A 144,179-nucleotide genomic window follows, 5' to 3' on the forward strand; every position below is an offset into this window, starting at 1 on the left:
GTGGATTGGCCATGGTAAATTGCCCTTAGTGACCAAAAAGGTTAGGGGGGGTTATTGGGTTACGGGGATAGGGTGGAAGTGAGGGCTTAAGTGGGTCGGTGCAGACTCGATGGGCCAAATGGCCTCCTTCTGCACTGTATGTTCTATGTATATCTATGTATAAGGTGCGAGGGGAAAAGTTTAGAGATATAACGAGGGATTTTTTTTTAAAAGAGGGTTGTGGGTGCCTGGAACTCGCTGCCGGAGGTGGTGGAAGCAGGTACGACAGTGATGTTCAAGGGGTGTCTTGACAAATACATGAATAGATTGGGAATAGAGGGGGATAGATTTTGGAAATGTAGGCGGCTTCATGTTAGACAGGCAGCATGGTCAGTGCAGGCTTGGAGGGCCTAAGGGCCTGTTCCTGTGCTGTACTTTGATTACAGTAAGAAGTCTTACAACACCAGGTTAAAGTCCAACAGGTTTGTTTCAAACACGAGCTTTCGGAGCGCTGCCCCTTCCTCAGGTGAACGCTCCTCAGGACCAGCGCTCCGAAAGCTAGTGTTTGAAACAAACCTGTTGGACTTTAACCTGGTGTTGTAAGACTTCTTACTGTACTCGCCCCAGTCCAACGTCGGCATCTCCACATCATGGGTACTTTGATTAGTGCATGAATTCAGGGTGAAGATTAGAGTGTCAGCTTCTGGTGAATATATTGCTGGACGGGTCATGGGCGCGGTTCAGATAAGGGGCGGGGCTAGTACAAAGGGGGCGGGGCAGGGCAAAGGGGGCGGGGCCACGGAGTCATGGGCGGGGCAGGACAAAGGGGGCGGGGTCACGGAGTCATGGACGGGGCAGGACAAAGGGGGTGGGGTCACGGAGTCATGGGCGTGGTTAGAGGGAAGGGCGGGGCCAAGAGAAAGGGGCGGCCTCACAGGCGGGGCCAGATCAAAAGGGAGGGGGCCAGGTCCAGGGGTCAAAATGCGTTGGGGACATTCCGCGCGTTGCCACTGCTGATGGAAGCCGGGGATGCGCCGCTCACACCCAGTCCGGAGAACATGGCCGCGCTGAGATCCGCCAAGAAAGCGCTTCGCCTGGAAATGAAGCGGCGGGTGGCGGCTCTGAGTGACGCCGAGAAACGGAGACAGACAGAGGTTGTGAGCCGGCGGGTGAGTAACAGCAGAGCATGGCCGATCGCCAGGATTTCCAGCACCTTCCACCAAAGCGGCCTTGTCAACGCAAGCCATCAAATAGGCTTCGGCCGACAGACACCGCCTCTCTTCGGCCCCGCATCTCTGTCCCCGCCCCTCTGAGGCCCCTCCCCTTACAGATCCCGCCCCCTCATTAACAAGCTCTTGCATAGCCCCTCCCCCTCACAGGCCCCTCCCCCTCACAGGGCCCTCCCCTCAGGCCCACTCCTCACAGGCCTCGCCCCTCACTAGCCCTTCCCCCTCACGGCCCTCCGCTCTCAGGCACGCCCCTCTCATGCTCCACCCCTCAGGACCCGCCCCCACGCTAGCCTCTCCCCCTCCCTGAGCCCTCCTTCACAGCGCCCTCCCCTCAGACATGCCCCTCACAGGCCCCTCCCCTCACAGACCCCACCCCCTCAAGCCCCTCCCCTCAGACCCATTGGGAAATTTAGTTTACTCAATCATCAGTTGATGAGCAATTTCCCAAACGGCATCACTGTTTGCATTTCCCGGTTTACTCCCATGTAACCCATGTCTACCAATGGAAACAAAAGGAAAACCCTGCATTTAGACAGCGCCTTCCAATACCTCAGGCCATCTCAAATTGTTTTATGGCCAATGCGATACTTTTGAAGTCAGAGTGGTTCGGTCGGTAATGTGTCAGTCAATTTGGAAATAGCAAGCTCCCCAAAACAACATTGAGTTAAATAATCCGATGATCTATTTTAGTAATGTTGGTTAAGCGATAAACATTGGCCAGGGAGATTAGAGTGAACTCTCCTGCAGTATGGGTCTTTTGCCCACCTGACAGTGTAGGTAGGACCTTATTTTATCTATTGATAATGGTGATATTGTTGATGAAAATAAGGAAACAGTCGACATATTGAATAGTTAATTTGATTCAGTATTTATCATTACTGAAGAAGTTAGCATGCTGGACATCCCAAGGAAACAAATATTGAATTGGGAAAAGGAGCTCACCAAAACTAATAGAGCAGAACAACAGTAATGCAGAAAATATTGCCTTTAAATCCGTAGGATCAGATAGTTTCCATCCCAGGGTTTTAATATTGTGGCACAGTGAGGTGAGGACAGCACGGTGGCACAGTGGTTAGCACCGCTCCAGGGACCTGGGTTCAATTCCGACCTTGGGTGACGGGTGACTGTGTGGAGTTTGCACGTTCTCCCCGTGTCTGTGTGGGTTTCCTCTGGGTGCTCCTGTTTCCTCCCACAGTCCAAAAGGATGTGCAGGTTAGGTGGGGTTATGGAGATAGGGCAAGGGAATGGGCCTGTGTAGGGTGCTCGTTCGGAGGGTGGATGCAGACTCGATGGGCCGAATGCAGATGTGCTAAAAAGTGATCCTGTCCACAATGGGTGGGACTTATATTGCAATGTCTTGCAAGATCACGTTAGATCTCGCAAGGCACTGCGAGCTGGGTAGACCCCGGGAGCGAGGTCTCCCGGCTTTTATTGGCCATCCTGCGCCGTGATGAGCTGCTTTTCGGGCGCAACGTGGCCGTTGGATCACGCCCTTAGCCTCACTCTAATGTGCAGATTTCTGTGGTACCTGATGCTTTGGGATTCACCCCCTTCGCCTCAGAGACCTTGTGCGAGCACCGTTCATTACTGGTCTCCATGAACGGGGACCAGACCGGAATGGCACTCGTGGGGGTCTCCCAGGGGATTGGAAGGCCCCAGGTGCATGTCCTTTGGGCAGGATGGTACCCTGGTACTGCCACCTGGGTGCCAGTCTGGCACTTCCAAGGTGCCCAGGTGGCACTGCCAGCTGGCAGGGGGACCTCCAGGGTGGCAGGTTGACACTGCTAAGGTGCCAAACTGGCATTTTGTGTGTGCTGGCGATTGGGCATGGGTTGCCCAGCGTGGATGTTGGGGGGTGCGGGGGGGGGGGGAGGGCAGGGACCATCCCGTAGTGCGTTGGGGCTTGGGGGTGTCAGGGGTCCCGTTGGGAGCTTCAGAATTCGGGATGCCATTTAAAAATGGCGTCCTGATTTCTTGCTACACTGAGGAGTTCCAGTGAGCATAGCTCCTCAGTATAGAAAATGGGGCTATGTGTGGCTTTGTACTTAGATCGTTAAAATGTCATGAACAGGTAATGAAAATAATCAGAAAGGCAAATGGGATTCTGGGTTTTATACCCAAAGAATTAGAATATAAGAGGAGTAGAAGTCATCCTTCAGCTGGTTAGAACACATTGTGTAGAGTTTTAGACAGCACATCAAAGGAAGCATATGTTGACCTTGGAGGAAGTATCACATAGATTTACCTGGATTTCAAGGTTATGAAGAGAGAATGGGAAAACCTGGGTTATATTCTCTGGAATTTAGAAGGCTGGGAAGTGATTTCATTGGTGTTTTTAAAATACTAATGGGAACAGATAGGGCAGGTGAAGAGAAACAATTCCTGCTTGATGCAGAGTTTGGAACTCGGGGCATGGTCTAAACATTAGACCCAGCTTAAGAAACTTCTATACACAGAAGGGAGTCAAAAGTTTGCAATTCTCATTCTTCAACTGTAACTAAGGTCAATTGTCATTATTTTAACTCTGAGATTGATAGATTTTTTTATTAATCAAAGCTATTCAGGGATATGGAGGAATGGTGGGTACATGGAGTTAGATCACCGACCAGTTATGATCTCATTAAGTGTCAGAGCAGGCTTCATAACTTCTTATGACTGGGCTGTTGACTGCATCTGTAATTCTCTTTCAGCTAATAGCTCACCCCAAGTACCAGAATTGCCAAAGAATTGCTGTCTTTTTGAGCATGGCTGATGAAATTCAGACAGAATACATCATTAAAGATGTATTCCAGCGTGGAAAAGAATGCTTCATTCCCCGTTACAAATCTCGAAGCAATCACATGGATATGGTCAAACTCTGCTCAGCTGAAGCAATCCAGCAACTTCCACTAACGTCTTGGAACATTCGCCAGCCTGCTGCAGATGGTTCACAGGAAGAGGCTTTAACCACAGGTTGGTTGTGAATATTGAATTTATAGTGTTAGGATTTTGAAATGTTCACAGTCTTGGGCCTCCTATTTGAGCTAGAGGTAAGTTTTCAACACCACATCCCCCACCTTTGTAACATTTCCCTGTCTACCCTTTATTAGCTCACCTCTCCCTGTCACTCATCCCTGTCTTCATTACTGACAAATTTGACTATTTCACTGCTTTTCACCCTCCACAAACTCGCGCTGATCCAAAATTCTTCTGCCTGCTTCCTAGCTCGTATTGAATCCAGTTCACTCCTCATCCATGTGCTTTGCTGATTTACACTGGCTCATTTCTTATCCTTGCATTTAAATTACTTTGTGATCTCCTCCAACCAGGTTGAAAACTCTTTGGGCGCGATCTAACCAAATGGGAACATTGTCCTGTAATGAGTGTGTTTAGCTGGGTGTTTCCCGGCGCTCGCATCGTTGAGAAACACCATGCTATCTACCGGGACTCTGGTTATATTCGGGGCCTCAGCGGGAACTCTCGATGAGGCCACACTTAGTCCCGTTTCCTGCACCGAGGAACTCTGATTGCCAGAACTCCTCCTTGCAGGGGAAGATCAGGCTGCCATTTTTAAACAGCGGCCTGATCTCTCAACCCCCCCCCTCCCCTGATGCAACCCATGAACCCCCCAAAGCCCCAACACACCTATAAGAGGGTCCCTGGGCTCAATCACACCCTTGCAGGGCAATCCCTGGCCCAATCCTGGCGCAGGAAGAATGCCAGCCTGGTACCTTGGTACTGCCAGCCTGGCACCATGACAATGCTGCTGCCAACTGACAATGCCACCTGGGCACCTTGGCACGGTCAGGCACCAGCAGTGTCAGTGTGCATTCCGGCCCAGAGGGCAAGCACCTGGGTGCCAGCAATCTCGTGGGAGACCCCCACAAGTACCGTTCCGTCTGGTCCTCGTTTGTAGAGACCAACATTGAACGGCCCTCACCCGAAGTCTCCAAGGTGAAGGGGTTAGATCCCACCCCTAGGATAGATCACGGGAAGCATATTAGAGTGAGACAGAGATTTGCAAAATATTGGTACCACCCACAATGGACGGGATTCAGATTGCAACGTCTCGCGAGACCGCATTAGATCTCGGGAGTTATGCCGAGCCGGGTAGATCCCAGAAGAGGGATCTCCCGGCCATGGCACCTTTCAGGCACAAAACAGCCGGTAGATGGCGCCCTTCCAACTCAGACCATAGCAGTGAGTTCTGCTGTTAAAACACATAGACTAAAAGTGTGTGACTTCCTCTTAGGACAGGCACACTTACTTCATCAGCTGTGGGAAAATGTTGTTTATAAAATTACCATGTAAGAAACTGAAAGAAAGCAATTAATTTATGGATTTTAACTTTAGTCCATTTTGAAAGTGTACCTGCTGGAAATCTACAGTGTGTTTTGAGGCAGTAGGTTGAACATTTCCTCAGTTCAGTTATATTTTCACCAAGCTTAATGTGGGTTTGGCTGTTTGTCGGCTTGCCAAATTGGTGACTGAAAGCTTGTGTTCAGCGTTAGCGCTATCTCATGATCCTAATAAATGTAAGTATTGATATGTTAAAGTGTATTAGTTCTAACTGTATTTACAATAGGCGGTTATCTTGCATTCTGATTCCGCTGGGAGGGAAGGGCACACGGGGATTACAAGCTGGGGTTGTTCATGTTTTTTTTGTGTTTAATTAGGGGGAAGAGCTTTGATAGTGCATTTTTCCCTTCCCACATGAGTGCTCTGACTCTATGATATTTGCTTTAGTGGCTGTAAGTGAACCTGTAAGAAAACCGAACACTGCATGTTTGCCGGCATTGAGACAACACCAGTGAGACATGAGTTTATTGACCGTTATGCCATTCATATGCCTCTAAAAATAGCAAAGTCTTGCCTAAACTATACAAGGCACTCGTTAGACCACACTTGGAATACTGTGAACAGTTTTGGCCCCTTACCTAAGGAAAGATATACTGACATTGGAGGCATTCCAGAGAAGGGTCACAAGGTTGATCCCATGTACGGAGGGATCTTATTTATCATAGATTATCATAGAATTTACAGTGCAGAAGGAGGCCATTTGGCCCATCGAGTCTGCACCGGCTCTTGGAAAGAGCACCCTACCCAAGGTCAACACCTCCACCCTATCGCCATAACCCAGTAATCCCACCCAACACAAAGGGCAATTTTGGACACTAAGGGCAATTTATCATGGCCAATCCACCTAACCTGCACATCTTTGGACTGTGGGAGGAAACCGGAGCACCCGGAGGAAACCCACGCACACACGGGGAGGATGTGCAGACTCCGCACAGACAGTGACCCAAGCCGGAATCGAACCTGGGACCCTGGAGCTGTGAAGCAATTGTGCTATCCACAATGCTACCGTGCTGCCCTTTAAAAAAAAAATAAAAAATTTAGATTACCCAATTATTTTTTCCAATTAAGGCGCAATTTAGTCTGGCCAATCCACTTACTCTGCACATTTTTGGGTTGTGGGGGCGAAACCCACGCAGACACGGGGAGAATGTGCAAACTCCACACGGACAGTGACCCAGAGCCGGGATCGAACTTGGGACCTCAGCGCCGTGAGGCAGCTGTGCTAACCACTAGGCCACCGTGCTGCCCTGCAGAGGGATCTTATGAGGAGAGGTTGAGTAGGATGAGCTGGTGCTCATTGGAGTTTGGAAGAATGAGGAATGACCTTATTGAGACAGATAGGAATCTCGGGGAGCTTAGCAGGGTAGATGCTGAGATGTTGTTTCCCCTTGTGGGAGAGTTTAGGACCAGAGGGTATAATCTCAAGAGTAAGGGGTCGCCCATTTAAGACAGAGATGAGGAGGAATTTTTTCTCTCAGAGGGTAGTGAATCTGTGGAATTCTTTACCGCAGTGAACCATAGAGGTTGGGTCATTATGTATGTTCAAGACAGATAGACAGATCAGGCAGGAAAGAGGAGTTGAGGATTATCACATCACATCAGATCAGTCAATGGGCCGAATAGCCTACTTCTACTCCTATGTCTTATGGATTCAGTGTATGCATTCTTCATCCTTAAAAATACAGGCAGAAAAGAAGTAACTGCAGTTCAAAATTTTAAGTATAAAGCAAGGTGAAATTTACAATTCTGTAGGTCGGGGAGCCACATGCTAGTCTTCAATGTGTCAGCTGAAATAGGAAATGTATGGAATATTAGACTGAGCCTAAATGGTGCCAATTTATTGGTTCATTTCTGGGTCTAGCTTGACAATCACTGCAACTGCCAAAGACAGGGAACCTCAGTGACTGCAACAACTGGAGGGGCATGTCACTGCTGCCAGCACCTGGCAAGCTCTTCATCTTTGTGTTACTCAACAGATTGAAAGCAGAAGCAGACAGGAACCTTCATGAAGAACCGACAAGTTTCTGGGGTGGCAAATCATGCTGCGAGCAGATCATTACACTCAGAAACCTGAGTATCAGAAGCCACTTGTTATAAAAGTCTGAGAACACGCACTAACAGATTCAAAAACAGATCCTTTCCCACGGTTACCAGACTCCTGAATGACCCTCTTATGGACTGAACTGATCTCTCCACGCATCGTCTCTACTGAGTAGCACTACACTCCGTATGCTTCACCTGATGTCTATGTCTATGTATTTACTTTGGGTATTTATCATATGTCCTATGTTTTTCATGTATGGAATGATCTGTTTGGGCTATACGCAGAACAATACTTTTCACTGTAACTCGGTACACCGGACAATAAACAAATCCATTGATCTCAAGAAGGCTTGAAATAGCAGCCATCGACAGTCAATCTGGTATTGCAAGACAATACTGCATCCCGTCACAGTATGTTAACATCTTTAAACCCTGACACCATGACTCCAGCTGCTGCGTCAAAACCAGGACAAGCACCATGGATTCCTTCAACATCTTCACAGAGGTACTGCAATTCTGTTTACTTTCCCCATTCCAATTCCTTTTGGTTATTGATTTCATCATAAGGAAGGCGATGGTGGGTGCAGACTTTGGCATACTGTGACAAAGCCACCAGTTAATGGATCTGGATTTTGCAAACCACATCATCTTGTTGCCTGAGGATCTGCATGTGCTCCAAAACCTGACCACTGTTTTTCAGGGTAGTGGCACCGAGGTTGGTCTATGCATCAACTGCGAGAAGACCAAGGCAATAATGATTGGAAGGCAACAAGGCCCTCCCATCGCTATCAGATAACAGAACATCGAGGTCGCTGACCACCTGCCCTAACTCGGAAGCAACATCTCCAGGGAGAGCCATGTACAGATTTATGCCGACACAAAATTTGGAAAACTCACATCAGTTTTCCAATGGCTGCCCAAGGTCTGGAATCTGTGACTCTATATGTCCATAGTAATACCAACTGCAATCTGTGACAGTGAGACACGGAATAGAACAGCAGAAAAGGTGTATCTTAAGTTGGACATCTTTTACCAATGTTGCCAATGTAAGATTCTGGTAATCATATGGAGAAGCAACATCACCAATGAAAAAGTGTTACAGAGAACTGGTCAGAAATGCGTCTGGGGACGGAGAGAGATGACTGAGATTGACCGGATACTTATTTTGTATCCTGAATATGCACCCTGCAGTGTTTCAGTAGAATGGACACCGCCAAATGGAGAAAGAGTGGGGCCGAACAAAGAAGACTTGGTGTCCCTCGTCCCCTCTCCTCCCTTCTCCGCCTCCTCTCCCCCCCTTCCCCCTCTTGAAATGTGTTATTCTGTTGAAGGTGCCACGGCTTTCCTGTGATATCACTCTTGGACTTTTCAAACTCAGCGCACCAACTAAACAGTGGGCGCAGGTCCGATGCTCTCTGTTGTCTGAAGGTGAGTGAGGGCCCTGAGCCTTGAGCACCCTTTATCTATCTGCTTCTCCCAGAAGAGTGTCCCTCGCAGGTCCGGTGCTCTCCACTGCCCGAGGATGAGTGTTTACCTATTGTCTACCTTCTGATAAAGTTTACAGGTGCGTGCGGAGCTCCTTGAAATGTGTTATTCTGTTGAAGGTGCTATTGTTACGAACAGGACAGATGTCAGACTTGTCCTTTCTTTCCCACTCCTCGAATGATCATAACATGGTTTTTAAATTTATATGGATGATGGTATCAATTCGGTGTCAGTACTTAACCATTCATGTGCTGATTGCAAATAAGTCCAACAGGATTTCTTGAGTTTAAACTCAAAAGGGTCAGGTTTTATTGACCTAACAGCCTAACCAGGTAAAGAAGTAAAAAATATTTAAACAGGTAAACACAGGTCCCAGGTTTCACAACACACACACACATAACTTTAGCACGCAAAATTACAGTTGTACAGTAGAGAAAGTTAACTTTAAGCCAAGATAAGATTCAGTGATAAATGGCAAAATACAGAGAGTTCAGTGCTTATGATTCCTTTGATGATCTTTGGCCGCGATCCACTGGCGACGTTGCACTGTCGGTCGAGCGCGGTGCGGCCGGTGAGTCCCGGGAGAGGCCTCTCGCGGGCTTCCTGGCAGCCTTCTTGCCTCTGGGGAAACACCCAAGTCACGTGAGGTGTTGAAGTCAGGATCTCATCCAAACCGACTTCAGCGGCCTCCCGGGATCTCCACCGGCCTACCGGGATCTCCACCGGGCTCCCGGGATCTTCACAGGCCTCCCAGGATCTTCACCGGGTGCTGGGTGGCACTGCCAAGGTTCAGGTGCCGAGGAGGGCCATGTCTATGAAAGGAGGGTGGAGGAGGATATGAAGGGTGCGCGGGTGCAAGACAGTTAAGTAGGGGCCTCTGGAGGTTTGGGGGGGTGACGCATGGGGGTCCTGGCGGGCGATGGGCCTGTAATGGGACATGGGGGACGTCTGAACAGGGGGGACCCCAGAGCAGGGTGTCCTCTCTTGGGGGGGTAATGCCACGTTTGCGGGGAAGGGGTGGGTGACATTACCCATGGGTTGGGGTGTGGGGGACCCACAAGCTCACTTAAAGATCAGGGCACCCTTTCAATATGGTGCCCCGATCTCTGAGTTGAGATCCCCATTGCGAAAAAGAATTCTCAGGGCGCGGTGCTCTGCAAAGATTTTGAAGTATTGTAGAGAGCGGGAATTGCTGGGAACATCCCGCTGCTCGGCCCACCGAGGCTGACAATGCTATTCAACGATAATCGGTCTATTCAATGAGGCTTCACGGGCGCCTGACTGCAAATGAAGGCTCGACAGCTGATTCACTGGCATGACCTTCGCCAGCCGTCCCCCCTGCTAATGGGGTTGAGCAACACTTAAACTGCACTTGCTCGGCCAACCCCAGCCAACCCGTAACAATGGCGCAGATGAGACCAGCCCCAAGATTTGGGGAAGCTGGTAGACGCTGTGGAGGCCTGGAGGGATGTCCTGTTTGCCCGAGGGTCCAGGAGTGTCAGCCATAGGGCAGTCAGTGCTGCCAGGGATGAGATGGCGGCGGCAGTGAACTCGGGGAGTGAGACCAGGAGTACTGGCCTCCAGTACGGAAAGACGGTCAATGACCTACACCGGACTGCACGAGTGAGTAGACACCAACCCCCCCCCCCCCCCCCCCACCGATACCTTTCCGCCCAGATGGGAGTGCCCTCCCCCCGCTTCAACCACCCCCTCCCACCACAGTGAACCATGCGTGTGTCTAACGATGCCCCCTCTGTGTCTCCTCAGGAAAAGCACTCCCACAATCGCCAGCAGAGGGCCCAGACTGGCGGTGATGTGGCGGACATCAGGATTCTCACCACCTTCGAGGAGCGTGTCCTGGTGATGACCGGGTGTGTGGCCAGGTCAGGGTGGTCACAACACGGAGGCTGGCGGAAGCTGCAGAGGTGAGGAACCATCAGGCCCCACTGGAGGACCTGTCAAATCTGAGTTGCCTTACTGACTGACCCATCCCTCCCATTGACCACATGTCCATTCTCCCGCAGGTCTTCCAGCTGATGGCACCGGCCATCCCAGGCTGCACCCTCTCCAGTCTCCCATGAGACCATCTCGGAGAGCTCCGAGGATGCCACCATACTAGCCTCATCACAGCTTTCATGCCCACCCTACACCAGCGCTGATACACGTAGCACGGTGGGACATGTTAGTGGTCTGTCTTCTGGGACACTGATCTGGTGAGCACCACACAGCTGCTGATGTACATCAGGTGGAGGCAGGAATGCCCAGGCAAGACAGCAGTCAGAGGTCTGCTGGATCCCAGGACCCAGCTGGGTCCCAGCCTGATGCTGAACCTGTGGAAGAGGTCATCCCCGAGCTGATGGAGATGTTAGGATGCGGCCAGACATTCAGAGGGAGATGCCAGTGACACTCCAGCAGATCCAGAGCCGCTTGAAGGAGCCCCAGGGGCTAATGCTGCAGGGGATGTCACCAGCAATGCGTGGCATGGAGGCCAACACTGCTCGGGTGGCGACCGCAGTGGAGAGCCCGGTACATGACATCGGCACCATTAGTGAAGGTGTCCAAGGCGCGGCTCAATCGGTGACGGCCATGGCTGAGAGCCTCGGCAGAATGTCTGCCTCGCTGGGGGATGTCACCCAGTCCCAGGCTGACCTTGATGAGGTTCTGCGAGACAGGTCCCTCTCTCAGATGGGAGTGGCCGAGACTGCGGAGCATGGTCCAATCACTAAGGAGCATCTCTGAGGGTGTCGACACGATGGCGCAGACCATGGAGAACCACCAGGGCTGGCAGAGCCAGATGATGCAGGGGAAGCTAGGGCTCGACAAGCTGCCCCTCTGTCCCAATGTGAACCCCAGGACCCATGGGCACCAAACAGAAGGAGGGGCGCCTGGTGCCAACCTGGACCCGTTACATGGAGTGATGACGGTGGTCACCAGCTCCCCCGAGTTCCACCCACCCCTCAGATGAGGTCGGGTCTCACAATCAACACACGGGTCAGGGCGGCATGGCTGTGCATGCACCGCCGACACGTGAGCCAGGACCCTCCAGCCTCAGAGCCCCCAGAGGGCACCCGCCAGGTTCATCGAAGGCCACTGGACGTGGTAAGCAACTTGCTGCCTCCAGGGGACACACCTAGACGTAGTGGTAGAGCTAGGAGGGCAAAGCACATCAAGGATCACTGAGGGCACCCGGGGAAGAGGTGGGGGGTGCAGCACCATCGGGACGGTGGGGATTGTAAAACACAATAAACGCCTTTGTGCACAACTTGTATGGTGTCTTTGTCACTTTCTCCCGAGATCTACCGGCTGCGTCCTGTCCCGATTCCGGCGGGAGGTGGCTGGCAAACCACGCCCTAAGTGCATTTTGGGTAGTTTTGGAGGGATGGCGCTTCTTGGGTGCCAGGGGAAGTGCCAGGACACTTCCCTGTCCAGTTCCTGACTACTGGTGTGGGGTGGGGGGCTCCAATGGCCTCTGAGACCCCAGTGTGGCCATCATGTCTGATCTCCGAATGTGGAGTCCAGTACTAATTGATGCCTAGGTGAGGCCTTGCTGGTACGCCGATTGATGCCCGGGAACCAGGTGAATGCGGCCACATAACCGAATAATAATATGTGGATCACGCACAGCGATTGTGTTGGCCGTTGCGAGTCACTTGACTAATGATCGGCCTGACGCCCGGCAGAAACCCATTTTGGGTCTCTCCCGCGATGCTCCCTGCACAAGAGGATTGGCAGTGGGCACAACGTGATGGGAAAATCGCACCCAGCAACATTTGACTGATTTATAATTCCAAATGTGTCAGGTGACATGTAGCAGCCATCTTAAGTCCATGACTTTGCTCAGAATCATAGAATTTACAGTGCAGAAGGAGGCCAATAGGCCCATCGAGTCTGCACTGGCACTTGGAAAGAGTACCCAACATAAGCCCACACCTCCACCGTAACCCAGTAACCCCACCTAACCTATTGGACACTAAGGGGCAATTGATCATGGCCAATCCATCTAACCTGCCCATCTTTGGACTGTGGGATGAAACCGGAGCACCCGGAGGAAATCCACGCATATACGGGGAGGAAGTGCAAACTCCACACAGTCACCCGAGGCCGGATTTAATCTGGGTCTTTGGAACTGAGGGTGCAGTGCTAACCACTGTGCCATTATCAACATCCTGGGAGTTGCCATTGACCAAGAACCGAATTGGACTAGCCATATACATACTGTGGCTACAAAAGCAGGTCAGAGGCTGGGAATCTTGTGGCAAATCACTCACCTCATAATCCCCAAACCACATCCCACGACCAACTTAAGGGCCCCCAATAAAAGGCCGTTCTGCCCACCTCATGTGTGAAGCCCCCAAATCCGAGGCTCCCTCTTGGCGCGTTTCCCTCTTTTATTGATGATTTTATAAATAAGTATTACCTATATATTTGTTAAAGTTTATTTTGTGTCCTATTACATTTTTAGATGTCATAGTCATTAGAAATGATTAAGTTCTCCACCAGATGGCAGTATATTACAAATGTTAGCAAGTTGACAATGTGGAGTTGGTGGGGCGAGTGTTACTCTGGTAAATGGGTCCTGCAGTATACACCAGGACATTTGAAGAGAAAGTAATTGGCAATGAGAGGACTTTGATGTACGTAAGGTACTGCACTCTCATTTATCAGTCCCTCAACGGGCGTCTTGCTGCAGTCAAAATGCAATGAGTAAAATTCAGGGTTCTGTAGCTAATTAGTGTTATGGGTATGAAGCCTGTCACAGACCAGGGAAACAAAGAAGATTAGTTCTATACTCCACTTAAGAATCATGTAGTATTTTCTCATATGGATGAATCCCAAGTTCCACTCGGTGGCCAGGAATTTCCTCGGAGCTGCTACCCGTCTGTCACTGTAATTCTGCCAGGGCCTCACTCACATTTCCAGTGAGAGTAGTGATGGTGCAGGAGCAGCTCTGAACAAAATACTCGTCCAACTTGCAATTAACTGTCACACAACACTGCTTCAGGGGACTTCATAAAGTTGGGGACAGGCAGTGGAGGACATAGTAAGAAGAACTTGCATTTATAAAGCACCGATCCTGGTTTCAGGGCATTCCAAAATACTTTACAGCCAATTAAGCACTTGTAAAGTATAGTCACTGTTATAATGTAGAAATATAGAAGCCAATCTGTGCACCGTTAACTCCCACATACAGTATAGGGCAGCACAATGGAACAGTAGTTAGCTCTGCTGCCTCACAGCTCCAGGGACCCAGGTACAATTCTGGCCTCGGGTGACTGTGTGGAGTTTGCACTTTCTCCCCGTGTCTGCGTGGGTTTCCTTCGGGTGTTCCAGTTTCCTTCCACAATCTGAAGGTGTGCAAGTTAGGTGGATTGGCCATGCCAAAACAGCCCTTTAGTGTTCAAAGATGCACGTGTTAGTTGGGGTTACGGGGTTAGGGTGGGAGCGTGGGCCTACGTAGGGTGCCCTTTCAGAGTGTTGGTGCAGACTCGATGGGCCGAATGGCCTCCTTCTGCACTGTAGGAATTCTATGTGATAATGATCAGAGAATCTGTTTTAGTGATGTTGACGGAGGGATAAATATTTGCCTGGACAGCCAGCAGACTCTGCAGTTCTAAATAATGCCATGTGATACTTCACATACAGCACGGGGCCCTCGGTTTAACAGCTCAGCTGAAAGATGGCTCCTCCCAACAATATGTGCTCAAGCCTTTGGAGTGGGAATTGAACAAATACAAAGAGGGCTACCACTGAGCCTTGACTGACAGTGGGAGTAATTGGATTCTCTTTTAGAGAACGTGCACAGCTATGAAAGTCTGAATGGCCTCCTTCTGTTCCGCACGATTCTATAAGCAGTATTTCATATGGCCTGTAAAAATGGGAAATGTGGGGGGTGGGTGATAATTGGTTAACAGCCAATATTTTGCTTTCCTGACAGCGGGCTGAGATGCAGAGGGCAATGGGACTTTATGGGAGTGTGGTGGTGTAGTGGTATTGTCACTGCAATAGTAATCCAGAGACCCTTCGTAATAACCTGAGGACCCGGTTCAAATCCCATCACGGCAGATGGTCAAATTTGAATTCAATAAAAAATCAAAACAATGTGTCATAGACAAAATAATCTGTAAGTTATTGAAATTGAATACCTCTGCTCGCAGTTTTGTTTGGTACAAGTGTATTTAGTGCCCCTGAGGAGGAATGATATTTATTTCAGGTCCAGGTGGAGAATTATTTAGATGATGGCCACTGTGGAGACAGTGGCATAGGGGTGATGTCACTGGACTGGCAATCCCGAGGCCCAGTCTAATGCTCTGGGGACATGGGTTCAAATCCCACCACGGCTGGTGGTGGAATTTAAGTTAAATTAATAAATCTGGAATATAAAGCTAGTCCCAATAATAGCGACCATGAAACTGTCCGAATCATTAATGTCCTGTGGGGAAATCTGCCGCCCTTACTTGGTCTGGCCCACATGTGACTGCAGACCCACAGCAATGTGGTTGACTCTGAAATGACCGAGCGAGCCACTCACTTACATAGAATTTTACATAGAATTTACAGTGCAGAAGGAGGCCATTCGGCCCATCGAGTCTGCACCAGCTCTTGGAAAGAGAATCCTACCCAAGGTCCACACCTCCACCCTATCCCCATAACCCCACCTAATCCCCATAACCCAGTAACCCCACCCAACACTAAGGGCAATTTTGGACACTATGGGCAATTTAGCATGGCCAATCCACCTAACCCGCACATCTTTGGACTGTGGGAGGAAACCGGAGCACCCGGAGAACACCCACGCACACACGGGGGGGATGTGCAGACTCCGCACAGACAGTGACCCAAGCCGGGAATCGAACCTGGGACCCTGGAGCTGTGAAGCAATTGTGCTATCCACAATGCTACCGTGCTGCCCCACAATGCTACAGCAAATGCTGGCTTTGCCAACAATGCCCACATCCTGTGAGATAATATTTTGGACCATTTAACTATCTGAGTGATTAACTTGGCCTATATCTATAAAATATGAAATCCCAATCAAATGTCTGTCCAGTTCCTTTTTCGTCAGAGCCTTCTGCTTTTTCTGCGAATCTAAGGCACACCCAGTGCTTAGGGAAAAAAATATTCTAATCTTTATTCTTATTTAAGATCAATCAGAGGCCATGCTGTTTGAGGGTGATCACCGCAATCTCTTAGAATACTTTGTTGGTAAGATATTGTAGCTTTTACCTCCTGTGGCAAATCGATAAAATGTGTCCTGTGACTCTTTTCTGGAATTGAATCCACATTGCTATTGTTGGAATTTGGGATCAAGGTTCATTAGACAGCACCTTCCAAACCCATGACAACTACCATCTATTTTCTTTGTAAAAATCTTTTTATTGGCATTTCCCATATTTATAAATAATTGTGTGTATATATATATATATATATACACATCACATTTTTCTCACCCGCGCTAATTTCCTTTATTACTCAGAGAGGTTTAGTTTGTCCTTCGTTTAACTGACCCTATGTGCATTTCGTTGACCTCTGGATCGGTCTATGGTTTCTCTCCCCCCCCCCGCCCCCCCCGCTTCGGCGGTGCTTATCTTTCATTTTCCGGACAGAATGGAGAAAAGAAAAGCCCCCCCCCCCCCCCCCCCCCCCCCCATCTCTCGTGGTTTCCCCCGCCCCAGGTTGCCTGTCCTTTGGTACCTCATCTATCTTGGTGGTTTAAAAAACAATCTTATTAGGTTACTCCTCGTTGCTGACCTCGAACAGGTTTTGGAACAGACCGACAAACTGCCCCAAGTATCCAGGAAGCCTTCCTCTGACCCTCGGGTGGCGTACTTAATCTTCTCCAGGTGGAGAAACTCCGAGAGGTCAGCGAGCCAGTCTGCAGCTGTGGGTGGTGCTGCCGATCGCCTAGCCGAGCAGGATTCTCCGGCGTGCGATTAGGGAAGCGAAAGCAAGGGCGTTGGCCCCCTTCCCCATGCGTAGCTCTGGCTGCTCCGATACTCCAAAGGTTGTCACTATTGGGCATGGCTTCACCCTCACCCCCACAACTTTGGACATTGCCTCGGAGAAGGCTGTCCGGAATCCAGCAAGCTTGGGGCAAGCCCAGAACATGTGGGTGTGGTTGACCGGGCTCCCCTGGCACTGCCACTCCCATCTATAAGGACAAGGGCAGCAATTACCTGGGAACCCCGCCATCTGGAGGTTACTCTCACCACCCCGGCTTGGAAATATATCGGCGTCCCTTCACTGTCGCTGGGGCAAAATCCTGGAACTCCCTCCGTAACTGCACAGTGGGTGTACCTACACCTCAGGAACTGCAGCGATTCAAGAAGGGAACTCACCACCACCTTCTAAACGGAATCTATGGATGGGCAATGAATGCTGGTCTAACCAGCAATGACCATAACCCGGAAATGAACTTGGAGAAAGTTTGCATTTGTTCTTGATTCCCTGTGTACCAAAGCACTGGAGATGAATTGGTGCGATAGACAGCTTTATTGTGATAATTGGTGCAGGTTTTGGATTGTGCATCGTGCAGCAGAGTGACTGTGGATTGTTAGCCGTATCTGCAACCCTGACTAATTTCTTTACTCCCTCATTAATCCAGTGACATTGAATCCAGTTATAGCCGCCGTTCCCAGCGTATGAACAGGACCGAACTAATTCAGCGCAAGTTAGCGATAGACCCTGGGCCTTTCCTGCTTGTTGTGGGTCAACACGACACCATTTACCTACTGACCCACTTGAGGCCATTTATTTGCTTTTCTTTATTTGAAGAATTCAACTTTATTCTGATCGCTGTATGTATAATTTTAATCAACGACTGTCTATTCCAACACTGAAATAATGAAATGCTTGGAGACAGAAAGGAGCAGTAAGCTGAAAGCTTTATTGAAAAATCTCATGCATGTAGGTGCTTGCGCTAACTATAAGCTCTCTTTTCATTGTGTGCACCCCCACCCCATCCCCCAGCACCCAGACTGACAGGCGCGAGAATCATTAGACAAACACCAAAGCTCTGGCCTGGCCCTGCAAATGGTGGAACTGCGTGTAGTTCTGTACGTTTAAATACCAGTAGCTTGTTCTTGTGTCTATCTTGTTCACAGAGTTTAGATTTTCTGAGTTTACCTTTAATATTTTGTACTTCCTGTGGTATTATAGGTATTATGGTACCTGAGAGGCTAAAGCACCATTGGTAGAACCTTTTTGCTTGCTATTGGCTAGAGTGTATAATAGCTCCGCCCTGATAGGCAGGGTATAAGAACCCATGCCGCCCCAGCAGCCTTCATTCTGTACCTGAGCTGCTGGGGGAAACATTTAGCTTATTAAAGCCTTCAGTTGGACTACAACCTCGCTTTAGTGGTCATTGATCGTGCATCACTTCCAAAGTGTCACGTTCTCTCTTAAGAACTTGATTGACATATTTTTTGCATTCAGAAACTGTGTCAAGATTCATGTTTTTTCTGAACTCAGTTTAACTGACTTAGCTCAAATGTTAAGATTCTCTCCCTTTCTGCCACTGCTGGGATTTTACACGTGTTGTTTGGGGGAGGTGTGTGCAATGTGACGTGGTTACCTGGCCTGTCTGCGGAGGAGGGGAAGGGGCCTCTTATCAGAGAGCATACTGTGCCCCACCAAGGGCCCATGGTGGCACGAGCCGTCCTTGGGGAAGACCTCAACATTCCCCCGCCCCCCACTACTTCCCCAGGACTCGCTCGCTCCTGACTTTCCAGCCAGTGATCCTGGCCACTACCATCACGCAAAACGTCTGCCACATCTCTCTGTCCTGTGATCTCTCCCCCCCTATCTCCCTCTCTTAGTCTTCAACTCTATCTCACCCTCTCTCTCAGCCCCTCTGCCTTGATTTCCCCTTCTCTCTGTCCATGTCACTGGTGCAAGAATTATCTATCAGCTGGATCAATTGCTGGAGCACAGACTAACAAAGCGCAGATATTAAGCAGTTTTTAAATCGCAAATTCTCTTGAAACCAGCTGTGATTCCCAGAGGCAAACAGGATAGAGTTTTCTCTTTTGTGGTGTGACACAAGTTCTGAGTGTAAATTGGGCACAGGTGCTCTTTTCATTAGTGAGGACATATTGAGAGGTCTGTGAGAAAGGCTTCTGGTTCATCACCACAGAAGAGAAAATTCTACCCTGATCTTTCCAGCTCATTATTTAGCTTTGCCAGTCAGCAGAAATCCCTGGAAGTAGAGTGATCCAGCCCGGCTCCAGAGATTCCCTGAAGCCAGCTTGACCCACACTTGGTCTCCCTTGTGAAGATCCAGGATCACATTTTTGGTGGCGAGCTGGGAACTGTTCGCTGGCAGCACGCTATGGATCACACTTTCTTCCACTTCATCCTTTATCAGGATCACATCTGTCTGCAGCCCTCTGCCCGGTAGAGAGGAGAAACTGAAAAAATACAAGCCACACTTGGGGCATGTAAACTTTCCAGTCTTGTTGTCGTATACTTGTCCAAGATTCACAATAACCATATCGTAAACAATGGGATTCACAGGATTCAGCACATGATTCATTGTGGAGCGCTGCACGTCAAACACCACATCGGAGCCTGACAAAACAGAAAACACAGACTTAATACAATAACTATATTAACATAGAAACATGGAAAAAACAGGAGCAGGAAGAGGCCATTCGTCCCTTCAAGCCTGCTGCGCCATTCATTATGATCATGGCTGATCATCCAACTCAATAGCCTAACCCTGCATTCCCCCATATCTTTTGATCCCCTTGGCCCTAAGTGCTCTATCTAACTGCTTCTCGAAACTATACAATGTTTTGGACTCAACTACTTCCCGTGGTAATGAATTCCACAAGCTCACCACTGTCTGGGTGAAGACATTTCTCCTTATCTCCGTCCTAAATGGTCTCCCCCGTATCCTCAGACTGTGACCCCTGGTTCTGGACACATCCACCACCGAGAACATCCTTTTTGCATCAACCCTGTCCAGTCCTGTCAGAATTTTATAGATTTCAATGAGTTCCCCCCTCATTCCTCTGAACTCCAGCGAATACAATCCTAACTGATTCAATCTCTCCTCAGTATTGCCATCCCAGGAATCAGTCTGCTAAACCTTTGCTGCCGTCCCTGTTTAGCTAGAACATCCTTCCTCAGATAAGGAGACCAAAACTGCACACAATATTCCAGGTGTGGCCTCAGCAAGGCCCTGTACAATTGCAGCAAGACATCCCTGCTCCTGTACTCAAATCATCTCGCAATGAAAGCCAGCGTACCATTTGCCTTCTTCACCACCTGCTGTACCTGCGTGCTTACCTTCAGTTACTGGTGCACGAGGGCAACCAGGTCTCGTTGCACATTCCGCTCTCTTAATTTATGGCCATTCTGATAATAGTCTGCCTTTTTGTTTTTGCTACCAAAGTGGATAACCTTGCATGTATCCAAATTATACTGCACCTGCCATTCATTTGCCCACTCATTCAACCTGTCCAAATCACACTGAAGGATCTGCATCCTCCTCACAGCTCACCCTCCCAGCCAACCTGGTGCCATATGCAAATTTTGGGATTTGACATTTTGTTGTCCTGATCTGAATCATTAATAAATATTGTGAATAGCTGGGGTCCTAGCACCGATCCCTGAGGAACTCCACTAGTCACTGCCTCCCATTTTGAAAAAGACCCGTTAATTTCTACTATTTGTTTCCTGTCTGCCAACTAGTTTTCTATCCATCTCAATACACTACCCCCCAATCCCATGCGCTTTAATTTTACACGCTAATCTTTTATACGGGACTTTGTCAAAAGCCTTCTCAAAGTCCAAATACACCACATCCACTCGCTCCCCTTCATCAATTCTACAAGTTACATCCTCAAAGAATTCCAGTAGATTTTTCAAGCATGATTTCCCCTTCATAAATCCATGCTGACTCTGTCCGATCCTGCCACTGTTTTCTAAGTGCTCTGCTATAACATCTTTGATTATGGATTCTAGAATTTTTCCCACGACTAACGTCAAGCTTACTGGTCTATAATTCCCTGCTTTCTCTGTACCTCCCTTTTTAAATAGTGGAGTTACGTTAGCTACCTTCTAATCTGCAGGAACTGTTCCGCAGTCTACATATTCAAACAACCGCGCAACCTCAAAACAAACCATTGTTTGCAGCAAACTACGCAGCGTTCAGAACAGCGACCACGACACCTCACAACCCACCATGGCAATCTCTGCAAGACGTGCCAGATCATCGACATGGGTACCACCATTACACGTGAGAACACCACTCACCAGGTACGTGGTACATACTCGTGCGACTTGGCCAACGTTGTCTACCACATACGCTGCAGGAAAGGATGTCCTGAAGCGTGGTACATTGGCGAGACCATGCAGACGCTGCGACAACAGATGAACGGACATCGCGCGACAATCGCAAGGCAGGAATGTTCCCTTCCAGTCGGGGAACACTTCAGCAGTCAAGGGCATTCAGCCTCTGATCTTCATGTAAGCGTTCTCCAAGGCGGCCTTCAGGACGCGCGACAACGCAGAATCGGCGAGCAGAAACTTATAGCCAAGTTCCGCACACATGAGTACGACCTCAAACTGGACCTTGTATTCATGTCGCATTACATTCACCCCCCACCATCTGGCCTGGGCTTGCAAAATCCTACCAACTGTCCTGGCTCGAGTCAATTCACACCTCTTTAACCTGTGATTATCCCTCTCTCCAGTTGCTCCGTTTGGACCGTTAAAGACTTAATTACCTGCAAAGACTCCCATTCAAAGAATCGTATTGCATCTTTGACTTTGTCTATATATATATTTCTGGACCTAACTCTTCATTCACCTGAGGAAGGAGCAGTGCTCCGAAAGCTAGTGATTCAAAACAAACCTGTTGGACATCAACCTGGTGTTGGAAGACTTCTTACTGTGCTCACCCCAGTCCAATGCCAGCATCTCCACATCATATATAATCCTGGAAGATGACCACCAATGCATCCACTGTTTCTAGAGCCACCTCCTCCAGTACCCTTGGATGTACTCTATTTTCCCCTTCCTATTCAATCCCTTGGCCTTTCTTTGCTGAATTCGAAACAACTCCCAATCCTCAGACCTGTTGGGGGCGATTCTCCGAGCCCTGCGCCGGGCCGGAGAATCACCGCAACCGCGCCCGACGTCCCGACGCCGGTGCGCGATTCTCCGTGGTGCGGAGAATCGGCGCCATTTGCGCCGGTGCATTTGGCGCAGCGCCGGCCGCGGGCCGCTGGAATCGACGGCGGCTGCCGATTCTCCGGCTGTGCCGATACGACAGAGTCCCGCCGGCGCCGTTCACCCCTGGTCGCTGCCGGCGGGACCCCTGCAGGAACGTTCGGGGGCGGCCTGTGGGGGGTGGAGGGGGGGGGCTCCTTCACCGTGGGGGCCTCCGATGGGGTCTGGCCCACGTCGGGGCCCACGCGGGCCGGCCTCTCCCCTCCCCGGGCCTACTTTCTGGCCCGGCCGGCCCCTGAACACCGACTCCATCTTGAGTCGGGGCCGGCGCGCTAAAGAAGTCCCCCGTGCATGCGCGGGGTAGCGCGGCCCAACTGCGTATGCGGAGGATGGCACGACCCAACTGCGCATGCGCAGGATGGAGCTGGCCCAAATGCGCATGCATGGGTTGGCGCGGCGGATGGGCGCCGCGAAATGAGGCTGGAGCGGCGTGAACTGCTGCAGCAGCGTGCGAATCGGAAGTAACCGGTCCCGGTTCGCGCCGTCGTGAAACGCGATGGCGTTCACGATGGCGCGAACTCTTGAGCCCAATATTGGAGAATCGCACCCGTTGATTTTCTTTTTTCTTAGGGGCAGTTTAGCACAGGGCTAAATCACTGGCTTTGAAAGCAGACCAAGGTAGGCCAGCAGCACGGTTCAATCCCCGTACCAGCCTCCCCAAACAGGCGCTGGAATGTGGCGACTAGGGGCTTTTCACAGTAACTTCATTTGAAGCCTACTTGTGACAATAAGCGATTTTCATTTCATTTCAATTGAGAACGTTCATTATTAAAATGTAAAGATGTACAATGGAGATGCAGCATAGTGTTGAGCTGTTGTGGTGTCCACATTAGTGTCCTAGTAAGCCATTTTGAAACCATTTTTCTTCATTTTGAAGGTTTGAGTCATTCTGAAACTTTCACAATTCCTCTCCTTCAATTCTGATTCTCTGATCAGCTGTAATGTTTGGATTTTTCCTCTCACCTTTCCCTCATTTCTCTTGAAGGTGCTGTCCTTTAATGGGATACAGATGTATGGGATATAAAGTATCACTACTTTATCCCCACCCAAATCACTGAGCTTCAAAGGTACTCGGATTGGGGAATGAAATTGTACCTTTTTCAGGCACCCGGGATCAGCAAAAAGCAATTCCAGGTCAGGGACAACACAACTTGATGCAGAGTTAATCTTCCTGTCACCCTGCCCCCTCCCCCCTCCCCCTACAACAAAAGGGCTCTTCCCCCTCCAATCTCTCGGTGTTATCCCCTTGATTTTAATGTTAAATTCCCTTTCCTACCAAACACACATTGTTCTGTCTGACGTTACTTGTTTTGTGCTATAGGCTCAGACTGTATAGAACTGACGGAAACTATTCAAACTCATTTCACCGCCAGCAGACACAGGAGACATTAATCCCATTTGGCTGGCGAGATCTAAACTCCGAGGTTAAAGCCCAATGTTTTACCCATTTCACCATTTGGTTCCCTATTCAGGTGGATGTGGAAACTCAATGAGAAGTGGTCAGAGATGGGTTGTGCATGTAGCCACTAAGCCCTCAGAATTCACTACAAGGGGCAATTTACTAATGCCTCCACACAACCATCATTTCTCTATCTCATACTTTTATTTGAAACAGTTAATGTTCAATCTAGCAAAAATCCTATTTTTGTAAGTGTTGGTTTGACTCACCATGGCTCCAATCATAAGCAGCTCCCAACCTGGATTTTGCCTCTGCGATCAATTTCAGTGGATTACTTGGTCTCATTCCTTCATTGTCTGCTCCCTAAAACCGATGGAAAACTTGGAGTAAATGCTCACATTTGTTTATTTCAGCAAGGTCTGTGATATGACACAGCAAAGGGTCAGCGTTTGCAGGATGTTACACCGGGAGGCATTACGCAAAGGAATAGGATTGAGTATGTGGGAAAGAAAGGACCTGGAGCCTTTCCACACACCAAGATGAGAAGGAATTTCTTCTCTCAGAGGATAAGTGATCCGTGGAATTCCTTACCGAAGAGTGGCTGGGTCCTTAACTATGTTTAAGGCTGATATAGACACATTTTTAATCAGTGAGACAATCAAATTGATGCACAATCAATACTCTCGAGACAAAGAGGAGTCATATCTAATCGGCTTTAATCAGCTAGAACTGTTCCCAGCAGCGGTGATACAGAAAGTAAAGGCTGCTGGGACGGCATCGGTTCTGAGAGGCGGGGCTATGTACATTATCCAATGGCAGACCCCTCGGTCTAGCCAATGGTCATTCACCTCTCAGGTACTGCAATACCTGGTATTACCACACAAGGGTTATGGGGATAAGGCGGGAAAGTGGAATTGAGGATTAAATCGGATCAGCCATGATCCCATCGAAAGGCGGAGCAGACTTGATGGGCCGAATAGCCTACTTCTGCACTTGTGTTTATGGTCTAAGTACAATCTACCAACCAGGTAAATCTTTGACAAACTTGTGTTGTGGTTTCTGTCTCCCCCCGCCCCCCCCCCCCCACCCCCCCCTCCAAACTTGTAAGATTCCATATAACATCAACCATCTATATATAATGGACCAAACTTCTCCAGCCCAAAGAGCCAAATAATCCTTTTCTATATTTCATTAAAAGAAAGCTTCACATTAATATGATCGGTGCTCTTGAGAAAAATCTTCTTTCACTCTCTTGCTACACTCTTCCATCCTTATTCTCACCACATTGTTATCATCTCCTAATTGAAGTATTTTTTTATTGGAATATCAACCTTGTTCCTCCTTATCTCCCTCATTCTTTCATTCCTCTTGCAATTTACTGATTTTTAAAATCTAAACCTCATCTCAAGTCATCAATTCTCATTTTCTTTCTCTTTCCCAACCTTTGATGGTGTCTGAACTACCTTCTTCCCTGGATTTCTCAGTACTATAAAACATCAACTTTACTTAAGATTGTCTTGGAGGCTGTCTAAACCATTTCATATCCCGAGGGAATGTTCTGTAAATGATGTTCTGTTCACCTCATGGTAAATCCACTAAAACCCCCAAGTGATTTTATCTCGATAATTGACTATGTTATATCTATATATTTACCAGCTGCAGGCTTCATGTTACTCCCTGCTAGCATCAATTCAAAAGCCATTGAGGGTTTATATCCATTAACTTAAATTGGCAGCAAAATGGGATTGGACCTATTCTCACTGAAATTCAGATGAATGAGTCATGAAATAGCACAAACTATTAAAACAAATGTATTGTTTTTTTGCATAGGTACAATCAAACAGCCATGTATTTTGTAAATCACGTCTGGGCAGGAACTCAGAGAAAGGAAGGAAAGGGACAGAATAGGGAACAGGGTGTTCTTTGCAATTCATACATTTAGTAGTCAGAGGCTGTGAGCCAGGAAACAGGTTAGTCACAGAAGAAGTGTTGAAGAAGTAACAGCAAGAGAGATTGAGGGGCAGGAAACAGCTCGGCTGAGATGAAGTGCTGAAGGCAAAAGCCAGGTTGTGCAAAATATTTGCTGAACCAAAGGCCATTCCTAAGTACTGGTCACTTAAGCTGTACAGTATGGTAGTCGCTGGCTAGATTTTACCAGTAGGTTTATGGTTACTGTTTGTGAAACAGAGGGGCCTCAATAGAGTTTAGGATTACGGGGGAAACACATTTCCAGTCTTTGAGGGACGAAGTGCTCACTGTTAATGTGCCGAGATATAAGATTGTTCTTTATAGTGTTTCATTATCTTTCTGCTACTTTAATAATACTTTTATTGTTGTTTAATTAAAGAGAGCTTTGAGTTCTCACTGCTTCCATGAACGTTTCTCACTAATATCCATAAATCAATACTTGTAAAACCAGTTTTTCAGTTTGGAATACTCTCGCACACATCAGCAGTGTATCGTAATATATAAATTGGGGACTCTTGGACTGGGATTTTTTTAACAGCATAATTCATTTAGTGTAGAGAATTTGACTTATTGAATATTAATGGAGAAATTCAGACATAGAATTCAAGAAAAGGTGAGCCCACACATTTGTGAGGCAAAATATGTTCAAGAGCTTTGGAGAGGAAAGAGATTGGAGATGGGGATGAGAATTTATAAAGACGGTGGGATCAAGGCATTTGTTTTTGAATGAAGAGTAATGGAGGAGTATAGAACCCAAAGAGGGGTGCCATGAACAATATCACCAACACAGGAGCTGGACGGGAATAGGGTTGAGAATAGGGTTGAGGGAATGAGAGGTACGACTCGCAGGGAGGTTGTGCTTGGAGTGGGGCTAAGGGGAGGATAGGAGAGTAAATGGAAGAAAATGCGAGTTCAGGGCTAGGGCAGGATGGAACATTGGAGGAATATTGATCCAGTGGGAAAGGGGAAGGGAGCAAAGAGGTAGAGAGGCAGCTGACTAGGCTTGCGGTAGAGAAACCGAGCTGGCCGTGTTATTTTTGCTTACTTAATGAGTGGTAATGGCAGATGGGGGCAGAAACCAATAATACTTTATGTGGTCCAACAAGATCTAGCAATGAAACATTTCCCCCTCACTCTCTCGCTCTGAAAGAGAGTCATACAGACGTGAAAGGCTTTCTCTCTCCTCAGATTTCCAATATTTTCTATTTTTGTTTAAGCTCTAGCGGTGATGGCTAAGCAAGTATAGATTAGTATCTGTATTGCCTTGTGGACAAAGGGTAAAGCAAAAAAAACAGGAGAATGTGACAGGCAAAGAGAGACAGTAAGTGAGAGAAAATATAGAGAAATAAACACCCTTTGCAAGGTAAAGGGAGAACAGACAAAATATAAGAAAGACGCAGGGCGGGATTTCGCGACCACCCCGGCGTGTGTTTTTCAGCGGTGGAGGCGGCCCGCGAGCAGGATCTACCGACCCCGCCGTGGTCAACGGGATTTCCCGGGAAACCTGTGGGACCGGAATTTCCTGCCGGCGTGAACATCCCGTCCGCATGCAATTAATTTTCTATCCTTACCTGCAAATATTGCAGTACATTCTCCAAGGCACTCGATGGATGGACACAGTGAAGAAGGATGAAGCACAACAAATACCCCTGAAATAAAAGAAATCAAACTCGACTAAATTAGACAGAAGGAACTGTGTGTGTAAACGATTGACACGGTCATTGCTATTTGCACCTACCAATCCAAAGGAATCCATTCCTTAGTGCTTTCAGGATGACAATGCCGTCTCTTCAACTTATTTCTGAACTGGACCTGTTGACCCTATGCTAGATCTCCAGCTTTTGTAGCTCTGTCTTTCTGGCTCTCACTGTTTTAACAATGGTGTCACAAAGGATGTGCACTCATTCTACAGGTTCTTGCCCTTTGCTTCAATTTAAAAAAAGAACAGTTACCCTAGCAGCAAACCACTGTTAAACGAACCTTTACACACAAAGGTGTGAAAACCAAAACATGTTATGCATGCTCCCCAAACTCCCAACACCTCAAGGTGTTGTCTCCAGTAGCAACCAAGTGCCATTCAATCATTCAGGAAGGGGTGATACATATTCACCGCATTCACGTTCTGAACATCATTGTATCTTAATCACTATTGTCTTTGTTCTGCATTAATTTTTTCAACTTCTGTTTTGATCTCTCTCCATTGTTCCTCCAGACAAATACCTCGGCCCATATACTGTTCATCCCCCTGCATCCTGCCTGTGCTGAAATTTAGGGTCATGGCTCCATCTACCACACTAACGCATTCATCCACAGAGTGGCCATGTAAAATGTCCAGCACGCATAGAATCACAAGTCTGGGATTTGGGCGAGTGCGAATTCAGTGCAAAGTGGGTGTACTGATTTTTTTTACCTTCAATTCTTGCACTGGTTTGTGTAAACTTGAGACAATAATTATCTGAAATCTTTGTCCAATATTTAGCGCTTAGTTAAAGGTATTCAGGATGTCCCAAATTTGGGTCTGCGGACCAGAGAGCCGCTGGGAGTCTTGCAGGAGATCCATGGCAAGACAGGCACCTTTGAAAAATGCTTTAGAGCTGCTTGTCCAATCAAATGTGATTGGACAAGCGTAGATAGAGTGATGGGAAAAGAGAGCCTCGGAACGGAGCTCGGAGCGGGCGCCGGAGCGTTGGGAAGGGGATCGTCCAGCATGGGCTCAGAGCGGTGGGGCCATTCAGCCCAGGCCACCGAGTGGGGTGCCATCCAGAGCGGACCTTGTAGCAAGGGAAAGAGGGGTGAGTGTGTGTGTGAGGGGGGCGTTGAGTGTGTAGGGGGAGGGAGGGGAATGTGTGAGAGGGGTTTGTGTGTGGGAGAGAGGGGATGAGTGTCAGTGAGGTGGGGTTTGAATGTGTGGGGGGATGGGGGCGGGGGGAGTGTGTGAAGAGGAAGAACAGGTATTTTGTGTCGGTCTTCACTGTGGAAGACAAATAACATGCCAATAATTGTTGGCAAGGAAATGAAAATCGCTTATTGTCACAAGTAGGTTTCAAATGAAGTTACTGTGAAAAGCCCCTAGTCGCCACATTCCGGCACCTGTTCGGGGAGGCTGGTACGGGAATTGAACCGTGCTGCTAGCCTGCCTTGGTCTGCTTTAAAAGCCAGTGATTTAGCCCAGTGTGCTAAACCAGCCCCTATGCTATGGCAGATGAGGACCTAGAAACGAGCATTATCACTATGGAGGTGGTGTTGGGCAAGCTATGCCTCGGCTAATAAAGGCAAGTATATCATATGCCTTCTTTTTTTTTTTAACAAACATTTTATTCAGGCATTTATGGTTTTATAACAGCAAAAGATACAACTACAAATGTAAACATAATTCAGTGCATAACACACCCCTCCATCTCCCACTGTCCCCGCCTAAGCTAGACAAAATAGCGCATCTCCCCCTACTCCCTAAAACCCCCCCTTATTGAATCTGCTAACAATTTAGTTTTCCTCAAAGAAGTTAATAAACGGCTGCCACCTCCAAACAAATGCCCCTCTCAGGACGAACTTAATTTTCTCAAGCCTGAGAAACCCAGCCATGTCGCTAACCCATACCCCTGATTTCAGGGGCTTTGAGTCCCTCCATGCTAGTAAGATCCGTCTCCGGGCTAGCAAGGAGACAAAGGCCAAAACGTCAGCCTCTATCGCCCTCTGGACTCCCGGATCTTCTGACATTCCAAAAATCGCCACCTTTGGACTCGGCACCACCCTCGTTTTTAGTACCATGGACATGATGCCCGTAAATCCCTGCCAGAATCTCCAGAGCTTCGGACATGCCCAAAACATGTGGACACAATTTGCGGGCCCAACTACACACCTCACACACCTGTCCTCCAACCCAAAAAACCTACTCATCTGGGCCACCGTCATGTGTGCCCGATGAACCACCTTGAATTGTATCAGGCTGAGCCTGGCACATGATGAGGTCGCGTTGACTCTGCTCAGGGCATCCTCCCACAGACCCGCCTCTTACTCCTTTCCCAACTCATCTTCCCATTTACGCTTTAGCTCACCTATCTGGGTTTCCGCCCACTCCATAAATTCTTTATAGATTACTGATACCTTTCCCTCCCCCACCCCTGTTCTAGAAACTACCTTGTCCTGTATCCCCTGCGGCGGTAGAAGCGGAAAGGTCGAGACCTGCCTCGCACAAAATCCCTCACCTGCAGATACCGAAACCCATTCCCTCCCAGCAATTCAAATTCTACTTTCAGATCCTCCAAACAGGGAAAGCTCCCATCAATAAACAAGTCCCCAGCCTCTCAATCACTGCTCTCTACCACCTCTGAAACCCCCCATCCATCCTCCCCGGCACAAACCGGTGATTACCACAAATTGGCGCCCACAGCGACACTCCCTCCACTCCCTTATGCTTCCGCCACTGCCCCCAAACTCTCAGGGCCGCCACTCTTACCCATATTCAATTTGCCCTGAGAACCGGCCAAATTCTCCTTTGATTCGCATAACCTCCCTCATCCCCCTTATGGGTCAGAAATATATAGGAGTAGGTCATCTGCATCTAACAAGACCCTGTGTTCCAGCCCCCCCCCCCCCCACTCCTCCCCCAGACTAGCTCCTTCCAGTCCTTTGACGCTCTCAGCGCCATCGCCAATGGCTTAATAGCCAAGGCAAACAACAGTGAGAAGAGGGGACATCCCTGCCTTGTCCCCCGGTGCAGTCTAAAGTGGTTCAAACTCATCCGGTTCGTCCGTACATTCGCCACCGGTGCCTGGTACAGCAACCGAATGAAGGCGGGCATCATGATTTCATTCAGGAGCCTTCTAACATTGGCCGTTAGCTGCCTGCCTTTAACAAACCCCGTCTGGTCTTTCCCTATCACCCCCGGAACACAATCCTCTATCCTCAAGGCCAGAATTTTGGCCAGCAATTTGGCATCGACATTCAGTAGGGAGATTGGTCTGTATGACCCACATTGCTCTGGGACCTTCTCCCGCTTCAGGATCAATGACATCGAAGTCTGTGACATTGTTGGGGGAAGAATACCCTGCTCCCTTGCCTCATTAAATGCCCTCGCCAGCAGCGGGCCCACCATCCCAGAAAACTTCTTGTAACATTCCACTGGTTAGCCGTTCGGTCCCGGGGCACATCCCTACTTTACATCTAGCACTGGGCCCTCGGTTAAACATCTCAACTAAAAGATGGCTCCTCCCAACAATGCAGCACTACCTAAGCTTTGAAGTGGAGTATTAGCCTAGAATATGTGCTCACGCCTTTGGAGTGGGAATTGAACAAATACAAAGAGGGCTACCACTGAGCCTTGACTGACAGTGGGAGTAATTGGATTCTCTTTTAGAGAACGTGCACAGCTATGAAAGTCTGAATGGCCTCCTTCTGTTCCGCACAATTCTATAAGCAGTATTTCATATGGCCTGTAAAAATGGGAAATGTGGGGGGTGGGTGATAATTGGTTAGTAGCCAATATTTTGCTTTCCTGACAGCGGGCTGAGATGCAGAGGGCAATGGGACTTTATGGGAGTGTGGTGGTGTAGTGGCATTGTCACTGCAATAGTAATCCAGAGACCCTTCGTAATAACCTGAGGACCCGGTTCAAATCCCATCACGGCAGATGGTGAAATTTGAATTCAATAAAAAATCAAAACAATGTGTCATAGACAAAATAATCTGTAAGTTATTGAAATTGAATACCTCTGCTCGCAGTTTTGTTTGGTACAAGTGTATTTAGTGCCCCTGAGGAGGAATGATATTTATTTCAGGTCCAGGTGGAGAATTATTTAGATGATGGCCTTCTGTGGAGACAGTGGCATAGGGGTGATGTCACTGGACTGGCAATCCCGAGGCCCAGTCTAATGCTCTGGGGACATGGGTTCAAATCCCACCACGGCTGGTGGTGGAATTTAAGTTAAATGAATAAATCTGGAATATAAAGCTAGTCCCAATAATAGCGACCATTAAACTGTCATAAAAAACATCTGGGGCTGGGACCCAGCGCCCAAAACGGCGCAGATCACTCCGGCGTCGGGCCCCCCCCCCAAACAGCGCAAAGTCTCCGGCCCCGAATAGATTAGGAGCGGCGTGGCGCCATTCGCGACGGCGTCACAGCACAAAAGACGCCCACCTGGAGACCCGACAAGATGGCTGCCCGCTGCACAGCCCTGAGGTTTGAGACGCAGTAGAGCAGAGGAGGGAGGCCCTGTACCCCGGACACGGCCGCAGGGGCGCCCCACGCCTCAGCCGGCGCCTGTGGAGGGAGGTGGCAGAGGCCGTCAGCGCTGTGGCTGTGACACCAAGGAAAGGCACCCAGTGCCACAAGAAGGTGAATGACCTCGTCAGGGCCACAGGGTGCAACCATCCCTAACCCTAATTTGCTGCGCACCTCTGCCAATATACGCACAACCGCTGCATTTACATCCCTGTCTAACACTGTTGCCCTTTATCCCTGCCACCCACCCGTATGCCCCCCACAGGAGAAGCGTGCACACAACAACAGGGAGCATGAGAGGACCTTAGGGGGCCCAGCTGATGAGAGACCACTTACCGTTCATGAGGAATGGGCCCTGGAACTGGCAGGCGGACCCGAGGACCAGGAGGTTGCCAAGCAGAGGTCGGGAGCGCACCATCAAGTGAGACATCCATGGCCCGTCCCTATTCCCCTATATCCCCCCCGCCTCCATTTCCCCCATATATCCCCTTCCCCATATCCCCCCTCCCCCATATCCCCTATCGCCCATATCTCCCCTCCCCCATATCCCCCTCCCCGTATCCCCCCTCCCCCATATCCCCCATATCCCCCCTCCCCCATATCCTCCCTCCCCCATGTCCCCTGATCACCGCCTGCGTGTCTAACCATGCATGCTGTATTGTGTACTGCAGGACCAAACGTTGAGGCACCCGTCCCCGCGGATGCCGACCGCCCGCAGGACGCCCCAGGGCGGCCACGAGACAGGGACAGGCCCGGCCCCTCCAGCATGCGACGCTCACACGACGCCACCAGGGCAACCACGAGACAGGGACAGGCCTGGAGCAACAGGGTGACGACGCCCCCATCTCGTGCAAGTGCGGCGGCGCAGGCGTGTGACACCCAGCGACAAGGGGGGCAGCCACAGGCCCCCGTCGCATCCGAGCCAGGACAGCCCTACCCAGGACAACCCTACCCAGGACATCACTACCCAGGACAGCCCTACCCAGGACAGCCCTACCCAGGACAGCCCTACCCAGGACAGCCCTACCCAGGACACCACTACCCAGGGCAGCCCTACCCAGGATATCACTACCCAGGACACCCCTACCCAGGACACCCCTACCCAGGACACCCTTACCCAGGACACCCTTACCCAGGACACCCTTACCCAGGACACCCTTACCCAGGACACCCTTACCCAGGACACCCCTACCCAGGACACCCCAACCCAGGACACCCCAACCCAGGACACCCCAACCCAGGACACCCCAACCCAGGACACCCCAACCCAGGACACCCCAACCCAGGACACCCCAGCCCAGGACACCCCAACCCAGGACACCCCAACCCAGGACACCCCAACCCAGGACACCCCAACCCAGGACACCCCAACCCAGGACACCCCAACCCAGGACACCCCAACCCAGGACACCCCAACCCAGGACACCCCAACCCAGGACACCCCAACCCAGGACAGCCCTACCCAGGACACCCCTACCCAGGACACCCCTACTACCCGGGACATCGACACACATGACACCGAAATACAGGACACTGATACACAGTGGACAGGTGGACAGGAACCGCCACCCCAGGGGACCATGGACTCTGGATCGGACGATGCTCACGATACAACGCCACTGCTATCTCCAACACCCTCCACCATCGCAGAGACACTCATCTCGGTTGGGCACTTTAGTGATGAGGCTTCTGGTACACTCACTGGTGCGCACAACACAGCCATACCGGTACAGCAGGTGGAGGTAGGAGCAGCAGATGGGCCGGAAGGTCGGAAGGTATCCTGGTGCAAGCAAACATCTGCCGCCCAGACGGGTCCCGGGTTCCTGGAGTTACCATACCCACGCATAGACCCGATGCAGTCACCGAACCAGGGACGATCGAAGGGGGTGACGGCCGGCTTGCAGTGGCTGCAGACGCAGGTGGAGGAGTGCACCCGCGTCCAGGAGCTGGGAGTGGTGCCGGTCATGCGTGCCACCCAGGACGAAACCACACGGGTGGCGTCCGTGGTGGAGGCAATGGGTGCGACAGTTTCAGACATGGGGAGCAGTATGCGAGGACTGGGGCTTTCCGTGCAGGCGGCGTCTGTGGCCCAGGACATGGCTGCCCTCTCACAGGAAGCCATGAGACAGAGCCAGCGGCAGATGGCAGAGGCGCTCAACGCCGTGGCCCTGTCTCAGCAGGCCGTGGCCCTGTCTCAGCAGGCCGTGGCCCTGTCTCAGCAGGCCATGGCCCAGTCTCTGCAGGCAGTGGCCCAGTCTCAGCAGGCCGTGGCCCTGTCTCAGCAGGACATGGCCCAGTCTCTGCAGGCCATGGCCCTGTCTCAGCAGGCCGTGGCCCTGTCTCAGCAGGCCATGGCCCAGTCTCTGCAGGCAGTGGCCCAGTCTCAGCAGGCCGTGGCCCTGTCTCAGCAGGACATGGCCCAGTCTCTGCAGGCAGTGGCCCAGTCTCAGCAGGCCGTGGCCCTGTCTCAGCAGGCCGTGGCCCTGTCTCAGCAGGCAGTGGCCCAGTCTCAGCAGTCCATCACTGAGGGCATCTGCACCATTGCCCATGTGCTGGCCAGCGTCGACCAGACACAGACAGGGATGGCCAACTCCCTGTGCTTCATGGCTGCAAACTTGCAGACACTTGTCGATACCACGGGCCTCCAGCGCCAGGTATCGGGGGGGCATCGGATGGCCGGTCCGTTCGCACCCCCGACCCATGTAGAGATCCGGGGGCCATCTGGCACCCCGAGGGAGGAGGAGGTGCTGGGGCCCGTTCCGGGTCCCCCTGTAGGGGAGGCCCCTGAACACCGCGACACCTCCCCCCCCCCCCCCCCGGTCCCAGGTGCATCTGGTGGTCAACAGGCAGGCAGCTCACCATCCGAGTCGCAGCCTGGCCCATCTAGGCCGGGCCACCCCAGGAAACGGCCGGCAAAGGGATCCCGAGTCACAGGGCAGGAATCACACTAGTCCACCACCAGTTCTGCTGTACCGTCTGGGGAACCACCTAGACGTAGTCAAAGGGCCCGTAAGGCCAAACCATTAGATACTGAGTAAGTTGGCACGGGTTCAGGGCACAGACGAGTTATAGGGGCTAGGGCACGTGTGCGAACTGTTTGTTATTAAAATCACTTTCACACGTCCAGAATCTGCCTTTGTGCTCTGTCCGAAGCGTGCAAGGGTGTCGTGTGCGTTGAGCGCCAGTGTGTGTGTGAGGGGTGGTCTTACGTCGGCCCCAGGTGAGTGCCCCCCCCTCCCCCCGAGTCGCCCTCGCCATCCCCCCCAGGCAGACGACGGGACCGTGCGCTGCAGTGTCATGGCCACATGCAGGGATGGTCCGGGTGGAGGGTGGTACTGTGGCCATGGGTCAGACATTGTCCAACGATGTGGAGCTAGGAGCTCATCGCAGAGCGGCTTGTGATCATCCTCCATGGCCTGCAATAGACACGCTTCCACCGGCGACCGTGTGAGCCCGGCCCGTTGTGCCGCAGGTAGATCTGCAATGGAGAGGTGGTGTGCATGCGGGTGGGGTGGGTGTAGTTGGTGGTTGGGGGGGGGGGGGGGGGGTGAGGGTGTTGGCGGTGGGTGGGGGGGGGGAGGTGAGTGTGATGGTGGTGGGTGGATGGGGGGGGTGAGGGTGGTCGGATGTTGCCGTTGTGTGCGGTCTGTGCTCATACTCGACGATTCCCATGCCCCCCTAGTCAGTGAACCGGGCGGCTATCAGCCTGTCCCTTGCCCGATGGCCCAGCCGGTAACGGTGGGCAGCCTCCCGCCCATGTCCAGCCTGTCTGTCCTGACCATTGCCCCCATCCTCCTCATCTGGGGAGGACTGCGCCTCGTCCTACTGCTCCTCCACTCCCCCCTCCTCTGCCTGCGGCAAATCGCCCCTCTGCTGGGCTATGTTGTGCAGGACGCAGCACACCACAATGATGCGGCCGACCCTATCTGGCGGGTACTGGAGGACCCCTCCAGAGCAGTCCAGGCACCTGAAACGCATTTTTAGCAGGCATATGACTGCAGACGCGCAGCATTGTGGTTGACTCTGAAATGACCGAGTGAGCCACTCATTTAGAGATGGGCAGCAAATGCTGGCGTTGCCAACAATGCCCACATCCTGTGAGATAATATTTTGGACCATTTAACTATCTGAGTGATTAACTTGGCCTATATCTATAAAATATGAAATCCCAATCAAATGTCTGTCCAGTTCCTTTTTCGTCAGAGCCTTCTGCTTTTTCAGGGAATCTAAGGCACACCCAGTGCTTAGGGAAAAAAATATTCTAATCTTTATTCTCATTTAAGATCGATCAGAGATCCATGCTGTTTGAGGGGGATCACCGCAATCTTTTAGAATATTTTGTTGGTAAGATATTGTAGCTTTTTCACTCCTGTGGCAAATCGAAAAAATGTCCTGTTACTCTTTTCTGGAATTGAATCCACATTGCTATTGTTGGAATTTGGGATCAAGGTGCCAATTAACTCTTAATCTCATTTTTCCAAATTGTGAAATGATTCAAAGTTATATTAGTAATGGTTATATTTTATTCAACCTAAGTATGTGTACCCATTTCTGAGCCATAGTAGCAAAGTGCACCAATATTACCTTTTCACTGTGATCTCCACATAGTAACTTCCTGGTCCTGCCAGTCAATGTGCCAATGCACAGATGTGGTCTTTCCAGGAGCCCATTCTGTTGTGGGAATCCATCTGTAGGATGGTCACAAACATCCTCTGACCAAATGTAGCTCTCTCCCTCCTCAGGGGGTTCTTTTAATATTTTTCTTTCAGAGCACATTGTAACACAATGGTCATTGCTATATCTCCCCAAAATCAATTTCTTGCCCTCTACCCCTATCAGCCCCTATTTGTTTCCTGTCTGCTGCCAAAAGTGTAATGCACACGATTATCAGCTCGCATAGTCATTTCTCTAATTTTCGACTTCCTTGTCTCCCCATTGCTACTATTTTGAAACCACAAACGATACACCCGTGTTGGACCCATGGTCGCACCAATACCAAAATATGCATCCCTCCCCCTCTCTTTCCTAATATTATTATACTCCCGCCTCCATATCTCACTCTCCCATTCCCAGTCTTGTATCCTCCTCTCCTTCCTCCTCTGTTGACTTGAAATTTGTATTGGAATACTCCACTTGCCTGGACGAGTGCAGCTCCAACAAAACTCAAGACGCTCTACACCATTCAGAACAAAGCCGCCTGTTTGATTGTTCCCCCTTCCACAAACATTCAAACCCTTCACCACCTTCACCACCGACGAACAGTGGCAGCCCTGTGTACCATCTACAAGATGAACTGCAGCAACTCACCAAGCTTCCTTAGACAGCACCTTCCAAACCCACGACCACTACCATCTAGAAGGACAAGAGCAGCAGATACCTGGGAGCCCCACCACCTGGCGGTTCCCCTCACCGCCCTGACTTGAAAGTATATCGACGTCCCTTCACTGTCGCTGGGGCAGAATTCTGGAACTGCCTCACTAACAGCACAGTGGGCGTACCTTCACCTCAGGAACTGCAGCGATTCAAGAAGGGAACTCATCACCACCTTCTAAAGGGCAACTAGGGATGGGCAATGAATGCTGGTCTAACCAGCAATGCCCACATCCCGTAAATTAATTTTTAAAAAAGTTTGCATTTGTTCTTGATTCCCTGTGTACCAAAGCACTGGAGATGAATTGGTGCGATAGACAGCTTTATGGTGATAATTGGTGCAGGTTTTGGATTGTGCATCGTGCAGCAGAGTGACTGTGGATTGTTAGCCGTATCTGCAACCCTGACTAATTTCTTTACTCCCTCATTAATCCAGTGACATTGAATCCAGTTATAGCCGCCATTCCCAGCGTATGAACTAATTCAGTGCAAGTTAGCGATAGAACCTGGGCCTTTCCTGCTTGTTGTGGGTCAACACGACACCATTTACCTACTGACCCACTTGAGGCCATTTATTTGCTTTTCTTTATTTGAAGAATTCAACTTTATTCTGATCGCTGTATGTATAATTTTAATCAACGACTGTCTATTCCAACACTGAAATAATGAAATGCTTGGAGACAGAAAGGAGCAGTAAGCTGAAAGCTTTATTGAAAAATCTCATGCATGTAGGTGCTTGCGCTAACTATAAGCTCTCTTTTCATTGTGTGCACCCCCACCCCATCCCCCAGCACCCAGACTGACAGGCGCGAGAATCATTAGACAAACACCAAAGCTCTGGCCTGGCCCTGCAAATGGTGGAACTGCGTGTAGTTCTGTACGTTTAAATACCAGTAGCTTGTTCTTGTGTTTATCTTGTTCACAGTTTAGATTTTCTGAGTTTGCCCTGAATATTTTGTACTTCCAAAGTGTCATGTTCTCTCTTAAGAACATGATTGACATATTTTTTGCATTCAGGAACTGTGTCAAGATTCATGTTTTTTCTGAACTCAGTTTAACTGGCTTAGCTCAAATGTTAAGATTCTCTCCCTTTCTGCCACTGCTGGGATTTTACACGTGTTGTTTGGGGGTGGTGTGTGCAATGTGACGTGGTTACCTGGCCTGTCTGCGGAGGAGGGGAAGGGGCCTCTTATCAGAGAGCAGACTGTGCCCCACCAAGGGCCCATGGTGGCACGAGCCGTCCTTGGGGAAGACCTCAACATTCCCCCGCCCCCCACTACTTCCCCAGGACTCGCTCGCTCCTGACTTTCCAGCCAGTGATCCTGGCCACTACCATCACGCGAAACGTCTGCCACATCTCTCTGTCTTGTGATCTCTCCCCCCCGTCTCCCTCTCTTAGTCTTCGACTCTATCTCACCCTCTCTCTCAGCCCCTTTGCCTTGATATCCCCCTCTCTCTTTCTATGTCTCTTGCGCAAGAATTATCGATCAGCTGGATCAATTGCTGGAGCACAGACTAACAAAGCGCAGATTTTAAATCGCAAATTCTCTTGAAACCAGCTGTGATTCCCAGAGGCAAACAGGATAGAGTTTTCTCTTTTGTGGTGTGACACAAGTTCTGAGTGTAAATTGGGCACAGGTGCTCTTTTCATTAGTGAGGAAATATTGAGAGGTCTGTGAGAAAGGCTTCTGGTTCATCACCACAGAAGAGAAAATTCTACCCTGATCTTTCCAGCTCATTATTTAGCTTTGCCAGTCAGCAGAAATCCCTGGAAGTAGAGTGATCCAGCCTGGCTCCAGAGATTCCCTGAAGCCAGCTTGACCCACACTTGGTCTCCCTTGTGAAGATCCAGGATCACATTTTTGGTGGCGAGCTGGGAACTGTTCGCTGGCAGCACGCTATGGATCACACTTTCTTCCACTTCATCCTTTATCAGGATCACATCTGTCTGCAGCCCTCTGCCCGGTAGAGAGGAGAAACTGAAAAAATACAAGCCACACTTGGGGCATGTAAACTTTCCAGTCTTGTTGTCGTATACTTGTCCAAGATTCACAATAACCATATTGTAAACAATGGGATTCACAGGATTCAGCACATGATTCATTGTGGAGCGCTGCACGTCAAACACCACATCTGAGCCTGACAAAACAGAAAACACAGACTTAATACAATAACTATATTAACATAGAAACATGGAAAAAACAGGAGCAGGAGGAGGCCATTCGTCCCTTCAAGCCTGCTGCGCCATTCATTATGATCATGGCTGATCATCCAACTCAATAGCCTAACCCTGCATTCCCCCATATCTTTTGATCCCCTTGGCCCTAAGTGCTCTATCTAACTGCTTCTCGAAACTATACAATGTTTTGGACTCAACTACTTCCTGTGGTAATGAATTCCACAAGCTCACCACTGTCTGGGTGAAGACATTTCTCCTTATCTCCGTCCTAAATGGTCTCCCCCGTATCCTCAGACTGTGACCCCTGGTTCTGGACACATCCACCACCGAGAACATCCTTCCTGCATCAACCCTGTCCAGTCCTGTCAGAATGTTATAGATTTCAATGAGTTCCCCCCTCATTCTTCTGAACTCCAGCGAATACAATCCTAACCGATTCAATCTCTCCTCAGTATTGCCATCCCAGGAATCAGTCTGCTAAACCTTTGCTGCCGTCCCTGTTTCGCTCGAACATCCTTCCTCAGATAAGGAGACCAAAACTGCTCACAATATTCCAGGTGTGGCCTCACCAAGGCCCTGTATAATTGCAAGACATCCCTGCTCCTGTACTCAAATCCTCTCGCAATGAAGGCCAGCGTACCATTTGCCTTCTTTATCGCCTGCTGCACCTGCATGCTTACCTTCAGTGACTGGTGTACGAGGATACCCAGGTCTCATTGCATGTTCCCCTCTCCTGATTTATGGCCATTCAGATAATAGTCTGCCTTCTCGATTTTGCTACCAAAGTGGAGAACTTTGCATTTATCCAAACTATACTGCATCTGCCATTCATTTGCCCACTCATTCAACCTGTCCAAATCATACTGAAGGATCTCTGTATCCTCCTCACAACTCGCTCTCCCACCCAACTTGGTGTCATCTGCAAATTTGAAGATATGACATTTTGTTCCCTCACCTAAATCATTAATAAATATTGTGAATAGCTGGGGTCCTAGCACCGATCCCCGTGGTACCCCACTAGTCACTGTCTCCCAATTTGAAAAAGACCCGTTAATCCCTACTCTTTGTTTCCTGTCTGCCAACCAATTTTCAATGCATCTCAATACACTACCCCCCAATCCCATGCGCTTTAATTTTACATGCTAATCTTCTATGCGGGACTTCGTCAAAAGCCTTCTGAAAGCCAAATACACCACATCCATTCGCTCCCATCATCAATTCTACGAGTTACATCCTCAAAGAATTCCAGTAGATTTTTCAAGCATGATTTCCCCTTCATAAATCCATGCTGACTCTGACTGATCCTGCCACTGTTTTCTAGGTGCTCTGCTATAAAATCTTTGATAATGGATTCTAGAATTTTCCCAAATACTGACGTCAGGCTTACTGGTCCAGAATTCCCTGCTTTCTCTATACCTCCCTTTTTAAATAGTGGAGTTACATTAGCCACCCTCCAATCTGCAGGAACTGTTCTATATAATCCAAGAAGATGACCACCAATGCATCCATTATTTCTAGAGCCACCTCCTTCAGTACCCTGAGATGTAGATTATCAGGCCCTGGGGATTTATCAGCCTTCAATCCCATCAATTTCCCCAACACCATTTCTCTACTGATATTGATCACCTTCAGTTCCTCCCTCTCATTAAACCCTGTGTTCCCCCACATATCTGGTATCTTATTTGTGTCCTCATTTGTGAAGACAGAACCAAAGTATTTATTGAGTTGCTCAGTCATTTTTATGTCCCCTATAATACATTCCTCTGTTTCTGACTGTAAGGGACATACATTTGCCTTCACCAATCTTTTTCTCTTCACATACCGACAGAAACATTTAGTCAGTTTTCATGTTCCCTGTAAGCTTACTTTCGTACTTTTATTTTCCCCTTCCTAATCAATCCCATGGCCTTTCTTTGCTGAATTCTGAACAACTCCGAATCCTCAGACCTATTGTTTTTCTTTTTTTTCCCAAATTGAGAACGTTCATTATTAAAATGTAAAGATGTACAATGGAGATGCAGCATAGTGTTGAGCTGTTGTGGTGTCCACATTAGTGTCCTAGTAAGCCATTTTGAAACCATTTTTCTTCATTTTGAGGGTTTGAGTCATTCTGAAACTTTCACAATTCCTCTCCTTCAATTCTGATTCTCTGATCAGCTGTAATGTTTGGATTTTTCCTCTCACCTTTCCCTCATTTCTCTTTAATGGGATACAGATGTATGGGTATCACTACTTTATCCCCACCCAAATCACTGAGCTTCAAAGGTACTCGGATTGGGGAATGAAATTGTGCCTTTTTCAGGCACCCGGGATCAGCAAAAAGCAATTCCAGGTCAGGGACAACACAACTTGATGCAGAGTTAATCTTCCTGTCACCCTGCCCCCTCCCCCTTCACCCTACAACAAAAGGGCTCTTCCCCCTCCAATGTCTCGGTGTTATCCCCTTGATTTTAATGTTAAATTTCCTTTCCTACCAAACACCTATAGCTCTGTCTGACGTTACTTGTGCTATAGGCTCAGACTGTACAGAACTGACGGAAACTATTCAATCTCATTTCACCATCAGCAGACACAGGAGACATTAATCCCATTTGGCTGGCGAGATCTAAACTCCGAGGTTAAAGCCCAATGTCTTACCCATTTCACCATCTGGTTCCCTATTCAGGTGGATGTGGAAACTCAATGAGAAGTGGTCAGGGATGGGTTGTGCATGTAGCCACTAAGCCCTCAGAATTCACTACAAGGAGCAATTTACTAATGCCTCCACACAACCATCATTTCTCTATCTCATACTTTTATTTGAAACAGTTAATGTTCTATCTAGCAAAAATCCTATTTTTGGAAGTGTTGGTTTGACTCACCATGGCTCCAATCATAAGCAGCTCCCAGCCTGGATTTTGCCTCTGCGATCAATTTCAGTGGATTACTTGGTCTCATTCCTTCATTGTCTGCTCCCTAAAACCGATGGAAAACTTGGAGTAAATGCTCACATTTGTTTATTTCAGCAAGGTCTGTGATATGACACAGCAAAGGGTCAGCGTTTGCAGGATGTTACACCGGGAGGCATTACGCAAAGGAATAGGATTGAGTATGTGGGAAAGAAAGGACCTGGAGCCTTTCCACACACCAAGATGAGAAGCAATTTCTTCTCTCAGCGGATAAGCGATCCGTGGAATTCTTTACCGCAGAAAGCTGTAGAGGCTGTATCGTTATCTATGTTTAAGGCTGATATAGACAGATTTTTAATCAGTGAGGCAATCAAGGGTTATGGGGATAAGGCGGGAAAGTGGAGTTGAGGATTATATTGAATCAGCCATGATCCCATCGAAAGGCGGAGAAGACTTGATGGGCCGAATGCTGTACTTCTGCACTTGTTTTTATGGTCTAAGTACAATCTACCAACCAGGTAAATCTTTGACAAACTTGTGTTGTGGTTTCTGTCTCTTTCCCCCCCACCCCCCAACTTGTTAGATCCATATAACATCAACCATCTATATATAATGGACCAAACTTCTCCAGCCCAAAGACCTAAATAATCCTTTAATATAATTCATTTTTAAAAAAGCACCACATTAATATGCTCCTGAGAAAAATTGTCTCCTCCGTGCACTCTCTTGCTACACTCTTCCATCCTCATTCTCACCACATTGTTATCATCTCCTAATTGAAGTATTTTTTTATTGGAATATCAACCTTGTTCCTCCTTATCTCCCTCATTCTTTCATTCCTCTTGCAATTTACTGATTTTTAAAATCTAAACCTCATCTCAAGTCATCAATTCTCATTTTCTTTCTCTTTCCCAACCTTTGATGGTGTCTGAACTACCTTCTTCCCTGGATTTCTCAGTACTATAAAACATCAACTTTACTTAAGGTTGTCTTGGAGGCTGTCTAAACCATTTCATATCCCGAGGGAATGTTCTGTAAATGATCTTCTGTTCACCTCATGATAAATCCACTAAAACCCCCAAGTGATTTTATCTCGATAATTGACTATGTTATATCTATATATTTACCAGCTGCAGGCTTCATGTTACCCCCTGGTAGCATCAATTCAAAAGCCATTGAGGGTTTATATCCATTAACTTAAATTGGCAGCAAAATGGGATTGGACCTATTCTCACTGAAATTCAGATGAATGAGGGGTGAAATTCTCCCCCAACGGCGCGATGTCCGCCGACTGGCACCCAAAACGGCGCCAATCAGACGGGCATCGCGCCGCCCCAAAGGTGCGGAATGCTCCGCATCTTTGGGGGCCGAGCCCCGACATTGAGGGGCTAGGCCGACGCCGGAGGAATTTCCGCCCCGCCAGCTGGCGGAAACGGCGTTTGTTGCCCCGCCAGCTGGCGCGGAAATGACATCCCCGGGCGGCGCATGCGCGGGAGCGTCAGCGGCCGCTGAAAGTTTCCCGCGCATGCGCAGTGGAGGGAGTCTCTTCCGCCTCCGCCATGGTGGAGGCCGTTGCGGAGGCGGAAGGGAAAGAGTGCCCCCACGGCACAGGCCCGCCCGCGGATCGGTGGGCCCCGATTGCGGGCCAGGCCACCGTGGGGGCACCCCCCGGGGTCAGATCGACCCGCGCCCCCCCCAGGATCCCGGAGCCCGCCCACGCCGCCTTGTCCCGCCGGTAAATACCTACTTTAATTTACGCCGGCGGGACAGGCAATTTCTTGGCGGGACCTCGGCCCATCCGGGCCGGAGAATTGAGCGGGGGGGCCCGCCAACCGGCGCGGCCCGATTCCCGCCCCCGCCCAATCTCCGGTACCGGAGACTTCGGCAACCGGCGGGGGCGGGATTCACGGCGGCCAACGGCCATTCTCCGACCCGCTGGGGGGTCGGAGAATGACGCCCAGGGTCTCACTCTATGCGGATGATTTGCTCCTTTATAAAATAGACCCATTGGGGGGAATTGCATGAATTATGGGGAAACTGCAGGGATTTGGTCAGTTCTCAGGTTACAGATTGAATATGGGCAAGAGAGGTTTTTGCGATCCGGGCAAGGGGGCAGGAGAGGAGACTGAGGGAGATGATGTTCAAAGTGGTGGGAGGGAGTTTTAGGTACCTGGGGATTCAAGTGGCAAGAGACTGGGGTCAGCTTCATAAACTAAATTTGGGCAGGCTGACTGAGCAAATAAAAGGGGACTTCCGTAGGTGGGACGTGCTCCCGCTGTCATTGGCGTGGAGGGTACACAGAAAATGACAGTCCTCCCGAGATTGCTGTTCATGTTTCAGTGTCTTCCAATCTTCAGCCCCAAGGCATTTTTTAGGACGATGAATGCAACGATCTCGTGTTTTATATGGGCCGGGAAAGCCCCGAGGGTGAAGAAGGTCCTTCTTGAGCGGGGCTGCAGGGAGGTGGCTTGGTCCTTCCGAACTTTATTAATTACTACTGGGCGGCTAATATATCGATAGTTAGGAAATGGGTAGTGGGTGGGGAGGCGTCGGTGTGGGAGTGAGTGGAGGTGGCATCTTGTAAGGGCATGAGTTTGAAGGCTTTGTTAACGGCACCTCTGCCGTTCTCGCCGGCTCGGTACTCCGCAAGCCCAGTGGTAGTGGCAGCCCTGAGAGTGTGGGGGCAATGGAGGCAGCGCATGAGATTGGAGGGGCGTCGGTGTGTTCACCGATCTGTGACAATCACCGGTTAGTTCCGGGGGGAGGTGGATGGGGGTTTCAGGAGGTGGCAGCGGGCAGGGATAGAGCGATTTGGAGAGCTCTTCATTGAGGAGGGTATCCCAAGCCTGGAGGAGCTAGAGGAGGAGTTTGAGTTACTGGGTGGGAATGGGTTCCGGTACCTGCAGGTACGGGATTTTGTTCGGAGGCAGGTCCCGAGCTTCCCCGCCTCCAACTAAGGGGACTACAGGATAAGGTGATGTCTAAAACAGGAGTTGGGGAGAGGAGGGCCTCGGCAATATACAAGGAGCTGATGGAGTGGGAAGGGGTCCCAATTGGGGAGGTGAAGAGGAAGTGGGAGGAAGAGCTGGGAGGAGAGCTGGAAGTCGGGTTATGGGATAAGGCCCTGAGTAGAGTCAATGCATCCTCGTCGTGTGCCAGGCGTAGCCTGATCCAGTTCAAGGTGGTCCACAGGGCTCATATGACTGTGGCCCGGATGAGCAGGTTTGAAGAGGTGGAGGACAGGTGTGAGCGCTCTGGGGGAGGTCTTGCAAGTCATGTACATATGTTTTGGGCGCGTCCGAGGCTGAGGGGATTATGGCAGGGATTTTCAGATGTCATGTCAGAGGTCCTGGAAGGGAGCTTGACTCCTGAGTCCAGAGTTGGCAATATTTGGAGTGTCAGAAGATCCGGGAGCCCGGGGGGGAGGGGGAGGGGCGGGGGGGGGGGGGAGGGGGGGAGAGGCCGGCGTTTTGGCCTTTGCCTCCCTGCTAGCCCGGAGACGGATTTTGCTAGGATGGAGGCACTTGGAGCCTCCAAAGTCGGCGGTTTGGGTCAGTGACATGGCAGGGTTTCTTAAGCTAGAGAAAATTAAGTTTGCCTTAAAGGGTTCATTACAGGGGTTTGCTCGGAGGTGGCAACCGTTCATCGACTTCTTCAAGGAGAATTGACCATCAGCAGGGAGGGGGGTGCGTGGGGGAAGGGGGAGGAATGGAAGTGATGAATGAGTGCAGGAAATCTCATGTATGGGTAAAAAGGGCTTAGGGCTGGGGGGAGTTGGGTATGTTATTGTGGGTTTTTTGCGTGTGTTGGATTTCTCTGTTGTTTAAAATGTTAAAATTATAAATGTCTCAGTAAAATATTATCTAAAAAACATAATTCCAATGAAGGGACAATTTAGTGTGGCCAATCCACCTGCCCTGCACATCTTTGGGTTGTGGAGTCGCGACCCACGCAGACACGGAGAGAATGTGCGAATTCCACACAGACAGTGACCAGGGCCGGGATTGAACATGGGTCCTCGGCGGCGTGAGGAAGCAATGCAAACCACTGCGCCACCATGCCACCTGAACCACCAATAACCTGTTTCCCAATGTTTAGTTTGGATTCTGACAGAACACCAGCTCTGGAGCTCATTGCAGCTTTGGTCCAAACATGGATAGTAAGGTTGAATTCCAGATGTCAGGTGAGGGTGGCTGCCCTTGACATCATGACAACATTTTGTTGCTGATTTTCTCCTTGGTTCAATTGCTCTGTTTTATTACCTTTGCTCTCGAGTCGCCAGGTATCGCCACGAGGTTCAAGTCCGAGTAATGATCAATAACCCAATACACCGATTAGTAAGATTTAAATCAAAGCACATTTATTATACACATTAATCGCTACTCATGCACAAATTCTACGTCTAAGCTACTTCTACAACTAACAGGCCTATACTTAACTTCGGACTGGCCCACCAGGTCAGGGGAACAAATGGCCTTTCGTTCGGGTTCTGAGTCTGCGGGATTCGAAGTTGGTGCGGATTGGTAGCTAGGAGCGCCTATCTCGTAGCGAGTGTTGAATTAAGACTTACTTTGTCGGGAGTCACTGCACCGGTCACGGTCAATGTTGGTTCGTGTTGCTGGGTGACCCGGGCAGGACGCAGAGGTGAAGAGAGCTGAAGAGAGAGCATGAAGAGAGAGCAATTTGAACTTGGGGCTGAGCTCTTATGGTCCCCAGGGGCTTCCCACCTTTCGGGGCGGACCCTGTACCTGGTCCCAAGTGATTGGACTTTGTCCCAATCGCTTGGTTCGATTTTCTCCAATACTGGAGCGGTTCCATGATTGATGGGCGGACTTGAGGTGCTCCTTCACCTCGTTTGTGTTGGCTCCTGCTGGCGCCGAGGAGTCTGGCTTTGCTTTGTGTGTCCCAAATGTTACTTATTGTTCCCGGGGATTGCTCATCAGTATGCAGATGGCTGCTACTTTGTTATGCTGATGGTCGCTGGTATCGATGTTGTCTGGCCTTTTCAGAGGTAAATACACAGCAAACCTGCAGCTGCTGGTTTCTGTCTATGTTGGCTGACTTTCCCATCAGCCTTTGCCATTCGCCATTTTAAATCGGGAGTTGGCCAATTTAGGTGGCTACACTCACTCCTTGTGATCCTAACGCGAAGCGTGAAGGATCACATAACTACGTTGCTTTTCATTCCCTGACCTGGGGAGTACTTCTTTCATGGCCTCTACACTGACCATAACTATGCAAACATTTTTAACTGACAGTTCTAAGGGGCGCTATGTCAAACAGGGACATGCATTACAAAACAAAAAAAATTGGGAACCTCTATAACTATTCTTAATACACTACACTCACTTAAACATTTCATCACTCTAACTTCCTCAACCATACAAACAAAATCATAGCAGTTTATACACATTTTTCCTGGCTTGGCAGTCAAGCTCAGGATCGTACAATTGCTCATGAACATTTCTTTGCATTTCTTTATTTACAATAAAACCGCAAATGAATGCTCTTTATTATAGATCGCGGGGGTCGGGGGTCTGGTCGTATCCGAAGATAGGGGCTCTGATCCTATATACCGGGGTGCGAGTGCGGTAGGCTCTCCTTCTCCATTTTCTTAGACACATAGTCTGCACGATGCAGCAGAGTATCGCCAATACCAGCAAGGATTCTGTTACGTAGGCCATCCTGGCACACCAAGATGGTGCGGTGTCGCTGGTGACTGGGCTCTGGGTACTGTGGGGAAGTGAATCATTAATGGCTGGGGGGCTTGAGGTCATGGGGTTCACGTTGTGATGATGAACCATCCGAAGGATGTCCTCATGGTGCTTCTTCTTTCCCTTCTCTTCTCTTCTCTTCCCTTCTCGTCTCCGGTCCTGGAGCTTCTGGAGTTCTGTGGAATCAAGCATGGTGTCTGTAACTATCTTGGTTTAACATCTCATACGATAGTTTGTCTGTCCTTTAGTGCCAATTACTCCCTTATAATTGGTCACTATGTGTGACTCCCTCATTTTTTTTTCAAAAACCGAATTTTAGGACAAGACACACTTCCCAATAATGAACCAGTGCGAGCCGTCTCGCAGACTGTGCGATCTACCATCCAAATGTTTCAGGATGTAAATAGCATGTGGTTGGCAACCTAAGGGTTACCTGAAACAAAACAAAACTTTTTGAACTAAAATTTCCAAAATGAGGTGCGTATGGGCCGCGACGGGTAAGAGTTGGATGGAGTCCCCGGGTAGGACGGCTACCAATTCCGTGTCTCCCCTACCCGAGCGTAGTTGACCAGAGGGGGTTCCCAGGCAGGGCCGGTCCCAAGCCGTTTCTCCACTGCCTGAGCAACCGACAAGAATGGGCAAGAAATGTAGTCATCGTGGGGGGCTGCCGTAGTGGTTCTGCCCCCGAACCAGAAGGGCAGTTACGAACAGGCGTGTGGTATCTGTCGACAGATGAGTTCCGCTGAACTGGCGTCTGGGACCTTAACAAGTCTCTGCAGACAAACTAGTTCCTCTGAACTAGCGTCTGGCCAATAGCAAGTCTCTGTTGGCAAGTCCTCAGAGGTTTCGTCCGAAAAGGCGTGGGGCCGAGGAAAAAAAAATTTTGCGGTCTGACAAACAACATTTAACAAACTTACAAACAATGTAAAGCATGCTGCAGGTTCCATCAGAAAGGACACCGTTTTCTCCCAAGCGGTTCCTTTTAAAACATCATCTGGACACCCTCAGTTATCGGTTGCGAACAGGGTCGCAAAGGGGTTCTCGTTTTGGGAGTCAGACTCAAGGTCGTCATCTTCTCCCGGGTGCCAAACTCTTGAATGTATTAAGGTTGATAGGGCTGCATGGTGTGATTTGGGGTCGCTCTCGTCGTTTCAGACGAGTCTGTATGAGTTGTCTCTGTGCCAATAGGTGGTGTCTAGTTGTGTGGGGACGGAATCGGGGTCGTCATGGTTGGTCGGTGGTGGGGTTTGTTTAGGAAAGTGATCATGAAGGGATCACTCGGATCGTAGTCGGATTCGCTGGGTGTGGGTCCTGTTGCATGGGGATAGTAGGGTGTCACAGTCCGAGTCGCAGTCGCTGTCTCTGCTGCCGCAGTCTGTGGGCGTTCCGGGACGGAGTGTATATTTCGGGGGTGGAGTCGAGGTTGAGTCCGTGGCTGGGCTGGACGTGTTGGGGGATGGTAGGGTTACGTTGGCTGTGGGCGGGGTGTGGTGTGCTGCTCGAGCATGACGTGGTGTGAGTGGTTAGACTGTGTTCCATATGCCTTCAACTGGTTGATATGGAACCACGCAGTCTTTCCGTTGGGATACATTATCTTGTATACGGAAGGGCTTACTTTGTCCGCAATGGAGTACGGACCTGAGTACTTTGGTGACAGGAATGTGCTGGGGTTGTATACGGAGAGCATGACTTGCTCTCCTATACTGTACTCAGTCGCATGCACTGTCTTGTCGAAACAAGCCTTGCTCTGTTTCTTTCTGGTGCCCAATTTTACTGCGGCTGCTAGCTGAGCCGTTTTAACATTTTCCACTAATTGCTTTACTGCTTTTACGTGTGTGAGGGCCGTCACCTCGGGGCTGGTCAAGTCTAAACCTAATAAAAATTCTGTGTCTTTCATGGGGCGTCCGGTCATGAGGGTGTGTGGGGTGTAACCTGTGGAAGTTGAAACTGTATTACGCAAAAACATCAGCGTAAAAGGGAGGACTGAGTCCCAAGTGGTGTTGTTTTGCTGGACCATTTTTCTGAGGGTGGATTTTAGGGTCCGATTCATGCGCTCCACGATAGCACTTGACTGTGGGTGGTATGCTATGTGGAATTTTTGGGTGATGCCAAATACCTTGAGGACGTTCTGCATGGCACGTCCCATAAAATGGGAACCTTGGTCGGATTCAATGCTGCGGGGGAGTCCCCATGGTGGGTCAAAATCTTGGCTGTGGTTTTTGCAGTGTTTGTTCGGGCTGGGAATGCTTCCACCCATTTCGTAAACGTGTCTATCACCACGAGTACATATTTATCGCCATTCCTGCAAGGGGGCAATGGTCCTATAAAATCAATCTGGAGGTTAGTCCAGGGGCCATTAACGGGTCGAGTGTGACTAAGCTCAGCCTTTTTGGCATATCTGTCTGGATTATTCTGGGCGCAGATAAGACAATTCTCGATGTAGTGATTAACATCATCTTTAAATTCGGCCACCAACAAAGCTGCTTGAGGTGGGCTGCAGTGGGATTGATTCCCTGATGTCCATGACCGTCCTGGAACAAACAAATCAGTTGATTCCTGTCCTGTTCAGGAACCACATAAAGGGTGTCTTTTAAAAATATATATATTTATTAAAGTTTTTTAACACAATTTTTTTCTCCCTTACAAACAATAACCCCCCCCCCGTAACAAAAAAAAAACGAGAAATCGCGCAGAGCAAGATATATACATGGCAAAATGATATATTTACACAGCTTTGTACACTGGCCCTCAGCCGTACGTGCCAATTTCCCCAACCCTTCATGTTATCTCTTGCTCATCCACCCTCCCAGGCAGTCCCCCCTTTCCCCGCCCCTCCCCCCCTCCCTCCCAGGACATCCCGTCGTCCCCCCCAGGTTGCCGCTGCTGCTGACCGACCTTCCTCTAATGCTCTGCGAGATAGTCTAGGAACGGTTGCCACCGCCTGTAGAACCCCTGCGCAGACCCTCTCAAGGCGAACTTAATCCTCTCCAACTTTATGAACCCAGCCATATCATTTATCCAGGCCTCCAGGCTAGGGGGCTTCGCCTCCTTCCACATTAGCAAGATCCTTTGCCGGGCTACTAGGGACGCAAAGGCCAGAATGCTGGCCTCTTTCGCCTCCTGCACTCCCGGTTCGTCCACTACTCCAAATATTGCTAGCCCCCAGCTTGGCTTGACCCGGACTTTCACCACCTGAGATATTGCTCCCGCCACTCCTCTCCAGAACCCCTCCAGTGCCGGCATGACCAAAACATATGGACATGGTTCGCCGGGCTCCCTAAGCACCTTCCACATCTGTCCTCTACCCCAAAGAACCTACTCAACCTCGCCCCCGTCAAGTGTGCTCCGTGGACCACCTTAAATTGTATCAGGCTGAGCCTGGCACACGAGGAGGAGGAATTAACCCTACCTAGGGCATAAGCCCACAGACCTTCCTCGATCTCCTCCCCCAGCTCCCCCTCCCATTTACCCTTCAACTCTTCTACCAGCGCTTCCCCCTCTTCTTTCAACTCCTGGTGTATTTCCGACACCTTGCCCTCCCCGACCCATACACCCGAGATCACCCATCTTGAACTTCTTGCGCCGGGAGCAACGGGAATTCCCTCACCTGTCGCCTCACAAAAGCCCTCACCTGCATATATCTAAAGGCTTTTCCCGGGGGTAACTCGAACTTCTCCAGTGCCCCTAGGCTCGCAAACGTCCCGTCGATGAACAGGTCCCCCATTCTTCCAATCCCCGCCCGATGCCAGCTCTGGAACCCCCCGATACTCCCATTGCACCCCGGTGCCGTCTCCACTGGCCCCAGACCCTTAGCGGTGCCGTCACCAACGCCCCCAGGCTCGTTCCTTTACAGGACGCCATCTCCATCCTCTTCCATGCCGCCCCCTCTCCCTCCATAACCCACATTTTGGGATCATCGTCACATTTGCTGCCCAGTAGTAGCTCCCCAGGTTTGGCAGCGCCAACCCTCCTCGGTCCCTACTGCGTTCCAGGAACCCTCTCCTTACTCTCGGGGTATTATTCGCCCACACAAACCCCATAATACTCCTGCCTACTCTCTTAAAAAAGGCCTTAGTGATCACGATGGGAAGGCACTGAAACACAAACAGAAACCTTGGAAGGACCAACATTTTGACCAACTGCACTCTACCCGCCAGCGAGAGCGGTAACATGTCCCATAGTTTGAGATCCTCCTCCATTTGCTCCACCAACCTCGTCAGATTCATGGTCCCCCAACTCCTGGCTATCTGGATCCCCAGATACCGAAAGCTCCCCTCCGCCCTCCTCAGCGGTAGGTCCCCTATCCCTCTTTCTTGGTCCCCCGCCTGTAATACAAAGAGCTCACTCTTCCCTACATTGAGCTTATAGCCCGAAAACGCCCCAAACTCCCTTAGAGTCTGCATGACCTCCACCATCCCCTCCATTGGATCCGCCATGTACAGCAACAGGTCATCCGCATATAGCGACACCCGATGCTCTTCTCCCCCTCGGACCATCCCCCTCCATTTATTAGACTCCCTCAATGACATGGCCAATGGTTCGATCGCCAATGTGAACAACAGGGGGGACAGGGGGCACCCCTGCCTCGTCCCTCGGTACAGTCGAAAGTACTCCGACCTCCGCCGGTTCGTCACTACACTCGTCATCGGGGATCTGTAAAGGAGCTTAACCCAATTGATAAACCCTACCCCGAACCCAAACGTACGCAGCACCTCCCAGAGGTACTCCCACTCTACTCGGTCAAAGGCCTTCTCCGCGTCCATAGCTGCCACTATCTCCGCCTCTCCCTCCTCCGATGGCATCATTATCACATTTAAGAGCCGCCGCACATTGGTGTTTAGTTGCCTGCCTTTTACAAATCCCGTCTGGTCCTCGTGGATTACCCCCAGGACACAGTCCTCGATCCTCGTGGCCAGCACTTTTGCCAGCAACTTTGCACCCACATTGAGGAGCGAGATCGGCCTGTACGATCCACATTGCACTGGGACTTGTCCTGCTTTAGGATCAAAGAAATTGTCGCTTCCGACATTGTCGGGGGCAGGGTCCCCTCCTCTCTTGCCTCATTAAAGGTCCTCACCAGTAGCGGGGCCAACAGGTCTGCGTACTTCCTGTAGAACTCCACCGGAAATCCGTCGGGTCCCGGGGCCTTCCCCGCCTGCATGCTCCCCAAACCCTTGCTCAGCTCCTCCAACCCAATTGGTGCCCCCAAACCAGCCACCTCTTGCTCCTCCACCCTCGGGAATCTCAGCTGATCTAGGAATCCCACTGGGGGCTGGGATCTGTACAGCTCTTCATAAAAAGCCTTGAATACCTTGTTTATTTTCATCGCACTCCGAACCGTGGCTCCCCTTCCATCTTTGACACCCCCTATTTCCCTCGCTGCCATCCTCTTACGGAGCTGGTGTGCCAGCATCTGACTAGCCTTTTCCCCTTACTCGTAGGTCGCCCCCTGCGCTTTCCTCCACTGTGCCTCCGCCTTCCCTGTGGTCAACTGGTCAAACTCCGTCTGGAGCCGTCGTCTTTCCCCAAGTAATCTTTTCTCCGGGGCCTCTGCGTATCTCCTGTCCACTCTCAAAATCTCCCCCATTAACCTCTCCCTTTACATACCCTCTGTCTTCTCCCTATGAGCCCTAATGGAAATGAGCTCTCCCCTGATCACCGCCTTCAACGCCTCCCATACCACCCCCACCCACACCTCCCCGTTGTCGTTGGCCTCCAAGTACCTTTCGATACACCCCCTCACCTTCCCACACACCACCTCGTCCGCCAGCAGTCCCACATCCAGCCGCCACAATGGGAGTTGGTCCCTCTCCTCTCCCAGCTCCAGTTCCACCCAGTGCGGGGCATGGTCCGAAACGGCTATAGCCGAATACTCCGTCCCCTCCACCCTCGGGATTGAGCGCCCGACCCAGAACAAAGAAATGTATCCGGGAGTAGGCTTTGTGTACATGGGAGAAGAAAGAAAATTCCCTGGCCTGCGGCCTTGCAAACTGCCATGGGTCCAGTCCCCCCATCTGATCCATAAACCTCCTAAGTACCTTGGCCGCCGCCGGCCTCTTTCCAGTCCTTGATTTAGAGCGGTCCAGTGCTGGATCCAACACTGTATTGAAGTCCCCTAAAGGGTGTCTTTTAACACCACACCGTCGGGTGTGGTCAGAGCATTTTTAAACGTCTCATAGGGAGCTGAATATTTTCCTTTTACAATCTCCCTGAGTTTTCTGTCCTGCTTCTGGGCCTCCACTAGATCCTCGATCTTTGTCTGTGAGACCTGAACTACATTCACTGGTGCGCTTTCGGGGGGTGTCCAAAAATATCCGTGTCTGGAACCTGCTTTGGCCAGTGCGTCGGTTTTTACATTTCCAGGGGGGGGAGGAACGATGGTGACTTCGAACTTTGGCTATCCCAAAAGTCCTGTTCTGTGCTCTCTCTAAAATGTGACGGAGCAATGGGGCTGAGGGGAGGGGTTTTCCGTCTGCGGAAACAAATCCTCTTGCTTTCCACAGGGGCAGGAATTCTGTGAGGCTGTTGCAGACATAGAGGCTGTCTGAGTGTATGTCTGCTGGGCTGGGGAAGGAATCTGGGTGTTCCACTATATATGCGATGGCCGCATGTTCTGCTGCCTGCGCACCTAAGTGGCCTGGAAGTTTTAATGATATTTCCTCTAGGGCGCGTCCCTGCGCATCCTCGACATAAATACCGCAACCTGTTATGCGCTTCCCATCCAATACTGTGGAAGATCCATCCACATATATCTTAATGGGCTCACACGTGTCTGTGTGCTGGGAGCTCTGGGTCGAACTGCCTATCTTTCTGGGGGGTGTTTTAGCAATAAAGTGGTGTTGTGGTGTGGAGAGATAATTTCACATTCATGGGAGGTTCCGGGGTAATGTAAGTTGTCGGCTAAAAAGGTGTGCGTCTTTGTCCGTTTAACAGTGATGTCCCGTCCCTGCAAGAGAAGGTTCCATCTAGCTGCTCTAATCTGGCTTACTGTACCGTCCTTGAGTCGTCCGTCCAGTAAAAGTTGGGTGGGGGTGTGTTCGGTGAGAATTGTGATGGGGTTCAGTCCGGTAATATACGAAAAATACTGCGAGCAGGCTGTGAGCCTCTCGCAGGCTGAAAATCCCTGCTCCACAGCATCTAAAATTCTGGAGGCGTAAGCTACGGGCCTTAACTGGTCGTCCCGTTCCTGGAGGAGCACGGCCGAAAGGGTGCGGTCTGTGGTCGCTACCTCTAGCGTAAGGGGAAAGCGGGTCTGGAACTTGTAGTGCAGGGGCTGCTATGAGTGATTGCTTCAACGCATCCACAGCATACGGATGCTGTGGAAGCCATTCCCAGGGGGCTCCCTTCTTTAGGAGGTCTGAGAGGGGTGCTGCCTTGCTGGCGAAACGTCAATGTGGTTTCGGCAGTAGCCAACCAGTCCTAAAAACGACCGGAGGTCTGAAACGTACTGGGGAAGGGGCAATTTAGCAATCGAGTCAATCCTTTTATGCTCAATCTCGCGTTTATCATGTGTGATAATTGTTCCCAAATATATCACCTTATTTTCCAAAATCTGGGCCTTTTTGGGGTTGACTTTGCAACTGATTGAGTGTAAGAGTTCCAGGAGTGCAGACAGAAGCTCGATGTGCTCTTCCTTGGTGTCTGTCTGCAGTAGTAGGTCGTCTACATACTGAACCAGACATTCGGGGCGTGAGAATTTGGCTAAACCATTTGCCAGCTGTCGGTGGAAAATGGAGGGGGAGTTGTGGAATCCTTGTGGCAGGCATGTCCACATGTACTGCTGATTTTTAAAGGTGAAGGCAAATTTGTACTGGCACGCCTTTGCCAATGGAATGGACCAGAATCCATTACTGACATCCAAAACTGTGAAGAATCGGGAATTGAATCCCTGCTTGAGCATGGTCTCGGGACTTGTGGCTATGGTGGGGGCTGCTGCGGGGGTGATTTTGTTGAGTTCCCGGTAATCGATGGTCAGTCGCCATGATCCATCGGGCTTTCTCACTGGCCAAATCGGGGCATTATTAGTGGAGGCTACTGATCTAAGTACGCGCTGCTCTAATAAGCTTTCTATTACCTGTGAGATTTCTCCCTCTGCCTCTTGAGGAAATCCATATTGTTTTGGGGGTCTCGGGTCAGGTCCTGTTATTTGTACGGAGCCAGTCATCCGTCCACAGTCGTGCTTGTGGGTCGTGAATGCTGCCCAGTTCTTTTGCAGAACTGCCCTAACCTGCTTGTCCGTGCTAAGCATGGTCGGGTTGAACCAAAATTCGCCTACTGCGCTAATTTTGTTTGCGTATTCTCCTATGTTGAGCGTTGCGGGGGCTCTTGCAGGTTTTGCCATTTTCCAGACACACTGGTTGACTGGATCAAAAGAAAGATTGTGGGAATTCATGAAGTCTATTCCCAGAATGTGTTCTGCTGTGTGGGGCCGATCAGCTAAAACTACGGGGTGCTTGGTGATGTTATCGATTTGAATGGGTACAGGGGCTGTGATGTGTCACTGCTGTGAGTGGCCTGTAAAGCCGCTGAGGGTGATAGTGGCTGTAGTGGGCCACGTGTCTTTTTGGAACATTGTGGAGGAATTTATTGTGGTGCGGGACCCTCCTGTATCCCAGAGAAATTCGATGGGCTGTCCCCGAATTTTCGCTGCAACTACCGGTCGTCCGGACCTATCCCAAAGGGTATCGCAAACCCAACTGGGGGAGCCCGAACACCGTCAGTCCATTCCGGTCAGGTCCGTCTGATCTGGACGGGCGCTAACACTATGAATGGGCTCTGTCTTCTTCTTGCTCAGAGTGCCCGTCTGCTGGGCTCTCTGTGGCTTTCTAGGGGCATTGCACTCTCTTGCGAAGTGTCCCAACTGTCCACAGTTGTAACACTCCTGCGACTTGGGTGGGGGGCTGTTCTTTCCTTCATTCACCCATGCGGGGTTCTGGTGTGTTTTTACTGCCTGTATATCTGCGTCGGCCTGGTTTTCCTCGGGATTCTTAACTGCGGGTTTGCTTTGTACAGATTGCTCCTAAGCGCGGGCCAATCCTTTCACTACCCACTTCTCGTTATGGGCCTCCTCTGAGGGATCATGACTCGCGCAAGCTTTCTGTCCTGTTTCTGTGGCATGGGAGATAAGGGTGCGGGTCCATTTGACCATGTTGTCTGGGGACAAATGGGTGTGGTCTATGTCTTCAAAAACTGCTGCAAAGTGGACCCACAGGCGTCCAGCAAACGCTGTGGGGTGCTCGGCTTTCTTTTGCCTGCATTTGTTGAGGCCATCTACGGGGTCACCCTGGTTATATTCGATCGCATCCAGGATCGCGGTATGCATGTCTGCAAGGGTGCCTCCTCCTACATTCTGTGGGTCGGGAAGGGTTGCTGCTACTGAAGGGTCTAAACTTAAAACTGTGAGATTGACATGCTCTCGCTCATCCAGGCCGTACATGGTCGCCTGATGCTTGATTGTGACAAAGAAATGGTGGGGGTCTGAGGTGGGGAGGAACGGTGTGATCTTATCGCACGCATCCCGTAATTGGGTCACTGTTAAGGGGATGGAGTATAGAAATTCCGCATCATCCGATATGGCTGTGCGGTGGGTGGTGACTGGGTTCATTGGAGCCTGAACTACCTGCTCTGTGGGGGGTTGGGGCGCTTTCCTCTTTTGTGGCTTTCCTTGCGCACATGTTCCCTGAACATATCTCTGCGCTGTTTCATTCAATTCTTCCCAATCAGGGCTGTCTTCCTGATCTAATTTCGCTCCAAAGGTTTCCTGGAAGCCTTTCTGAACTGAAAGCAGAGATTGCAGCTCTGCAATCTGCTTCCGGCACTTTGCGTGATCTACTGGGCGCGATTCTCCACTCGCACGCCAGTTGGGAGAATCGCCTGGGCCGCCAAAATTTCTGGAGACGCCGGTCCGACGCCCTCCCGCGATTCTCCCAAGCGGCGGGAACGGCCCGGTCGAGTTTTGCAGGCCGGAGAATCGCCGGAGACACCGAAAATGGCGATTCTCCGGCACCCCCGCTATTCTGAGGCCCGGATGGGCTGAGCGGCCAGGCCAAAACGGCGGGTTCCCCCCGGCGCCGTCCACACCTGGTCGCTGCAGTCGTGGGCGGTGCGTGAACGCTGGGGGGGGCGGCCTGTGGGGGGGCGAGGGGGGATCCTGCACCGGGCTATACCTGGAATGTGGGGTGGCCCGCGATTGGTGCCCACCGATCGTCGGGCCGTCCTCTCTGAAGCAGGACCTCCTTCCTTCCGCGGCCCCGCAAGAACCGTCCCCCATCTTCTTGCGGGGCGGACTTAGAGAGGACGGCAACCACGCATGAGCGGGTTGGCGCCGGCCAACCCGCGCATGCGCGGATGACGCCCGTTATGCGGCACCGGCCGCGTCATCTATGCGGCGCCGCTTTTACGTGGGCGACAAGGCCTGGCGCGTGTAGATGACGCGGCCCCGATCCTGGCCCATTGTCAGCGCCTGAATCGGTCGGGACCGGGGCCGTTCCACACCGTTGTGAACCTCGACAGCGTTCACGACGGCGCGGGCACTTCGGCGTGGGAGTGGAGAATCCCGCCCAATGTGCTTTCTCTTTGTTCTGTAGTGGCAGCATGGAGTGCTCTTAATGCTGCCTTTAGATCGCTGCACTGTCTCTGCAACGCTTCTACCTGCTTTTCTGTTTCTTCACGTACCAGGACTGCACGTTGCGTGTCCTGATGGGCCTTTTCATATTGAGACTGGAAGCTGCTTAAGTGCGCCAGACAAGACTGGTGAGCCCTTTTCACATCCTCCACCTCTCCATCTTTTGCTGCCAATTTCCTTCTCAATTCTAAATTCTCCTTTTCTACCTCGCTTACATCGACCTCACTCATTCGATGTATGCCCTCTACTTCTTTCCGGAGCGTCCTAACGACCTCCTCTGTGCCTCGCAATTGTGCCAAGCAGGACACGATTGCCATCGGCTTGCGAGCTTTCCCTAAGCTCTTTTTGTGGATCTCGCTCAGGTTCTCCCACCAAGTATGTCCTATACTCCCGGGACCTGAATCCTCGTTGTCACAGAATTCATTCCAAAGGGGCCATCTTTTCCCTTTGAGATATTTCCTGATCTCTTCCTCTCAGATGGGACATTGTCCCACTCTATTGCTGCTGGTCGCTGCAACCGCAAATTCCTCTGGGTTCATGAGGCGCTGCATTGCCTGCATTGCCATCTTTCCTATCCGAATGCTGCTCTTCAAATTTGGGACAGGGGTATTAAGGCAGTGCTGTAAATACGGGTACGGCTTTCGCTACTTTCCGATATACAAACTTCCGACAGTTTTGTCGCAACAAAAAATCTATCAGTTTTACCTTATCGCCCTGTTAGTTACGCATGCATACACACACTTCCAAATTATGAGTATTGATCAGAACTGCTTGAACGCTTGTGGTTTTCTGTTCCCAATTGGATCTCTAATTCAAATTCTTGGGTTCTCCCGGAGTGGTTTTCCACTTCTAGATCGGGTCCCACCAGAGTCGCCAAATAATGTTGCTGATTTTCTCCTTGGTTCAATTGCTCTGTTTTATTACCTTTGCTCTCGAGTCGCCAGGTATCTTTATGATACCGCCACGAGGTTCAAGTCCGAGTAATGATCAATAACCCAATACACCGATTAGTAAGATTTAAATCAAAGCACATTTATTATACACAGTAATCGCTACTCATGCACAAATTCTACGTCTAAGCTACTTCTACAACTAACAGGCCTATACTTAACTTCGGACTGGCCCACCAGGTCAGGGGAACAAACGGCCTTTCGTTCAGGTTCTGAGTATGCAGGATTCGAAGTTGGTGCGGATTGGTAGCTAGGAGCGCCTATCTCGTAGCGAACGTTGAATTAAGACTTACTTTGTCGGGAGTCACTGCACCGGTCACGGTCAATGTTGGTTCGTGTTGCTGGGTGACCCGGGCAGGATGCAGAGGTGAAGAGAGCTGAAGAGAGAGCGTGGAGAGAGAGCGATTTGAACTTGGGGCTGAACTCTTATAGTCCCCAGGGGCTTCCCGCCTTTCGGGGCGGACCCTGTACCTGGTCCCAAGTGATTGGACTTTGTCCCAATCGCTTGGTTCGATTTTCTCCAATACTGGAGCGGTTCCCTGATCGATGGGCGGTCTTGAGGTGCTCGTTCACCTCCTTTGTGTTGGCTCCTGCTGGCGCCGAGGAGTCTGGCTTTGCTTTGTGAGTCCAAAATGTTACTTATTGTTCCCGGGGATTGCTCATCAGTATGCAGATGGCTGCTACTTTGTTATGCTGATGGTCGCTGGTATCGATGTTGTCTGGCCTTTTCAGAGGTAAATACACAGCAAACCTGCAGCTGCTGGTTTCTGTCTATGTTGGCTGACTTTCCCATCAGCCTTTGCCGTTCGCCATTTTAAATCGGGAGTTGGCCAATTTAGGTGGCTACAATTTGACCGGGTGTGGCATCCAGGAGATCTAGTAAAATTGAAATTAATGGGAATCTGGGGGAAACTCTCCATTGGTTGGAGCCATATCTACGAACATACAAATTAGGAGCAGGAGTCGCCCACTCGGCCATTCGAGCATGCTCTGCCATTCCATAAGATCATGGCTGACTTGATTGTGATCTCAAATTCTCATTCCTGCCGACCCCCTAAAACCTTTCACCGCCTTGTTTCGAAAACATCTGTTTAGCGCTGCCTTAAGAACATTCAAAGATTCTGCTTCCACTGCCTTTTGAGGAGGAGAGTGCCAAAGACTCACAACCCTCAGAGAAACAAATTCTCCTCATCTCTGTCTTAAATGGTTGACCCCTTATTTTTAAACAGTGACCCCTAGTTCTAGATTCTTCAGCAAGAAGAACCATCCTTTGGGCTGCATGGTGGCACAGTAGTTAGCACTGCTGCCTCACAGCGCCGAGGACCTGGGTTTAATGCAGCTTTGAGTGACTGTGTGGAGTTTGCACAACGTTCCCGTGTCTGCTTCCGGGTATTCTGATTTTCTCCCACAGTCCAAAGATGTACAGGTTATGTGGATTGGTCATTCTAAGTTGCCCCTGAATGTCCAAAGTTTAGGTGGGGTTATGGGCATAGACTGCAGAATGGATGAACCAAATTACCTACTTCTGCACTGCAGGAATTCTATGATTTTACCCTTTCCACATCCACTCTGTCCATATCCCTCAGGATCTTAAAAGGTTGAATTAAGTTGCCTCTTACTCTCGAAACTTCAGTGAATACAAGCCTAACCTGTCTAAACCTTTCCGAAAGACAAATTGCACATTCAGGTATTAGTCTAGTAAACCTTTTCTGAACTGCTCCTTGCACATGTTCTTAAATAAAGGGACTAATACTGGACACAATACTCAAGAAGTGATCTCACTAGTGCTCTGTACAACTGAAGCATAAGCTCCATACTTTTGTAATCAATTCCCCTCACAATCATTGCCATTGCTGCCTGGGATGAGGTGTGGCAGCCATCAGCTGTGACCAGGAGGACTGACCGTCAGTGTCGACTAAAGGTCAACGACCGACACTGGTCAGCATCGTGGCTCACCCTCCGGGACCCCCACTCAGTCACCCCTTTTAGGCTCCCCCCCTCAGTACCCCATTTTTGTGCCCCGACCACCACAGTCCCTCTCCTTCAGGCCCCCTCTTAGTGCGCCCTTCAAGCCCCACATCGTGGCACTCTGAAGAGGGGCAAGGTGCCAAGTACCTCCCTACACTTGCCTCCAGGGTAGCGGGGGGTCCTTCAGGAGGGTTAGATGGTGGTGGAACAGGGGATCTTGGGTTGGGCTGGAAAAAGACCAGGTGCTCTGTCTGAGTGCTGCCTTGCACCTGGTCTTTCTAGGAAACTTTACAGAACAAAGAGACAGCCTCTTTAAAAAAAACTGCAGTTAAAAAGAACACCTGCTCAAAAGAGGAAGCACTTAATGGACCCTGATAGAGTTATATAACCGTAATCCTTCCTTCGAAACAAGAGACTTGTAAAAGGCAATGGACCGTGAAATTGAATGTAAACAATGCAGTTCAAAGCTTTTAGGTTTCAAAGCGTGCACAGAGGCTTGAAAACGTTAATGGGCAAGGCAGGTACAGCAACTAATTAGGAAAGCTAATAGAATATTAGCATTGAAATGAATTTTCATTGGGATCATAAAGAGTTTGACTTACCCGGCTGTACTGGAGTTCAGCTTCTTTGATGAGCTGGTCCCTGTGGTTTCAGAACGCTATGACCCCCAAGCCTTCGGTCACCTTTCAACTCGGTCACGGACATCTTGACCTGCATGTGATGTCTGGCTGATAGATAACGGGCTGGATTCTCCGCCCCGCCGCGCCACATTTTGGTTTCATCCCGCCGGCGGGATGCTCCGTTACGCCGGCAGGTCAATGTGGTTTCCCATTGTGGGGCAGCCCCACGCCGTCGGGAAACTCCTGGGCTGCTGGCAAAAAGGAGCATCCCGCTGGCGGAGAATCCAGCCCAACAGCCCTTCCCCTTTACTCCAGTCGTAATGCAGCTAACATTAACTTTAACCCTTACTTACTATGAACCAGAATTACTTCATCAAGTATCATTATGCACAGTTATTGTACATACATATATATACATACAATCAGTACACCTATTTTAGGTGGATGTTGGTTTCACTTTGGCAGAATCCGACTTTCAGGTATCTTTGTTTTCACACTCTCGGTAGTCTGCTAACCACTTGATCCCAGTCACATCATCTGATAAAGTTGGTTCTTCTTCAGCTTCTACAGATGCTGTTGGTTCAGCTGGTGTAGAATCTGAATTCGACTCAGTCGTGATCATAGGTTCAGGGATTTCCAAACCTTGTGAGTGTCAGATGTTGGCCTTTCAGATACCGACTCTGCAAATTCTCTTTTTGAAGCCAGGATTTGACCGGTGCGTCGCCTCCAAACTCTATTGTCATTGGTTGGCACCCTACAAGAAATAGGCCCTTGTCTTTGCATGTATTGTAGCAGGTACCCACTTCTCACTTGAAGAGTAGATTCTCGCTAAAACTCTTTTTCCTTGATCAAAACCTCTTGATTTCGATATTTGTTCACGGCGAGTAACCTTTGTTGTTGTCGCTTTACAATTTTCAGGTGGTAAGAGCAAATCAAATTAGTTTCCCAAGTTCCTTTTCAAAACAGTATTGCCGACGAGTTTTGTATTGTCGCGTGGGCAGCGTTCCTATAGGATATGAGGAAATTGTTCACTCTTTTAGCTAACGACCCTTCATTCTTTGATGCTTTAATGGCATTTTTTAATTACTGCGCCAACCTCTCCGCCAATCCGTTGTGGAAGGATAATAAAGCACACTTTTTATATGCTGCATGCCATTGTTTCTAGGGTAGTCCATGACTTCCTTTGACGTGAACTGAGTCCCGTTATTGTTTAGTAGCTGTTCCGGTTTGCCAAACGGTGCAAATACTTTGTCCAGTCGTTTGATTGTCATTTCAGTAGTTGTCGACTTCATTATTATTTAGGGCCATTTGGAATGTGCATCCACTAGGACAAAAACATATATCCTTCAATTGGGCATGTGAAATCAATATATACTGTTTACCACGGTTGTTTTGGTTAATCTCAAGGGTGAAATGGTTGAAGAGGTGGAGTATTTCCTATCCTAACACAAGACTAGCATTAACCTACTCTTTCTTCAATCTGTGTGTCTAGTAGAGGCCACCAGATATATATAACTCCTTGTCAGCTCTTTCATATGTACAGTTGCTGGATGTCCTTGATAGGGTTTATCCAGTATACGACGCTGCAAGCGTGGAGGAATGATGACTCAGTTCTGCACTGTTAATTCAAGTTCCCTTGTTCGGTTCGGCTTGAATTCCGGATTCCTCTTCTGTTTATCCAGTGGTATACTTTTCAAACTTATGTCCATGACCTTCCCATTCATCTAATGTGTCTTTGCACTTGAGATGCAGTAACAGGTACACTATGAACCTGGGAAAGGTACACATAGTTTACATAGTTCTGAGACTCGGCTTGGTCCCGCATCGGCATTCACATGTTGCTCCGATCTATATATTTAATTTTGTAATTAAGCGCTGATAAGATGAGGGAACAACTCTAAGCTAATGAAGGTATTCCTTTGTATAGACCAAAATCATTGTTAAAGGCAAAACATCTTCCATACAAGTAGTGATGAAATTGTTTGACTCCAAACATTATGCTCAATGCTCCTTTTTCCAGCTGAGGATAATTCTGTTCTGCGCTTGTCAATGTTCTCAAAGCAAAATCGCTTGGTCTTTGTCTCCATTTAGCATTATATGAGAGACAACTGCACCCACCCCATAGGGCGATGCATCACGTGAGTTATATTTTTAACTTTTTAACTGAAATGACTTCCGATTTCTTCAACACATTTTTGACTTCATTATATGCGTGTTTGCAGTCTTTTGTCCAAGTCCATTGTTGGTTCACACATAATAACGTATGGAGTGGTTTTAAAATGGTAGAGACATTTCGAATAAATTTTCCATTGTAATTGATGAGCCCAAAAAAGACCTCAGTTGCAATATATTCTGCCGTCTTGGTGCATCTAAAATCGCTGTCATTTTCTTAGGTTCCTTGGGGAGCCCATCCTTATCAATTACACGGCCTAGATAGCTCATAGATGACTGGAAAGATTTTCAGTTCTCTCTCTTGCCGCAAAAGTTGTGCCTTTGAAGACACTCCAATGTGTCTTCTAAATTCCTTTGGTGCTCCTGTTCAGTCCTACCTGCAATTAAGATGTTGTCTGAATAACATTGAGCACCATTGAGGCGGCAAAGTACTTGGTTCATAGACATGTGGAATAGGGCTGGTGTATCTGTTATTCCGAACGGTAGGCGCTTGTGCCTGAACAGCCCTTTGTGTGTTCCAATTGTTAGAAGAGGTTGAGAGTCAGCTGTTACCTTCATCTGGAGGTACTTTTGGGACAAATCTATCTTACTGAACTATTGTCCACCGACAATCCAGCAAATAGGTCCTCTATTAATGGTAAAGGATACTGGTCAGCACACAACACTGGGTTCATTGTCATTTTAAAGTCACCACAGATTCCGACTGAACCATCTCGCTTGATGATTGGAGCTGATCCAGTACGTTTCGGAGATCTTTTCTCGTATGGTGGGTGGGGATGAGATGTTTCCTGCCTCCGGAATTGGACAGAACTCACCGGCTGATTCAGCAGAAGCCAAGACCGAATGATCTGCCGCGGGCGGGATTATCCGCTTTCATAATTACTAACAGAAGAAGCCGGTCTTGGAGAAGCCGAAGAGGATTTGGAATATCGACTGGGATGGGCACACGATGCGGATATATCAGGACATTGGGATGGAGCTGGTGAAGAGGGATGCGGCCTTTAACAGAGCGAAGGCTGTTTTCTACAGTAAGGGCGTGTGGTTTGTACCCGATGAGGTTGCGGGTTACCGTGTCCAAGGTCTTTTCTTTGTTCCACCTTAGGGCGAGGCTGGGGGCCATCTTAGGTGGACCTGGGATCTGTGAATTTGGGTAGGAACAATAAATCACGGGGCTGATGACTGAATTGAAGGGGAGGGGGTATTAGAGACCTCCAACAAGGTTGATCACCTGGAACGTGTGGGGCTTGAGGCGGCCGGTGAAGAGAGCAAGGGTTTTCATCACTTTTGAAAGGTTTGCGTGCCGGTCTGGTGTTCCTGCAGGAGACTCACCTGCAGGTGTGGGACCTGATCAGGTTGCGGACGGCTTGGGTAAGCCAGGTTTTTCATTCCGGGTTTGATAGAAGGTCAAGGAGGGGGTGGGGGGCACTATGTGATGGTTATAGGTACACTGGAGGCAATGCAGTGGAGTTAGTGAATGTGTATGCCTCGATTTTGGGACGATGTTAAGTTAATGGAACGGCTCTTGGCTGCCATTCCAGAGTTGGATATGCACCAGACGATTTTCGGAGGGGGTTTTAACGGTTTTGGATTCAAGGTTAGATTGTTCCAGGCCAAGGTCACTGTCTCTTTCGGAGGTGGCGAAGGTTTTGGCTGCATTCATGGAGGAGTTGTGAGGGGTGGATCCATGGTGGTTTGTGAGGGATACTCAAGATTAACTTCTTTGTTCTGGGTAAGAATTAGTCCCCTGGGGTAAAAAGTGCGGTGTACTTGGCGGTGGTCATTTCGGACCACGCACCACATTGGGTGGGGATTGGTGTCTGCCCCTGAAAAGGTCAATGGGGTGTTTCGGTCCTTATATGAGGGGCTTTATAAGTTGAAGCCGCTGGAGGACGAGCAGGGGATGTGAAGGTTTTTAGAGGGGCTGGAGTTTCCTCAGGTGGAGGTGAATTTAAGGGAGGAATTGAAGGCACCGTCGGTATTATAAGGTCTGCAAAGGAGTCCACACCGAGCCGAATAGGTTGAACCAAATGGAAAAAGGTTTTCATGAAACAGAACAAGAGTGCAGAGCAGCTACTCTATTACTACAGCCAGCTCACAGTTCTTGGCCCCCCGATTTTATACAGGATGTAGAAGAGGGTGCCCCGCTCCTCAGTGGGGGAGTGCATATTCCCCATAGTCCTTTGGGAATATCAATCCTCCAGTCTCGTAAGTGTCCCATGATCTGCTATAGGTTTCATTAATGTCCCGTGACCTGCTTAAGCCCAGGTCATGACATTCCTCCCCCCCGAAGTACATGGAGGCGCCATCGCACATGCCTCTGGGTCGAGACAGGGAGGTGAGGGAGGACTCCAGCGTCTTTTAAGAAATGGTTGGCCCTCAATGGTGACAGACGGAGTAGGGCCCGGTGATGAGTAGCGGAAGTGGTGCGCCTCTTCCGTCCAGACGACATGTAATTTTGTGCACCTGTGGCGGTGGCGGGGGAGCCACCGGCACTGGGGGACTCGATTCCATCTCTGTATCAGAGGAGTCTGACGGGGAGTCGGGTGGAATGGCGCACCCGCTGTGTGGCAGGGGGGGGGGGGGGCAGAGGCGTCATAGGGTTTCGACAGGGCTCGCGGAGCGATCGGAGAATCCGCCCGTGGGCGCGCCACAAGCGGCCTGGCTCTAAGGTAGTCTACGTGGGACTTCACTTGTTGGCCCCCACTTGCAGGCAATAGAAGGTTGGCCCGGTCTGCCGCAGAACAGTGCCCTGAAGCCAGCGGTCACACTGAGCGTAATTACAGTCGTAAATCATGTCTCCTGGGACAAAAACACAAACTGGATGTTCGGCATGCAGAACCGTGGTCTGAAAATCCTGTCCCTTGTGCACTTTCGCCTCATGTTGGGAAACAGCAACCCCAATCTAGTCTGTAGATGTCGACCCATCAGAAGCTCCACAGAGGCTGATCCGGCAACTGCTTGGGGGTAGTCTGGTAAACAAACAGAAATCGACTAACCTGGTATCCAACGAGCCAGTGCCCTATTTCCTCAAATCCTGCATTAGGGTTTGTATGGCCTGCCTGGCCATCCCGCTCAATGCCGAATGGTAGAGGGCCATCCTGACATGGCGGACCCCGTTGGAAGTGCACCAAGACCAAGAAATCTTGTCTCGTGAATGAAGGTCCATTATCGGACACGAGGACCCGATCCAGAATCTCGTGGGTGGAGAAGGAGATGCAGAATTTCTCGATCGTCGTTGCCGTCGTGATAGACGACATTCGGTGGGCCTCCATCCACTTGGAGTGCACACCGATTAGAAGAAGAAGCATTGGGCCCAGATAGAGACTGAAAAATCGACATGTGCAGGCCCAAGGATGACCAGGGCATTTCCAAGGGTGCAGGGATGCAGCCGCGGTGAGGCGACATCACATTGGCAGGCCACCACCTTGATATCTGCGTCCGTACCAGGCCACCAAATGTAGCTCCAAGTTAACATCTTGATCCATGAAACCCCGGGGTGAGCACTGTGGAGGTCACTTAAAACCAACGACTGACCCTTCTCTGGGATTACCACCCGGGCTCCCTAGAGTAAGACCCCAACTTCTGCATTTAACTCAATCAACTTGGTGGCGAAGGCCTTCAGCTCCCCAGATAACTGATCTGCAGTGCCTCCATTGAGGACGACGTTTCGCAACTTCGCCAAGGCGGGATCCTTTTGTGTCCATTTGCGGATACGTGAGGCCGTGACAGGAAGAGTATCCATAAAATTTAATACGTCCAATAATCCGTTGACACAGTGGGGAGGCGCTGACACTGAGGGCAACAGCAGATGACTCAATGCATCGGCATGGGAAATCAGGGTCCTAGAGCAGTGGCCGAATGTGTATTCATAAGCCGCGAGTAGCAGCGGCCAGCATTGGATACCAGCTGAGGCCATGGGCGGAATGGCCTTATCTCCTTAAAAAGGCCCAGCAGAGGTTTGTGGTCGGTGATCAATAAGAAATGCCGTCCGTACACAATGATGGAATACCTTGATGGCGTAGATCACCGCCAAGCCTTCATTCTCGATGTGAACATAAGGCGCCTGGCCGCCGACAAGCTCCTGGACGTTTTGTCCTATTATTATTTTTGTAGCATCTACCCTTATCTGTCAGTCCCTTCCTGCCATGGTCTGTCATTTCCCATATTAGTACCTTAATACCTTTCTCTCTTGCCTCGTCTCTACACTTTAGAACACAGAAAGATAGTTGTGGGAATACAACCATTTCAGCCCAAGGACATTACTGCAGGAGTTCCTCAGGGTAGTGTCCCAGGCCCAACCACCTTCAATTTCACCATGACCATCCTTCCACCGTGTGTCAGAGTGATTGTACAGTGTTCTGTTCCATCCACAATGCCTTATTTACTGAAGCATTGTATGTCCACATGCAGCAAACAGCGAAGCCCCCCACCCCCGACTGCATTAGTGTGGTGTAAATGGAATGCAGTGAGGGAGGACTTGCCCCCTTTTTATGGTATGTAAAAAGCGATTTAGATTGCTTTGTCAGATGGTTCCCATCGCAATTGTCCAGGGGAAGTCAGCGCTTCTGGACAATTGCCGGATAAACCCTTTCGTGGGAACTTCTAAGAGGGATTCCCCAGTGCATCAGTGGGACTCCCCCCCCCCCCCCCCCCCCCCCCCCCCACAAAATCTGATACTGGGGAGCAAGGAGATTATGGCCGATCAATGTACATTGTAAGTAGCTGAGGCCCCAGAACCAACCCTTGTGCCACTCTAGAAGTTACAGCGTAACAGCTTTAAAATGTCCTATTTATCCTTGCTCTCTGCTTCCTGTCCGTTAATCAATCCTCCATCCATGCTAATTCATTATCCTTCCTCCATATTACCTTTCAAATCCATGAGCCCTTATCTTGTATAATTGAACTAGGAGAGAGAAGTAAGAAATGTGTGAGTAAAACATTAGAGCTGAAGTACAGGTTAGGGTATTTTTAGATTTGAACTTTGGTTAGCGTATCTTACATATCGCCGCACGATAAACACTACTCGTCAGATAATGAAACAGAGCTTCGTGTATGAAGTAAATTGCTTTTATTCAGTTTGAATTAGATATCTCTTGATCAGTATTTTTTACTTGCAATACAGAGTCTCTTTAAAGTTCATTTTGTCCAAGCAAATACAGAGTACTGAGTTGAATTCAATACAAATAAGAGCTCTTGATATTTCTTCTTGTTGAATACACAATACAGAAAGTTGAAAATAAAAACAAAATAGCTGTTCAAAGCGACAGAGCAGAAAAGTAGCTTTAGAGATTAAAGTCAGTGATTCCAGAATGGCTTGTTCAAACCGGCACGTATTCTTTAAAGATTATTGCTATCAATAATGTCTCTCCCCTTTCTGGCTTTGATTGGGTTAAAGTTCTTTCACAGTTAATTCAATTAGATATGTATTGCCCATCAAATTTTAACATGAGGTGATTTGCAATATGTCTTTCTCATGGACCTTATCGGTTGCTATGAAAACAGTTTCTGGGAATGTTGTCCAATATCTTTGACTTGGCCAAATGTGTCCTTGGTTTGTCTAGGAGGTTCTTATCTTGATTATTCTCATGGGAAACAGCCTATTCTCACTGTCTGGTGTGTTTTAACAATATATTTCAAGAAGCCATTTTAAATCTTGGGCCATTTATTCCTTTTAATTAGTTATATACTTGATGCGCAATCAATTACTCTCGAGACAAGGTGAGTCATAACTAATAGGCTTTAATCTGCTAGAACTTTTTGTAAGGGCCACGAAGAATCCAGCACGAGTTTTAAGGATACAAAGTATTAACATTTATTTACTATAACAATATATACATAACAGTAGCAGTAACTTCCCTTGCTACCTTCTCCTTCCTGCTGGTTCCTGAACTGGCTAGCTTATTTATACGAGGAGTTTCTCCGCCCCCCTCATTGGGGAAGTTCATACTCCCACAGGATTGTGGGATAGTCATTAGTCCCCAGCCAATCTTAAGTAGGCAGGTTATAACATCCCTCCCCCCCAAAGTCCAAGGAATCCACCGAAGACCCTGGCGAAGGAAGGCGTCGGACTCGTTTGGCCGCAGGCCGGACGCCATTTGCACGCGGCGCTGGATCAGGCGGCGTGTAACGAGACGGAGACCGGCGCTTCCGTGATGAACGGCGCGGTTGTACATCCACGGCCCGTGGACCCCAGGATTCCCCCTCTGATGCATCCTGTGTCTCCATCTCGGAGTCAGAGTCTGCTGCCTCCGTCATGTCAGCGTCTCTATCTCCAGCGGGTGGCCATTGACGCGTACTGTCACCTTAATGGAGGCCACATGGGGAGCTGCCACACAATGCAGCTGCAGGCAGTCGTCCTCCGTCTCCACGTCCTCAGGAGTGGTCGCCGCAGGTTCATTCACATGGAAGGTACGGTCTCTGGGCTGGTCCCAGTTACGGCCCCTGGGCTGGTCCCAGTTTCGGTCGGAACGACGGCGCCTCTGGCGTCCCCAGGACCGCCGTCCGCGACGGGGTCGGCGCCTACAAGTCTGACACGGACATGGCTCCTCATCCATTGGCTCTGGAGAAGGCTCCCTTCGGGGAGGAATGTCCGATGGCCACTGGCGTCGGTCCGGACGTTGCCTCGCCCAAGGTACCGCAGGAGTGCGGGGGGACGTTTTTGGGCGGAAAGGGTTGCGCCCCAAGGCATGCACTTCCATTCCCTGTAGCTCCTGTACTCCTCGCTCTGCGCTCTCTCGGGACAAGACTATTTGTATTGCCTGTTGAAAAGTCAATGTTGGCTCCGCTAACAACTTTCTCTGGGTTGCTGCATTGTTAATACCGCAAACCAAACGGTCGCGTAACATTTCTGACAAGGTCTCACCATAGTCACAGTATTCCGCAATCCCGCGTAGCCTGGATAAAAAATCGGCAAGGGATTCTCCAGGGGTCCTCTCAGCGGTATTAAACCGGTAACGCTGGACTATCGTGGACGGGGTTGGGTTAAAGTGTTGCCCCACTATATTCACTAGTTCGTCAAACGTTTTGGTGTCCGGCGCAGCTGGGTACGTAAGGCTCCTAATCACCCCAAGCGTATGCGGTCCGCAGGCGGTGAGCAATATGACCACCTGCCGCTCGTTTTCAGTGATATTGTTTGCCCGGAAATAGTAACGCATCCGTTGTGTGTACTGGTTCCAGCTTTCCAGCGCAGCATCAAAAACATCCAAATGTCCGTACAGAGGCATGGTATAATAGAAAACAACTTCCAACCTGTATCCAACAAAAATCCAGGGAGGTGGCTTCAGCAGTGTAGACAGCTATTCACTTTTACCTTCGTCGCCAGTTTTGTAAGGGCCACGAAGAATCCAGCACGAGTTTTAAGGATACAAAGTATTAACATTTATTTACTATAACAATATATACATAACAGTAGCAGTAACTTCCCTTGCTACCTTCGCCTTCCTGCTGGTTCCTGAACTGGCCAGCTTATTTATACGAGGAGTTTCTCCGCCCCCCTCATTGGGGAAGTTCATACTCCCACAGGATAGTCATTAGTCCCCAGCCAATCGTAAGTAGGCAGGTTATAACAAACTGTTCCCCAGCAGCTTTGATACAGAAAGTGAAGGCTGCTGGGACGGCATCGGTTCTTATACTCTGCCTCTCAGGGCGGAGCTATGTACATCAGCCAATGGTAGACTCCTGGGTCTAGCCAATGGTCATCCACCTCTCAGGTACCGCAATACCTGGTATTACCACAATACTAAAAGGTAGATTCTTTACTAAAAAAGATGGATTCTATCAGGTATGTACTTCTGGGGCTTTTGTAACAGAAATAAATCAGTAAGTGGGTAATTGGGTATATAATGATTCGACGCATCAGCACTATTACACGCCGCACATTTGATGGTCCGGCATAAGTGATTGAACTCCACAGACACAAGGAACCTTTGGACAATGATCTGAATCTTGAGATTATGAAACTTGTCAAGGTGCCAATGTGTGCCAAGGTGTCAAGCTCATCAATGTCCTGGATGAGCCAGCTTACAGCTGGGCCAGTACTTGCTCCTCATAAGGAGCCAGGACTTCCAGATTGAGTGGACCCCCACCTGTGGGGGCTCTCTTGAGGGCGTTGTGGGTTCGCTTGCTGCTCTTAACTCAGAGATTTCCTCAGACATTTCAAACTATCATATGGTAGTTATCCAGCCTGTTATCAGATCAGTCTATGAAGCCTATGCTCTCATGTCATAAGGTGATCCTGCAAACCAGCTGCCATATAACTCGACTATTGCTTGATATGTACAATGGCCTGGTATTGGACAGTTGCGTCCTTGTGGAATCGTGCTACTTTTGATGATCAGCTAACCTCAACTACCTTCCGTATTCGCTCGCAAGACCTGTATCATACCGGGCCAAGATTGAAGCCATAATCACCCTAGCTGACCTCATGAGGTCATTGTCCCTTTGGTGGCACGAGGACCAGGTCCTTCTCACCGTGCCAACTATGTTGACCCGTTTGGCCACCTCCTCTCACGCAGCACAGGTCTGGCTGAGCTTCCTTCTCTTGCTTGCGTTTGCCATGAGCTGGCCACGTCAATCATGAAGTGCGCGCTGGAGGACGCCGAGGGTTGCCTCACTGAATTGGGGCGATACTTCAAAAGTACTATGACTGTAAAGGGCTTTGGGATATCTTGAAGTTGTTTTATAAATGAAAGCTTTTAGTTTCCAGTAGCCAAGTACAGAAACTGTAACCCCTAACATTTGTTTTTAATATAGGCCAGGATAGGCGACAGGAATGTGCTCTACGTGCCTCAATGCTGCATTTGGGGAGTCTTAACTTTCTCCCAAATGTATTCCTATCTAGTCCCAAGCCTGATTGCAAGCCTTTTTGACCTTCACTTTCAGCAATTGACCACAATATTTTTTGGTTTTCACACCCAGGGTGTGCTTTCAGATTGTGTGAATGTGCACCATGGGAGGTTTGGGGCCATGGGTGGAAAACTTTAATTTGCCTCCTCACAGTCAACAGCAGCAGCAAGCCACAGGCTCTGCTCGATAGTTTTAAGCGGGTTTTAAATCACACCTAGACTCAGCGTTGTTAACTGGTATCAGACACCAATAAATGATCAAAAATAGACAAACGTATTATCGGGTATTTCAGGCTGACTATGTCAGCATTATGATGGATTTTTATAAACATTCTGTGCCCAAGGTGGGTGGGAATGACAGAACAGGGGGATTTAGCCGCCCAAGTCGGCATCATACACTCCTGGAGGGCAGCACGGTGGCGCAGTGGTAGCACTGCAGTCTCACGGCGCCGAAGTCTCTGGTTCGATCCTGGTTCTGGTTCACTGCCTGTGTGGAGTTTGCACATTCTCCCCGTGTTTGCGTGGGTTTCGCCCCCACAACCCAAAGATGTGCAAGGTAGGTGGATTGAACATGATAAACTGCCCCTTAATTGGAAAAAATGAATTGGGTACTTTAAATTTGTATATTAAAAAAATCATACACTCCTGGGTTAGGAACAGATACAAAGTAAAGCTGCCCATCAAACACCCCAGGTCAGATATAACACCGTTAGATACAGAGTAGCTCTCCTTCTGTACTGTCCCATCAAACACTTGGCCCAATATGGAGTAAAGCTGTTTGTCAGGCAAGTGGATTAGATATATTGTCACCTGCATTCTGCATAAGCTTAGGGAAACAACAAGAACAATTTGCATTTATATATAGCATGGGGTGGTGAGACCATGGAAGTATTTGTAACCAGGGATGAGGGGTGGGATTCTCCGCAATCGGCGCGATGTCCGCCGACCGGCGCCAAAAACGGCGCGAATCAGTCCGGCATCACGCCGCCCCAAAGGTGCGGAATTCTCCGCATCTTGAGGGGCCGAGCCCTCACCTTGAGGGGCTAGGCCCGCGCCGGACTGATTTCTGCCCCGCCAGCTGGCGGGAAAGGCCTTTGATGCCCCGCCAGCTGGCGCGGAAATGACTTTGCCATGCGGCGCATGCGCGGGAGCGTCAGCGGCAGCTCACGGCATCCCCGCGCATGCGCAGCGGAGGGGGTCTCTTCTGCCTCCGCCATAGTGGAGACCATGGCGAAGGCGGCGCAGGTGGCGGCCCGATCGCGGGCCAGGCCACCTTGGGGGCACCCCCGGAGCCAGATCGGCCCCCGCCCCCCCCAAGACCCCGGAGCCCGCCATGTCCCACCGGTAAGAGAGGTGGTTTGATTCTCGCCGGCGGGACAGGCATTCCAGCAGCGGGACTTCGGCCCATCGCGGGCCGGAGAATCGCCGGGGTGGGGCCCGCCAACCGGCGCGGCGCGATTCCCACCCCCGCCGAATATCCGGTGCCGGAGAATTCGGCAACCGGCGGGGGCGGGATTCACGCCTGCCCCCGGCGATTCTCCGACCCGGCGGGGGGTCGGAGAATCCCACCCGAGAAGTTTAAAATCAAGGCATTGCTGGGTGTGGTAAACACCCTGGTGATAGGTAAAGAGGACTTGTGCAGATGGTGATACAGGCAGCAGAGTTTGGCATGAGCTCAGATTTACAAAGATGGAGGCCAGCTATGAAACTATGGGAACAATCAAACCTACAGTAGCAGAAGTATGAATGAGGGTTGCAGAAGCAGATGAACATTGCTGAGTATAAATAAGCGGATTTGGTGATGGAGAGGATTATTTGGTCAGATAAAACTGCTCCATTGAACCTACACAGATTTGAAGGCTATTTTCCCTGTTTGTCCAGTACATACAGGGGCTGAGTCTGAGATAACACATGGCTGTACAGTAAAGGACAATCATTCCTTTTTATTTAGAATATACATTGTGTGTATATAGGGGCTGCAGGAGCGAGAAACGGCAAATCTCTCACAACTCTAAATATAACACTGTTTTTCTGCACAAAATCGGACTTGTGTTAAGTTTTGCTCACACTTTCTTGTGATCTTTTTCAATGGTAAATTCCTTAATTCACTTGTATAATGAAAACTGCCTCCGCACACATATCATGCTCTAGTTACACTCTCCAAACTAACAGGATGTTACAGCACCTTAGTTTTGCAGCTTCTAGCTCCTCAGTCTAGGGTACAGAGAATCTCTGCGTCACACAACTTCTCTGTTTCCGAAATCACTCAAAGCTTTACCATTTAGTGATACAAATAATAATATGGCATCGCAGTACTACATCCGATTAAGAATGCATACCTTTAAAATGAGAACTGAATTACATCTGTATGCCTTAGCCCTCTAATCCAGTTTACTTGAAGATTAAACTTGGTCTCAATTGCAGGCCATGGGAAATCTGGAATATATAATTAAAAATCCTCTCCATCCTCCTTCAGTCATGGCTTTTAGTTATTTTTTATGTTGACGTTTAACTGCATTTTTGGAATGAGAATCCTATATCAACACATTTACCGTTGAGGTTAATCAATCCATACATTATAACAGTGAGTAAATGAAAAGTACTATTAACTGTAAATCACCTTGGAACGCCCTGAGACCATGAAGACATGTTATAAGTCGGTTGTTCAAATTTCTAATGTCACATTTTGAACCTCCTTGTAAAATGAAAAAAACCCTCCCAGTGTGACCTGTGGGTAATGATACAGGCAGCATTTTAATATGAGTTATTCAAGCACTGGGAGGCCTGTAACTACAGCAGATAGCCTCCTTCCATTATTGGTGACAAACTTTAAGTAACAATTTCCATTAAAAATACTGATTAAGTGTTACTCAAATCACTGCTTGGGGAGATGGTGACGTAGTGGTATTGTCCTGTTCCACCGGCAGGACAGACCCAGCAGAGGTGGCGGCTCAGTGGTATACAGTTGGGAGTTAGTTGCCCTGGAAGCCCTCAGCATCAACCCCATCTCATGGCATCGGGTCAGACATGAGCAAGGAAACCTCCTGCTGATTACCACATACACTGCCCCCACACCCAACTCAGCTGAGGAATCAGTACTCCTCCATGTTGAACACCACTTGGAGGAAGCACTGAGGGTGGCAAGGGTGCAGAATGTACTCTGGGTGGGGAACATCAATGTCTATCACCAAGAGTGGCTCGGTAGCACCACTGCAGGCTGAGATGGCCGGGTGCTAAAGGACATAGCTGCTAGACTAGGTCTGTGGCAGGTAGTGAACGAACCAACAAGAGGGAAAAACATACTTGGCCTTATTCTCACCAAGCCTGCTGCAGATGCTGTTCATGACAGTATCGGTAGGAATGGTCACTGCACAGTCCTTAGATTTCAACAGATCCAGCAACTCAAAATTGGGCATCCATGAGCCGCTGTGGGCCTTCAGCAGCAGCAGAACGGTATTCAACCACAATCTGTAACCTCATGACCTGGCATATCACTCACTCTTCCATTACCACCAGGCCAGGGGATCAACCCTGGTTCAATGAAGAATGCAAGTGGGCATGCCAAGAGCAGCATCGGGCATATCTAAAAATGTCAAGCTACAACACAGGACTGCTTGAATACCAAGCATTGGAAGTAGCAAGTGTTAGAGCTACCTGATTCAACAGCCAATTGTAAAGTAGGAAACATACTGGCCAGTTTGCACACAAGATTCCTCAAAGACTAATGTAATCATGACCAGATTATCTGCCTTAACAGTCTTGATTGAGGGATAAACATTGGTTCCAGTTCACCAAGGAGAACTACCCTGATCTTCTCTCTGGTGCCACATCATCTTTTATGCTCACCTGAGAGGGCAGATGAGGCCTCAGTTTAATATCTCATCAAAGGGTGGCTTTTCCAACAGTGCAGCGCTCCCTCAGTACTACACTGGACTGTCAGCCTAGATTACACGCTCAGGTCAGTGGAGTGGAACTTATATCCCCAATCTTCTGGATCGGGTGAGAGTGCTACCACAAAGCTATGGCAGATACCGAGCCAGTAGAAAGCTTGTTCAAATCTAACAGAAGATAAACCTAAGAGAAAATAAAGGCGAGAGGGAGGGCTAGACCCGGGGGTGGGTGGGGGGACGACAGCTAAACCTAGGGGAGGGGGAAGGGAAGAGGGAAGAGACAGGAACAATAGAGGGAACCAGAAAGGGGGGGAGGCAAGGGAATGATGGCCGGAAGGAGAGCACGGGAAACGACAACAAACTTGGCAAATACAGTAACAGAGAGCAAGGAACATACGGGCGAAAGAGGGAGAACGGCCGAAGCGGAGGTGAACGCGCGACGACAACGGCAGCGAAAACCGTCCGGGAGAAGCAAGTACCAACACCAGATCCATTCTCATATTACCCTCTCTGTATTGGACATAACCAATGTAATTGTTTCTCCGGCACTCAAATGTATATGTACCTCCCCAGTATCCCCCCCCCCCCACAAACGGGTGCCTACTTATTTGTTCAACATGATATTGATCACTGTACAGAGTTGCTGTTTTTGAGCTAGTGCACAATATCCTACCAGGTTTTTTCTCTATTCTACATATATATTTTAATCTGTGTACATAACTGTAAAATACTATGTTCAAAAACCTAATAAAAAACATTTATATAAAAAAAATCTAACAGAAGATGAAAAAAGATAATGTTTTGTGGTCACACCTGCAGCACAACGCCTGTAGTCCCACACCATGCATTCAGCATGGGAAAATTCAGTGTTTTCACTTTAATAATTGGTGTCATTGTTCTCTGCCTCAATGTCATCTGCTTATTTATCTCTTGAGTAGCCCAGGGTACATAGTGGAAAACTGAGACCAAGGGTGGTATTTTATGCTCTTCACTGTGGTAAGGTGGGAGGTGGGGGAAGGGCATTTAATCGGGCAGGGTGATGACAGATATGAACCACACTGCCTTCTTACCTCTGTCTCAATTAAATCCATGGTGGGGAGGACCGTGGTCAGGAATGAATGCGCATAGGGCCTCATGCGCTTTGTATTAAACCAAGGGCAGGCAGGCTTGTCCCCATGACTACCAAACCGTGCAGCGTTGCCTCTGGGCTCCCGGGCGGATCCTTCATTCAATGGTATTCAGTGCTTCATCAAGTGGCCAGGCTTTGGGAAGGTGGAGACGGGAGCACTGAGAAACTCCTGCCATCACGATCCTGAGTCCAGGAATCTAAATATGCTCCAGGTGTTGAGTTGGTGTCTCTCCTGCAACAACCACTGCCGGTCTCTAATTGTCTGGCAGCTCCCTGTCGCAGGACCTCCGCTTCTGGGGTCGACTGTCTGATTGGCGTGTAATCCCACTGGGCATTCCCAGGAGGAAACAATGCTGCTCTCCCATCAGGAGCTGAGACCGCCCGCCCCCCCGCCCGCTCTTTGCATAAAATCCCCCCAAGCACAGAAAGCCCATCGAGAAACTGCTGTTACATGTGTAGGTGGTGGAGATACTGGGTGCCCAAAGACCAGGTGGCGGGAGAAGCAGGCAATGATAGCAAAAAGCGAGGCTGAAACCTACTATTATGACTATGGAGCTGACTGCGAGAGGGAGAGACGAAGGGGGAGCCTGGTAAAAGAGGAGAGTGAAATTGAGATGGGGTGGAGAGAAGCCTGTGGGAGGGAGAGATAGAGGGGGAACAGAATGAGAAAGAGGGGCTGGGGAGCAGGGTGTTGGAGGGAGGGAGATGTGACTTTCTGCCTTTTTAATGTATTCATTTTTTGAGATGTGGGTTTGCTGAGTAGGCCAGCATTTATTCCCCATCTCTAATTGTTCTTGACAAGGTGGTGGTGAGCTGCCTTCTTGAACCACTGCAGTCCATGTGGTGCATGTACACCCAGAGTGCTGTTAGGGTGGGAGTTCCAGGATTTTGACCCAGTGACAATGAAGGAGCGGTGATATATTTCCAAGTCAGAATGGTAAGTGACTTGGAGGGGAACTTGCAGGTGGTAGTGTTCCCACGTGTCTGGTGTCTTTGTCCTTCTATATGGTAACAGTCATAGGTTTGGAAGGTGCTGCCTAAGGCAGCTCAGTGAGTCTCTGCAGTGTGTCTTGTAGATGGTACACACGGCTGACACTGTGTGTCGATGGTGGAAGGAGTGAATGTTTGTGGATATGGTGCAAATCAAGCAAATTGCTTTGTCCTGGTTGATGTCAAGCCTCGAGTGTTGTTGAAGCTGCACTCATCCAAGCAAGTGGAGAGTACATCACACTCCTGACTTGTCTGGTAGATACTGGACAGGTTTGTAAGTTAGAAGTTACACACTGCAGGATTTCTAGTATCTGACCTGCTCTTGTAGCCACAGTATTTATATGGCTAGTCCAGTTCAGTATCTGGTAACTCCAGGAAATAAAATGAACGGTGAACTTCAGACGCTATAACTGGCAACTTTAAAATTGACATTTTGACGGTTGTATAGATTGGAAATGTCTGTAAACATTAACTTTCTAATCCGAGAGATATCACAAAACAAATTTGCACATTTTTGTACGGTAGATGAAACTGATTGGCCTAAGGCTCTTTTACTTCAAAATTTTGTTCCATAATCTTAAAAGAGGCAATAACATCTCCTTAGCAGCAGAATAATAGATCATGCAATGACCCATGCATATCTGGCCAGCACAGTACTTTGCTTTCCATATGTGTGTGAGGCACAAAACTAAAATGCATGCAACTTATAAACTAATAGGTCTTTTTGTGAGGATTCCCCAATTTGTGAGGATTCACCTCAATATAACAGCAAAATTGTAACAGTAAAAATGCGAGAGCGGATTTATCCGAATTGTAACCCATATATCTCAGTAAATATTTATTTGTACACAAACAGGGTACCCCTGCAAGTTTATTTTCCAGAAGTTCCCATCCAATTTCCTTTAGATATAATTGATTGTCTCTGCTTCCACTACCCTCTCGGACAGCGGGTTCCAGATCGTTACCACTCATGGCATCAAGAAATTCTTCCTCACATTGCCCCTGCATCTCTTGCCCAAAACCGTAGATTTGTGTCCCCTGATCCTTGTACCCACATCTGATGGGAAAGGTTTTTCTTTGCCTCATCTAAGTCTGTCATAAAGGTGTACATCTCGATTTAATCTCCCCTCAGTTTCCTTTGTTCCAATGAGAACAATCCCGGCTTCTCCAACCCTAACCTTGCAGATGATAACCCTCATCCCTGGAACCAGTCTGGTAAATCACCTCTGGAACCTCTCAAGGACCCTCACACTTTTCCTAGTGTGGCGATCAGAACTCAATGCAACCCTCTAGTTGGGGCCTAACCAGAGCTTTATAACCTTCCGATTTTTGTCCTGTATCTCTGTTTATGAAGCTCAAGGTCCCATATACTTTGATAACTACTCTTTCAATATGACCTGACACATTCAAAGATCACAGGAACCCCAGGTCCCTCTGACCCTGAACATTCTTTAGAACTGTGCCATCTAATCTCTATTTCTTCACCCAACCTATTTTGCCAAAATGCAGCACCTCATAATTCTCTGTATTTAAGTTCTGTCTACCAATTCTGCTTGCTTACTGATGTCCTGTTGCAGATGATTAGAATTTTCATCACAGTTTCTCACACTTCCAAGTTTGGTACCATCAGCAAATTTTGAAAATGTATTTGTAGTCCAGAATCCAAGTCACTTATACATTGCAAGAAACAGTGCCCTTGCTAAACCTTAGAGAACCCATTGTTTCCATCATCCAATCTGAAAACATTCATTTATCACAACTCACTATTTTCCGACTTTAGTTAAATTTTTCATCCAAGTTGACACTGACCTTTCTGTTCCATGAGCCTTGATTTTGTTAACCAAGCTTTTATGTGGTACTTTGTCAAACAATTTCTCAAAATCCTTGGAAACAACATCCGTTGCTTTCCCTTTATCAACCTTCTCCATTCATCAAAACATTAAATTTGATTACTCAGCCACGATCTGCATTCAACTATTTAGTGCTGTCTCTCCTTAATTAACTCAAACTCTCCTTAATTAACTCAAACCTCACCAAGTGCCAGTCGATTTCCCCCCCCCCCCCGATTATTGTTTCTAAAATCTTACCCACCATTGGTGTTAAACTGTCTGGCCTGTACTTACCAGGAGTGTCCCTACACCTTTTCTGGATTTAGGGTGTCAAAGTTGCCACTGTCAAATCCTCTAGTTACTTCCATGTATCTATGGAAGATTGGAAAGCCCTCTGCCATCTCAATTCCCCCGTGGGCAGCACGGTAGAAAAGTGGTTAGCACAGTTGCTTCACAGCTCCAGAGTCCCAGGTTCGATTCCCGGCTTGGGTTACTGTCTGTGTGGAGTCTGCACGTTCTCCCCGTGTCTGCGTGGGTTTCCTGTGGGTGCTCCGGTTTCCACCCACAGCCCAGATGTGCAGGTTAGGTGGGGTTATGGGGATAGGATGGAGGTGTGGGCTTATGTAGTGTGCACTTTCCAAGGGCCAGTGCAGACTGACACCGAATGGCCTCCTTCTGCATTGTAAATTCTATGATTCTATGAAATCTGATTTCCAGCAAATTTGCTCCTCTCTCTTCCACTGTTCAGAAGTCCATGGAATACCCCCATTAGCATCATCATTCCCCTTTTGCTTCTCAATTCTAACCAAATGAACTCTGACCGCTTTGAGGACATCCTCTCTTTCCAATGCTACAATGACTTCCCAAATCAGTACTGCTGGTTTTGTACCGATCAGTGCCATGGAAGCTCAACTTGTATCTTATAAATTATAAAATATGCATTTACTTTTTTTAAATAAATGTTTTTAATTGGGTTTTTGAACAAAGTATATTTACCGTTATGTACACAGAATAAAATATATATAGAAGAGAAGAAAACTAAAGAAAAACTGGTCGGATATTATGCACTAGCTCAACAACAACAACTCTGTACAGTTAGCAATATTATTTTTAACACATGAGTAGGCACCTGTTTGTGGTGGGGGGGGCGGATTCTGGGGAGGTACATATACATTTGGATGCCGGAGAAATAATTACATTGGTTATGTCCAATACAGAGAAGGCAATACGAGAATGGATCTGGTGTTGGTACTTGCTTCTCCCGGACGGTTTTCGCTGCCGTTGTCGTCGCGCGTTCACCTCCACTTCGGCCATTCGTCCCGTCTTTTGCCTGTGTTTCCCTTGCTCTCTGTTCCTGTGTTTGCCACGTTTCCCGTGCTCTCCTTCCGGCTATCATTCCCTTGACTCCCCCCCCCCCCCGGTTCCCCTCTATTGTTCCCTGTCTCCTCCCTCTTTCCCCCCCCCCCCCACTACCCCCTTCCCCCCCCTCCCTCCTCCCCTTCTCCTGCGGTTCAGCTTTGTTTTCTCTTAGGTTTAGCTGTTCCCCCCCCCCCCCCCCCACAGGTCTATCCCTCCCTCTCACGCCTTGGCTACTTTCCCCTGATTCTTGGCTACCTGGCTATTCTTCTGCTTGTTCGTTTGCCACAAACAGGTCCCAGAACAATTGAGTGAATGGTAGCCATTGTCTGACCCCCGGGTGGCGAATTTGATTTTCTCCATTTGGAGAGATTCTGAAAGGTCGGACAGCCAGTCTGCAGCTTTGGGTGGTGCTGCTGACTGCCAGCCGAACAGGATTCGATGGCGGGCGATCAGGGAGGCAAAGGCAAGGGCATCCACCCTCCTCCACAGGAATAGATCTTTCTGGTCTGATACCCCGAAGACCGCCACTTTCGGGCATGGCTCCACCCTCATCCCCACCACTTTGGACATTGCCTGAAAGAAGGCTGTCCAGTACCCCGCAAGTCTGGGGCAAGACCAGAACATGTGAGCGTGGTTGGCCGGGCCTCCTTGGCACCGTTCACATCTATCCTCCACCTCCGGGAAGAAGCTACTCATACGGGTTCTTGTTAAATGGGCTCTATGTACCACTTTTGGTTGCATCCGGTTGAGCCTTGCGCACGTGGAGGTGGAGTTGACCCTATGCAGTGCTTGGCTCCAAAGTCCCCACCCTATTTCAATCCCTAGGTCTTCCTCCCATTTCTTTCTTGTTGCGTCCAGTACGGTGTCGGCCCTTTCTACCAGTCGTTCATACATGTCGCTACAGTTCCCTTTATTTAGGATGCTTAAGTCCATTAACTCTTCTAGTAGTGTCTGTCGTGGCGGTTGTGGGTACGTTCTTGTCTCTTTTCGTAAGACGTTTTTGAGTTGCAGGTACCTTAGCTCGTTCCCCCTGGCTAGCTGGAATTTCTCCGTCAGTTTGTCCAGTGTTGCGATCCTGCCGTCCGTATATAGGTCCCTAACTGTCAGTGTCCCTCCGTCCTGTCCCCACTTTTTAAAGGTTGAATCAGTCAGCGCTGGTGTGAACCTGTGGTTGTTGCAGATGGAAGCTTTGTCTGACATTTTGGCCAGGCCAAATTGCTGCCATAGTTGGTTCCAGGACTGGAGGGTGGCTATCACCACCGGACTGCTGGAGTGTTTTATGGGTGGGGATGGGAGTGCCGCCATAGTGAGGGCCCGGAGGGAGGTCCCCTTGCAGGAGGTCTCCTCCGTGCACACCCACAAAATATGCATTTACAACTCTGACATACATACCACAATTGAACCTCTGATAACCTTTGACCCAGAAGCAGGACAGGAGGGAAAATTTGAAATTTATTCAAAATACCTGTGGGATCTGCAATTGTTTTTGTGAATGCTCAAAAGAGCCTTTTAAGAGTTTGCATCAATTGTAAAAAGATCAGTTGTACCTCTACTGGATAATAAGAAATATTGATCGATGTGACCAGGCAGTCCTTGATCTGGAATCAGTACCAATAAGAAGTTAAAATGCGAATGTGATGTGGTTAGGCGCAAAGGCAATTTAACAGTCTCAAAGGAGGGCTACAAACGGAGAAGCTGGTGGGTGAAGAATCAGATGCAGACAGAAAGAGAAAACAGACAGAGACATAACGAGGAACACACCAAATTCTCTTCAGGTAAAGAAACACATCGCTCTCAGGAAGAGGTCATTTTACTGATTGGCAGAAAAGGTGATAGAAGCTCTTGGAGGCACAAAAGATCCAAAACCTGGAAATCTGTATCAGTAGCTCACAGACCCTACAGAATTGGGCTTTTCCCAGAAGACCAAACTATGAACCTGCATGTTACTAATTGGTCAGTTGAAAGGAACTCAGGAAAGTGACAACATCAGGACTGTATTGACTCGACGGAGAGAGGGTTCATAGAAGTGTGTTTGGTTGATGATAATTGTGCCTGTGGAACTCCGAGGCGCAAGATGTTGTTGGATAGGACTCCTTTGTGGAACCACAAAGGCAAAAAAACCATAATGGGAGTTATGTACAGGCCTCCTAACAGGGGCACAAGATGCACCACGAAATAGAAAGTGCATGTCAGAAAGGCAAGGTCACAGTGATTATGGGGGACTTTAATATGCAGGTGGACTGGGTAAATAATACTGCCAGTGGACCCAAGGAAAGGGAATTAATTGAATGTTTACAGGAGGGCTTTTTGGAACAGCTTGTGATGGAGCCCACGAGGGAACAGGCCATTCTGGACTTAGTGTTATGTAATGAGCCAGACTTGATTAAAGATCTTAAAGTAAGGGAGCACTTAGGAGGCAGTGATCATAATATGGTCGAATTCAATCTCCAATTTGAAAGAAAGAAGGTAGAATCAGATGTAAAGGTGTTACAGTTAAATAAAGGTAACTACAGGGGCATGAGGGAGGAACTGACGAAAATCGACTGGGAGCAGACCCTAGTGGGAAAGACAGTAGAACAGCAATGGCAGGAGTTTCTGGGTGTAATTGAGGACACAGTACAGAGGTTCATCCCAAAGAAAAGAAAGGTTATCAGAGGGGGGATTAGGCAGCCATGGCTGACAAAGGAAGTTAGGGAATGCATCAAAGCAAAAGAGAAAGCCTATAAGGTGGCAGAGTAGTGGGAAGTCAGAAGATTGGGAAGGCTACAAAAACAAACAGAGGATAACAAAGAGAGAGATAAGGAAAGAGAGGATCAAATTTGAAGGTAGGCTAGCCAGTAACATTAGGAATGACAGTAAAAGTTTCTTTAAATACATTAAAAACAAACGGGAGGCAAAAGTTGACATTGGGCCGCTCCAAAATGACGCTGGTAATTTTGTGATGGGAGACATGGAAATAGCCGAGGAACTAAATAAGTACTTTGCGTCAGTCTTCAAATTAGAAGACATGAGTAATATCCCAACAATTCCGGAGAGTCAGGGGACAGAGTTGAATATGGTAGCCATCACAAAGGAGAAAGTGCTAGAGAAACTAAGAGGTCTAAAAATTGACATATCTCCGGGCCCAGATGGGCTACACCTAGAATTCTAAAGGAGATAGCTGAAGAAATAGTGGAGGCGTTGGTGATGATGTTTCAACAGTCACTGGAGTCAGGGAAAGTACCAGAGGATTGGAAAATCGCTGTTGGAACCCCACTGTTCAAGAAGGGAACAAGGAAAAAGATGGAAAATTATAGGCCAATTAGCCTGACCTCGGTTGTTGGCAAGATTCTAGAATTCATTGTTAAGGATGAGATTTCTAAATTCTTGGAAGTGCAAGGTCGGATTAGGACAAGTCAGCATGGATTTAGTAAGGGGAGGTCGTGCCTGACAAACCTGTTAGAGTTCTTTGAAGAGATAACAAATAGGTTAGACCAAGGAGAGCCAATGGATGTTATCTATCTTGACTTCCAAAAGGCCTTTGATAAGGTGCCTCACGGGAGACTGCTGAGTAAAGTAAGGGCCCATGGTATTCGAGGCAAGGTACTAACATGGATTGACGATTGGCTGTCAGGCAGAAGGCAGAGAGTTGGGATAAAAGGTTCTTTTTCGGAATGGCAACCGGCGACGAGTGGTGTCCCGCAGGGTTCAGTGTTGGGACCACAGCTGTTCTCTTTATATATTGACGATCTAGATAACGGGACTGAGGGCATTCTGGCTATGTTTGCCGATGATACGAAGATAGGTGGAGGGGCAGGTAGTATGGAGGAGGTGGGGAGGCTTCAGAAAGATTTAGACAGTTTAGGAGAGTGGTCCAAGAAATGGCTGATGAAATTCAACGTGGGCAAGTGCGAGGTCTTGCACTTTGGAAAAAAGAATAGAGGCGTGGACTATTTTCTAAACGGTGACAAAATTCATAATGCTGAAGTGCAAAGGGACTTGGGAGTCCTAGTCCAGGATTCTCTAAAGGTAAACTTGCAGGTTGAGTCTGTAATTAAGAAATCAAATGCAATGTTGTCATTCATCTCAAGAGGCTTGGAATATAAAAGCAGGGATGTACTTCTGAAGTTTTATAAAGCATTAGTTAGGCCCCATTTAGAATACTGTGAGCAATTTTGGGCCCCACACCTCAGGAAGGACATACTGGCACTGGAGCGGGTCCAGCGGAGATTCACACGGATGATCCCAGGAATGGTAGGCCTAACATACGATGAACGTCGGAGGATCCTGGGATTATATTCATTGGAGTTTAGGAGGTTGAGGGGAGATCTAATAGAAACTTACAAGATAATGAATGGCTTAGATAGGGTGGATGTAGGGAAGTTGTTTCCATTAGCAGGGGAGACTAGGACCCGGGGGCACAGCCTTAGAATAAAAGGGAGTCACTTTAGAACAGAGATGAGGAGAAATTTCTTCAGCCAGAGAGTGGTGGGTATGTGGAATTCATTGCCACAGAGAGTGGTGGAGGCCGGGACGTTGAGTGTCTTTAAGACAGAAGTTGATAAATTCTTGATTTCTCGAGGAATTAAGGGCTATGGAGCGAGAGCGGGTAAATGGAGTTGAAATCAGCCATGATTGAATGGTGGAGTGGACTCGATGGGCCGAATGGCCTTACTTCCACTCCTATGTCTTATGGTCTTACCTACTCGATGTGAATAAAGAATTGTTGTCGTCAATATTTTCCTGCTTCTGTAGTAGAAAGATTCAACAACGCTCGTTGAGACAAAATAACAAGGCTTTATTTACGAAGAGACTGCATGCAATAATGGCTGAAACTTGAGGTCAGAGAGTAGTTAGTGAAACTGCTGATTCCTTCTCAAGTCTGCCCTTTTACAGAAAATCAGTTCAGTATTTATACATTATCATTATCAAGATAGCGTGACTACAGCTTAGTCAGGAATTCGATCGGAAGTAGAAACGGAAGCAATGCCTGCTGACTTTATTGGGCTCGTTGTCGCATCACTCATACCATTATCTTGTCCTTGGATGGAACATTGAGAGGTCGGAGGAGACTTATTTCTTCCTGACCATATCTTGTCTTATTCCTACGGCCCTGGGTTATGACGAGTTAGTCTTATCAGGAGTTGTCGAGGTCCGGTATTTTGGAATGGCTTGACCTTCTCTGATCTTATTCATACTTCAAGTGATGCAGAGTCGGCCTTATTAGTCTTACAGGGGTCTGAAATGGTTAGGGCAGCATTTCTTACATTGTATCAAATATTTTGACCAGTCTTCCCATTGACCAGTTTTCCCATCATGCCATTACTTTATTTGTACCATATCACAGAATAGCATATTGTGGAACAGTGTAGCTACATTATGCTGTACACACTGAAGGGGGATGCTTGTGGTCGTCTTAGATGTATCTTTGTTGTACTGACTATTTAAAGTGAAATTGACATTTTTATTTCAAATATTATTTGTCTGTTAATTTGTGTTCAATTTGTGTTGATCCTGCTTTGGGTTAATATAAAATCTATGAAAAGTGGATTCTTGTTCTCAATTTCTTCATTTGGGAGTCATTTGGTAAGTTTGGTTTATGGCTCTCCCATGGGGATCATAGCAAAATCTATATTGCTGTCTTAAAGCTCTGTAATAACTTTATTATTTTGTCTTAAGAATAAGTTATGCAAAAATAATGCAAACAATGAGTTGACAACAGCCTAAAGCACATGAAGGAGAAAGCTAGAATATGTTTGGTTATAATATGTTGCTGCAAAGTTTTTGTTTATTCACCGTTTGCAGTTTTTTTATTATACAATGATGGACCTAATGTTATTTCTCTTTCAAACAGGGGGTCTTGATCTCATCCTGATGCCTGGCTTGGGATTTGACAAACATGGTAACAGACTCGGCAGAGGGAAGGGTTACTATGACACTTACCTGGAGCGTTGCTTGCAGCACTCAAAGGGCAAACCCTACACCATTGCCCTGGCCTTCAAGGAGCAGATCTGTGACGAGGTCCCAGTGACTGAAACTGATGAGAAAATCAATGAGGTATTGTATGAGGCCCCGTAGGTGGATTCATCTGAAGCACAGAGAGCAGAGTTGACACTCATTCTAAACCAGGACAACAATTATCCATAAGAAATGAAGAGAATAATGCACCAACTCCTTTTGAAGGGGAAACTAGTTTATTTTTAACAGGAAGGAATCTATTTTTTCTGATAATTATCTGCTGTGCCAATGGCAAGTAAAATAGATGAACAGATGTTGTATCTTAGATTGCTGCAGAAAGCAGTCAGAAACATGTATTGATAATTTCTACATATTTATGCAATTAAAGTATTGTAATCTATCTTGAATTAATTTCATAATTTAATAAAAAGACTACTTATTGTGTGGTCATCTGTCACACACTGCAGGAACTTGTCTAATTATTTTTGGCTCTGGGGAAATCGCATTCTTGAAGAGTGACCAAGGCAGTCAACAGCTCAGCAATCCAAGCACTTGCTTGTCACGAGGTAGGAATAACAATAATAATAATAACCTTTTATTGTCACAAGTATGAAGTTACTGTGAAAAGCCCCTAGTCGCCACATTCCGTCGCCTGTTCGGGTAAGCTGGTTCGTGAATTGAACCCGCGCTGCTGGCCTTGTTCTGCATTATGAACCAGTTGTCTAGCCCACTGAGCTAAACCAGCTATTTAGGAGCTAAAACAGAGCTGGGACTAGTTTTTCACATCTTGGACATCTCTAGAATAGTCTTCAGACCCTTCCAAAATGGCAGGTTCAGCGGATTGATCGGTGCCACTCCAGGGCATTTAAGGAATTCTGGACCCATTTCAATGGACTGTTATCAGAGATGTTAAACATCTCCCACAATCCTTGTGAGGAAGAGAACAGTGGAGGCCAATAACACAGTGAGGCCAGCAGAGGCCCGAGAGCAGGCTGTGGATAAAAGGTGTGGTGGGGACCTGAAACCATTGTGAGAATACCGAAGGCCCGAGAGCACACGGGCATAAAAGGTGTGCCAGAGACCCGAGAGAACAGCAAGGATAAAATTTGGAAAGCCAGCAAATAACCAACAAGGACGGCAGATACATGAATGGTTGTTAAAAATCACAATGTTTGTTCATAGAATTCTTACAGTGCAGGAGGAGGCCATTTGGCCCATTGAGTCTGCACCGACCCTCTGAAAGAGGACCCCACCCAAGCCCACTCCCTTGCCCTATCCCAATAAATTCTTAACCTAACCGACACAACTTTGGACACTAAGGGACAATTTTGCTTGGCCAATCCACCTAATCTGCACATCTTTGGACTGTGGGAAGAAACTGGAGCACCCAGAGGTAACCTGCGCAGAAACGGGAGAATGTCCAAACTCCACAGCCACCCAAAGCCGGAATTGAACGCTGTGAGGCAGTAGTGCTAACCACTATACCACCCACTGTGCCATGTGCCCACTGTACCACTATATTGCCCACACGGTGTTGTCCAAGTACAGAAATTGGGTTAACCTCAAGGGTTAATTGCGAATCTATAACTTGCTATTGCTTTACAAAATGAATAAATGAAATAAATTAATTATTCAATAATTTTTTGTTGAATCAATAATTTTGAGTCATTAAATTATTACATAGAGGAACAACGGAGCCCCAATTTTTTGGTTAAGTATTGAGCTTAGGATCTGAGATAAGGTTCAAAACCCCATTTAATCATTTGAGTACATTAACTCTTTTATTTACAATACATTTATTCGGTACTCTAATAAATAGAGGCATGGCACCTCCAATGGACTGCGTATCCTGTTTCATGTGGGAATTCCAGAATGCTTCTCATGCCCTGGACAACCTCATGTGCCGGCGGTTTCATCAACAGGAGGAGCTTGAGCTCTTGGTTTTAGAGCTTGAGCGATAGCTAGAGTCACTGCCTTACATCTGTGAGACTCGCGGGTTTTGTGAATAGCATGTTTCTAGATAAGAACATAAGAACTAGGAACAGGAGTAGGCCATCTGGCCCCTCGAGCCTGCTCCGCCATTTAATGAGATCATGGCTGATCTTTGTGGACTCAGCTCCACTCTCCGGCCCGTACACCATAGCCCCAAATCCCTTTATTCTTAAAAACGTTTAAAGAAGGAACCTCAACTGCTTCACTGGGCAAAGAATTCCAGAGATTCACAACCCTTTGGGTGAAGAAGTTCCTCCTACACGCCGTCCTAAATCTACTTCCCCTTATTTTGAGGCTATGCCCCCTAGTTCTGCTTTCCCCGACCAGTGGAAACAACCTGCCCGCATCTATCCTATCTATTCCCTTCATAATTTTATATGTTTCAATAAGATCCCCCCGCATCCTTCTAAACTCCAATGAGTACAGTCCCAGTCTACTCAACCTCTCGTCATAATCTAATCCCCTCAACTCTGGGATCAACCTAGTGAATCTCCTCTGCACTCCCTCCATTGCCAATATGTCCTTTCTCAGGTAAGGAGACCAAAACTGAACATAATACTCCAGATGCGGCCTCACCAACACCCTATACAATTGCAGCATAACCTCCCTAGTCTTGAACTCCATCCCTCTAGCAATGAAAGACAAAACTCGATTCGCCTTCTTAATCACCTGTTGCACCTGCACACCAACTTTTTGCGACTCGTGCACCAGCACACCCAGGTCCCTCTGCACAGCAGCATGTTTTAACATCTTACCGTTTAAATAATAATCCATTCTGCTGTTATTCCTCCCAAAATGGATAGCCTCACACTTGGCAACATTGAATTCCATCTGCCAGACCCTCGCCCATTCACCGAACCTATCCAAATCCTTCTGCAGACTTCCGGTATCCTCTGCACTTTTTGCTTTACCACTCATCTTAGTGTCGTCTGCAAACTTTGACACATTGCACTTGGTCCCCAACTCCAAATCGTCTATGTAAATTGTGAACAACTGTGGGCCCAACACTGATCCTTGAGGGACCCCACTAGTTACAGGTTGCCAACCAGAGAAACACCCATTTATCCCCACTCTCTGCTTTCTGTTAGTTAACCAATCCTCTACCCATGCTACCACTTTACCCTCAATGCCATGCATCTTTAGTTTATGCAGCAACCTTTTGTGTGGCACCTTGTCAAAAGCTTTCTGGAAATCCAGATATACCACATCCATTGGCTCCCCGTTATCTACTGCACTGGTAACGTCCTCAAAAAAATTCTTCCAAATTAGTCAGACATGACCTACCCTTTTAGGTACCCATGCTGCATCTGCCCAATGGGACAATTTCCCTCCAGGTGCCCCGCTATTTCCTCCTTAATGATAGATTCCAGCATTTTCCCTACAACCAAAGTTAACTTACCGGCCTATAATTACCCGCTTTCTGCCGACCTCCTTTTTTAAACAGTGGTGTCACGTTTGCTACTTTCCAATCCTCTGGGACCACCCCAGAGTCTAGTGAATTTTGATAAATTATTACTAGTGCGTTTACAATTTCCCTGGCGATCTCTTTTAACACTCTGGGATGCATCCCATCAGGGCCAGGAGACTTGTCTACCTTTAGCCCCATTAGCTTGCCCAATACTGCCTCCTTAGTGATTACAATCATCTCAAGGTCCTCACCTATCATATCTTTATTTCCATCAGTCACTGGCATGTTATTTGTGTCCTCCACTGTGAAGACTGACCCAAAAAACCTGTTCAGCTCCTCAGCCATTTCCCCGTCTCCTATTATTAAATCTCCCTTCTCATCTTCCAAAGGACCAATATTTACCTTAGCCACTCTTTTTTGTCTCATATTTGTAGAAGCTTTTACTATCTGCTTTTATGTTCTGAGCCAGTTTACTTTCATAGTCTACCTTACTCTTTATGGCTTTTTTAGAAGCTTTCTGTTGTCCCCTAAAGACTTCCCAGTCCTCTAGTCTCCCACTAATTTTTGCCACTTTGTATGTTTTTTCCTTCAATTTGATACTCTCCCTCACCTCCTTAGATATCCACGGTCGATTTTTCCCCTTTCTACCGTCTTTCTTTTTTGTCGGTATGAACCTTTTCTGAACACTGTGAAGGATCGCTCGGAAGGTTCTCCACTGTTCCTCAACTGCTTCACCATGAAGTCTTTGCTCCCAGTCTACCTTAGCTAGTTCTTCTCTCATCCCATTGTAATCGCCTTTGTTTAAGCACAAAACACTAGTGTTTGATTTTACCTTGTCATCCTCCAACTGTATTTTAAATTCCACCGTATTGTGGTCGCTCCTTCCAAGAGGATCCCGAACTATGAGATCATTAATCAATCCTGCCTCATTACACAGGACCAGATCTAGGACCGCTTGTTCCCTTGTAGGTTCCATTACATACTGTTCCAGGAAATTATCCCGGGCACATTCTATAAACTCCTCCTCAAGGCTGCCTTTACCAACCTGGTTAAACCAATCGATATGCAGATTAAAATCTCCCATGATAACCGCTGTACCATTTCTACATGCATCCGTTATTTCTTTGCTTATTGCCTGCCCTACCATCCTGTTACTATTTGGTGGCCTATAGACTACTCCTATCAGTGACCTTTTCGCCTTACTATTCCTGATTTCCACCCAAATTGATTCAACCTTGTCCTCCATAGCACCAATATCATCCCTTACTATTGCCCGGATGCCATCCTTAAACAACAAAGCTACACCACCACCCTTACCGTCCATTCTATCCTTTCGTATAGTCTGATAACCTTGGATATTTAACTCCCAGTTGTGACCATCTTTTAACCATGTTTCAGTAATGGCCACTAAATCATAGTTATTCACGATGATTTGCGCCATCAACTCATTTACCTTATTTCGTATACTACGAGCATTCAGGTAAAGTACACTTATGCTGTTTTTTATGTCTTTGTTATGAATCCTAACGCCTTGATCAGTAACTTTTCGCAATTTATTTTTCCTCTTACCCTTTCTCCTAATTTTCCTTGTCTTTGAACCCATATCTCTACATAATAACCTGCCACGTAACCTGCTGCCTTGATCTCCATTAACTATTATACTGTCCATAGCTTTACACTTCCCTTCCCCCCAACTTGCTAGTTTAAAGTCCTTGTGACCAACCTATTTATCCTATTCGCTAGAACACTGGTCCCAGAATGGTTCAGGTGAAGACCGTCCCAACGGTACAGGTCCCTCCTGCCCCAGTACTGATGCCAATGCCCTATGAAATGGAATCCCTCTTTCCCGCACCACTCCTTTAGCCACGTGTTAACTTCCCTAATTTTCTCAATCCTATGCCAATTGGCACGTGGCTCGGGTAGTAATCCAGAGATTATAACCCTGGAGGACCTGTTCTTTAATTTAGTCCCTAGTGTTTGATAATCTCCAAACAGGTCCTTTTTCCTAGTCTTACCTATGTTGTTAGTCCCAACGTGGACCACACAACTGGATCCTCCCCCTCCCTCTCCAAAATCCTTTCAAGCCGATCAGAGATGTCCCTCACCCTGGCACCGGGCAGGCAACATACCATGCGGGACTCTCGATCTGGCTTACAAAGAAAGCCATCAATCCCCCTAATTATAGAATCCCCTACAACTACCACTTGTCTTTTTGCTCCCCCCTCTTGAATGGCTTCCTGTACCACGGTGCAGTGGTCAGTCAACGCATCCTCCGTACAGCCCTCTTCCTCATCCACACAGGGAGCAAGTACCTCATACCTGTTGGACAAGGTCAAGGGCTGAGGCTCCTCAACTCCTAAACTCAGGATCCCCCTACCTGCCTCCCTTGCAGTCACACCACTCTGTCCCTGACCACTGTCCGAATTAACAGTACTGATTCTACCGGGTGTGCCTCCTGAAACAAAGCGTCCAGGTAATTTTCCCCCTCCCTGATGTGCCGCAGTGTGTGCAGCTCGGTCTACAGCTCATCAATTCTGAGCCGACGTTCCTCGAGCAGCCAACACTTGCTGCAGATGTGGGGCGTCATTCTCCGACCCCCCGCCGGGTTGGAGAATCGCCGGGGGCTGCCGTGAATCCCGCCCCCGCCGGTTGCCGAAGTCTCCGGTACTGGATATTCGGTGGGGGCGGGAATCGGGCCGCGCCGGTTGGCGGGCCCCCCCGCTGGATTCTCCGGCCCGGATGGGCCGAAGTCCCGCCGATAAATTGCCTGTCCCGCCGGCGTGGAGTAAACCACCTTTTGAACGGCGGGACAAGGCGGCGTGGGCGGGGTCCTGGGGGAGCGCGGGGCGATCTGGCCCCGGGGGGTGCCCCCACGGTGGCCTGGCCCGCGATCGGGGCCCACCGATCCGCGAGCGGGCTGTGCCGTGGGGGCACTCTTTCCCTTCCGCCTCCGCCACGGTCTCCACCATGGCGGAGGCGGAAGAGACTCCCTCCACTGCACATGCGCGGGAAACTGTCAGCGGCCGCTGACGCTCCCGCGCATGCACCGTCCGGAGATGTCATTTCCGCACCAGCTGGCGGGGCACCAAAGGCCGTTTCCGCCAGCTGACGGGGCGGAAATCCCTCCGGCGTCGGCCTAGCCCCTCAATGTTGGGGCTCGGCCCCCAAAGATGCGGAGCATTCCGCACCTTTGGGGCGGCGCGATGCCTGTCTGATTGGCACCGTTTTGGGCGCCAGTCGGCGGACATCGCGCCGTTTGGGGAGAATTTCGCCCCAGGTCACTGACGGTCTCAATGGGATCCACCAGTTCCATCATCAACAGCACATCACCTGTCCAGCCATATTCAACTAGTTAATTAATTTAAATAATTTTTTTTATAGAACCTCAAGGATAAACCCGAACACCAACAAAAACACAGCCCTCTCTCGCCACTCACCAGAACTCAGTCACTCACCTAAACTCAGATGCACTCTGTTCCAATCAGCACTCAGTCATTCACCTAAACTCAGATGCACTCTGTTCCAATCAGCACTCAGTCACTCACCTAAACTCAGATGCACTCTGTTCCAATCAGCACTCCATGTCTAAAGGCACTCCTGCCACACCTTTTGTGCACTCACCTCTCCCAGCACTGTCCCGGCTCTCTCCCGCGCTTTTAAAATCTCCCGGCTCTCTCCTCCCGCGCTGTTTTCGCTGTCCCGGCTCTCCTCTCGCGCTGTTTTCGCTGTGGTCAGCTTAAGTGTGCGCTGTCAGATAGGGCACCAGACAATCTAGAAGGAACTGGTAGTTCAAGAGTCCTATGAGTACATTTCATCTCCAACCAGTATTCACCTTTGAACACTGGTGAAGGTGATGATTCCTCTGGGAAAGCAGCCAGACCTAGGAGAATGGGTAGGTCAACAGTCAGGCAGGAAGAAGATTGAGAAAGCAATATTGATAGGGGAGTCTATACTTCTGGGAACAGACAGGTGTTTCTGAAACCTAGGGAATAAAAGAGACAGTGGCATCATGGATGTCAAATTGGCTAAGTGACAGGGAATAGAGAGTAGTAGAGGATAGATGTTTTTGGACTGGAAGGTGGTTGGGTTCCCCAGGACACAGTATTAGTACACTGTTTTTCTTGATACATTTCAATTTCCTATGCTTGGTTCTACAGTGCAGAATTTTCATTTGACACAAAACTTGGAAGTATTGTGTATTGTGAGTAGGTGGTGATGGACTTGAAAAGGACAAGGATAGGCTGGTGGAATGAAGGGACATGGGGCAGGGCAGAAAGAGCATTTGGGGATCATGGACTTCACAAATAAAGCAGAGGTTATGAGGAAGCTTTATAACACGGGTTAAGCCTGGGTCTCAGCACTAAACTTTACAAAAGAGGTGAAGTCATTAGAAAAGGAAAAGATATTTACAAGAATAGTTTCATGAATGAGGAGCTTCAGCACATGGTTATATTGGAGAAGCTGTGGTTGTTCTGCTTGTTTAAGAGAAGGTTCAGAGGAGATTTGAGAAATGTGAGGGATCTAGACAGAGTAGATAAGGAATAACTGTTTCCATTGCTGTTAGGGTTGAGAAGCAGAGGACAGCGTGGATAGTGATTTAAGATGATTGGCAAATGAACGAACAGCAACGTAATGAAAGCTTTCTGCAGCGGTTGATTAGAATCCGACTGCACTAAGTGAGAGTGTGGTGGGAGGCAGATTCAACCACTGCTTTCAAAAGAGCATTGGAAATTACCTGAAGAGAAAAAAGTTGGAGGGCAGGGGGAAGGGATGTGGGAGTGGGAGTAGCTGAGTGGTTCTTGCAGTGAAGCAGCATGGATGCAATGGGCCAACTGGCCTTCTTTTCCACTTTACCATTCTGTAATTCAGTTTTTCAATTTTTGAGTCTGTCAGTCTCTGTGGTGTAGTCTATTTATGTATGTATTTCAACACATCATGGCACCAAAATAAGCAACCGTAAAAATATAACAGACCCCGGATAACCATCTAACCTCAACAAGAACAACAGCAGCAAACCTGGGTCCCGGCACCCACATCTCTCACCCAGCAATAACCATATAATCGTCGAAAAGAGTAAAACTATCACCTGATCTACGATTAGCCCCATCGATGTAGCAGCCACCATATACCCGAAACATTGAAAAAGGGAGTAGGAGTAGGCCGCACAATCCTTCAAACCTGCTCAGCAATTCAACATGATCATAGCTGATCCTCTAGCTCAGCATTAGCAGGTGAGTAAATCTTTACAGATCCAGAGATGGGGTAACCCCAGGTTAAAGAGGTGTGAATTGTGTCAAGCCAGGACAGTTGGTAGGATTTCGCAGGCCAGATGGTGGGGGATGAACGTAATGCAGCATGAATCCCATGTCCCGGTTGAGGCCGCACTCATGTGTGCGGAACTTGGCTATAAGCTTCTGCTCGGCGATTCTGCGTTGTCGCGTGTCCTGAAGGCCGCCTTAATTAACTGCAGATGCTCGCATTACTAAGCATTGTCTGGCATCTTTGAATTTGTCTATATATATGTTTCTGGAACCTACCTCTTCATTCACCTGAGGAAGGAGCAGTGCTCCGAAAGCTAGTGTTTGAAACAAACCTGTTGGTCTTTAACCTGGTGTTATAAGACTTCTTACTGTGCTCACCCCGGTCCAATGCCGGCATCTCCACATCATCAATAAGATCATGGCTGATCTTTTTGTGGACTCAGCTCCACTTATCTGCCCGCTCAACATAACCCTTAATTCCTTACTGTTCAAAAATCTATCTATTTTTGCCTCAAAAACATTCGATGAGGTCGCTTCAACTGCTTCACTGGGCAGGGAATTCCACAGATTCACAATCCTTTGGGTGAAGAAGTTCCTCCTCAATTCTGTCCTAAATCTGCTCCCCCTTATTTTGAGGTTATGCCCCCTAGTTCTAGTTTCACTCACCAATGGAAACAACCTCCCTGCTTCTACCTTATCTATTCCCTTCATAATTGTATATGCTTCTATAAGATTCTCCCCTCATTCTTCTAAATTCCAATGAGTATAGTCCCAGACGAAAGAGAAAATGCTGGAAAATCTCAGCAAGTCTGGCAGCATCTGTAGGGAGAGGAAAGAGCTAACGTTTCGAGTCCGATGACTCTTTTTTAAAGCTAACAGACAGAGAAAGTGGGAAATATTTATACTGTGGAGTGAGAATGAAAGATGGGTCATAACCACAGAAACCCAGGGAAACCGGGTGCGAATGGCCACAGAAAGCAAGGGGAAAGAGTGCTAATGGCAGTCCCCAGAAGGACAAAAGATGTGAAAGGTCCCAGGCCCAGTCTCCTCATAAGCCAATCCTCTCAACTCTGGAATCAACCTAGTGAATCTCCTCTGCACCCCCTCCAGTGCCAGTACATCCTTTCTCAAGTAAGGAAATCAAAACAGTACACAGTATTCCAGGTGTGGCCTCACCAGCACCCTGTACAGCTGAAATTAACCTCCCTGTTTTTAAACTCCATCCCTCTAGCAATGAAGGACAAAATTCCATTTGCCTTCTTAATTACCTGCTGCACCTGCAAACCAACCTTTTGTGATTCATGCACAAGGACACCCAGATCCCTCTGCACAGCAGCATGCTGCAATCTTTTGCCATTTAAATAATAGTCCATTTTGCTGTTATTCCTACCAAAATGAATGATCTCACATTTACTAACATTGTACTCCATTTGCCAGACCCTGATGTTCACAGGGTGACATGTGTACCACTGACCACCACCTGGAACTGGGACATTCTGTTGATGGCAGCAAATCTTGCTACCCAGCCTCTTGGTGGGTCTGGTCCAAGGCAAAGGTGGTAATGTCTAATGCCCGGGCATACAGAGCATCCGTAACCTCCCGGATGCACCTGTGGACTGACAATCGGGATATGCCACACATGCCCCTGCTCAAGCCCTGGAATGACCCGGTGGTATAAATGTTGAGGACTACAGTGAACTTCACGGCCACCAAGAGCGGGTGCCCTCCCCCTCACGGGGTGCAATTCCTCTGAGCATGGCACAGAACAGGTGCCACCCTGTCTCGCTGCTGAGATGCCCTCTTCTGCAGCACATGGTGTCCGTCAGCTCATTGAAAATGTTGCCTGTGCATGTTGGCCCGATACTGGCCCCCCCTTCTGGGTTCCTCCTCAGCCTGATGGACGGCCACGTCTTCAGCATGTGCGGGAGCCCCTGCACATGGGGTGTTGCCTTGAACCTGTGTTGGCTGCTGTCTGGCATTTGCCCACCTTGGCTGCCACAAGCTCCCCCACAAGCGAGGGCAGCCAAGGTGGGATTGATTCCATCAGACATCGTTATATCCAGAAAGAATTGGAGAAGGAGAGAGACTGACAATCAGTTAGGGCTTCCACCCCGGGTCCCTCAAATCTCCCAAGCCTCCCCTCCACCCTTACGTGACCCACCTTCTCTCAGATTGCCATCCTGAGAGCCTCTTGTGCTGACAAACTTTGCTCTGCACACGAACGCCCGGCCACATAAGGAGCCCCTAGACCCCAGACCGCAGACTTCTGTCAGGAACAGTCTTGAGGGGCCAGATGGCCTACACCTGCTCCTAGTTCTTATGTTCTCCACTCATCTATGTACTTACCCGTTGGTCACGAGAGGATCCCCAGTGCTGCAGCCCTGCTCTTTCGTGTTTCATTGTTCGTAGATGCCTCTATGGTACTGACGCTCCTAGAGCTCAGGCATCTTGTTCAGGCTTCAATGCACTAATCATACTCTGAGAAATGGCACGTGTGCCCTCCAGGAAGCACTTGAGAGTTGAGAAGTGTGGGGCAAAATTCTCTGGAAACGGCGCGATGTCCGCCGACTGGCGTCCAAAACGGCGCAAATCAGTCGGGCATCGCGCCGCCCCAAAGGTGCGGAATGCTCTGCATCTTTGGGGGCCGAGCCCCAACCTTAAGGGGCTAGGTCGGCGCCGGACGAATTTCCGCCCCGCCAGCTGGCGGAAAAGGCCTTTGGTGCCCCGCCAGCTGGCACGGAAATGACATCTCCGGGCGTCGCATGCGCGGGAGCGTTAGTGGCCGCTGACGGCATTCCCGCGCATGTGCATTGGAGGGAGTCTCTTCTGCCTCCGCCATGGTGGAGACCGTGGTGGAGGCGGAAGGGAAAGAGTGCCCCCATGGCACAGGCCCGCCCGCCGATCGGTGGGCCCCGATCGCGGGCCAGGCCACCGTGGGGGCACCCCCCGGGGCCAGATCGCCCCGCGCCCCCCCCAGGACCCCGGAGACTGCCCACGCCGCCTTATCCCGTCGGTAAGGTAGGTGGTTTAATCTACGCCGGCGGGACAGGCATTTTAGCGGCGGGACTTCGGCCCATCTGGGCCGGAGAATCGCGCGGGGGAGGCCCGCCAACCGGCGCGGCGCGATTCCTGCCCCCGCCGAATCTCCGGTGCCGGAGACTTCGGCAACCGGCGGGGGCGGGATTCACGCCAGCCCCCGGCGATTCTCCGACCCAATCTCGCCCTGAAGTGCTATCACAACTTACAAGGCTAATTCTTCATTTGAAATAGACTTAGGCTGTGAAGCTAAAGGCTGGTTACAGTCAACTGAATGAAATTAAATTTCAGGAAAGAAGCCACAGCAGGGCTTGTCCTGGAAGTGTTCGGTAGGACAGACAGACTGCAGCTGTGGTTGTCCTTGTTGTTGGTCTCCACAATATTTAAAGGTGGCTTGAAAGCCGCACAGTTGCAAAGCCCCTCACTCCCTGGTCCTTGGGCGACCCCCCAACCTGCAAAACCTCAGCCCCCTAAGCAAGCCCAATCCTCCAGAGGGGTTCCCCCCCTGCAGCCCACCTGCCCCCTCTCTCCCCCCGAGCACTGGGGCAACAGCTCCGGTGCCCTTGAGTTGCATGACAGAAAATGGAACTGGCTGCTCACCTCCTCACTTCCCCTGAGAAGCCATCATGCCAGATTCACGTTTTAAAAAAGGGTTTCTAAATTTCGCCCGCGTGCCTTCTCGCTGGGCAGTTGGGTAACCCCCAGGAGGCCACAGCATTTTACTTCAATCTCGTTAATGAGATTGGAATGAATGCAAATTAGACTTAATGATCTTCACGCCGTTTTTGGGTGAGATCTGGAACTTGCCATCAGGTGCAGGTCGGGTGAATTGCAAAATGGTTCGCGCCCGACGTACAGAATCTCGATTTTGACTTTTCCCACTCTTCAGCCGGCATTCTTGGATCCGCGCCGAACTCTACATGGTGGTTGAATTGCGGCCATTATCTATTTCCTTCTGAAATATATTCATCTTGAGCAGCGAACACTGGACTAAACAAAGTCAAGTGAATCTCTGCCTCAGAAAGAGTGTTTGAGGCCTGGATAATGATGTGGGAGGAGATGAAAAGACAGAGGTTGTGTCACCTGTGCTTATAAGCTTAGGTTCCAGATGAAGGAGATAAGGGGCTGGATTCTCCGTTGCCCGATGCTGATGTTGTAATCGGCGATTGGGCAGAGAATCGACTCCGACGCCCAAATCGGGGCCGGCGCCAGTTTGACACCGGTCAGCCATGCTCTGCCCCCTCGGGAATGGCATAATCGCGTTGTGCGGCACGTGCCGTTGCAACGGCATTGCCGCATCATCGGCAGGCTCTCCTGCGATGCTCCGCCCCCGATGGTCCGAGTTCCAGGCGGCGTGGGACATCAGCTGTCGGGCACCCGGCGTGGCGACTGCGGACTGTGTCCAGGTCAAAACTGAGATGAGGAGGAATGACTTGCAGAGGGTGGTGAATTTGTGGAACTCGCTGTCCCATAATGCAGTGGAGTTTGATGTTTAAAAATTATTTTTGATTATTATTTAAATTTAGAGTACCCAATTTTTTTTTTCCAATTAAGGGGCAATTTAGCGTGACCAATCCACCTACCTTGCTTATCTTTGAGTTGTGGGGGTGAAACCCACGCAAACACGGGGAGAATGTACAAACTCCAAATTGACAGTGACCCGGGGCCGGGATCGAACCTGGGACCTCGGCGCCGTGAGACAGCAGTGCTAACAACTGCGCACTGTGCCGCCCAGCTGTGGGGTTTGAATTATTAAATGCTTTCAAGAAGGAGGTAGATATATTTCTTATAAATAACGGGTTAAAGGGACATGGGGAACAGGCATGGAGGTGGATTTGACACCAGGAAGAAATCAGCCATGATCTGATTAAATGGCTCGAAGGACTGAATTGCCTACTTCTACACCAAATTCCCATGTAAATATGCCAGAAATAGTGTTGGTCATACAGGCAAGTTGGCTAATTCTGCCCTTCAAATGCTAATGGGGCGCGAGAGTTAAAATGGTCACCACCAACACCAACACATCAAGAAAACTGATCACCAAAATTGTGGTGAACGATACATGGCAGGGGAGGGAAAAACAAAGGATTTCGCCTGACATACTTTTTAAAGAGCTTGTGGACCTGACCTGCATTTTCTGTTTTCACATTTCCAGCGTGTCTGCTTTAAAGCTCTGCAGTTCATAACAAAGGTGCTTTAAGCAGCAGTTTAAATGAAGCTCGCAGCGGACTAGGAAATGCAATGTTATACCAGTGTGAGACTGTAAGTGTGGCATGACTCACAAACTCTCTGCTTCAGATTGATGGTAACAGAAACCCAAATTGAACGTTACTTTAGATTCATTGGTGTGCAGGTTCAAGCTGGAATAGAGGGTTAACTAGATGAATAGATGGCACATCGCTTACAAAAGGGAATTACAATAGAACCTTCCACTCAGCTAGTATTGAAATAAATCTGCTGCCATTTTCGTGATACACAAGATACCTCCACAGCGTGGTGCCACTATTACAGAAAGGCTTGTGTTTCTATAGTGCATTTCACAACCTCAGGATATCTCAAAGTCAACTAAATACTTTTGAATAAGACACAGAGGAGGCCATTCGACCTATCGTGTCCATGCCGATCAACCAATATCTGATCACACTAATCCCACTTTCCAACGCTTGTCCGTAGCCCCGGAGGTTATGGCAGCGCAAGTGAATATCCAAACACTTCTTAAATGTTATGATATTTTCTGACACAACCCCCCTTTCAGGCAGTGAGTTCCAGACTCTCACCGCCTTTTGGGTGAAAACTTTTCTCCTCAACTCTCCTCTTAGCCTTCTACATCCTTACTTAGATCTATGCCCCTGGCTTTTGACCCCTCTACTAATGTTGTCACTGTTGTAAGATACACACAGAAAGATCCCACAAACAGCAATGAGATAAATGATGAGATAATCAATTTTTGGTTATGAAGCGTTCCCTTGCTTAACTTCTAGCAGTGCCAGGGAATCTTATATATTCAACTAATGTCAGATCAGCCTTTGATTAATGTTGCATCCAAAAGATGGTACCTCCGACAGTCCCGCACTCTCGGTGTTGCACAGAAACAGCCTGAGTTAGGTGCTCAAATCCCCAGCATGGGGCTTGATCTCATAGCCTAGTATCCCTGAATTCATAGTGCAACCGCTGAACCAAAGCTAACAGCTAAATTGCAACTTGCTTTCCTTGATTTTGAGCCAAGGCATAGAATCATAGAAAGGTTGCAGTGCAGAAGGAGGCCATTCGGCCCATTGTGACCATGTCAGCCCGAGGACACCCAGGTGCCCTTCCTAATCCCACCTTCCTGCATCCGGTCCAGAGCCCTGTAGCTTAGAGCACTTAAGCACATGACTCTCGTCTTAATGAGACATTGTCCACTTACTGCAGATGCCATTTCAGCCATGTTCTGGGTGAATGATGGAGCAAGCACGAGAGGTTGCATGGCCCATTCCGGCTCCTGTTCCTACATTTCAGCATTTAGGATTAACAAGGACTGGGTTCCGACAGAACAAAACTCACATTTGCAACAGTGAGGCAACCCTAGGAAGCTCATAGGCGATGTATAGGCAAGGATTTTAAAAGAACTTATTGGACGAATCTTTTTCACCGTATTGGAAGCTTTGTCACTTCTCTGTCAGGTCGTGACAAAGGGCTTTGTTTTTATGCGGAGGCCTGTTTGGAGGATAAAACAGTGAACTGCAGCAAGCAGTGATCAATCTTATGACTGTGAGGGTGACGGTGCATAAAGATCCCAGTATGATTCAGGATCCCATACCTTGTCCTTTTCCATGCCTAACCTAAAACCTTGCATTTCTACAATCATTTCTCCTATAAATGATCCCCTGCTAATACTTGATCATTCCTGTAGTTGCAGGTACTCATTGTCTGGTGTCCTGTGTATAGGTGTCGTTCAACAAAGGAACAGGAGGAGGCCATCAATCTCAAACCGGTTTTGCCATTTAACAAGATCATGACTGACCCCTGTCTGAAATCCATATGCCCACCGTTGCCTCATATCCCTTAATTAACCAGGGGAACAGAAATCTATCAATATCTGACTTTAAGCTGATAATTGACCTATTATCAAGTGCCATGCGTGGAACAGTCGCAAAATTCTATCATCCTCTGTGTATCAAAATGTTTTCTAATTTTACCCCTGAAAGGCCGGCTCTAAGTTTTAGACTACGCCCCTTCGTCCTGGTCTCCTTAACCAGCAGAAACAGCCTCTGTCAATCCACCATTTCCATTCCCCTTGAAATCTTGAAAACTCTGAGAAAATCACCCCATGCCCTTCTAAATTCCAGGGAATGCAGCCTTCGTTTATGTAACCATTTGATCCTTGGAGACTGGGTATTATTCTGATAAATCTCCACTGGGTTATGGTCACACACTTTGTGGATGTTAGTGGATGATTCATCCAAAGACTTGGACTAATGGTCCAGGGATTGGAGTTCAAATCTCACTATGGCAGCTGGAGAATTTAAATTCAATGACTTAGCTAAACCTGGAATATAAAAGGTGTGTCAGCAATGGTGACCGTGAAATGGTTGGATCGCCATAAAAACTCATCTGGTTCACTAATGTCCTTTATAGAAGGAAATGTGCTCTCCTTACCCAGTCTGGCCTGCTGGGCAGCACGGTAGCACAAGTGGATTGTACTGTGGCTTCACAGCGCCAGGGTCCCAGGTTCGATTCTCCGCTGGGTCACTGTCTGTGCGGAGTCTACACGTTCTCCCCGTGTCTGCATGGATTTCCTTCGGGTGCTCTGGTTTCCTCCCACAGTCCAAAGACGTACATTGGCTAATTGGCCATGATAAATTGCCCTTAGTGACCAAGAAGGTTAGGAGGGGTTATTGGGTTATGGGGATAGGGTGGAAGTGAGGGCTTAAGTGGGTTGGTGCAGACTCGATGGGCCGAATGGCCTCCTTCTGCACTGTACATTCTATGTACATTTGTCTCCAGACCCACGCCGATGCGGTCGCCTCTGAAATGGCCAAACAAGTCAGTCAATGAAGGACAATAAGGGATGAACAATAAATGTTCACCATTTCCATATTCCATGAATTTTTAAAAAGTCTTCAAAGCCAGTAAATCCTTTCTATTGTTTATAATACTCCAGTTCTGCCCAACCAGGGATGTATGTAGCGGTAGCATAACCTCTATCCCCTTTTATTCTTGTTCAATGGATATAAACGTTTTACACATCGTTTCAGCCCCCGCCAGAGCCAGATATTACTCGGACAGAGGGAGACAACACCTGAAGTGCACATCAATATTCCTGAAATGAAATTTACTGACAGGCTAAATGCGGCTTCCACAACTCGTCAGTTTGAGCTGTTCTAATGGATGTTTCAACATTGTATTCTTCCATCTCTTTTTTTAATCACAATTGTTCCCAATCTTTTGGAGCAATTACCTCTCTCTTTTTCTCAATTTAACTTGGACGTCAGACTTTCTAATCATTATTAAAGTGACTTCATATGAGTGAAGCGACCCTACAATGGTGAAATAAACTGTTAGAGTGGAGTTATGTCACTAGCAACACAAAAGTCCAGAGAACAAACAATCTGCCTTACATTTTCTTCCATACTCCCCACGGGCTTGGAAAGTTGTCAAACGCAATTGTGGGTGAATTTGGCAGAAGATGCACAGAAATTGTGCAGAAATGGCATAAATGTTTTCTTACGTTTTACACCTCGGCATGCCACCAAGCTATTCACAGCCAACAAAAGTGAGGTGAGAGTGACTGCCCTTGACATCAAGCCAGCATTTGACCGAGTGTGGCATCAAGGAGCCCGACTAAAATGAGTCAATGGGAGTCACAGGTAAAAGTTTCCATAGGTTGAAGTTGTAGGTAGCACAAAGGAAGATGGTTGTTGTTGTTGGAGGTCAACATCTCAGCCCAAGGACATCACTGCAGGAGTTCCTCAGGGTAGTGTCCTAGGCCCAAACATCGTCAGCTGTTTCACCTTCCTTCCATTATAAGGTCAGAAATGAGACTGTTTGCAATGTTCCGCACCATTCATGACTCCTCAAATACTGAAGCAGTCCATGATGCAGCAAAACTTGGACAATATCCAGGATTGACAAGTGCAAGTAACATTCGAGCCACACAAGGGCCAGTCAATGACCAACTCCAACAAGAGAGAATCTAATCATCTCCCCTTGACATTCAATGGCATTACCTTTGCTCAATGTTCTACTATCAACATCCTGGGGGTTACCATTGACCATAAACTGAACTGGACCCAGCCATATAAATACTGTGGCTACAAGGACAGCTTAGAGTCTAAGAATGCTACACTGGGTAACTCATCTCCTGACTCCTGAAAGCCAGTCCACAATCTACAAGGCACAGGTCAGAAGTGTGATGGACTACTCTCTACTTGCCTGGATGAGTCCAGCTCCAATAACACTCAATAAACCTGAAACCATCCAGGAAAAAGCAGCCCATTTGATTTGCACCCCATCCACAAACACTCACTCCCCCACCACCAACGCACAGTGGCAGCCGTGTGTACCATCTACAAGATGCACTGCAATAACTCATCAAGTTGCTCTTTAGGCAGCATCTTCCAAACCCATGATCTCTACTATCCAGAAGGACAAAGTAGCCATGATGTGGAGATGCCGGCGTTGGACTGGGGTGAGCACAGTACGAAGTCTTACAACACCAGGTTAAAGTCCAACAGGTTTGTTTTGATGCCACTAGCTTTCGGAGCGCTGCTCCTTCCTCAGGTGAATGAAGAGGTCTGTTCCAGAAACACATATATAGACCTCAACCGGGACCTGGGATTCATAGCGGCCTCAACCGGGACCTGGGATTCATGTCACATTACATTCATCCCCCACCATCTGGCCTGCGAAATCCTACCAACTGTCCTGGCTTGAGACAATTCACACCTCTTTAACCTGGGGTTACCCCATCTCTGGATCTGTAAAGATGTAATCACCTGCTAATGCTCGCATTCCAAGCATTGTTTGGCATCTTTGAATTTGTCTATATATGTGTTTCTGGAACAGACATCTTCATTCACCTGAGGAAGGAGCAGCGCTCCGAAAGCTAGTGACATCGAAACAAACCTGTTGGACTTTAACCAGGTGTTGTAAGACTTCGTACAGAAGGACAAAGGCAGCAGATACATAGAATTTTTTTTAATTTTTTTTTACAGAGCAGAAGGAGGCCATTTGGCCCATCGAGTCTGCACCGGCTCTTGGAAAGAGCCCCCTACCCAAGTCCACACCTCCACCCTATCCCCATAACCCAGTAACCCCACCCAGCACTAAGGGCAATTTTGGACACTAAGGGCAATTTAGCATGGCCAATCCACCTAACCTGCACATCTTTGGACTGTGGGAGGAAACCGGAGCACCCGGAGGAAACCCACGCAGACACGGGGAGAACGTGCAAACTCCGCACAGACAGTGACCCAGCGGGGAATCGAACCTGGGACCCTGGAGCTGTGAAGCAATTGTGCTAACCACCATGCTACCGTGCTGCCCCCAACACCACCACCTGCAAGGTGGGCAGAGCATGGTAGCACAGCGGTTAGCACTGTTGCTTCACAGCACCAGCGTCCCAAGTTCGATTCCCTCTTGGGTCACTCTCGATGCGGAGTCTGCACGTTCTCCCCCTCTCTGCGTGGGTTTCCTCCAGGTGCTCCGGTTTCCTCCCACCAGTCCCCAAAGACTTGTTAGGTGAATTGGACATTCTGAATTCTCCCTCTGTGTACCTGAACAGGCGCGAAGTGTGGCGACTAGGGGATTTTCACAGTAACTTCATTGCTGTGTTAAGGTAAGCCTAATTGTGACAATAAAAATTATTATTATTATTAAATTCCCGTCCAAGTTGCACACCATTCTGACTTGGAAATATATCAGCCATTCCTTCACTGACACTGGTTCAAAATCATGGACCACACCGTGAATAGCATTGTGGGTGAGCCTAGACCTCATGGACTGTAGCAGTTCAAGAAAGCATCTCACCATCACCTTCTCAAGGGCAATTAGGGATGGACAATGGCATCGCTGGCTAGGTAAGCATCTGACAGTCTCTGTGGAGCTGTCTCAGAGTGACAGTCGCTGTGGAGCTCTCACAGAGTGACAGTCACCGTGGAGCTCACTCAGGGTGACCGTCACCGTGGAGCTATCTCAGAGTGACAGCCGCTGTGGAACTCTCAGAGTGACAGTCACTGTGGAGCTCACTCAGCGTGACAGTCACCGTGGAGCTCACTCAGGGTGACCGTCACCGTGGAGCTATCTCAGAGTGACAGCCGCTGTGGAACTCTCAGAGTGACAGTCACTGTGGAGCTCACTCAGGGTGACAGTCACTGTGGAGCTATCTCAGAGTGACAGTCGCTGTGGAGCTCTCTCAGGGTGACAGTCACTGTGGAGCTCTCTCAGAGTGACAGTCACTGTGGAGCTCTCTCAGAGCGACAGTCACTGTGGAACTCTCAGAGTGACAGTCGCTGTGGAGCTATCTCAGAGTGACAGCCGCTGTGGAACTCTCAGAGTGACAGTCGCTGTGGAGCTCACTCAGGGTGACAGTCACCGTGGAGTTCTCTCAGAGTGACAGTCGCCGTACTCAGAGTGACAGTGGCTGTGGAGCTCTCAGAGTGACAGTCACTGTGGATCTCTCTCAGAGTCACTGTGGAGCTCTCTCAGAGTGACAGTCACTGTGGAGCTCTCTCAGAGTGACAGTCGCTGTGGAGCTCTCGCAGAGTGACAGTCGCTATGGAGCTCTCTCAGAGTGACAGTCGCTGTGGAGCTCTCGCAGAGTGACAGTCGCTGTGGAGCTCTCTCAGAGTGACAGTCGCTGTGGAGCTCTCAGTGACAGTCGCTGTGAAACTCAGAGTTACAGCCGCTGTGGTGCTCTCTCAGAGTGACAGTCACTGTGGAGCTCACAGTGACAGTCGCTGTGGAGCTCTCTCAGAGTGACAGTCACTGTGGAGCTCACAGTGACAGTCGCTGTGGAGCTCTCTCAGAGTGACAGTCACTGTGGAGCTCTCTCAGTGTGACAGTCGCTGTGGAGCTCTCTCAGAGTGACAGTCGCTATGGAGCTCTCTCAGAGTGACAGTCGCTGTGGAGCTCTCTGTGAGTCGCTGTGGAGCTCTCTCAGAGTGACAATCGCTGTGGAGCTCTCTCAGAGTGACTGTCGCTGTAGAGCTCTCTCAGAGTGATAGTCGCTGTGGAGCTCTCTGAGAGTGACAGTCGCTGTGGAGCTCTCTCAGAGTGACAGTCGCTGTGGAGCTCTCAGTGACAGTCGCTGTGGAGCTCTCTCAGTGTGACAGTCGCTGTGGAGCTCTCGCAGAGTTAAAGCCGCTGTGGAGCTCTCTCAGAGTGACAGTCGCTGTGGAGCTCTCTCAGAGTGACAGTCGCTGTGGAGCTCTCAGTGACAGTCGCTGTGGAGCTCTTAAAGTTACAGCCGCTGTGGTGCTCTCTCAGAGTGACAATCGCTGTGGAGCTCTCTCAGAGTGACAGTCACTGTGGAGCTCTCAGCGTGACAGTCGCTGTGGAGCTCTCTCAGAGTGACAGTCGCTGTGGAGCTCTCAGCGTGACAGTCACTGTGGAGCTCTCTCAGAGTGACAGTCGCTATGGAGCTCTCTCAGAGTGACAGTCACTGTGGAGCTCTCTCAGAGTGACTGTCGCTGTAGAGCTCTCTCGGAGTGATAGTCGCTGTGGAGCTCTCTCAGAGTGACAATCGCTGTGGAGCTCTCTCAGAGTGACTGTCGCTGTAGAGCTCTCTCAGAGTGATAGTCGCTGTGGAGCTCTCTGAGAGTGACAGTCGCTGTGGAGCTCTCTCAGAGTGACAGTCGCTGTGGAGCTCTCAGTGACAGTCGCTGTGAAACTCAGAGTTACAACCGCTGTGGTGCTCTCTCAGAGTGACAGTCACTGTGGAGCTCACAGTGACAGTCGCTGTGGAGCTCTCTCAGTGTGACAGTCGCTGTGGAGCTCTCTCAGAGTGACAGTCGCTGTGGAGCTCTCGCAGAGTTAAAGCCGCTGTGGAGCTCTCTCAGAGTGACAGTCGCTGTGGAGCTCTCTCAGAGTGACAGTCGCTGTGGAGCTCTCAGTGACAGTCGCTGTGGAGCTCTTAAAGTTACAGCCGCTGTGGTGCTCTCTCAGAGTGACAATCGCTGTGGAGCTCTCTCAGAGTGACAGTCACTGTGGAGCTCTCAGCGTGACAGTCGCTGTGGAGCTCTCTCAGAGTGACAGTCGCTGTGGAGCTCTCAGCGTGACAGTCACTGTGGAGCTCTCTCAGAGTGACAGTCGCTATGGAGCTCTCTCAGAGTGACAGTCACTGTGGAGCTCTCTCAGAGTGACTGTCGCTGTAGAGCTCTCTCGGAGTGATAGTCGCTGTGGAGCTCTCTCAGAGTGACAATCGCTGTGGAGCTCTCTCAGAGTGACTGTCGCTGTAGAGCTCTCTCAGAGTGATAGTCGCTGTGGAGCTCTCTGAGAGTGACAGTCGCTGTGGAGCTCTCTCAGAGTGACAGTCGCTGTGGAGCTCTCTCAGAGTGACAGTCGCTGTGGAGCTCTCAGTGACAGTCGCTGTGAAACTCAGAGTTACAACCGCTGTGGTGCTCTCTCAGAGTGACAGTCACTGTGGAGCTCACAGTGACAGTCGCTGTGGAGCTCTCTCAGTGTGACAGTCGCTGTGGAGCTCTCTCAGAGTGACAGTCGCTGTGGAGCTCTCTCAGAGTGACAGTCACTGTGGAGCTCTCAGTGACAGTCGCTGTGGAGCTCTTAAAGTTACAGCCGCTGTGGTGCTCTCTCAGAGTGACAATCGCTGTGGACCTCTCTCAGAGTGACAGTTGCTGTGGAGCTCTCAGTGACAGTCGCTGTGGAGCTCTTAAAGTTACAGCCGCTGTGGTGCTCTCTCAGAGTGACAATCGCTGTGGAGCTCTCTCAGAGTGACAGTCGCTGTGGAGCTCTCTCAGAGTGACAGTCACTGTGGAGTTCTCAGTGTGACGGTTGCTGTGGAGCTCTCCCAGAGTGACAGTCGCTGTGGAGCTGTTTCAGAGTGACAGTCGCTGTGGAGCTGTTTCAGAGTGACAGTCACTGTGGAGCTCTCTCAGAGTGACAGTCATTGTGGAGCTCTCTCAGAGTGACAGTCACTGTGGAGCTCTCTCAGAGTGACAGTCACTGTGGAGCTCTCTCAGAGTGACAGTCTCTGTGGATCTATCTCAGAGTGACAGTCATTGTGGAGCTCTCTCAGAGTGACAGTCACTGTGGAGCACTCAGAGTGACAGTCACTGTGGAGCTCTCAGCGTGACAGTCACTGTGGAGCTCTCAGTGACAGTCACTGTGGAGCTCTCTCAGACTGACAGTCACTGTGGAGCTCTCTCAGAGTGACAGTCTCAGTGGAGCTCTCTCAGAGTGACAGTCTCTGTGGAGCTCTCTCAGAGTGACAGTCACTGTGGAGCTCTCTCAGCGTGACAGTGTCTGTGGAGGTCTCTCAGAGTGACAGTCGCTGTGGAGCTCTCTCAGAGTGACAGTCACTGTGGAGCTCTCTCAGCGTGACAGTCACTGTGGAGCTCTCTCAGAGTGACAGTCACTGTGGAGCTCTCTCAGAGTGACAGTCACTGTGGAGCTCTCAGTGACAGTCACTGTGGAGCTCTCTCAGACTGACAGTCACTGTGGAGCTCTCTCAGACTGACAGTCACTGTGGAGCTCTCTCAGAGTGACAGTCACTGTGGACCTCTCTCAGAGTGACAGTCACTGTGGAGCTCTCTCAGTGTGACAGTCACTGTGGAGCTCTCTCAGCGTGACAGTCACTGTGGAGCTCTCTCAGCGTGACAGTCACTGTGGAGCTCTCAGCGTGACAGTCTCTGTGGAGCTCTCTCAGCGTGACAGTCACTGTGGAGCTCTCTCAGAGTGACAGTCACTGTGGAGCTCTCTCAGAGTGACAGTCGCTGTGGAGCTCTCAGCGTGACAGTCACTGTGGACCTCTCTCAGACTGACAGTCACTGTGGAGCTCTCTCAGACTGACAGTCACTGTGGAGCTCTCTCAGAGTGACAGTCACTGTGGAGCTCTCTCAGCGTGACAGTCACTGTGGAGCTCTCTCAGACTGACAGTCACTGTGGAGCTCTCTCAGACTGACAGTCACTGTGGAGCTCTCTCAGCGTGACAGTCACTGTGGACCTCTCTCAGACTGACAGTCACTGTGGAGCTCTCTCAGAGTGACAGTCACTGTGGAGCTCTCTCAGAGTGACAGTCTCTGTGGAGCTCTCTCAGAGTGACAGTCGCTGTGGAGCTGTCTCAGAGTGACAGTCGCTGTGGAGCTCTCTCAGCGTGACAGTCACTGTGGAGCTCTCTCAGAGTGACAGTCACTGTTGGGCTCTCTCAGAGTGACAGTCACTGTGGAGCTCTCTCAGCGTGACAGTCTCTGTGGAGCTCTCTCACAGTGACAGTCACTGTGGAGCTCTCTCAGAGTGACAGTCACTGTGGAGCTCTATCAGCTTGACAGTCACTGTGGAGCTCTATCAGAGTGACAGTCACTGTGGAGCTCTCTCAGCTTGACAGTCACTGTGGAGCTCTCTGAGTGACAGTCACTGTGGAGCTCTCTCAGAGTGACAGTCACTGTGGAGCTCTCTCAGAGTGACAGTCTCTGTGGAGCTCTCTCAGAGTGACAGTCGCTGTGGAACTCTCTCAGAGTTACAGTCGCTGTGGAGCTCTCTCAGAGTGACAGTCTCTGTGGAGCTCTCTCAGGGTGACAGTCGCTGTGGAACTCTCTCAGAGTGACAGTCGCTGTGGAGCTCTCTCAGAGTGACAGTCGCTGTGGAACTCTCTCAGAGTGACAGTCGCTGTGGAGCTCTCTCAGAGTGACAGTCGCTGTGGAACTCTCTCAGAGTGACAGTCGCTGTGGAACTCTCTCAGAGTGACAGTCGCTGTGGAGCTCTCAGAGTGACAGTCGCTGTGGAGCTCTCTCAGAGTGACAGTCGCTGTGGAGCTCTCTCAGAGTGACAGTCGCTGTGGAACTCTCTCAGAGTTACAGCCGCTGTGGTGCTCTCTCAGAGTGACAGTCACTGTGGAGCTCTCAGAGTGACGGTCGCTGTGGAGCTCTCTCAGAGTGACAGTCTCTGTGGAGTTCTCAGAGTGACGGTTGCTGTGGAGCTGTCTCAGAGTGACAGTCGCTGTGGAGCTGTCTCAGAGTGACAGTGGATGTGGAGCTGTTTCATAGTGACAGTCGCTGTGGAGCTGTCTCAGAGTGACAGTCACTGTGGAGCTCTCTCAGAGTGACAGTCGCTGTGGAGCTGTCTCAGAGTGACAGTCGCTGTGGAGCTCTCTCAGAGTGACAGTCGCTGTGGAGCTCTCTCAGAGTGACAGTCACTGTGGAGCTCTCAGCGTGACAGCCTCTGTGGAGCACTCAGAGTGACAGTCACTGTGGAGCTCTCTCAGAGTGACAGTCTCTGTGGAGCTGTCTCAGAGTGACAGTCGCTGTGGAGCTCTCTCAGAGTGACAGTCACTGTGGAGCTCTCAGCGTGACAGTCTCCGTGGAGTTCTCAGAGTGACAGTCGCTGTGGAGCTCTCCCAATCCACATTCCCCAGCTGCTGCCGAATTTTGGTATAGTTGGCCTTCCCCCAATTTCGCACTCTTCCTTTAAGACCACTCTATTCCTTATCATAGATCATAGAATTTACAGTGAAGAGTCCATGAGTATTCTAAAACTTACGGAATTGTGATCACTATTCCCAAAGTAATCCCCAACTGAAACTTCGACCACCTGGCCGGGCTCATTCCCCAACACCAGGTCCAGTATGGCCCCTTCCCGAGTTCGACTATTTACATAATGCTCTAGAAAACCCTCCTGGATGCTCCTTACAAATGCTGCTCCATCTAGACGTCTGACAGTAAGTGTATCCCAGTCAATGTTGGGAAAATTAAAATCTTCTATCACCACCACCCTGTTGCTCCTACATCTTTCCATAATCTGTTTACATATTTGTACCTCTATCTCACGCTCGCTGTTGGGAGGTCTGTCGTACAGCTCCAACATTGTTACCGCACCCTTCCTATTTCTGAGCTCTGCCCACATCACCTCATAGTGCTCTCCTTCAGCACAGCTGTGATATCCTCTCTGACCAGTAATGCAACTCCTCCACCCCTTTTACCTCCCTCTCTATCCCGCCTGAAGCATCGATATCCTGGAATATTTAGCTGCCAATCATGCCCTTTTCTCAACCAAGTCTCAGTAATAGCAATAACATCATACTCTCAATCCAAGCCCTTAGTTCATCTGCCTTACCTACTACACTTCTTGCATTAAAACAAATGCACCTCAGACCACCATTCCCTTTGCGTTCATCATCTGTTCCCTGCCTACTCTTCCCTTTAGTGACGCTGACGTCATGATCTAGTTCCTTACAGGCTTTAGTTACTACCTTTACGACCAGGCATGATGGTCACTCCGGGAGTCTTGGAGGCCATTGGAGCTTCCTGGGTGGTCAGGGACAGGGCAGGGCAATGCCTTGGCACTTCTCCTGGCACACTGGCAGTGCCAACCTGGCACTTCGAGAATGTCAGGTTGGCACTGCCAGGGTGTCAGGGACAATGCCCAGGTGCCAAAGTGGCAGGTTGGCACTGCCAAGGCTCGGGGCCTGAGGAGGCCATGCCCATGAAAGGGGAGGTTGAAGGGAGATGGGGGTTATGAAGGGTGCAGGGGTGAAGATGTGAGGTATGAGGAGACATCATGAAAGAGGGGGGACTGAAAGGTGGAGGCCCTCAGCGACCCCATCGTGGGGTGTGGGGAGATGATTCCGTCCACCGGCTGTAGACCGCCCTGATCCATCAAACATGCGGTTCACAATGTCTTCTCTACGTCCCCGCAGGAGAAGATAGCCCATAATAAGAGGGAAAGGGTGAAGACGGGGTGGGGCGGGGGGGGGTTGGTTCGGTGTCCCAGAGATCCAAGTCTTCACCACCTATGAGGAAGGGCCCTGGAGATCGCAGGGTTGCCCGAGGAGAGAGCAGTGACCGACAGCAAAGTTGGCCTGTGCCAGAACAGTGAGGAGCCACTGCCCCTTCATCCAGATGATCTGTCTCGAGTGAGGTGTTAATGTCTCACGAAATAATCCTTCCTTCTCACTGACCACATTGTCTTGCAGGATCACCATCTGATGAGGTCAGGCCACCCGGAGACATGCTCCTTCCTGCCACCTAGGAGACCACCGAGGAGGAAAGCTCTGCGGAGCACACCGTTGATGCATCACAGCTATTACCTGGACCTCCCACCAGCACAGACACACGCACCTCAGTGGGCGACAAAAGTGGACAGGCTTAGGAGAACCACCTGGTGGGCACCACACACCTGCAGGTGCAGATCACGTGGAGGCAGGAAAATCCAAGGGAGACAGCAGTCGGAGATCTGCTGGATCTGAGGATTCAGCTGGGTCGCAACCAGATGTCAAGCTCCTGGAGAAGGTTCTCCCAGAGCTGATGCAGATGGTAGGGCACAGCTGTGAGATTCAGGAGGAAATGTCAATGACATTCCAGCGACTTCAAGGCCGATTGGAGTTCCAAAGCCATCAGGTGCAGGAGATGGTGCCAGCAATGAGTGACACTGAGGCCAAAGCTGCTGGGGTGACGACCGCAGTGGCTTTGGCAGATAAAGTATGTTGCTGCCCTCTACTGGTGTCAACTGAGGAAACAAGACAAATCAGTCCTCACATTAAGCTTTATTTAATATAGCTTTATTTAACTCATTATGACTTTAGTTATATGCTTATTTAAACAGTTGCAAAAGCTTCAAGGTTCGCAACTTGTCTTCTCTTTGCCCCTGCAAAGATAGCCCATAATAAGAGGGAAAGGGTGAAGACGGGGGGTGGGTGGGGGGCAGAGATCCAAGCCTTCACCTCTCATGAGGAACGGGCCCTGGAGACCACAGGGTTGCCCGAGGATCTCATTGCAAGCCATGGTATGGCTCAGACTGTGATGACCCTGGCTGAGGGTCTTGACATCCTGTCCAGGATGATGAGAAACATGTCCCAGATGAAGGTGGACATTGCTGAGGGCATCAACTCCATGGTGCAAACAATGGGAGCCTCCAGGACTGGCAGAGACAGATAACTCAGAGGCTGCTGGAGTTCACTCCAGCTGCCCCTCCGTCCCATCGAGTCACCCAAGGCCCCACAGGCACCATCAGGGAGGAGGAAGCGCTGGAGGCCAACTCCGGACCTGCCACCAAGGAGACTCCGGTGGTCCCCAGTTCTTCTGATTCTCCCCCTCCTGACACTGGCGTATCTCAATGGTAGCGGGTGGAACAGGGTGCCACAGCAATGCCTGAAACACCAGCCAGCTCGCTGCGACACTGTGGTTCCAGGCCCTCCAGAGGACATCTGCCAAGGACATCAAAGGTCATAGGGCGTGGCAAGCAGCAGGCTGCCTCCGTCTCTGACGTGCATTAAGGGGACACACTTAGACCTATCACTAGTCAACGAAAGATCAAGAAGATTGAGAAGCACTGAGTGGGGACTGGTGAGGTCACTATCTGTAACTAGGGGGAATGGAAATCTGTCACATTAAAATGTTCTCCATTAAAATATTTCAGGCCTGATACATGTGAAGACTCTGTTGTGTTAATCTTCTCAGCGAGCCAGCCCATACCCTCACCCCCATTTCCCCCATTACCGACCCCCTCATTATAACAGGTCTGCGCCTCAGTCTCAGGCTCCGCACCGGCATCATCAGCCATGACCTCAGTGGGTACGGCCTTGTCCCCCACAAGCCAACCCATCATCCTGGGGTGGTCCTCAAAGACACCGGGGATCATCTAGTGCCCCAGGATGTAGCTGTCAAGCACGTTCCCAGGGTAGCGAGCACACGTGTGGGATTTTGAGGTGGTGGCCGCACACATTAAGGGAGTAAAAGTCCTTTCTGCTCATCTAGGGCGCTCCCTGATGCTTCAGTGCTCGCAGGGTGATATGCGTGTCATCGGAAGACCCCTGGACATGGGGCATCCTGGCAATGGTGGGAAATCTTTCAGCCTGGGCATCTTGGTACCTGAATACTGGATTTTTGTGATTCATATACCCAGATCCCTCTGTCATCTCTCCCATTTAAATATGTTGTTTTTCTATTCTTCCTGCTTAAATAGACATTTCCCACAAAATACTTGATGAGGACGATGGCTAACCTTGTGCCGTGAAGCACGATGGTAAAAGAGGTCGACAGGCTTGTGTGTGTGTGAAAACTGCAGCTCAGCAGAATTAATTTTGTGGGAACAGACAGAGTGACAATTTGCAACTAGACTTTTCACTGATAACACTTCGGTTTGAAACAGCAAAAGCAAGGCTCCCTCAAGGACGAATGAGGCCTATGTGCTACAGGATTGTTTATATGAATGAACTATAAACTAAGAACTCAAACCTTATAAAAGCAGGGACTTCCAAGATTTCAGCAGCGATAACCCAGGGATCAACATTCACAAGTAAGACTCTGGGCTGGATTCTCCAAAAATGGGGCTATGTCCCCACGCCAACGTAAAAACGCTGGAGTTTTACTCGGGAGATTCCTTTAAAATATTAGCAGCTATTCACCTACCTGCAGGGTGTTGTGTTATGCTTCTTCATGTAGCATAAGCTGCTTCCTTGATGTATACTCTGACAAAGGAAGGTTCAGACTTGGAGATAGGTTTAACACATTTATTGAACAGTTAACAATTCTCCTACTTGAGTTCGATTCTCCTGCTGATCTTGCTATAGCAACTCAATCTAACTAACCAGTCGGCTCTAATCCATGTGGTGGGTGTGATGCTCTGATCTTCCCCTGTCTCTCTGAGTGTCGCCAATGGAAAGAGAAAGAGCATGTGTGCCCTGTCCTTTTATATGGGTAGCCCCCTTGTGGTAGTGTCACCTCTGGGTGTGTCTTGACTGCCCATTGGTCGTGCCCTATCTTACTGACCTATTGGTTGAATGTCTGTGTGTCATGATGTCTCTGGTGCTCCCTCTAGTGTTTATTTAGTTCTAGTGTATCTACATTAACCCCTTGCGTATTTATAGTGATGCATATCACCACACAGGGGGCTGGCAGGGCCCCGGAGTGCTTCTCGCAGCTTCAGCTGCAGATATGGGCCCCCGTACTTCCGGTTGCGAGTCCGCGCATGTGCACGGCGGCGGCCTCAAGCGGCCACGCCGAATGCGATGGCGGACTCAGCCGACGGACCTGGACGAGGAAAGAAGGTCCCAACAATCGGCCCCGCACTGCTACATCTCACATGCCCGATCGCCGCCCCGGCCGCCCATAACCCCCCCCCCCCCCCCCCAGGTACTTGATTCCTCCTGTCCCCCACCAGGGCGGTCACGGACTGAGTCCGCAGCCACCGCGCGAGAGTCCCAACCGGCTAGACGTGGTTAGAACCACGCCGTCGGGAATTCAGCCATTCAGGACCGGAGCATCGCTTGGAGGGCCTCTGGCAAATGCCCCCCCAGCTGCAATGGCGGCGGGCCCGATCCTGTCGTAAAAGTGGATTTGCCACCTCCGCGCCAAATGCGATTTTGGCGTGGGGCTGCGGAGAATCCAGCCCCCTGAGATTGGAGACTCACAGCACACACCCTGCGGAGTAAGCCTGGCCAGGTTCTCTCTGTTGGGTACAGTTTTTAGTTCAAGTTGTGAGTCTTGAAACTTATGCAACTGTTTAAATAAGCACATTACTAGGGTCTTACTGTGTTAAATAAAGCTTATTGTGAGGACTGATTTGTCTGTTTCATCAGTTGACACCAGCAGAGGGCAGCAACATACTTCATCTGCCAAATTCATACTCCGATACTGAACCAATCTCAATCAATTTGTAGACTCTTCACCTCCTCTTGGTAATTTACTTTCCTACCAACTCAATGTCATTGGCAAATTTAGCTACCGTACATTCTGCCCCTTTATCCAAGTCGTTGATATAGATCAAAATTAGTTAAGGCCCGAGTAGCGATTTCTATTTGACAATCTGAAAAATACGACACATGGGCGGGGAATGGAGGGATACAGATCGTTTGGGCAATAAGTAATAGGTCTATTAAGGAATCTGGATCGGCACAGGCAGGGTGGGCTGAAGGGCCTGTTCCTGTGCTGTAATGTTCTTTGTTCTCTGCTACCGACGATGAGTCCAGTGAGGGTGATGGAGTGTTGCTGAAAGAGAAGACGGACAACTAATTTGGTTGAGTGGATGGAGGGATTGGATGTTGAGAAGCGATTGGCTCCATTGAGCACGTTCTCATGGGGTAAAAGAAGGTTGAGAGTAGTAATTGCATATTAATCGTGTTTACCTATAGGCAGATGGATTGGATTGGATTTGTTTATTGCCACGTGTACCGAGGTACAGTGAAAAGTATTTTTCTGCGAGCAGCTCAAACAGATCATTAAGTACATGAAATTAAAATAAAAAGAAAATACATAATAGGGCAACGCAATGTAAATACATCGACACCGGCATTAACTGGGCAATCACTTGAGCCCCTATAACTACACAGATTGCAACTATGATTTTCTGGGTTATTACGTGTATGTTTGTATCGTGTCCTTCTGCAAATCAATCTAAAACTGTCTACCGATTGGCTCCAGTTTTATCCTCTGATTGGCTTTCTGGGACGAAACATAGTGGCAGAGAATGGCTGTTTAAAGATGAAAGTTGGAAGTTAAGAGAAACAAAAATCTTGTAGCCAGTGTACAAAACGGCAGAAAGCAAGTGTAAATTTTCAGGGTATGATTACCCCCTGACGTCATTCGTGTCTGAACCGTACGGCATGTAGAAGAATAAAGTGGATATGTGGACACAGGTAAGGGCCCCACTGAAGAGGAGCAAAGGTATGCCCTTGGTATTGTCATTTCTTAATGATCAACTGGTAGAGGTTGTAGAATCAAGTGCCTGGGGACATGTATAGACCAAAGTCTAAGCTTCACAGAGAATACCGACTGTATCTTTAAAAAGGCTCGTCGTCAGGGTCTGTTTTAATTAGAAAACGGAAAGGGTTTGGAGTGAGTCAAAATGTTTTAGAGAAGATATACAATGGTCTGGTGGAGAGTATTTTAGCATTCAACATGACAGTCTGGTATGACAACCTGAGTGTGAAATGCAAAAGGAAGCTGGCCAGAACTGACACCACTGCTCGATAATTTATTTAACAATGGAGTTCAGCGGAAGGCTCAGGCCATTATCGGTAATCCCTCTCGCCCTTTATATCACCAGTCGGGTCAGCACTTCAGAATGCCTATGGCCAGGAAAAATCTGTTCAAGAGGTCTTTGGTTCCCAGTGCCATAAGCTGACCAACTAACATAATATGAATTTAACCTGCTGTTTTTATTTATTTTAACTGCAGTATAATAATAATAATTATTATTATTTCAAAACTGAAGTAAAATCAGGAGTAAAATATTGTGTGAGTTGAATGCCCATCAGTTGGACAGTGATGAAGTTCTGCACCTTCTTTTAGAGTTCTCGGATGTAACTGATGGAAAAGAAATGATCTGGGAAATACCTGTGAGGCATTGTCAGGCTTCCATAGCTTCTGAGAAACAGATGGTTATTCCATGGAGGAAAATATCATGGATTTCAACAGACTGTGCAAAATATTTATGAAACTCAATTTGCTGATCCCTGGATCAGTAATAGCATTTAAATCGCTGGTTTGTGCCAAGATGACTCATATTGACAGGTTCCTGGCTTTAGCTCAAAGAAGGTTTGTTTCCCGGGAGCGTAGGAGGCTTAGGGGTAATCTTATAGAGGTCTATCTAGAGGTTAGTCAGCATGGTTTTTAAATGTTTTGTTTCCAATTAAGGGGCAATTTAGTGTGGCCAATCCACCTACCCTGCACATCTTTGGGTTGTGGGGGTGAGATCCACGCAGGCAAGGGGAGAATGTGCAAACGCCACATGGATGTCAGCATGGTTTTGTCAAAGGGAGATCTTGGGCGGGATTCTCCGTTGCCAACGCCAGTATCGTAATCGGCGATCGGGCGGAGAATCACTTCCGACGCCCAAATCGGGGATGGCAGTGGTTGTATGCGGTTCTTGAGTCTCCGCCCCCTCCGAAATGGCATTATCGCGTCGCGCAGCGTTGGGACGGTGTTGGCGCATCATTGGAAGGCTCCCCCCAATGCTCTGCCCCCGATGGGCTGAGTTCCTGACCGCGCAGACCACAAGTCTACCGCGTGGTCCGGAACACAGCGTGGCGGCTGTGGACTGTGTATAGCGCCACCACAGTCGGCCGGGAGCCGCCCTGTTGGCTGGGGGGGCTTCCACGAGGGCTGGGGGGAATGGTGGGGGGTGGTCAGGGGGTGTCCTGTTGGGCCATATTTGGCAGGTCGGGTCCGCGCACGTCCAGCGCCATGTTGTATGGCGCAACCGCTGCAGGTTGTCATCGTGCGCATGCACGGCCACGGATCAGGCCATTCTCCGCCCGTTTTTGACTTGAGAACCGGGAGTTTTACCTGGCACCGCTGCTAGCCTCTCACCGGTCCCGGAATCAGTGAGGATTTGGCGCCTATTTTGCTGTCGTAAAATGCCACAGTTCCCACGCCGGCGCAGAAACGGAGAATCCAGCCCCATGTCTTACAAAGTTGTTTGAATTTTTTGAGGCGGTGAAGATGTGTATATGAGGATAATGCAGTTGATGTAGTCGACATGGACTTTAGCAAAGCTTTTGACAAGGTCCCACATGGGAGACTGATAAAGAAGGTAAGAGATCCAGCGCAATTTGGCAAACTCGATCCAAAATTGTCTCAGTGGTAGGAGGCAGAGGGTGATGGTTGAAGATTGCTCTTGTGACTGGAAACCTGTGACCAGTGGTGTTCCGCAGGGATCGGTGCTGGGTCCCTTGTTGTTTGTAATATACATCAAAGATCAGGATGTGAATGTAGGAGGTATGATAAGTAAGTTTGCAGATGACACAAAAATTGGTGGTGTTATAAATAGTGTGGAGCAAGGCCTTAGATTACAGGACGATATTGACGGGCTGGTTAGATGGGCAAGAGTGGCGAATGGAATTTAACCATGAAAAGTGTGAGGTAATATATTTTGGGAGAACCAACAAGGCAAGGAGATATGCCATAAGACCATAAGTCAGAGGAGCAGAATTAGGCCATTCGGCCCATTGAGTTGATTCCGCCATTCAATCATTTTTGTTTTGTTTTATAAATTTAGAATACCCAATTCATTTTTTCCAATTAAGCGGCAATTTTAGCGTGGCCAATCCACCTACCCTGCACATCTTTTGGGTTGTGGGGGCGAAACCCACGCAAACACGGGGAGAATGTGCAAACTCCACACGGACAGTGTCTCCGAGCCGGGATCGAACCTGGGACCTCGGCGACGTGAGGCAGCAGCGCTAACCCACTGCGCCACCGTGCTGCCTTCCGCCATTCAATCATGGCTGATATGTATCTCATCCCCATTCTCCTGCCTTCTTCCCATAACCCCTGATCCCCTTATTAATCAAGAACCTATCTCACTCCGTCTTAAAGACACTCAATGACTTGATAACAGATTCTGCAGCAATAAATTCCACAGTTTCATCACCCTCTGGCTGAAGAAATTCCTCCTCATCTCAGTTTTAAAGGATCGTCCCTTTAGTCTGAGGCTGTGCCCTCGGGTTCTAGTTTTTCCTACAAGTGGAAACATCCTCTCCACGTCCACTCTATCTAGGCCTCTCTCATCCTCCTAAACTTCAACGAGTACAGATCCAGAGTGCTCAACCGCTCCTCATATGGCAAGCACTTCATTCCAGAGATCATTCTTGTGAGCCTCCTCTGGACCCTTTCCAAGGCCAATGAACGGTCAGACCATAGGAAGTACCAAGGATCAAAGGGACCCTGGTGTGCATGTTCACTGATCTCTTAACTCAGCAGGACAGGTCGATAAGGTGGTGAGGAAGGCCTATGGGATTCTCGCTTTTATTAAACGAGGCATTGAATATAAGAGCAGGGACGTTATGCTGGAACTGTATAAAGCGCTGGTTAGGCCCCAGCTGGACTACTGTGTGTAGTTCTGGTCACTACACTATAGAAAGGAAGCAATTGCACTGGAGAGGGTGCAGAGGAGATTCACCAGGATGTTGCCTGGGGTGGATCGTTTCAGCTGTCAAGAGAGACTGAATAGGCTGGGGTTGTTTTCCCTGGAGCAGAGAAGGCTGAGGGGGGACCTGATTGGGGTATATAAAATTATGAAGGACACAGAGAGGGTGGATAGGAAGGTACTTTTCCCATTACTGGTGGGGTCAATAATCAGGTGGCTTAGATTTAAGGTAATGGACAGATTTAGAGGGGTTTTGAGGAAAAGGGGCGTCATTCTCCGACCCCCCGCCGGGTCGGAGAATGGCCGTTGGCCGCCGTGAATCCCGCCCCCGCCCCCGCTGAAGTCTCCGCTCCCGGAGATTGGGCGGGGGCGGGAATCCGGCCGCGCCGATTGGCGGGACCCCCCGCTGGATTCTCCGGCCCGGATGGGCCGAAGTCCCGCCCAGGAATTGCCTGTCCTGCCGACGTAAATCAAACCTGGTATTTACCGGCGGGACCAGGCGGCGTGGGCGGGCTCCGGGGTCCTGGGGGGGGGCGCGGGGCGATCTGACCCCGGGGGGTGCCCCCACGGTGGCCTGGCCCGCGATCGGGGCCCACCGATCCGCGGGCGGGCCTGTGCCGTGGGGGCACTCTTTCCCTTCCGCCTCCGCTACGGCCTCCACCATGGCGGAGGCGGAAGAGTCTCTCCCCACTGCGCATGCGCGGGAAACTGACAGCGGCCGCTGACGCTCCCGCGCATGCGCTGGGAAACTGACAGCGGCCGTTGACGCTCCCGCGCATGCGCCGCATTCCCGCGCCAGCTGGCGGGGAAACAAACGCCATTTCCGCCAACTGGCGGGGCGGAAATCCCTCCGGCGTCGGCCTAGCCCCTCAATGTTGGGGCTAGGCCGCCAAAGATGCGGAGCCTTCCGCACCTTTGGGCCGGCGCGATGCCCGTCTGATTGGCGCCGGCTTTGGCGCCAGTCGGCGGACATCCCGCCGTTGGGGGAGAATTTCGCCCAAGGTTTTTCACCCAGAGGGTGGTTGGAATCTGGAACTCACTGCCTGAAAGTATGGCAGAGGCCGGAACTCTCACAACTTTTAAGAAGCATTTAGATGAGCAGTTGAAATACCATAGCATACAAGACAATGGAAAATGGGATTGGAATTGTTAGGTGCTTGATCGTGGGTGCGGATGTGATGTGATGTAAAACTCTATGGGCGGGATTCTCCACTATCCGGCGGGGCAGGCCAGACCGGCGCCAAGGAGGGGCTATGCTGGCACCTAAGGGCCTCCGCCGGCCGGCGTGGGTTGGCGCATGCGTGGGAGCGCCAGCGTGTACTGGCGTCATCCCAGCGCATGCGCAGGGGGTTCTTCTCTGCGCCGGCCATGGCGAATCGTTACACCGGCCGGCACGGCGGGAAACAGTGCCCCACGGCACAGGTCCACCCATGGATCGGTGGGCCCCGATCGCGGGCCAGGCCACCGTGGGGGCATCCCCCCCCGAGGCCAGATCCTCCCGCGCCCCCCCGAGGACTCCGCAGGCCACCCACAGAGCCAGGTCCCGCCGGTACGGACCTGCTGTAGAATACGCCGGCGGGACCGGCCGAAAACGGGCGGCCATTCGGCCCATCGCGGGGCGGAGAATCACCGGGGGGGGGGGGCGTTGCCAAAGGCCCCCGACCGGCGCGATTCCTGCCCCCGCCGAAAAACTGGCGCCGGAGAATTCGGCAGCCAGTGTCGGGGCAGGATTCACGCCGCCCCCCCCTGGCCCGGCGGGGGGGTCGGGGGGGGGGGGGGGGGGGGGGTCGGAGAATCCCGTCCCATGATTCTAAATGTGGTATGTGCAAATAATTCACTCCAGATGCTTGGATCGTACTGATCCTACCAATTAGTCTATGGGCAAAATCCCAAATTGCCTTTTGCGCATTTGAATGCTTTACATGTGGAGAAACAGGCTGAGCTTTCTGAGAAAATGCAGAGAGCAATGAGCCATTATATTAGACCATCTGGGACAGATTTAATTCATGAATTTTGGTGTATTGGAAGGGTAAGGGAGGTGTTGTGTTGCAGTGGGTGTCTTTGCCTCTCAGCTCTGGATTCAAATCCCTCTCCAGGACTTGATGACCACGGAAAGTTGATTATCAACCTGTAAATCCTTCCAATAGGATAGGCGATAATCTCCTGGTCCGGCATTCTTGATGGGGAGTGATGTGCCTCAAGCTATTGCCTCTAGAGATTGGCTTGCTACCTGTTTCGCTATGGAAACAGATGTAAGCATGTGTTTTCTTTGTTTCATATGCCATTAGGTGTCTGAAGAGAAAAGAAGAGGAAAAGAGAGAGTCAAAGAGAATGGGAAGGGGCTGGGAAGGTAATAGGGCACCAGGGAAGACAGTGTTAAACTATTTATTCCTTGTGATTAATCAGAATTTATTACAAGATCTCCCACTATGAGCAGCTTATCAGAGTAAACAATGCACCTTGCAACTCAAGTGCTCATGTGTTTTGTGATGAAGCACCTAAGGAGCAGAATGAGGTAGATCAATGGCTGGATGGTGGTAATGTGAGTGATCAGAGGGTGTCAGCACTATGGTGCAGACAATGGGGAATCGGCAGGACTGGCAGAGCCAGATCACTCAGAGGCCTCTGGAGTTCACACCAGCTGTACCTCCACCCCACGGAGACCCCCAGCGCCCTATGGGCATCGTCAGGGAGGAAGAAGCACCGGAGGCCAACCCAGGGCTGGCCAGCAAAGAGACAACAGCGGTCTCCGGTTCTTCTGAAACCCTCCTCCTGACACCGGCGCATCTCAAGGACAGCGGGCACAACAGGGTGGCACGCCTGTGAGACTGGTAAGTTGGCCTGGGCCCTCCGGCTCCTGCTCTCCACCAAGGGCATCAAAGGCCTCAGGGCATGGAAAGCAGCAGGCTGCCACCACCTCTGATGTACATCCTAACAGTAGGCCGCGAAAGATCAAGAGAGAGAATCACTGAGTGGATACTGGGGTGGGGAGCACCATCAGTAACTAGGGGGAATGGAAATATCAAATTATAATCTTTATTAGTGTCACAAGTAGGCTTACATTAACTCTGCAATGAAGTTACTGTGAAAATCCCCTAGTCGCCATAATACGGTGCCTGGTCGGGTACACTGGAGAGAATTCAGAATGCCCAATTCACCTAACTGGTCCAAGGCGATTGAGGGAGCAGAGGACTGGTCCCAGGTGATTGAGGGAGCAGAGGACTGGTCCAAAGTGATTGAGGGAGCAGAGGACTGGTCCCAGGTGATTGAGGGAGCAGAGGACTGGTCCAAAGCGATTGAGGGAGCAGAGGACTGGTCCAAGATGATTGAGGGAGCAGAGGACTGGTCCAAAGTGATTGAGGGAGCAGAGGACTGGTCCAAGGCAATTGAGGGAGCAGAGGACTGGTCCAAGGCAATTGAGGGAGCAGAGGACTGGTCCAAGGCGATTGAGGGAGCAGAGGACTGGTCCAAGGCGATTGAGGGAGCAGAGGACTGATCCAAGGTTGTCGTGTTGGGTGTTCCGTCATACAGATGAACCAACACGGTTGCAGATGGTACAACTCAGTTTTATTACTTCCAATAACAACATCTGTAAACTAATTACTGTGGTTCGTTCTTTACCCTTTAACCTGTGGACCCAGCCCTAGCACTATCTTAGAGAGTCACTCAGCACATGGTGAATGTCTGAGTGGCACGCTGTGAGCTCTGTCCCTGAGATGTCTCCTGCTGGAATGAGCGGGAACTGTGGTGTTCCCTGTTTCTCGTGCGTGTGTTCTTACTGTTGATTGGCTGTGATGTTACGTGTGTGTTGATTGGTCCGTTGATCTGTCCATCAGTGTGTATGTGTGTTTGCACCATGATGTTTCTCTGAATATCATGACAAAGGTGATTGAGGGAACAGAGGACTGGTCCAAGGCGATTGAGGGATCAAAGGACTGGTCCAAGGTGATTAAGGGAGCAGAGGACTGATCCAAAGCGATTGAGGGAGCAGAGGACTGGTCCAAAGCGATTGAGGGAGCAGAGGACTGGTCCAAGGTGATTGAGGGAGCAGAGGACTGGTCCAAAGCGATTGAGGGAGCAGAGGACTGGTCCAAGGTGATTGAGGGATCAAAGGACTGGTCCAAGGCGATTGAGGGAGCAGAGGACTGGTCCAAAGCGATTGAGGGAGCAGAGGACTGGTCCAAAGCGATTGAGGGAGCAGAGGACTGATCCAAGGCGATTGAGGGATCAAAGGACTGGTCCAAGGCGATTGAGGGAGCAGAGGACTGGTCCAAAGCGATTGAGGGAGCAGAGGACTGGTCCAAAGCGATTGAGGGGCCAGAGGACTGGTCCAAAGCGATTGAGGGAGCAGAGGACTGGTCCAAAGCGATTGAGGGAACAGTATCCCCTCTTCATGGGACCAGGTAGAGAAACGTTTGGAATCGCAAGTCGATCCGTGAGGTGGAAAGGATGGTATCTGACTGCAGTGGCCAGATCGTGTCATTGGAGGGAGAGGTGGCGATGCTGGGAGAGGATTTCAAGGTGTTGAAGACAAAGGTGGACGATCAGGAGAATCGGTCCAGATGGCAGAACTGATTTGTTGACTGGGTTTGGAATAAAATATATTAAAACAAAATCATCCCCATTATACAAGTCCCCTTCCTAGCCTCCATTTTGGTAATTAGGCTGTGTCACGCGTGGTAACCAATGCCCATTTTAACATTCAATTGTTGATATAATAAACTCCAACAAAATAATGTTGCATTCTGGGTTTTAGCTTTTCTATAAACACAAGTGGATTATGATCTGGAAAAGTCTGGAACGGCCATCACCAATTTGACCTCCAATCTCCCAAACTCAACTTGACATTCTGCGGACCACAGCGGTTTTGCTTGTTTCTACATGTCCAACAAGCATTGTATTTCAGTCTCTAACTGAGCCAGTCTCCGTGGTTTTAGTCAAGACGGATGGGGCTTGGTTGGTTCAGAATCTCATATGACTACATTATGATTAGTTAACAGAGTGCCCCCTGGTTTTTCCCTACACCTCTGTAGATACTCCTTCAGTATCTTTGTTAGATCGGTCTCTTTTTGTTTCTTGTATAATGCAGTCAGTCTTTTCTGACTGTCCAACGAATATTTAACCAAACGTCAAGGGTTTTCTACAGTCAAACTACAAGCAGTATTATCATTGCTGAGGAAAATATTGGTTCATTTCTAACCAATAAACACTCTTCAACCCCTCCGCTTTACATTCTCTCTTGTCCTTCATATGGTTACCTTCGGCAATAAGTGCTGCTGAGGGTTCAATCTTCTCAGAGTTTGTTGACTTTATATGCACCATTCTTGGTGCAACACCTTTTATCTCCTCATTGGAGTTTTCGTAATCACAACCCTTATCCCCATTTGGCAACGTCGACTGAAACTTTACTTTCAGAAACAGAGGATGGCACAGTATTGGCTCTATTAACTTTTTGTTTTTTGATGGTTCTCCACCTACTTTCCTCTTAATTTTTAAAACAAATTAATTACTGACCATCTCACGTCCTTTGCTACTGGCTTCTTTTACCTCGAAAAGGCACTGTGGACTTTTAAAAGGATGTGGGTTAGCCAGCCGTTCACTAGGTATCACTTCACAGTCCTTACTGCTCTCCCCCTGCCTAACTGATGCCATGCTTTCATGTATGCTTTCCTTCAAAGCAGGCATGTTCTGGGAAATATATGCACCGCAAGTGAATGGCAATGGGTTTACTGTAAGAGACTTGTAACAAATTACCTCTGGAAAAGATCAAATTACTTTCTTCTTCCAACTAGCTGTCTTCATTACGGGCAGTGCCCCATGACTGCGTGGGCTTCCTCCGGGTGCTCCATTTTCCTCCCACAGTCCAAAGATGTGCAGGTTAGGCGGATTGGCCATGCTAAATTGCCCCTCAGTGTCCAAAAAAGGTCGGCTGAGGTTACTGGGTTACGGGGATAGGGTGGAGGCGTGGGCTTAAGTGGGGTACTCTTTCCAAGAGCCGGTGCAGACTCGATGAGCCGAATGGCCTCCTTCTGCACTGTAAATTCTATGATTACTAGCTTTAGAAGAATTACTGGCTGTGTGCTCAAAATTAGTTAGTGACGAGTCTATACGGTAACAGTTGTTTATTGTTACTTCATAATCCGAACCAAGATAGAATTCAAAACTCTCATCCGACTCTTCAGCACTACCATTATTATTAGATTTGGACTCCACTTTCGTGTGGTCACATTCGGTCTCAGTGTTCTCAGAATCTGGTTCACTACCACTGTCATTTGATATGTGATCAATGTCTTTCAATATGTCCTTCTTTGAGTCGCTTACTGCCCAATGAGTTTTCCTAACTCCCACATACCCTATCGTTGGGATCTCATGTCATATCTGAAGTACTTCCCTTGGACTCTCTGTAATCATGCGTAAAGCTACAACCTTCACTTCTGCCAAATCATTCCCCAAAAGCAAGTCTACTCCGTCCACTGGGAATTATTTAACCATTCCGACAACTACTGGACTTAACACTAAATCACACTACAATTGTACTTTATGCAATGGAACTGGGATAGCATCTCCACTATCCCCTTCACTAATACCTTAGCCTTCATTGAGCTCTCTGAAGGAAAAAAACAAGTCCTTCTCCAATTTGAGAGTTTGAGCAGCCCCTTTGTCCCATAAAAGAGCGAAGGGGTTGGCAACATCATCTGATGAAAATAGGGTGACCTTCCCCTTTGACAAAAACCCAGCATATCTCTCATTTACCTCATTTCTCACACCTGCTCCCACAGCAGTGTTTACCTCAGGTCTCCTAAGTCCAGTCAAAGCTACAGTCTGCACTGTAGTAATCTCCACTTGTGTTCCCTTTTCAGAATCATCCTTATGAACTCCCACAAGTTCCATTGGCTTTCCTTGCAACTTCCAACATGCTGGATGAATGTGTCCCATCTTATTAGAATGGTAACACCTAGGCTTCCAAGTCTCACCTCCAACCTCAGTACCTTCCTCTCTGGGCTGATGAGGACACGTCGGAGCATTACCAGCTATCTATTTTTTACCTTGGCTACCTGCCTTCCTTTCACTCTCTCACTTCTTATCCTTTTCAGAATCATGGAGTGATGGGACAAAGGTTTAAATTATGGATTAGCTCATAATTGTCAGCTATAATTGCTGTCTGCTAGCAGTCCTCACCCTCTGGTCTTCAACATGGGTCCTTACTATAAGAGGGAGGACATTCTTAAATTCCTCTAAGAGAGTGATGTCTCTTAGAACCTCATAGCTCGTCTCAACTCTCAATGCTCGTACCCATCTATCAAAATTGTTCTGCTTAACCCTTTCAAATTCTGTATGTCTGTCCATGATGCCTCCTTAAATTCCGAAACTTTTGCCGATATGCATTGGGAATCAATTCATATGCATCTGGAATAGCCCTTCTTACCACATCATAATCATTAGACTCCTGCTCTGACAGGGAAGCATAGATATCCTGTGCCCGCCTCAGCAGTTTACTCTGCATGGGTAATGTCCTCTTTTCTTTTGGCCACTGTATTTGGGTTGCTATTTTCTCAAAAGTCCTAAAAAAAATGTCTACCTCCACCTCATCGAATTTTGTAAGAAATCTTACAACACCAGGTTAAAGTCCAACCAGTTTGTTTCAAACACTAGCTTTCGGAGCACTGCTCCTTCCTCAGGTGAATGTGTTTACCCCAGTCCAATGCCGGCATCTCCACACCATGGCTATCATCGAATTTTAGGAGGGCTTGTCTAAATTTAAACCTATCGCCATACAGTTCCGTTCTTGGATTAAGCTCCCCTCTTCTTACTGACAGCTTCCCGCTCATTTATAGTAAGCTGGAAGTCTTTCTCTTTTTCTCTTTCCTCTCTCCTTATTTCCGTTTCCATTTCTTTTTGCTTCATCTCCATTTTATTTTCTCTTTCTTTTTGCTGCATTTCCATTTCTGTTCTTTTTAATTCCCTTTCACGATCTAACTGCAACCAAACTCTCTCCAGCTCAATTTCCCCACCAGGAAGCGTCTCTGATGCTACACTATCTCGTGGGCTCCCCTGTGTTCCGAGCATCTCTATCAAATTTAAATGTTGAACAATCGCTTCAATTATATCCACCTTCGAGGCTGGATGGGGGGTTTCGGCGGTGGCAGCGAGCTGGGATCGAGCGGTTAGGGGACCAGTTAATTGACGGCAGCTTTCCGAGCTTGGAGGATTTGGAGGGGGAGTTTGAGCTGCCAGGTGGGAATGGGTTCCGCTACCTGCAGGTGAGGGACTTTGCATGGAGGCAGGCTTCGACCTTTCCGCTCCTACCGCTCCAAGGTTTACAGGGCAAGGTAGTGTCGAAAATGGGAGCGGGGGAGGGAAAGGTTTCGGAAATTTATAATGAGCTCATGGAATGGGAGGGAACCCCAATAGGGGAGATAAAGCGTAAATGAGAGGAAGAGTTGGGCAAGGAATTAGAGGCGGGATTGTGGGAGGATGCCCTGAGTTGAGTTAACGCGTCCTCGTCATGTGCCAGGCTTAGCCTGATACAATTCAAGGTGGTTCATAAGGCGCATATGACTGTGGCCCGAATGAGCAGGTTCTTTGAATGGGTGGAGGATAGGTCTGGGCCGTGTGCGGGAGGGCCCGCAAATCATGTCCACATGTTTTGGGCATGTCTGTAGCTTAGGGGATTCTGGCAAGGATTTGCCGACGTCATGTCCACAGTATTGAAGATACGGGTGGTTCCGAGTCCAGAGGTACCGATTTTTGGTGTGTCGGAAGACCCGGGAGTCCAGGGGGCGAGAGAGGCTGATGTTTTGGCCTTTTCCACCCTGGTAGCCTGGACACAGATATTATTGGCGTGGAGGGACTCGGAGCCCCCGAAATCGGGGGTATGGGTTAGTGACTTGCTGTACTTCTCAGGCTTGAAAAGATCAAGTTCGCCCTCGGAGGCAGCCGTTTATCGACTTCTTTGGGGAAAATGAAGCTGTCAGCAGACACAAAAAAGAGGGGGGTTAGGGAGGGAGGGAGGTGGGGTGGTTGAGGCAGGAATAGTTAGTGGGGGAGGGGGACTGGGGAACTGTGTATGTAAGCCACGTTGGCTGGGTGTGGTTGTTGGTTGAGTGGGTGTTATATACTTGGGTGTATTTTTTTCCTCTTGAAAATTGTTGTTAAAAATTTATAAATGCCTTAATAAAAATATTTTCAAAAACAAAAAATTATCTCCACCTTCTTAGCTCTAGCTGGTACCTCTATTTTTAATTCAAAGTCTCTGGTTTACAGCTGGTACCAGTCTCCCTCGCAGAATCATTCATTCAGAGTCCCCGCAGGTTAGAGAATGTAACAGTTACAGGAGCAGGCTTTTTGGATACACTTTATTTCTTAGGCCTGTAATCTTCCTCCTGTAAAAAGACTCGTCCAGGCTTTCTGCCAGGTCAGAAAACACAGTCTTTCAGGAGGAAAACAGAGTGGGAAAAGAGAGATTGTCTCTCTTAGCTGCCAAAGTGATACCAAACTCCAGCCGTGACTCTGAAAAACATATCAGTGAGGTCAGAACCAATTACCACTGGTTACCAGGCTGGGCACAACCTCCCAAGCCAATTCATTGGCCTCCAGCCAAATCAATCAAAGCGAGTCATCTGATGCCTTCTGGATTCTTTCTGCTTGAATTAAAGGCACATGCCACTTACAAGATGCTTTGCCTTAAAGTCATAGGTCCATTAAACATCCATGGATCAAAATTGTAACAGCAAAAATAAAAGAAAGGGGTAGTAAGGGAATAAAAAGGAAACAAACACGAGGGACACTTACACACGTTAATATTCACAGTGGGCTTGCCTGCACCCTGACCCCCTGTTGCCCTCTGCTCCCCCCACCCCATGCCCCCTGGGCACAGTGGTCTGAGATAAAACACCCTCGATGAAGACCCCATTTAGAGCGTAGCAGTCAGCAGAAAGACGGGAGTCAGACTTTGGCATAAACTGAGGAGTACCAGAGCTTGCCACACAGCGAATTATTATCACTCTCCTGCCTTGTATATTCATCTGATTATAGTGCCGATACAGGCCCATCACCCTGGGGTCATGTAACACAGACCCTTAGAGGGTAGAACAGAGTAGTCGGGGAGGGTGGGGTGGGGTTGGGTGAAAAGGGTGGGAAAGGTGGAGGGGGGTCTGTGGGGGAGGAAGGATGGGGGAGTGGGGATTGGGGGGAAGGAGGGATTCGGTGGGGGTTGGGTGTTGAAGGGGGGAAATGGCTGGTAACGAGGGGAATTTGGAGGCTTGGGGAAGGAGGGATTGGGGGAATAGAGGGGTTTGGGGAAGAAGGGATTGGGGGGGGGAGCGGTTGAGCTGATGGACAAAGCTTGATCCTATGAGAAGCGGATGAGGATGAGGATCTCCCTGGTCCTCCGGGCATGTCGGACCCTTGCCGACACCTGTCCTCCATCCCCCGGCTCTTCCTGCGGGTTTTCGTCGGGCTCGACCACCAACTCCTCCTGGTCCGCCTTCTCCTCAGATGAGGCGTCTAGTCCCCCTTCCTGCTACTTCAGCATGTCACCCCATTGTGTGCCAGGGTGTGGAGAGCACAGCAGACCAACACGAAGCGGGAGGCCGTCTGCAGTGCACCACCTCGGTCTCCAGCCTCCCACTGGTGTCATCGGCCAGGACCTCAGCTGGTACCCCTTATCCTAATGAGCCAACCCGTCATCCTGGTGTGGTCCTCGAAAATGCCAGGGATCTCTGAGTGTCCCAGGATGTAGCTGTCATACATGCTTCACACATGTACATGATCCGGAGGCAGTGGTCGCACACGAGTTGAACGTTCAGGGAGCGGAACCCCTTCCTGTTAATTAAGGGCATTCTTTAATGTTCCGGTGTGAGTAAGGTGACATGCATGTCATCAATTATCTCCTGGACCTGGGGCATTCTGGCCAGGCTAGAGAATCCTACAGCTGGGGCATCTTGGTGGGCCTGATCCAGCTCATAGTTGATAAAGTCTGATGCCCGGGCATACAGGGCATCCATGACCTCACCAATGCACTTGTGGGCTGTAGCTTCTGATATGCCGGACAAGTCCCCGCTCAAGCCATGAGATGATCGGGTTGCAAAGAGGTTCAGGGCTGTCATAACCTTCATGGCCACTGGGAGCGGGTGCCCTCCTCCTCCATGGGGTGATAAGTCTGCAGGAATGTGGTACAGGTGCCGCACTGTCTTTTTGTTGAGATGGAGTCTCCTGCAGCACATGATGTCCATCATTTCCTCGAAAGACCAACTACGCCTTTTCACTTTGGCCCATCGCTGGCGCCCCCCTCTGGGTTCCTCCGCAGATTGATGGGCAGCTGGGTCTTCAGGATGTGTGACGGGCCCTTGCATATGGAGTGTTGCCTCCAGCCTGTGTAGACGCTGTTGCCTTCTCCAGCGTCTGGCCGCCTGGGCTGCCACCAGCACCGTGAGGGCAGCCTCTGTGGGACTGACATAACCAACCATATTATTGTATCTGTAAGGAATTGGAGAAGGAGAGAGACTGACAATCAGTCAGGGCTCCTACCCTGAAACCCACAAATCCCCCAATCCTCCCCCACCTGTACATGTCCCGCCTTCTCTGAAAATGCCATCCAGCGAGCCAGTTGTGCTGGAAAACCCCACTCTGCACACTCACCCCCGGCCACAGCAAGAGCCCCGAGACCTCAGACCCCAGACCCCTGCTGGGATCATTAGGAAGTCCGTGCTCAGGTGCCCTCCCCTGATCCACACACTTACCCTTTGGTCGGGACGAGATTCTCAGTGTTGAAGCCCAGCTCTTGAGTGTTTGATTGTTGGCTGCTGCCTCGATGGTGCTGATGCTACTAGAGTTCAGACAAACTTTTCAGGCTTTAAAGTTTGATTGAAATGCGATGCAATAATCATCGTCAGAGACATGGCACGTGTACCCACGAGAAGCCACATGAGAATATTTTAAACGGTCAACAGTAACAAAGATTTGAAAATTAGCAATGCAACATTCCACATATCATACTAACCATTAAACGACAAGGAAACGTCACTGTTACATATTGGCACCAATACAAAGCTGTACCAGCTCATTTTCACCAAAAAACCCAAACACACGCTATCATCCCTCACAGGTTCCTCAATAGAAACAGAGGATAAGCCTTTTAAAAAAAAAAAAAATTTTTATTCTCCTTTTTCACATTTTCTCCCGCATTTACACCCATCAACAATAAACAATAATCAGCAAGGTATGTCAGTCCCCATAATAACAACGATCCCACCCGCCCACCAACCCCCAATCATCAGCCCGCATGTTTACATAAACAAATGACAAAAAGGAATCAGGGATTACCCATAGTCACCCTTAATCTACACAGCCCCCCTCCCCCCACCCACCCCACCCCCCCAACTAATGTTCGATGTTATCCAGTTCTTGAAAGTGCATAATAAATAGTGCCCATGACTTGTAGAACCCCTCCGAGCTTCCCCTCGGTTCGAACTTAACCTTCTCAAGGGTCAAGTATTCCAACAGGTCCCCCCACCCACGCCAGGGCACTGGGTGGAGAGGCTGCTCTCCACCCCAGCAGGATCCGCCTTCGGGCGATCAACGAGGCAAAGGCTATGATATCTGCCGCCGCTCCCGTTTCCAACCCTGGCTGGTCCGACACCCCGAATATGGCCTCCTGGGGACCCGGGTCCAGTTTCACACGCACCACCTTGGAAAATACCCTAAACACCTCCTTCCAGTACTCCCCTAGCTTTGGACAGGACCAAAACATATGAACGCGATTCGTGCACCCCCCCCCCCCCCCCCCGCCCCCCCGCAACGCTCACACACATCCTCTACTCCTTCAACAAATCGGCTCATCCTCGCCCTCGTGAGGTGCGCTCTATATACCACCTTCAGCTGTATCAGCCCCAACCTCGCACATGAGGTGGAGGCATTCACTCTCCGGAGCACCTCACACCAGACCCCTTCCTCTATAACCTCTCCCAACTCTTCCTCCCACTTTGCTTTGATCCTTTCCAGTGGTGCCTTATCCTCTTCCAAAATAGCTCCGTACACCGCTGACACTGCCCCCTTCTCCAGTCCCCTTGTCGTCAACACCTCTTCCAGCAATGTGGAGGCCGGTTCCTTGGGAAGCTCTGTATCTCCTTCCTGGCAAAATCCCGAACCTGCATGTACCTAAACACTTCTCCCTGCTCTAGCCCAGACTTCGCTTCCAGCTCCCTCAATCCTGCAAACTGACCCCGAAGAAACAAATCTTTTAGCGTCTTAATCCCCTTCTCTTCCCATTTCCGAAAACTTCCATCCCAGCTCCCTGGCTCAAATCTGTGATTCCCCTGAATTGGCATTTCCCTTGACCCTAAACCCAACCCGAAGTGTTGGCGAAACTGCCTCCAGATTTTCAATGAAGCTATTATTACCGGACTCCCTGAATATTTCCCCGGAGCTATCGGGAGCGGCGCTGTTGCTAGTGCCTTCAGCCCCGACCCCCTGCACAAACTCGCCTCCATTCTGACCCACTGAGAATCAACCCCTCTGACCCAGCTCTGCACTTTCTCCACATTCGCCGCCCAGTAGTAGTACAACAGGTTCGGGAGACCCAAACCCCCTGCCTGCCTTCCCCTCTGTAGCAGCACCTTTCTCACTCTTCCCTCCCCATATGAATGAGGTAATCCTTCCCTCAATCTCCCTGAAAAAAGACTTTGGCAGGAAAATCGGTAGGCATTGAAAAATAAACAGGAATCGCGGCAACACATTCATTTTAACCGCCTGTACCCAACCTGCCAGTGACAGAGGAAGGCCGTCCCACCTTTGCCAGATCGGCTTTCACTCTCCCCACCAAACTAGTGATGTTGTACCTGCGAAGCCTCCCAAATAGAGGATAAACCTGAGAGTGTGTTATCATGTCTGGAACTTTGTCGTAGAAATGATCTGTCCATCAATGTGTTGCATGTTCCATGCATCAGTGCCATTCTGTTCCAGAGCTGCAGCTGTACAGGCCCTCCCACAGGGCCCAATCTCGCCGGAACCAAATCTTGGCATTCTGACGTTAACATCCCAGTTATATGCAGCAGTCACCATACCAGCAACAAAATGTTCGAAAGCATTTCTTCAACATCAGGCGGCCCAGGGCAGCACGGTGGCGCAGTGGTAGCACTGCAGTCTCACAGCGCCGAGGTCCCAGGTTCGATCCCGGCTCTGGGCCACTGTCCGTGTGGAGTTTGCGCATTCTCCCCAATGTTTGCGTGGGTTTCGCCCCACAACCCAAAGATGTGCAAGGTAGGTGGATTGAACACGCTAAATTGTCCCTTAATTGGAAGAAATGAATTGGGTACTCTAAATTTTTTTTTTAAATCATCAGGCAACCCATTTGGATCAATGTTACGCACCAGGTCCCACAACGTCTTATTGCTTCAAACCGGATTGGCTTCTGGGCTCACATCCCCCTGAGTCCAGTGTTCCAGGACCCAGGTACCTTAGAACAAATTGTCCTTATTCCGGCTACAGAAAAGGAAGGAAACAGCAATAGAGCAGCCTCCAGGCATCTGCAGCCACCAGCAGGAGCAAGAAGCAAACACAACACTCAAACACTCAAGAGCTGGGCTTCAGCACTGGGAATATCCTCGCAACCAGCTGTTGGTTGTTGCACAACTAACAATGCCAATTCCTAATTCGCAATTACCTTCAGCTGTGAAACTAAGGGCGGCACGTGGCGCAGTGGCTAGCACTGAGACTACGGCACCGAGGACCCGGGTTTGAATCCCGGCCCTGAGTCACTGTCCGTGCGGAGTTTGCACATTTCCCCGTGTCTGCGTGGATTTCGCCCCCATAACCCAAAAATGTGCAGTTTAGGTGGATTGGCCATGCTAAATTGCCCCTTAATTGAAAAAAAAAAAATTAATTTTTTAAAAGCTGTGAAACTAGAGTCTACTCACATTCAATCGCTTTATGACCAGTGTATATCTTGATCTCTGTATAAGTCAATCCCTTAATGTCCAGTGTATATCCCGTTCTCTGTACAAGTCAATCGCTTTATGACCAGTGTATATCTTGCTCTCTGTATAAGCCAATCCCTTAATGTCCAGTGTATACCCTGTTCTCTGTACAAGTCAATCCCTTTATGACCAGTGTATATCTTGCTCTCTGTACAAGTCAATCCCTTAATGTCCAGTGTATATCCTGCTCACTGTATAAGTCAATCCCTTTATGACCAGTGTACATCCTGCTCTCTGTATAAGTCAATCCCTTTATGACCAGTGTATATCCTGTTCTCTGTACAAGTCAATCCCTTTATGTCCAGTGTATATCCTGCTCACTGTATAAGTAAATCCCTTTATGACCAGTGTACATCCTGCTCTCTGTATAAGTCAATCCCATAATGACCAGTGTACATCCTGCTCTCTGTATAAGTCAATCCCTTAATGACCAGTGTATATCCTGTTCTCTGTATAAGTCAATCCCTTTATGACCAGTGTATATCCTGTTCTCTGTATAAGTCAATCCCTTTATGACCAGTGTACATCCTGCTCTCTGTATAAGTCAATCCCTTAATGACCAGTGTACATCCTGCTCTCTGTATAAGTCAATCCCTTAATGACCAGTGTATATCCCGTTCACTGTATAAGTCAATCCTTTTATGACCAGTGTATATCCTGTTCTCTGTACAAGTCAATCCCTTTATGTCCTGTATATCCTGTTCTCTGTTTCAGTCAATCCCTTAATGACCAGTGTATATCCCGTTCACTGTATAAGTCAATCCCTTTATGACCAGTGTATATCCTGCTCTCTGTATAAGTCAATCCCTTAATGACCAGTGTATATCCTGCTCTCTGTACAAGTCAATCCCTTTATGTCCAGTGTATATCCCGTTCACTGTATAAGTCAATCCCTTTATGACCAGTGTATATCCTGCTCTCTGTATAAGTCAATCCCTTAATGTCCTGTATATCCTGTTCTCTGTACAAGTCAATCCCTTTATGTCCTGTATATCCTGTTCTCTGTACAAGTCAATCCCTTTATGACCAGTGTATATCCGGCTCTCTGTACAAGTCAATCCCTTTATGTCCTGTATATCCTGTTCTCTGTACAAGTCAATCCCTTTATGACCAGTGTATATCCCGTTCACTGTACAAGTCAATCCCTTTATGACCAGTGTATATCCGGCTCTCTGTACAAGTCAATCCCTTTATGTCCTGTATATCCTGTTCTCTGTACAAGTCAATCCCTTTATGACCAGTGTATATCCTGTTCTCTGTATAAGTCAATCCCTTTATGACCAATGTATATCCGGCTCTCTGTACAAGTCAATCCCTTTATGTCCAGTGTATATCCGGCTCTCTGTACAAGTCAATCCCTTTATGACCAGTGTATATCCGGCTCTCTGTACAGGTCAATCCCTTTATGTCCTGTATATCCTGTTCTCTGTACAAGTCAATCCCTTTATGACCAGTGTATATCCCGTTCACTGTACAAGTCAATCCCTTTATGACCAGTGTATATCCGGCTCTCTGTACAAGTCAATCCCTTTATGTCCTGTATATCCTGTTCTCTGTACAAGTCAATCCCTTTATGACCAGTGTATATCCTGTTCTCTGTACAAGTCAATCCCTTTATGTCCAGTGTATATCCTGCTCTCTGTACAAGTCAATCCCTTTATGTCCAGTGTATATCCTGTTCTCTGTTTCAGTCAATCCCTTTATGTCCAGTGTATATCCTGTTCTCTGTACAAGTCAATCCCTTTATGTCCAGTGTATATCCTGCTCTCTGTACAAGTCAATCCCTTTATGTCCAGTGTATATCCTGTTCTCTGTTTCAGTCAATCCCTTAATGTCCAGTGTATATCCTGTTCTCTGTACAAGTCAATCCCTTTATGACCAGTGTCCATCTTGCTCTCTGTACAAGTCAATCCCTTAATGTCCAGTGCATATCCTGCTCACTGTATAAGTCAATCCCTTTATGACCAGTGTATATCCTGTTCTCTGTACAAGTCAATCCCTTTATGTCCAGTGTATATCCTGCTCACTGTATAAGTCAATCCCTTTATGACCAGTGTACATCCTGCTCTCTGTATAAGTCAATCCCTTTATGACCAGTGTATATCCTGTTCTCTGTACAAGTCAATCCCTTTATGTCCAGTGTATATCCTGCTCACTGTATAAGTCAATCCCTTTATGACCAGTGTACATCCTGCTCTCTGTATAAGTCAATCCCTTAATGACCAGTGTATATCCTGCTCTCTGTACAAGTCAATCCCTTTATGACCAGTGTATATCCGGCTCTCTGTACAAGTCAATCCCTTTATGTCATGTATATCCTGTTCTCTGTACAAGTCAATCCCTTTATGACCAGTGTATATCCTGTTCTCTGTACAAGTCAATCCCTTTATGACCAATGTATATCCGGCTCTCTGTACAAGTCAATCCCTTTATGTCCAGTGTATATCCGGCTCTCTGTACAAGTCAATCCCTTTATGTCCAGTGTATATCCGGCTCTCTGTACAAGTCAATCCCTTTATGACCAGTGTATATCCCGTTCTCTGTATAAGACAATCCCTTAATGACCAGTGTACATCCTGCTCTCTGTATAAGTCAATCCCTTAATGACCAGTGTATATCCTGCTCTCTGTACAAGTCAATCCCTTTATGACCAGTGTATATCCGGCTCTCTGTACAAGTCAATCCCTTTATGTCATGTATATCCTGTTCTCTGTACAAGTCAATCCCTTTATGACCAGTGTATATCCTGTTCTCTGTACAAGTCAATCCCTTTATGACCAATGTATATCCGGCTCTCTGTACAAGTCAATCCCTTTATGTCCAGTGTATATCCGGCTCTCTGTACAAGTCAATCCCTTTATGTCCAGTGTATATCCGGCTCTCTGTACAAGTCAATCCCTTTATGTCCAGTGTATATCCGGCTCTCTGTACAAGTCAATCCCTTTATGACCAGTGTATATCCGGCTCTCTGTACAAGTCAATCCCTTTATGTCCAGTGTATATCCTGCTCACTGTATAAGTCAATCCCTTTATGACCAGTGTACATCCTGCTCTCTGTATAAGTCAATCCCTTTATGACCAGTGTATATCCTGTTCTCTGTACAAGTCAATCCCTTTATGTCCAGTGTATATCCTGCTCACTGTATAAGTCAATCCCTTTATGACCAGTGTACATCCTGCTCTCTGTATAAGTCAATCCCTTAATGACCAGTGTATATCCTGCTCTCTGTACAAGTCAATCCCTTTATGACCAGTGTATATCCGGCTCTCTGTACAAGTCAATCCCTTTATGTCATGTATATCCTGTTCTCTGTACAAGTCAATCCCTTTATGACCAGTGTATATCCTGTTCTCTGTACAAGTCAATCCCTTTATGACCAATGTATATCCGGCTCTCTGTACAAGTCAATCCCTTTATGTCCAGTGTATATCCGGCTCTCTGTACAAGTCAATCCCTTTATGTCCAGTGTATATCCGGCTCTCTGTACAAGTCAATCCCTTTATGACCAGTGTATATCCCGTTCTCTGTATAAGACAATCCCTTAATGACCAGTGTACATCCTGCTCTCTGTATAAGTCAATCCCTTAATGACCAGTGTATATCCTGCTCTCTGTACAAGTCAATCCCTTTATGACCAGTGTATATCCGGCTCTCTGTACAAGTCAATCCCTTTATGTCATGTATATCCTGTTCTCTGTACAAGTCAATCCCTTTATGACCAGTGTATATCCTGTTCTCTGTACAAGTCAATCCCTTTATGACCAATGTATATCCGGCTCTCTGTACAAGTCAATCCCTTTATGTCCAGTGTATATCCGGCTCTCTGTACAAGTCAATCCCTTTATGTCCAGTGTATATCCGGCTCTCTGTACAAGTCAATCCCTTTATGTCCAGTGTATATCCGGCTCTCTGTACAAGTCAATCCCTTTATGACCAGTGTATATCCGGCTCTCTGTACAAGTCAATCCCTTTATGTCATGTATATCCTGTTCTCTGTACAAGTCAATCCCTTAATGACCAGTGTATATCCTGCTCACTGTATAAGTCAATCCCTTTATGACCAGTGTATATCTGGCTCTCTGTACAAGTCAATCCCTTTATGTCATGTATATCCTGTTCTCTGTTTCAGTCAATCCCTTAATGACCAGTGTATATCCTGTTCTCTGTATAAGTCAATTCCTTTATGACCAATGTATATCCGGCTCTCTGTATTAATCAATCCCTTAATGACCAGTGTATATCCTGTTCTCTGTATAAGTCAATCCCTTTATGTCATGTATATCCTGTTCTCTGTTTCAGTCAATCCCTTTATGACCAGTGTATATCCTGTTCTCTGTATAAGTCAATCCCTTTATGTCATGTATATCCTGTTCTCTGTTTCAGTCAATCCCTTTATGACCAGTGTATATCCTGTTCTCTGTACAAGTCAATTCCTTTATGATCAGTAGAGATCCCGTTCGCATTATAAGTCAATCCTTTTATGTCCAGTGTATATCTTGTTCTTTGTATAAGTCAATCCCTTTATGACCAGTGTATATCCTGCTCTCTGTATAAGTCAATCCCTTTATGACCAGTGTATATCCTGTTCTCTGTATAAGTCAATCCCTTTATGTCCAGTGTATATCCCGTTCACTGTATAAGTCAATCCCTTTATGACCAGTGTATATCCTGTTCTCTGTACAAGTCAATCCCTTTATGTCCAGTGTATATCCTGTTCACTGTATAAGTCAATCCCTTTATGTCCAGTGTATATCCTGTTCTCTGTACAAGTCAATCCCTTTATGTCCAGTGTATATCCCGTTCACTGTATAAGTCAATCCCTTTATGACCAGTGTATATCCTGTTCTCTGTACAAGTCAATCCCTTTATGTCCAGTGTATATCCTGCTCACTGTATAAGTCAATCCCTTTATGACCAGTGTATATCCTGTTCTCTGTACAAGTCAATCCCTTTATGTCCAGTGTATATCCCGTTCACTGTACAAGTCAATCCCTTTATGTCCTGTAGATCATGTCCTCTATAAGTTAATCTTTTTACGCTAGGTATGAATGAGTGTCTTAATCAATTATTTGTTGAGTAAAATTCTTTGTATATTACATTGAGGAAAATATAACAAAGTGCAAAACTGTTAAGTGATACTTTTCCGATCTCATTCTCTTGGGGTGTTTTTAGGGAAACCTCTGTTTTCCAATACTGTAGCAAAGAGCCAGCAAAGGGACAATGGGCCATATGTCTCTCGCTGTGCTGCACCATTCTCTGGTACATGTGGCATTGAGAGTGGTGAATCTTTTCATTTGCGTCGTGTGTACAGTTAGGGTAGAGCGAGACATTTTGCAATGTGAATTTTAACAAGTATTTCTGCTGTGAATGAATTCATAGCAAGATTACAACAGATCCTCATTGGAACGTTGGTTTATCAGTTTCACAATGATGGATAGCCATTTGTGGTACATTTAGTGTCACGCTGTGGGAAATGAAGCTTTCCTCGGGGATTATATAGATCAATTTGTATTATTGATGGGGGCCCATCTAAACTCTTTTTGAAGATTTAGAGTTAATAGGAAACTGCTGTACGAGAAGTCAAATGGGGATTGACTCTCAATCCAATTATATTTGCAGCTGGTGTCACTGAAGGTGACCTCAGTAACATTGCGCAGACAGCAACAAAATAATTGTGCCCATCAGTCAACTCTCTCAATTAATCTCTTACATCAGAATTCACACCACAATAGTCGCGTTACTAAAATCCCTCTGGCAGCAGCAGAGTTCAAAGAAAATAATGACTTATCCAATATCTTTCGATTCGTCCACTGCATACAGTCAGAGGGTGTCTCCATGCATTGTATACATTAATCATATCCATCCTCTCACCCACTGCAACCACCGACTGTATCAAACTCTTTATCCTCCCTTTTTAAACATACTCTGTATCCACCCACAGCATCACACTCTGTATCTATCCACTGTATCATACTATGCATCCACCCATGTATCATCCACTGTATCCACCCACAGCATCACACTCTGTATGCACCCACTGTATCATCCACTTTATGCACCCACAGCATCACACTCTGTATCTATCCACAGCATCACACTCTGTATTCACCCACTGTATCATCCAC

General features: G+C 48.9%; 3 protein-coding genes across 3 annotated transcripts; 1 reads left to right on the forward strand and 2 right to left on the reverse strand.

The window, feature by feature from the left end:
• The first annotated feature begins 900 nt into the window (after window positions 1-900).
• On the forward strand, window positions 901-88,821 carry mthfs (5,10-methenyltetrahydrofolate synthetase (5-formyltetrahydrofolate cyclo-ligase)). The gene is made up of 3 exons (XM_072468790.1): window positions 901-1,148; window positions 3,899-4,160; window positions 88,259-88,821. Exons 1-3 carry the CDS (start codon window positions 996-998, stop codon window positions 88,480-88,482), a joined length of 639 nt encoding a protein of 212 aa, XP_072324891.1. The 5' UTR covers window positions 901-995; the 3' UTR covers window positions 88,483-88,821.
• On the reverse strand, window positions 17,938-27,593 carry LOC140386442 (complement C1q tumor necrosis factor-related protein 6-like). Its single transcript, XM_072468791.1, has 4 exons — window positions 27,416-27,593; window positions 27,249-27,326; window positions 23,979-24,072; window positions 17,938-19,640 (listed from the first exon to the last, which is right to left on the reverse strand). The coding sequence occupies exons 1-4, from the start codon at window positions 27,431-27,433 to the stop codon at window positions 19,240-19,242; spliced, it is 591 nt and encodes a 196-aa protein (XP_072324892.1). The 5' UTR covers window positions 27,434-27,593; the 3' UTR covers window positions 17,938-19,239.
• Window positions 38,788-42,398, reverse strand: LOC140386443 (complement C1q tumor necrosis factor-related protein 6-like). The gene is made up of 2 exons (XM_072468792.1): window positions 42,311-42,398; window positions 38,788-39,409 (listed from the first exon to the last, which is right to left on the reverse strand). Exons 1-2 carry the CDS (start codon window positions 42,384-42,386, stop codon window positions 39,009-39,011), a joined length of 477 nt encoding a protein of 158 aa, XP_072324893.1. The 5' UTR covers window positions 42,387-42,398; the 3' UTR covers window positions 38,788-39,008.
• Window positions 88,822-144,179: the final 55,358 nt, after the last annotated feature.

The sequence above is a fragment of the Scyliorhinus torazame genome, chromosome 12 (assembly GCF_047496885.1).
Source record: "Scyliorhinus torazame isolate Kashiwa2021f chromosome 12, sScyTor2.1, whole genome shotgun sequence".
Classification (NCBI taxonomy): domain Eukaryota; kingdom Metazoa; phylum Chordata; class Chondrichthyes; order Carcharhiniformes; family Scyliorhinidae; genus Scyliorhinus; species Scyliorhinus torazame.

Coding starts and splice junctions, on each gene's coding strand:
- mthfs (XM_072468790.1), top strand. CDS start 996: ATGGAAGCCGGGGATGCGCCGCTCACACCCAGTCCGGAGAACATGGCC. Junction 1,149..3,898: donor CAGAGGTTGTGAGCCGGCGG/GTGAGTAACAGC, acceptor ATTCTCTTTCAG/CTAATAGCTCACCCCAAGTA. Junction 4,161..88,258: donor GGAAGAGGCTTTAACCACAG/GTTGGTTGTGAA, acceptor TCTTTCAAACAG/GGGGTCTTGATCTCATCCTG.
- LOC140386442 (XM_072468791.1), bottom strand. Junction 24,073..27,248: donor ATGTACTGCAATATTTGCAG/GTAAGGATAGAA, acceptor CATCGGTTTTAG/GGAGCAGACAATGAAGGAAT. Junction 19,641..23,978: donor TGCTTATGATTGGAGCCATG/GTGAGTCAAACC, acceptor CTGTTTTGTCAG/GCTCCGATGTGGTGTTTGAC.
- LOC140386443 (XM_072468792.1), bottom strand. CDS start 42,386: ATGAGACCAAGTAATCCACTGAAATTGATCGCAGAGGCAAAATCCAGG. Junction 39,410..42,310: donor TGCTTATGATTGGAGCCATG/GTGAGTCAAACC, acceptor CTGTTTTGTCAG/GCTCAGATGTGGTGTTTGAC.